The sequence below is a fragment of the Polypterus senegalus genome, chromosome 3 (assembly GCF_016835505.1).
Source record: "Polypterus senegalus isolate Bchr_013 chromosome 3, ASM1683550v1, whole genome shotgun sequence".
Classification (NCBI taxonomy): Eukaryota; Metazoa; Chordata; class Cladistia; order Polypteriformes; family Polypteridae; genus Polypterus; species Polypterus senegalus.
Genome location: NC_053156.1, coordinates 43,661,032 through 43,783,303, shown reverse-complemented (window position 1 = coordinate 43,783,303; position 122,272 = coordinate 43,661,032). Strand labels below are relative to the sequence as shown.

General features: G+C 39.9%; 1 protein-coding gene across 2 annotated transcripts; it reads left to right on the top strand.

Annotated features, from left to right (window-relative positions):
- The first annotated feature begins 3,282 nt into the window (after positions 1 to 3,282).
- Positions 3,283 to 62,227, top strand: LOC120525083 (zona pellucida sperm-binding protein 3-like). 2 transcript variants are annotated; one of them, XM_039747065.1, is made up of 9 exons: positions 3,283 to 3,369; positions 14,733 to 14,848; positions 14,934 to 15,037; positions 17,142 to 17,319; positions 42,059 to 42,188; positions 50,620 to 50,708; positions 60,870 to 60,988; positions 61,681 to 61,770; positions 62,099 to 62,227. In XM_039747065.1, exons 1-9 carry the CDS (start codon positions 3,367 to 3,369, stop codon positions 62,200 to 62,202), a joined length of 933 nt encoding a protein of 310 aa, XP_039602999.1. In that variant the 5' UTR covers positions 3,283 to 3,366; the 3' UTR covers positions 62,203 to 62,227. The 2 variants fall into 2 exon arrangements, with proteins under 2 accessions (XP_039602999.1, XP_039602998.1); XM_039747064.1 differs by lacking the exon at positions 3,283 to 3,369 and adding an exon at positions 3,905 to 4,469.
- The last annotated feature ends 60,045 nt before the right edge of the window (positions 62,228 to 122,272 follow it).

Genomic DNA, 122,272 nt, shown 5'->3' with positions numbered 1-122,272 from the left:
TTTGCCAGTTTGCAGACTCTTTTGTCAAAGCTCCAATAAACTTTACCTTTTGTTCAGCGGAGTAAATGTGGGGCCAACTCAGTAGACAGATACAACTTTGTTTGTCCCCAAGGTGAAATCTGGCTTTATATAGGAGCTCTTTAAATAAATAAATACAAAAATAAGTAGATAAAAAATAAATACAAACACACACTTTGGTCTGAACACACATTAGAATTAAAAATTAAAAAGAACAAAAACTTCTGACTTTTGCTGTCTCAGTCCCAGTCCCAGTCCCAGTCCCAGTGAGACATTATGCAGACGTATTGTCATTGGTGTAAAGAAACCCCCCTAGCATTATTTTGACACACTTCTGCTGAATAATTTGTTGGCTGAAAACATGTTAGTGTGTCAGAGAGGATGTGTGCAGCATTCTTCATAATGGCATTCAGTTTTGTTTTAATTCTTTCCTTTACTATGACCTCCAGGGGGTCCAAAAGGTGTCCTATAACTAAGTCTACCTTTTTAATCAGCTTGTTGAGTTGGTGGGCGTCTCTTGAAATGATGTTACCAGCACAGCACACCACAGTGTAGAAAGTTGTGCTGATCATCACAGAGTTGTAGACGATTGGAAGGATGTCACATCCAACACTAAGGGAACACAGCCTCCAAATAAAAAAAAACAGCCTGCTTTACCCTTTCGCGTATAGTTTCTCTGTGTTCTGAGACCAGTCTAACCTGTCATTAATGTGGACCCCTAAGTACTTGTCAGAGTGGACCACCTCCATATCCATTCCTTGAATAGTGACCTGCCAAAATCTCATAAAATCAATAACCAGTTTCATGGTTTCACTGATGTTAAGGTGCCGACAATTCTCTTTGCACCAACTGCATAATTTTGTATCACTTCTTTGTCAAATGATGCAAACTACAAAGGATTTGTCAACAGCATTATTCTGCTCAGATGTGTAGGTTTTATTTTCAAAGAGGAGTTCTCAATACCGTGCGAAGTAACAGGTATCAAAATGCAAACATCTGAGACTTAAGCAAAAAGGTTTTGCAGTGGTGATATGCTGTCCAAAATGCATTTCAAATGATGGTTTTGATGACCAGCACATCTCATCCTAAGCTTACTATATTATATACACCGAGTGCAAATAAGGTCAGCGACTCGTCATGATATCAGACCTTATGAGCAGCCTGGATTTTGCTTTGAGTATTACTGCTCAGTCAGTGCTGATGCAACCCATACGTGCAACCGGGAGCAGGTAAACACAAACGTCTCTAATAAATCTGCCCGCAAACAAGCCTGTACATACACTAAAAAATAGAAATGTTTATAGCATTACTTTAAAACATGAATCATCAAAAAAAAAAAAAAAAAAAAACCTAGCAAAATGTGCTTCTGCGCACGCACATTATACATTTATTCTAAACATTCAATACATATGTTTCTTAAATAAATAAATTTAACATAATTATATATATATATATTGTATATATATATACACTGTATATATATATATATACACTGTATATATATATATACACTGTATATATATATATATATATATATATATATATATATATATATATATATATATATATATAAACTGCTCAAAAAAATTAAAGGAACACTTTGAAAACACATCAGATCTCAATGGGAAAAAGAAATCCTCCTGGATATCTACACTGATATAGACTGGGTAATGTGTTAGGAACGAAAGGATGCCACATCGTTTGATGGAAATGAAAATGATCAACCTACAGAGCCCTAAATTCAAAGACGCCCCAAAAATCAGAGTGAAAAAAATTATGTGGCAGGCCAGTCCATTTTGCCAAAATTTAATTGCAGCAACTCAAAATTGTATGCAGCACTTTGTATGGCCCCTGTGTTCCTGTATACATGCCTGACAACATCGGTGCATGCTTCTAATGAGATGACAGATGGTGTTGTGGGGATCTCCTCCCAGATCTGGACCAGGGCATCACTGAGCTCCTGGACAGTCTGAGGTGCAACCTGGTGGCATTGGATGGACCAAAACATAATGTCCCAGAGGTGTTCTATTGAATTTAGGTCAGGAAAGTGTGGTGGCCAGTCAATGGTATCAATTCCTTCATCCTCCAGGAACTGCCTGCATACTCTCGCCACATGAGGCCAGGAATTGTCATGCACCAGGAGCCACTGCACCAGCATAGGGTCTGACAATGGGTCCAAGGATTTCATCCTGATACCTAATGGCAGCCAAGGTGCCTTTGTCAAGCCTGTAGCGGTCTGTGTGACCCTCCATGGATATGCCTCCCCAGACAATCATTAACCCACCACCAAACTGCTCATGCTGAATGATGTTACAGGCAGGATAATGTTCTCCATGGCTTCTCCAGACCCTTTCACTTCTGTCACGTGCTCAGGGTGAACCTGCTCTCATCTGTAAAAAGCACAGGGCACCAGTGGTGCATCTGCCAATTCTGGTATTCTATGGCGAATGCCAATAGAGCTGCATGCTGCTGGGCAGTGAGCTCAGGGCCCATTAGAGGACATGGGGCCCTTGGGTCACCCTCATGAAGTCTTTCTGGTTGTTTGGTCAGAGACATTCACACCAGTGGCCTGCTGGAGGTCATTTTGTAGGGCTCTGGCAGTGCTCATCCTGTTCCTCCTTGCCCAAAGGAGCAGATACTGGTCCTGCTGATGGGTTATGGACCTTCTATGGCCCTCTCCAGCTCTCCTAGAGTAACTGCTTGTCTCCTAGAATCTCCTCAAAGCCCTTGAGACTGTGCAGGGAGACACAGCAAACCTTCTGGCAATGACACGTATTGATGTGCCATCCTGGAGAAGTTGGACTACCTGTGCAACCTCTGTAGGGTCCAGGTATCACCTCGTGCTACCAGTAGTGACACTGACTGTAACCAAATGCAAAACTAGTGAAGAAACAGTCAGAAAAGATGAGGAGGGAAAAATGTCAGTGGCCTCCACCTGTTAAACCATTCCTGTTTTGGGGTCATCTCATTGTTGCCCCTCTAGTGCATCTGTTGTTAATTTAATTAACACCGCAGCAGCTGAAACTGATTAACAACCCCCTCTGCTACTTAACTGACCAGATTAATATCCCATAAGTTTCATTGACTTTATGCTATACTCTGATTAAAAAGTGTTCCTTTAATTCTTTTGAGCAGTATATATATATATATATATATATATATATATATATATATTAATTAATTTAAACAGACCTCATTAAAAGTATTTGCCGTTTAAGCCATTAAGAGCAAATGTATCCGATACCTCAATCCAATGCCTTTCCCATTTTAATCAGTTTTTGTCCCGCATTGTTGTGATTGTAAGCAGAACATGATTGTTATGTTTAACCTTGGAAAAAAAATCGGCAGATGGTGAGTAATACCATAAAAATACTATGTTCATTTCGACGTTTTCACTTTTAAAAGTGTAAATATTTGCATGTGTAGCTTATTTGGACGAGGCAACACAAACCGACAGAACACCGGTATTTGCACGTCCTGCTGCCGCTGGTTTTTGACGACAGGAAAGGCGTTGTAAGTTTGACTGGCGGTGGGCAAGTGATATCAAGGATAAAGGCAATGAAGTTAAAGAAGACACGATTGGAGAGTGTAAACGCAGGAATATATGTAGGTAAAGAACAGCTATTTTTTTCATACAAGTTAATACAGTTCGGGAGCACTGAGTTAAGTTGCCCAGGTTTGCCCGTGCAGAAGTTGGACCATTCTGATCCTATTCAGTTATTATTCCAATTAAAACGGGTGCTACCCGCATCCTTGTAATAACGCAGACTTAAAGTGCTAGATCGTTTATTTCCTTGTTTACTGTCCCCGCCCATCAGCTGCACTTGACTTTTCGTTTTTGACCCGCAGTCGCACGTGCGCCCGCCCGCCCGTTTATTGGCACAAGATGAAATACGCAGGCGTGGCTGCGGCTTTCGCGCGGAGCGATTTGAGTCTTCAGCTACTGGCGTGTAACGACTTGGTGTAACATGCGGCTTTCTCCGTGCCTTGTTTGTCTATGGGTCGCATTTGTTGGCTTAGCTTACAGCTTGTCACAGGGAGGAAATAAATGGAGAACTCGGGCTCCACCGTCATTGGCTAAGGCTGTCCAGCATCATCATCGCTCTTCCTTCAAGTCCACGTCAAAGACCCATCGACTCGATAGACAGCATGGGTTTAAGAAGCTAAGCAAAGTGAAAGAGTCCGTTCAGTTTCCTGAGCCTCGTATTCTTCACACTCCCAGTCCACCTCAACCAGTAAACTTCAGAGCCAACGGTCGTGTGCAAATAGAATGTGGGGGTGCCAGAATGGTGGTCACGGTCCCGCTGGACCTCTTTGCTAATAAGATGCCAGTTGACCCCGATTTTCTTTTCTTGGGAAATAACCCGAAATGCAAGTGTAACTTTTTGAATCAAACGGCCATGACCGCTACCTTTGACGTGAAGCTTCGGGACTGTGGCAGTGAGATAAATGTAAGACACTTTTTATCTACACGTCCGATCGCATTTTTGCTTGACCGCCTTTTTTAACGATCAGTGAGTGGACACTTTGGACTGGACGCTGCCTCAAAGGAGTTTCAGTTGGCAGCAAATGTAGTAATGTGTTGTAGGTGGCCGGTGGTCTGGTATTAAGAGCCTGGCTGATGTTAGAAGTACAGTAGTTGTGCAGTGCTTCACTATTAGAATGTCTGTCTCTCTGTGATGGGTCTTGCCAGTCCAGGTCTATTTCCAGTCTTATATGCCCAGTGTTGCACTGGCCCCCAGGGAAATTGAATTGGATTAAGTGGGGCTGCAAATTTTTGTCTTTGGGCCATGTTCAGCTAACTTAAAATGTTTTCTGTCCCTTATCTCAGACATTTTGTATAGCATGTTATGGTAAGAACAATCCAAATGCCACTTTGTAATTAATGGAAAGTTTTCACGCATAGTTTAGTTATTTATGCTTCTCCTGTTTTGACTTTTTGACATTCCATGGTGCAGGGAACTGAAAAGGTTAACTTGTATGTCCCAGCTCTATACGTCTGTCCAGTCTGGACTAATTTCACTTGATTGGTCAGACCCTAACCATCCTTGCATTGCGTTTCAGTGTATGTACACACAACTTTATGGATTTGTAAATTTAGTGGTATCGTATACAGACTCCCAAAAGAGCATGTTCCCTATGACACTCGCCTTTATTCCTGCACCTGCCATGTCCTTCTGCTTGTCGCCAGCTGCACCTGAATGACGATTGGCAAAAAAATTAAGAATGCAAGTCCAGCACTATGATGGCCTTTAATGACCTCTTGGGCACAGCTATCAGCAGTGGGACTGTTTGCGGAGAGAGTGTCAACCTTGTTGAGAGGTTTACTTACCTCGGCAGTGACATTCATGTCTCTGGTGACTCTTCCTATGAAGTCAGTAGATGGATTGGGTGAGCATGGGGGTAATGAAGTCACTGGAAAGGGGTCTGTGGTGCTCCTGATATCTATGCAAAGGGACGAAGGTCCAAGTCTTTAGAGTCCTGGTGCTTCCTGTCTTGCTATATGGTTGCGAGACATGGACGCCATCAAGTGACCTGAGACGAAGACTGGACTCCTTTGGTACTGTGTCTCTTCGGAGAATCCTTGGGTACCATTGGTTTGACTTTGTGTTGAATGAGTGGTTGCTCATGGAGTCTTGAATGAGGCACATTACCTACAATGTGAGGGAGCATCAATTATGGCACTACGGCCACGTGGTGTGATTCCCAGAGGGTGATCCGGCTTGCAGGATCCTCATTGTTGAGGACCCAAGTGGCTGGACCAGGCCAAGGGGATGCCCACATAACTAGCTGCGGCAGATGGTCCAGTCCCACCTTATGGAAATGACTATGTGTCTTCCTAGGGGTTGCCATCCAGGATCCTGAGCTGTTACGTCATGTGGAAGGTGCGGCAATGCGCTGTAAAAGTGCATGCCCCCCAACCTGACCTGACCAGCTCATTTCAGAGATGCCATCTGCATTGAGCAATATGCCTTGTCCTGAAAGCTGCCATCTTAACTTGTCAAAGCTGAAAGGGTGGGCTCTAGTGTGAGCTCTGTTTTAATTTTGAATCATTAGTAGAGTGTGTGTAAATCTTTTGTCTGTCAAGTGCTATGTTTCTAGGCAGATGCCACATTTCAGACTCTTGAGAGGACGATGGATTCAGGACTTCTTGAATTCGAATAGCTGCATTGTTGCTATAATTCTTGCCAGTGTTTGTTTTCTTTGCACTTGTTTTCAGTCTCAACTTTGAGCCTGCACTTGACTTGCCTGTGGCACACATGCAAAGCTGACACTGTGAGTGCCCACGATATCGATGTTTCACTAATTGGAAAAACAGTTCTCGCCAGATCCCACCCACCCTCTGAACTTTGGTGGGCGACATTGACAGTTTTAAGGTGTATTTCATGTCGTATGTGGTATCATGGAAATAAATGAAGGAATAATTGAATACAAAAATACGCAGCACCGAACATTTCATGACACATTGCATTATTTATGCTTACATATCTTTGTAGTTTATTATATTTGTAGTCGCATTTCACAATACGTTTATTTGCGTATTTTTCTTTGTTTGAAGTACTCCTCTGTACAGTACATGTACAAATTAGATTTTAGTCTTAACTACGCTTGTATTCGCTAATGGCTAATTATTGTTAACTCTGCTTTGTCTGAAAGTCGACATCCTTGTAAAGCATGAAACTATGTGGATTATTAGGTAAATCTGTCACCTTGTTAATACTGGATGTTCGTAGTATTCCAGCTTCCACTTCACCAGCTGAAGTGTCTTGTCAAATATCCAAATATCTGTCCTAAATGGTTCTAACAAACCAGCACCAAATATGTCGACACTCCAACCCTGCTCAAGTCTCTCAGTTGCAGGAAATCTCAGTTGCTGATTTCTCCCTACGTGTTGCTACCTCTTGTTGAAATAATTTCAAAAACATTCTTTTTTTTAGTCCACCTTTGTGTGTTTTTTTTTTTTTTTGAAGAAATCTTCATCATTCCTCTGTGTTCGATTAGAGTAAATGTGACAGCCCACGGGTTAGTAGGATCTTGTGTCTGGAGCGGTGCACTGAGGGTGCAGTGTGGTCCATTCTTTTCCTGTTCATGTTATTCATTTTGTCAGTTTGTGGACCAATGGGAGTCTTCCTGATAGTCGGCACATGCTTGAACCAGTGTGTGTGTGTACCGTTCACAAGTTCTGTAGGTCCTGCTAGTTTTTGTGTCCTCCTCCTCATAACTAATGGTATGTTCATTACTTATTTTCAAATTGACGCTAACTGGCAGCGTGGCCTACGGTGGTTAATGTGTTTCACTTGCTTTACAAGGTTGCAGGTTCAGTCCCAGCTGGGTGGTCTAATGCAAGTCACCACACCTGATTGCATGATGGGTTTTAAAATCCATACAAGACCTTTGGCAAAGGCATCTACAAAAATATGAATGAAGAAAATAGGGTAAGAAGTGTATCAATCGTTTATAATTTATAGAGGAAAGTTAAAACCCCTTACCTTTCATACTAAATTACAATTGATAGCCAAGTTAAGATTTGTGAGTCTTGCTACCCCTGTTAGAAAAAGACTAAAGAGTCATGTTGTACCTTCGCTTCCTGACTAATCAATTGTTGAAGGTTGTTTTGGGGGAGTTACGGTACAGTCTCGGCACTCTTTGAATTCTTTGCTTGTCACTATTCATAATGTTGCCTTTATAAGCTGTTACGGGCCTTCACAGGTGGGCACTGCCACCCCAACCCGGCACAGACAGACACAGAGGTACAACTCCACACAATTTATTTTGTTTTCTTCCTTGTGGGAAATGTCTTTCCCCGTCTCCCACAAGCACCAGAACACAATTCCTAAGCCCAGGACAACACACAATTCTTTTCTTCTTCTTCTTTTCCTTCCATCTCTTTTCTCCTCCACTCCTCCTCGACAAGCTTAGCCTCTCTCTGCTCCCGACTCCTGCTCACTGAGTAGTGTCTGCTGGCCCCTTCTATAAGGCACCAGGTGTTTGATGGCCTGTTTCTGTCTGCACTTCCAGGTGTGGCGGAAGAACTGCCCATGAGGGTTCAGCAGTTGCTGCAGCATCCCTTGGCAGTGCCTACGCACCCCAATAGGGCTGTACAAAACTCCAACTCCCATGGAGCGCTGTGGGAGTCCTAGGCACTAATGCCGCCTTGGGCGCTGCCATCTAGTGTTCCGGGGAAGTAATGCTCTGGCCACGCTTGTTTACCCTGTCCTTCCAGCATGGAGGTGTCCCGGCTGGGGTCCTGCCACACTGTGCATAGTCCGGATTTTCATCAGTGACTAGGATCTTGTGAGGATCCATTATTTTTGACTCATTCAGCTATCATCTCCCACTGCCTTTCTGTAATCTCCCAGATGATGGTCTTAAACTCTATCGTAATTTTTATTGCACTTTCCTTCTGTACTTGATGTCGACCTCTCGCCATCGACTTCTCTTAAGTGTCTGTAGTTGTGTGTGCTCTGCTATTCACATCCTTCTTTGACTCGCTGTTCCTACCACTCATTTCCTTGGGTAAGGTCTTGATGTTAGGCTTCATTTCTCCAGCATTATTGATGGGAATCCCAGTCAATGCATTTGACCTTCTCGGCTTGACTCCTCTAAAATGCTGCTGCACTCTGTGTCACTCTGTACACCCACACAGTGACTCATTCCTACTCCATTCTTCATTCCGCTACTACAAGTGTTTCACATGATCCTTTTGTCCTGATGTACAGGTTCACTCTCTCTGCACAGACTTAGGCCAATGTTGCATTAAATAACTTCTAGTCGGAGGGGATGTCAGACTTTGATGGTCAGTCTTGTCACCTGAGTATGTCAAATTACACAGCTAGAAATCTCAGGATATGTCATACTAGACGACTGCAGAGTGAGTTATCAGCACAGTTTCACATTTCCCAAGTATTGCAAGATTTTTTTTTTTGTTTCAAATTCAGTCATGGTATAAAACATGCAGCGTTGGACAGATAGGTCTCTTCTGTTTGTCAGGTTTGTACAGAATTCGCCCCAATGACCTAAGATGAAATCAAACCAGTTTGACTCAGTCGGACCAGTCTCAGACTGTTTTATGTCTGAGTATGTGATTGGAGGTCACAGAAAAGCACTATGACTGCTTCCAAATTATTAAGATTGTGTTTTTAAAAAAAAAAAAAATTGGACGTGAGCATCAGTAGGCTTTGCGCCGTAGGAACCAAGTTACCTGAACTATTCTTCAACATTTAAATAATTATTTACCACTCTGCCCCTGATCTTTCTAATCAAGAAATAGGTCATTACGATAGCAATTGACAAGAAGAATTCATAGTTAATTGCAGAATTACAGTATTTGAGGGTTCCCCTAGAGTGTCTTTCTTTTGCACGATTTGATTAAAAAAGCTAATTGGCACATCATCATCTTAGAACAGGCTTAAGTTTCTAGTTTGGTATTTTTCTGTCCAGCCGTTATTAGCCGTAGACCATTCTTAAGAAGCTGTGACACACAGGCACACACCCATCATCGAGATGTCAATGACTTTGGTATCTGGAGACCCTAAAACATCGAGATCCATTGAAATTGATGGACTGAAATTTGATTGAAATTTTTGAGAAATGTGAAGCTTTCGCTCCTCCCTATTGGTCGATAGGTCATGGTAGGGGAGGGCGCAAAGCAAAAAAAGACTGGTAAAGTTGTGTAAAGTGCTGTTTGAGGCCTTTTGGCCTATCCTTATGTACTAGTGTGTCTAATCGGCTGTAGCCTGACAACTCAAGAATGTTGTTGCTCCTCTGCTCTTACTCGTAGGAATACATCCAAACCACTTTACTTGTCTTTCTGTGCTTTTAAAGACTTGTCTCACACCTACTTAAGCTCTTTTGTTGTCCGCTGGCTATCTAACCACGGTTTCCCACCCTGTAATGCTTCATTTTCTTCACTTCTGTTTCTGGATTGTCTCAAAGCACTGGCACTAACTGCACTGCTAAATACTGTATGTTGTACTCTACCCCAAATCATCTTCAGAATATGAACCACCTTGCCAGATGTGCAAGTTTAGCGCATATCAGTATATCTAATTATAGGTCGCCTTGTGTGGACGTGTCTACAGAATAAAGGGACGTGTCTACAGAATAAAGGATGCCATTTCCACTGCTTGTGACATGGTGTGATGCCAATCTGCTTTAAATTAACCTGGAGACCAAGTTGAAGGGAGGTATATAAAATTGGGACAGTCCACTCTTTTTAGTTCTATATTAATGTTTTGTTTTCCTAGGGGTTTAAATAAATTTAGCCCTCATTTTATATGTGCAGTACATTAAAAACACAAAGTTTAAGTGATGTATGCAATTCTATTATTTTTACCCCTAAAAAAAAAAAAAACAAAACCTTGCATTTAGCTTATCCTGTTGGTGGTGGTGAGAACAGTCTCCTGTATAAAACTTGCTGATGCTCAGAAATGTGCGTAAACCATTTCTTACACAAGAGTTGAGATTTATCAAATATGAACGTGGTGTGAAAATTGGCTTAAAGTTGCAGAAAGTTTCAACCATCTAATTCCCACGCTGCCTTTTTTGGTGTTGACATTTTATTAATTTAGGCAGCACAACAATAAAGTGAACAGAAACTCTTGTTTGTTTGCACATTTCAAGGACATGTCTGTCACTCTCAGATGTCCAGCCATTCATTTTCTAAACCCTATTAAAAAGGAATGGTGTGATTTCTGTGCAATGGCCTCTAATTTCGGCTCCAATTCAGCACACAACTCCAAGATGGCGGCTCTGGGTCACCCAAGTCTGTTTATAAGCCAGTCATTATCTGAAAAAGGACACAAATGCAGCAAATGGTTATGTACAAGATAGAAAACCCTGTGCTTTTAAGTTTGTCTTTGTATTTTAATTGTGGCAAAATAGCACTTATTTTAAGAAGTCAGAAAATGTACCATAGTATAACATTTAGTTGTGACTTGGTTAACCTGGTTGGAAAGTTGGAGCATTTCCTGTTATTTGCTTCATCAAAGACACATTTTTCACTTTTTAAATATGTTGTAACAGGCTTCTGTGTGATGTATAATGGAGATTTGCTCAGACTGCTACACTGCTGTTTGTACTGACAGGCATAAGCCACAGCCACACACATTGCTGTTTCAATGTCTCATGCTGACTACTGAGCATCTGTCTTACTGACGGGAGCATCTTTCGGATATGTAAAAGAGGAAAATACTGAATACAGCATATTCAAGTTGAAATAACCTCTCGCAAGGTAAATCTGAAACCATAAATTAACTGGGAATTAAGGAGTGTTTCTCTGTTTGGCAACATGCAAGTGAAAGTTGCTTTGGGTAGAACAGATTATAGTATTTGTTGATCCATCTATTCACTCTCTAAATCGGGTGCATGCAGGAACAGTCTGTGCACAGGTCGCTAGCACATTACAGGGAGATCACACATTCACATATATCAGGGGAAGATTTAGTATCGCCAATTCACTTAAACCACACACAGTGTTCATTATGACCCCCGTAAACCCCTGTCTATGAGACAGCAACACTACTACTGTGTCACCATGCATTCATTCATTGATAAACATATTTATAATAACTGTCACCTTGTAACTGAAGAAGCAAAGACCCTTTATTTGAGACTTATTTCAGTAGCGTCGTGCGTCCGTTGGAGAGGTGGATAGCAGGCCCCCTGGCCAGTCCTTAAATGCTGCCAAATGTCATTAGCACCTCAAGTTTGCATTCACCGAAGTCTCATTTTCTGTGGTCTCATGGTTTGAAAGTAAAGATGTCACTCGGGAACAGGGACAAATTTATATGGTGATTAGGTCCGGATTATTCAAAACAGGTGTTTTTATTTATTTATTTATTTTCCACATTTTACTGATTTTATTAAAATCAAACAACATTCCATATAAGCAAGTCAAATTTTACAAGATTAGGTGCAAGTTAAGTCAACTCCCGCCCATGAGAAAGAGAGCTAGGCCAACAGAGTACAACTTTAATAGTACAAAAGATAAGTAAGTAAATAAATAGAATAAAAAGGGGAGGAGAATCTGCTTCCTCAATTTAAAAGCTTATTCTAAAATGTTATTAATTAGGTCCTGCCAGGTTTTAAACAAGTTTTGCACAGATCCTCTACGTGAGTATTTAATTTTTTCCCAATTTTAAATAGTTTACAACATCAGTTATCCACTGACTTAAAATAAGGGAGCTAGGATTCTTCCAGTTGAGCAAGATAAGTCTATGTGCCAATAGTGTAGGAAAGGAAATCAGTTTGTTTGTACTTCTCCACTTTAAGCCCATCTGGAAGTCCACCAAACACAGCTTTTAATGGGTTAGGAGAGATTGTGACACCAAGGCTCTCTGAAAGACATTTAAAGATTTTGGTCCAGAATGATGTTAATTTGGTGCACACCCAAAACATGTGGCCCAGTGAGGCTGGAACTTGATTGCAACATTCGCAGGTTGGATCTTGCCCTGGAAACATTTTGGCCAATTTTAAACGACAGAGATGCACTCGATATATAATTTTGAGTTGAATAATTCTATGCTTTTGCGCATATGGAGCTCGAGTGAATTCTGTGCATTGCTGCCTTCCACTCCTTTTCTGAAATGTTAAGTGAGAGATCCTTTTTCCCAATGTACTTTGGGATCTTTGAAAGGGAGGGACTTTGAAATGTTTTTATATATTACAGAAATGCTGTCTGAGTCCTCCCAAAAATGGGTGTTTTTAAGCCATACATGATTACTGGTTGGAGGTGACAGACGTAGCTAGGAGTGGGTGCGTGAGCATGTAGTTTTTAAGTTGAGTTGCCATATAAAGGACCGTACTGTGGGACCTGGTATATGCATGTGTTTTTATAAATCCTTTTATTCTGTGTGTGTGTTTGCATTTTTGCCTTTCTAGAGTAAATGTATGTAAGCAAGGTTTTATACTTTGGGGTGTGGGGGAAGTCCCACTTGCCGCTGCTGGGGAGGTCTGCCATTTGGTCTTCCATTGGTCCCTGCCTGGTACACCTATTGAATTGGGTCTTCAGGATGAGTCCCACTACAGGCCCTTATAACTGGCTACTCTTAATTTGGAGGACTAGCAGCTCCACTGAGGTCCTCACATGCACGTGTGCTGTTCCAGGTTTAAAAAGTTGTTTGCTGATAAGTCAACCATTCATTTTTCTTGATTTTGCTAATTTGCACCTTTTATGTAGACTGTCTCATAAACCCAGCTACAGGGCATGCACAAGCCAGTGTGTTTCTTTGTACCAGTCCCAAGCCCGGATAAATGGAGAGGGTTATGTCAGGAAGGGCATCCAGTGTAAAATTTTGCCAGCTTGATATGTGGACTGTCTCATAATGAATGTTTTCTTAGAACTGAATGCATACTTGGAGATCAGAGCTTCTAAAACTTAACATTCTGTAAAATGCCTCTGGTTGTACGAAGGTGCAGGGCAGATGGCTCCTTGAGCTTAGCGGTGTTTTGCAGATCCTCTTCAATTATCTTACCAGCTGACCCCCTAATCTCCTGCCTTATTAAAACTAAATATCCAGAGCTGCTTTGCTTTAATATTCCTGAAGTCACTATAGGGAGCGAGGAGCGATATTGACCAAGTGCTGTACATTAAACCAGTCTTTGAGCTGCCACAGCCTGAAGGGTGGCACCTTTTTTTTTTTTTTTCCTCTTTTCATGTTTGTAGTTGCCTAGGGACCAAGATATATTGGTCAAATCCCCGGTGTGTTAGTTGGCTCCCAGTGAGGTAACTACTTTCCTGTATTAACAGTCCTCATTGAGATTCCCCATCTGTCTAAAATCCTTTTTTAAAAATGTGCTTCCATCTGGCTTTTCTCTGCCTAGAATTTAAGAGAAATTGAGCACCTGCTAGCGGAACTTAATATCCATCAAGGAGGAATTTCACTCGTCTTTATATGCTGGCTTAAGTGACCTCTCATCCAATATCCATGGCATGAGAAGTTTTCTGACCATCCAAGATGGATCCCTGCTATTGATTGGACAGCGTCTTGTAGTGTTTAGGACAGTGGGCTTTAAACTGGAGAAATCTTGCCTTGTCCTTACTGTAATGGTGAATGTGCACCTCAACCTGTCCTCAACATTCTACAATTACTAGTTATAGATACACTGTAATGATGTCTGCCAAGCATATAGTTCTCGTCCTACCCTTGTAGCTTTAGACCTCTGCCACCCCTTTTTGCTATTGTCACCCCAGTAATCACCCAGAAGGGGATCCTTGCCCTGTCTGTGTGAAGTAAACCCACTTATTGACTGTGAGGCCCCTGGCAGCTAAGGCATTTGCAGTGAAGGTGACCTGCCGACTCTTGTGGTACCAGCTGTTCAGATGTGCAGCGCCTGCTGGCTCAAAAAACTTGAAGGGGAATTTTAAAATTCACCACATGTCAGATTGGCAAAAGAGCTGTTGTTCCAGTTCTGTGGCTTCCTCGCTCACCCGAAGCCTTTGTGGAGGTCACCCCGTAAGCTGTTTTTCTGCTCTTAAAGACTGTGTGGTGAGAGAGGATGTGCAGGTGATGGGTGTAATAGAACAAGATGCAGAGGACAGAAACATATGGAAGAAGATGATCTGCTGTGGCAACCCCTAACGAGCAGCCGAAAGAAGACTGTATAGTGAGACGTTTCGTTGAATGTGGCTCACATGTTGCATATCCAAAAGGTTTTTTTTTTTTTTTTATGTAATCCTGACTAAACTTGTTGGGTTACACCTGTTCCTACAGGTCACAGATGATAAATTCATCTATATGAACAAGCTGGTCTACATCCCTGTAAAACCAGACTCTGTCATCATGAGGACAGGTGGGACAGTGCTCCCCATTGAATGTGTGTATAATCGGTGAGTGATGAGGAACAGAGCCTCTTTGTAAAGCTGTGGTGGGTAGAGAACAAACTCCTCACTAATTCATTCTTTTCTCTTACAGGGTGACCAACGTTAGCAGCAAGGGTCTTCAGCCAACTTGGATCCCTGTCTTCTCCACAAAAATGGTGAACACTTCCCTAACTTTCAGACTGACTTTGATGAACGGTATGAAGTTTCTCTGCTCTTGTTTAGGTTGGATTAAAGATTAGAGATCTTCGTCATGCACACTGTAAGAGTGTAATGAAATCGGAGTACCATAGTTTGGGCAGGGAAGAGTATACAGACAATAAGACTGAAAGCTGATGTACAAATAAATACAAGTAATAGATGAATGGTCTAATTTACAGACTTTAATAGAATATATATGTCTGTAAAGGGTCTCTTCAGGTGTAATATACAGTAGAATTAGCCATAATGACCTTACGGCCTAGGGTTAGAAGCTGTCACTGAAGCTGACAGAGTGTGTGGTGAGGCTCTAGTAGCGCTCTTCTGGAAGACAGAAGTGAAAATGATGATGATGAATTCAAACCTCCTTGGAAATTAGGTGGAGCAGATGGTATGAAGCTGTGGAAGGTCGGCCCCAGTGATATTTACAAGATCTACAGACAGTCATTGGAGGAGCAGAGCAAGATTGCCTTTGTTTTTCCTGAAAGTAATAATGACCTTCTTTGTTTTGTCGACATTCAGGGAGAGGTGGTTGTCATGGCATCAAACAGTTAAGTTATTATATGGGGGTAAATCAGAAAGTAGAGGCAATTTGAAAATTGTACAGCAACCACAATGGATAGAAGCTGATGCGGTACAACGTATTCACTATGGCTTATGCGTAGCTTGAAGAGCAATCTGCTGTAGTGAGATTTGTTGGGGCAGAAGGAGTGAAACCTACTGAAATTCAGTTAAGGATCTGGGCTCAGTACAGAAGTGAAAACAGCATGACTTAAGGAAAAGATTATGAATGGGTAGAAATGACTAAAATGGGAAGAACAAGTGTAATCAATGAAGCTCGATCTAGTTGACCATCAGCACCATGCACGCAAGCTCACATCAACATGGCAAATTCCTTCATCAGAGAAGACGGACAGGTTATGTTGTCCGCCATTGCATATATGGATATTGGCTATGAATCTGCATACGCCGTAGTGCGTGATGACTTGGGGTACCATAAAGTTTGTGCGAGATGGGTAACCCAAACAGCTTACTGATCTGCACAAGTCAACATCCTTTGAATTAAGGCAGGTTTCACTACCTTAGCCAAAGAAATCTCACTAAGGCACGTTGTTCAACAGTGATGCATTTCTGCAGTGGAGCATCCATATTCATTTGACCTTGACTTCAACTAGACTGAACTGTGTTTTTTACCCATAAGCCATTGTGAACATGTTCCACTGTGTTAGCTTTTGTTCATTGTGGTTACCACATCATTTTCAAGTTGCTTTTACTTTTTGATATACCCTCGTATTTCACCTGAGATATAAAGCTCCTTTGTGAGGTCCTTGGTAGCCAGTTTGTGTCAGAGACTTGTCTAACGAGGCCTTTCACATGGATCTTTAACAACTAAAATTTGTCTTGAGTGGGGTGCAGATTAGGGGGTTTGTCAATTCTTTCTTTAATTTCCACTATGGGGCAATGAAGACATTCTTCTGTGTTTAAATAAATGTGGACTTCCTGACCATGGGTTTCTTTTCTCCAGTAAAGTTAAAATGGAGGTTGAATTCATCTTCATTGCTAACACACAGTTTTGTGGATGTGGCCTCTGTAGACATTTTATGACCAGCTTTGCCAGAATGATTAGGTTTTTGCTAAAGATTCCCGTTTATCATAATAGTAGTAGCAGTAGTACATTCAGAGTACAGTGAAATTCTTCCTTGCTTGTCTGAGCAATATTCAACACATTGCCACTTTAGAATCATGATAAAATAATGTATATGCAGTATATTATAATGAACTCCATATTATTAAAACTCATTACCCACATTATGTGATGGAGTAATAGAATTGCAGTACATGTGTGTTTCTAAACTAGGTGTCTCAAGTGAGGATGTCCACCTTCGGTTGCTGTGAACAGGCTGGGAGCAGACATGACTTTGCCGTCTAAATGAGGCACAATGTATTAGAAGTGAGGTCATGTTCTGCAATACAGAAGTTGCCTCTTGTACTGCGCTCGGTGAAGAGTGCTATAGAAAAATAAATGAAATTGTGGGTTCAACAAGCAGACTTAACATTCTGAATTTTCTACACACAATATCTACTCTGATATTCTTTTTCTTAGATAACTGGACTGCACCAACCACCACCAAGACATTTTCCTTATCCAGCGTCCTCAAATTTGAGGCGTCTGTGGATTCCAGCAACCACTACCCAATGCAGCTCTTTGTGGATCGTTGTAGGGCTTCTGAGTCTGCTGCCATGGATTCCTCTCGCAGTTACAACTTCATCAAGCATCATGGGTGAGACTGGAGTGGTTGTGGGGCTTGGGGTGCATGCTTATGAGGAGGGGATATGGGCCTCATGCATAATGCTGTGTGTAGAACCCATGCTATAACATGACATAAGTACAAAAGCCGAAATGTGCTTACGCACAGAAAAATCCAGATGCATAAATCTGTGCGTTCGCCAACTTCTGTGTTCTTCCGCTACATAAATCCCGGTCAGCGTGAAAAGAAACGTACGTGCACGAGCCTGCTGTCCCGCCCCAACTCCTCCCAGAATTACGCCTCTTTGAATATGCAAATCAATATAAATAGCCCTTAAGCTCAGTGTTCTGTGAAAAGACAATGGGAAAAGCAAGAGGGAAAATGGAAGAATTTCAGCGAATACCATGTGAAGGCAAGGAAAAATGTACTTTGTTGGTTTAAACAGTGGTATTAACAACAAAAGGAAACTGATTGACTGACATAGCGTGTTGGAGAAACTCGAAAGCTCAAGTTCACAAAGTCGCACAGTGCCCAAAATAAAAAAAGTTGTCAGATATTAAAGTCGCTGTGAAAAGGTGAGTTGTAGCCCACCGTCTGAGTGTCATATGAAAGCTTATTTGGATACAGAGAAAATAAAAGGCACACAGAGAGGGAAAAAGCACGAAATGTCAACTTCAATCTCGAAATTTCCACTTTAATCCACTTTAAGTTTATTTTGTCATCGAAGTAGAACATCATAAACTTCATCTTAAAATCATTTAATTAACCAGTTTCTAAAATCACATCGTAATTAAAGTAGCATGTTAAATGCTTTGTTTTGTATGTGTTCTATGTGTGTGAATCACTACGTGCTTAAACCGGCTTTCTCTTCCTCTGACAGGGCACAGAATCCATTACATTTGTGATATTTATAGCTCTCTGAATAACTAACATACTGAGATGTATATGTGATATAATTTTCATGATGATAGGAGGTAAAGCACGTTATTAAACATGGCAACACGGTGGCTCAGTGATTGTGCGTGACCTTCGATGAAATAATTTATTGCAGCAGTACTCTGGGGCGGCTGTAGGCTCGTGGCAGCCCTGGGCAGAGAAAAAAATCGGTGGCTCCTTCGCCCGCCAATGTCAATATGGTATCTTATGCACGGCGGATGGCCACGTCCGGTGTGGACACTGCATAGCTGCCTCGAGCTCATGACGCAATCGTTTAACTTTTGTTGAAATTTGCCGCTGCGTTTTTAGCTGTGTTGTTATTTTCTCTTTGTTTTATATTTAATATATATTGGTGTGGCGGCCCCTGGGATTTGGCGGCCCTGTGCAGGTGCACAGTTTGCACATGCCTAAGGCCACCCCTGCTGTACTGTCTCTTTCAAACGTACTAACCTCAAATTCCTGTCCTTCCTTTTCTTTCTCCAAGTAACCGATCGCCACACAATCGGCTCTGTAATAGACGTTAAGCCATCTGTAAGCTTATAATGCCGATTCTTTAGAACTTTTAAGGAACATTTGAAATATCTTTGTAGTACATGTTTAATTATTCTATCCTTCATGCCAGTCCCAGTGAAGCATACAGTGCGAGGCAGGAACAATCGTGAGTGGAGCGCCAGATCCTTGCTAGCATAGCAACACCGTGTCCTTTAATTATTAACAATATAGATTATTTAAATGAAGTTAGTTTTATCTGTGTAATATAATAAACATATTTTGCTACGTTTCATCTTTAAAATATATTTAAATACGTTCTTTATAAAGTGGCTCAGGTTATGCAATATTATAACTGTAGTATAAGTTTACAGTGAGGTAACAGTACTAATAAGTACTAACAGTTCTACTAGGAGCAGTTGATGGAGTGATTGATTGCGTTTAGAGTTCTGGGATGAAACTCTTTCTGAACTGCGAGGTCCGTACAGGAAAGGTTTGAAGCGTTTGCCATGTGAGAAGCAGTTCAAATAGGAAGCATGGCTTAAGCAGCATGTGCTTGGTGCTGTATACCGATAATTCTCTTTCTTATCAGCTGCTCTGAGTGGTACAGTGAGAGTAATATGGAAAAAGATGATCTGCTGTGGCAACCCCTAACGGGAGCAGCTGAAAGAAGAAAAAGAAGGTGCAGTGAGAGTAACAACGTTAAAGCAGTTATGGTATTTAGAATAGTTTGACCATTCTATGGACCATTATATTATTACAGAATAATTGCAATCGGATGCATTAAACTAATAAACAATATGCGGTTAATTTCAGTGTATTTATAAAGCTGCGTCAGGGATGTGGATCTGAAAAAGAAAGGGAAATCACACTGGAACAATAGCACTGCTTTGACACTGGGTGCTGCCAGTCTGCAAAACTGAGCAGAGAACTTACGCACGACAGGGTAAAAGGTACCGTGGAAATGTGCGTGGCTTTACGCCAAGTTTAGTTTTTATACATCGTGATTTGAACGTGGAAACGTTTGTACGCAACATTTTTGTGTGCGTACGCATCGTTTATATGAGGCCCCTGGTCTTTTACTTTGGGTCCTTGTGATTTTTGGTAATTCATCTTGGTATGTTGACCTGTTCTCATGGACACCTGCCAAGTGTTTATTTTTAACAGTTCCCCAAAGTGAGGTTATGCCCTTTCAAATACCAGTCATTATGTTTTGTCAGTTGATGGGCAGTCTGTGCTAAGGCAGCACAAGATTGCATACCATTGATCAAGTAAGTTGCCCCAGCTTTGCACAACATGGAGAAGTTGTGCCAAAACAGAGTGTAGAAGAGAGTCTGAATTGATCTTTATGTTAAATAGTAACAGTCACAGGGAGAACAAGGGTTCAGAGGTGTCCAGCTATACAGTGAAGTCCCATAAGCTAAAGCGGGAAATTCATCCATTGAGTGATTTGGTTTTTTTATAGCTTTGGGTAGAAGACTTGATGTAATGCTAGTTTTATCATACAATGAAAATGCCCAGACCTGCTCTTGCTGGACCACCTTTGAGGTTTTAATCTAATGTGCACATCTCTGGCCTGTAGGGATGATTTAAAAAATAAAAAAGTGGGTGCCTGTAGGAATTCCATAGCAATGAGCAGGCTAACTTGAGTGACTGAGCTGGAAATTAAACCTGAGTCCCAAGTGCTGTGGTGGTGTCCAGTAAAATCAGTTAAAGGTTGCAGTGTTACCAGAGACTGGATTGCCAAAAATCACTATACAGTACCTTTAATACTGTTATTTCAAAGGAAGCCGTTGCTAAAACGGGTGTACATGCCTAATATCCTGCTGGATATTGGACCTAAAGTCCATTTGATTGTGTTAAGGGTGCCAAGTTCATGAGGCAGAGGTACCTGATGGACTTAATCTAATTCAGGATTCCAGGGTGGAGTGAATCTTATCCCAAAAACACAGTAATGGAGGCAACTATCCATCACTGGGCATGCTTCTGTTCAAGTCTTGCATGAATAAGAGCCTAGCCTCTTGCTAAATTTGTCTGATATCACAAGATGTGTGTGAAACTGCACCTGTATCTTTTGGCTTTACACTTCTGTACCAGTGGGTTGTTTTTAATAGGAAACTTGTACAGGACCACTGCTTAAAGCCATGTGCCTACTGTTGTTTAAATATCTCTTGGGGCTAAGTTTTACAGTTCTCTGCAAATGTTTGGATACCACTGGCCAAATTGAACATTTTGTTGACCTTTGAAGTGAAAAATAAATATAGCTTTGACGGCAAACAATCTAAAACAATTTATATGAAAATGTTAATGGACCATTATGATTTGTTTGAACCAATAAAGTGAACCCAGTAACACAGCTTGCAAATTGGTTTCATTGCCAGATGATGTGTTTAATTCTTGTTTTGGAAATTTTCCCCCATTCTTCCTTGCAGATCACATCCATCAGTGAGATGTTCTTGGCTTGTCTTGCATGCACAGCACATGAAAGATCTACCCACAGGTTTTCAATGATGATCAAGTCAGGGAAATGGCGAGCGTTATTCTAATACCATCACCTTGTGTTTCTTGAGGTACTTCATAGTAGATTTCAAAGTGTGTTTTAGGTTGTTGTCTTGTGGTAGAAGTGATCCTTTTTCAGCTTCAGTTTCCTGACTGTCTGACATTCTCCTTGAAGATCTGTTGGTGTTTGTGAAATCCATTCTTTCCTGTATTCCTACAAATTTCCTTTGCTACTAGCAGCCTCACAACTCCAAAGCATAAAATCTGTTCTGTACTTAACTGGTGTTCTTTTCTTCAAGTGTTACTCTTTAATTCCTGAAAATAAACCTTTTATAGTTTTAGCCAATGAGACGTGAAACAAAATGACGACTATTACTGTCTTAACTGAACAGGTTGTAAATGAAGGGTCTAATTTGAGCTTCATCAGTCCACAGCACTTCGTTCCAAAGTGACTGTTTTTTGTTGGTGTATTTTGTGATGATTGCAGATCACAGGTAAGATTTTCTTGTGATGGCTCTTCCATGCCGACCATGCCTTTGTGAGTAACGCTGCACAGCAGAGCAGTGCACCATCACCCTCTTTCGAAGTTCTATCTTCCCATGTGTCCCTCATGCTCATGCTGGAGTTTTTCATTACCTTCCTGTACATCACACATTTTTTTTTTTTCTATCTGACAGCTTTCTTTGTCTTCTAAATCTTGTCCTGCATGGTTCCCCTTGACTGCCACTTCTTCATTTCAGACTGTGGATTGCTAACTCGAAGCACTTCACTGTCTTTTTGTAGCTTTCCCCTGCTTTGTAGGCATCTTTTAGTTTAATTTTCAGATCTTCAGTCGGTTGCTTTGAAGTGTCCATAGTTACTGAATGTTGCACAATGTTTGCCGAGTCTAAGAATTGATTAGGCTCTGGAATTCTCATTGGCTGGATAACCAAACCGCTTTTGACCAGACTAACACTAAACGAGTTAAGCCAGACTAGTCTGAGCAATGGGGCCTTGTAATGGACAGGATGTCCAAACTTTTGTAAATATCACATTTTATTTTTTTCAGTTAAATTGTTACTGTACATTAACATTTTCATAAAATGCAGTTTTAGATTGTTGTAAAAGTTGTATTTACTTTTTTGGTCAACAAAATGGCCAGTGGCATCCGAACATTTGCATGAAATGATATTGTTTCCGCTGTCTCTGTTGGCTGAATTTTCTTTTAAAGATAAGTCAGTATTCTTCCATACTAAATTGTAGAAAATCTACAACTAATTCTGAGCCCTCTATAGATGATGGTTTTGAAGCATATAGGAGGTGCCATTTAAAGCCACCAGTGGTTCTTTGCATTACATGGTGCACTCCCCCCCCTTTTTTTTTTTTTTTTTCCCCTGGATGTTTCACTTGTGATTCTTGTTTTTGCATGTGGCTGGCCAATGATGAAATGGAAATTATTTAACAACTCACAGGGGCAATTAAATGTCCTGCATATTTGTCTATACATCTTTTATTTCAAAAGCACTCACCAGAACATTTTTTTTATTTGAAATCAACTGGCTCATGGTCAGTGGTGTCCACCAGGATCACAGGTCTTGAAAATCTGGGAAACCAGAGTGCTTCTAGTGCTCTGTCTCTGGATCAGGCCCCTAAATGAGTTTCAGGATTTTATAGGGTATACTGCACTGTGTCATGAGTTTTAAGGTCATAGCACAGGTTTTATAACATTAGAGCAATTTTGGCAAAAAACAGACCACTCAACCGAACAACCTTTCTAATCCTGTTTACCTAATTTCTCTATATCTAATTAGTACCACACTACTTAGTAAATGATTCCATATGCCTAGAGTTTGTGAAAAATGTACCCTCTAGATTCTACCTTTGTCCCCTTGGGTATGTTTAAGAACTTCTTTAAAAGTAACAGCTTGGGATCTGCTGTACTAATTGCCTTCATATTGTAAAACCATTCAGTCATGTCACCTCTTCTTCTTTTCATAATTCCTACCTCTCAGGCCTGAATCAGTCTAGTCCCTCTTTTTTGGACTTACACTAGTGCTGCTACATCCTGTTTGTAATATACAGACCAAAACTTCTCGCAGCACTCCAGATGAGGCCTCACTAGTGGCGCAATATAACCAGACTTTTGTCATCCTCTTCTTTCGGCTGCTCCCGTTAGGGGTTGCTACAGCGGATCATCTTCTTCCATTTCTTTCTGTCCTCTACATCTTGTTCTGTTACACCCACCACTTGCATGCCCTCTCTCACTACATCCATAAACCTTCTCTTAGGCTTTCCTCTTTCCTGGAAGCTCTGTCTTTAGCATTTTTTTCTCAGTATACCCATCATCTCTCCTCTGTACATGTCCATACCAATGCAATCTTGCCTCTCTGATTTGGTCTCCCAACTGTCCAAACTGAGCTGACCCTCATGTACTCATTTCTAATCCTGTCCATCCTTGTCACACCAAATGCAAATCTTGGCATCTTTAGCTCTGCTACCGTCACCAACCCATATAACATAGCTGGTCTCACTAATGTCCTGTAGACCTTCCCTTTCACTCTTGCTAATAACTGTCTGTCACAAATTACCCCTGACAGTGTACAAGGAGATGAGGTGGCAAAGGCTAAAGAGAAGGCATATGATGAGTTTTATGAGAAGTTAGAGACTAAGGATGTAGAAAAGGACCAGTACTGATTGGCTACACAGAGGGGCCGAGCTAGGAAAGATGTGCAGCAGGTTAGGGTGATAAAGGATAAAGACGGAAATGTACTTGCAAGTGAGAAGGGTGTGTTGAGCAGATGGAAAGAGTATCTTTGAGAGGATGATGAATGAGAGAGAGATAGTGAATCAGGAAGTGCAACGGATTAGCAAGGAGGAAGTAAGGACAGCTATGAAGAGGATGAAAAATGCAATGGTCACTTGTCCAGATGACATGCCTGTGGAAGCATGGAACTGTTTTGGAGAGATGGCAGTGGAGTTTTTAATCAGATTGTTTAATGTGGAGAAGTGTACTGGTGTGTGTATATATATATATATATATTTATCTATATATATATATATATATATATATATATATATATATATATATATATATATATATATATATATATCCCTAATTTTAATAAGAATAAGGGGGATGTGCAGAGCTGTAGTAACTACAGGGGGAGAAAATTGATGAGCCACAGCATGAAGTAATGGGAAAAGGTAGAGGAAGCTAGGTTAAGAAGTGAGGTGATGATTAGTGAGCAGCAGTATGGTTTCATGCAGGGCAGGGCACAGATGCAATGTTTGCTCTTGGGGTATTAATGGAGAAGCATAGAGAAGGCCAGAAGGAGTTACTTTGTATCTTTGTGGACCTGGAAAAAAAACATATGACAGAGTGCCTTGAGAGGAGTTGTGTTATTGTATGAGGAAGTCTGGAGTGGCAGAGAAGTACAAGAAATACAAGAGTTGTACAGGATATGTATGAGGGAAGGGTGACAGTGGTGAGGTCTGCAGTAGGAGTGATGGATGCATTCAACGTGGAGGTGGGATTACATCAGGTATTGGCTCAGAGACCTTTCTTATTTGCAATGGTGATGGACAGGTTGACAGACAAGATTAGACAAGAGTCCCCATGGACTATGATGTTTGCTGATGACATTGTGATCTGTAGCGATAGTAGGGAGCAGGTTGAGGAGACCCTGGAGAGGTGGAGATATGCTCTAGAGAGGAGAGGAATGAAGGTCAGTAGGAACAAGACAGAATACATGTGTGTGAATGAGAGGGAGGTTAGTGGAATGGTGAGGATGCAGGGAGTAGAGTTGGCAGAGGTGGATGAGTTGAAATACTTGGGTTCAACAGTACAGAGTAATGGGGATTGTGGAAGAGAGGTGAAAAAGAGAGTGCAGGCAGGGTGGAATGGGTAGTAAGCTTTCTTAATCCCTTCTCTTTACTCTCATGATGAAAATCACAACAAGTCCACTACGATTCCTATGTACTTATAAATTTCACACCTCCCTTTGTCTAATCAAATCAAACATGTTTACTTCCTATGCTTAATAAGTTGCATTTAATTACATTCATATTTCTTCTGCCCAAGCCTTGTTAAGTCCTTGTCAGTCAGTCATGGTTCATCTACTGTTATCTATCATTCCACCTAATTTGATGTCATTGCAAGGAAATTATATTTTTATCTTTTGAAGAAGCCCTGGCACTGATCCCCGAGGGACACCATTTTTAACATCACCCAGCTCTGAGAAAGGTCCTCCGACCGTAACAATTTACTGTTTAATGGTGTTTAAGACAATTTTTACATCCATCAGCACTCTGTCTAGAGTTCCTGCTTCTTTTAGTTTAATGACTAGCCTGTCATGTGGAACCTTATCAAAAGCTTTCAGAAAATCTGGATCAATAATATCCTGTACATCTCTCAGATTGTATGCCTTTGTTAAACATAATGTTGACATCTAAACCATACTCCCTAATATTCCTGTTCATCTGATGCTCAGTCTTTTTTTATATATAAAAAAATCTATATATAGATATAGATAGCTAGATACTGTAGATAGATATATGAATATATATAAATCCAAAAATATACACATGTATATACATTCATTACACACAGAGTGATATTTCAAGCATGTAATCCCTTTCATTTTGCTGATTATGGCCAACAGGTAATGAAAACTCAAGATTCAGTATTTCAGAAAATTAGGTTATTACATAATACTAACAAAAATGATTATTAATATAGAAATGTTGGCATACTGAAAAGTATGCCCATCTATGCACTCAATACAGGGCGATCAGCCTGTGGCACTGCTGAGGTGTTATGAACGCCCAGGATGCTTTGATACCCATTTGTATCATTGGGTCTGGTGTCTCATCTTCCTCTTGACAATACCCCATAGATTCTCTATGGTGTTTAGGTCAGGTAAGTTTGCTGGCCTATCAAGCACAGTATTAAACCAGGTATTGGTACTTTTGGCAGTGTGGTCAGGTGCCAAGTCCTGCTAGAAAATGAAATCAGTATCTCTGTAAAGCTTGTCAACAGGGGGAAGAATGAAGTGCTCTAAAATTTCTTGGTAGACTGCTGTGCTGACTTTGGACTTGATAAAACACAGTGGACCAACACTAACAGATGACATGGCTCCCTAAATCGTCACTGACTGTGGAAACTTCACATCGGACCTCAAGCAACTTGGATTCTGTGTCTCTCCACTCTTCCTCCAGACTCTGGGACCTTGATTTCCAAATGAAATGCAAAATTTACAGTACTTTCACCTTAAACGAGGGCTTTGGACCCCTGAGCAACAGTCCAGTCCGTTTTCTCCTTAGGCCAGGTAAGACGGTTGTAGCCCATGAACTGGATACGTCTGTGTGTGGTGGCTCTTGAAGCACTGACTCCAGCCGCAGTCCTCTAAGGCTGCATTTACCCCGTTGCTTGTGCACCTTTTTCTGCCACATTTTTTCCCATCCACTCAACTTTCCATTAATATACTTGGATACAGCACTCTGTATAAAACAGCCAGCTTCTTTTAGCAGTGACCTTTTCTGGCTTACTCTTCTTGTGGAGGGTGTCAATGACTGTCTTCTGGACAACTGTCAAGTTAGTAGTCTTCCCCATGATTGTGTGGCCTACTGAACCAGACTGAGAGACCATTTAAAGGCTCAGGACATCTTTGCAGGTGTTTGCGGTTAAGTAGCTTAGTGGAGTGTGACACCAGGAGTCTACAACATTGAACTTTTTCAAAATATTCAAATTTTTTGAGATACTGAATTTTGAGTTTTCATTAGCTGTAAGCCATAATTGGCAAAATTAAAATAAATGTTTGAAATATCACTCTGTGTGTAATGAATTTGAGTTTCACTTTTTGAACTGAATTACTGAGCTTAACTTTTCGATTATATATATTTTACAGGTGCATCTCAATAAATTAATTAATACATTTTTGAATCTTAAAAAAAAAAAAAATTACTAATTTGTATGGATTTGTCTGTGTACTTACTAACCTCCTTAAGCATACAAGGATAAACAGTATTTGGTCCTGCTGATTTAGTTGATTTCTGCATTTTGATCTAAGCAGTGCTTTTATAACTAAGTGACTCCCTGGCAGTCTCTCTAACTGTTGGAGGTTCTCCACTTCACATTTTGTAAAGTAAAAAAAAAATAAATGCAAATTTAGAACAGTTGCTATTTTACTGTAAGTACACTTATACATCCTCCTCCTAGACTGTTATTTTACTACTAAAATACTGAAAGAATCTGTTTGTGTCATCTTTTGCCTTTTCTTTAAAATGTATTTCTAAATTTCTTTTAGCCTTTCCAATATCCTTTTCAACTGTTGCCCTGTGGTTAGCACTGGAATTTTGTGTTGTGTGTTTTGTGTAATTTTTTTTTTTTTTTGCAAATTCTTTACTTATTTTAACCCAATCATGGATACCTCTTTAATCCTTTACTTTTTCTAAGTTTTGGGATGAACTTGTATTGCACTACATGTAAAAAGCCCTCCATCTTTTTCAAGTGTCTTCACTTTTAAAAGCCCATCCCTGTTACATTTTTTTAGACTTTGCTACATCTGCTCAAATTGTATCCTCACTGAAGTCAAATTTTACACTTTTAGTTTTTGAGTATGTACTCCGCTGAAATACTAAAATATTGGGGTCTCTGTGTCCTAATGGTTCAATCATTACTACCCTCTGAATTCTATCTTGATTATTGAAAAATATTAAATCCTTTTCTGTGGTGTTTAATCAGTCACTGATTAGATCTGTGAGTTCTGCTGTTGTGCTCTGCTATTTGTAATTTCACATGACTGTAATGTCCCTCTCTGAAGTTTTTGTTATTAAAAAGATACTTCTTGACGTTACTTTTTACACAGGAGTGTTCTGTTACACACTCCCAATGTCAGGCCTCCATCCCTGATGCTTCCTTCTTGACTAATTCCAAGAAGACCAGTATTCAGATTCTCTTTTTACATACTGTAAATGGTAACTCCCCACCTTTCCCATTTTATTTCCTTTCTTTCCAAAATAGCGTGCACCTGTCTGTTTTATTCCTCTCAATCTTTATTTAGCCAAGTTTCTGTAATTGCTGTAACACCATATTTATGCTTGGCTACCTAAACTCCAACTTACAGGGATTGTTCTTGATAATCCTGTAATGTATTACATTGACAATTTAATTGTGGACTGCAGAGTTCAAATTCTCTGCTTGTATAAGTGCTAAAGTTGGGTTGTTGGCCTACCACTAGCCATCTTCCACACCTACCTATTGCATTGTAACCCATCACAGCAGAACAAGTCCCATCTACTCCACAAGATAAACCATGGTGTCCCATAAATGTAATGCCCTAGTATAGCACAAGGCAAGAATGGTCCCTCGGTTCAAGCTTGTGGGAGGAGACCCTCACTTGCTTATACTAGCCAGTTTAAAGTGTGCATGTTTTATTCATTGGTGCCTTTTTAAATTTGGAAAGTAAGCAAGTCTTGATATGCAAACATGTGCTTGGTTCTAGGTGTTTGTACCAACAATTAATTCACTGCTCGAACACCCGATCAAGATGTATGCCCTAAGGTGGGCAAGCAGAACACAAATACAGGGTCAAGTATGATGCAGACATATCGTATTGTTCATGAACAATGTTAAGCAGAGGATCATGGGAGAAATTCCCCCACAAAAGGAATAATTGCTTTAAGATTGTAATGTGTGGTGAAGTTTCTTCTGGAAAAGTGGCTGTTGCCTCTCTTTTCAGTTGTCTATGAGGATGTCGAAGTTGAAAATGAACCTGCAGAATGACCAGATTCACTGCCTACTGACTCGGTCACCATACAGTTGACCTCCATTTGTAACTGGGTTCTGTATGCTTGGGAGAACACTCCCTTTCCAGTCGTCTTCCTGTGCGTAAAGCAAAAAACAACCAGCTTATCTAGTCAAGTCAAGGCCTTCAGTTTAAATGAGCAAAAAGGCGATTGACTGTGCTGAACAACCTTGAAGTGAGGTAAGCTGACTGCTTCACGGACTTGTATACATATTACAATGTAAAGATGTTTATGGTTTTGTTTTACAGAGGAATGTCCTCATACGGATGGGAAATATGCCATGTATACATTCATATGTCGTCTTTCGCAAAATGCTTAATGTGATTTTATTGTTTATTATGGTTTCTGTATTTAACTTAAAGAATGTTTTTATGAATAATACATTGCAATGTAGCATTGTTATGTTTAGGGCTTTTAATCATTTTGAAATTAACTTAATATGGTCTTGGAGTGCATTCACTTTTCGACATAATGCAAATATTTGACTTTTGATACAAATGCTTGCCATAATTTTTTTTTTTTTTTTGGTCAGGAATGAATCAGGTTTATATTGTAGGGCCTCTGTGTACATTTTTAAAATCTCCAGGGAAATGATCACTAAGAAAGCATGTGCATCTGATACTGCCTCTGTAGAAATACACTCGTACAAGTTTTTTTTTTTTTTCTACATTTTTGGTTTACCTCCCACATATTCAAAGGCATCTATGGTAACTGCCATCTGCAAATTGGCCAGGAGTGAGTTAGTATGCCTGTGTAATAGACTGGTCTGCCATCTTGGGATTGGTTGCTGTGTATGCCTAATAGTGCTTGTGCCCAGCTTGAACTGGGCAGACATTTATATAATCAAAAAGGTTCACCTTCATCTTTAAATTGCTCAGGTGTCTACATTTGTGGTCATTAGCTTGTACAGGTGCCCAGTGGAGTCTTTACTCACTAGTATTCCACCTGCCCGGCCTTGGCTCTTAAAGCACAGCAGGGTGCGTTCAGAAAATACATCACATATGCTGTGATAAAAAGGGAATGGGGCTTCATTAAACGAATAATGCACCGAAAAAAAAAAATTATAGATAGATTGAACATATATGAACATGAACATATAAAAAAAAAAAAAAAAATTATATATATATATAATTTTTTTTTTAATATGTTCATTAACCCATGTAATTTGTAGTGAGAGCGGAATAAAATTAGCAGTATCAAAAATGTCCATTTCAAGCCATCCAGAATTATGCTCATAACGTCCCTAAAACTTATTTGGTAAAATGTTAAGTAAACCAATTCCTGAAAACACTCAAAATGCAAGTGAACATTTACACTGAAGCCATCTCATTGGTCAGGAGTCCAGCCCAGTAAGTATTTATTTATTTATTCATTGACTAACAGTGTGCATCATGTGATGTCAGCATTGCAAAGTGAATTCACAGACAAGTACAACTAAAGACTAAATGTTGGATAGAAGTGAGTGAAAACTTATCCGGGTGAGAATCTGCCTCAAGCTTGCACATATCTGAGGTGCTTCAGCAAGCAGAGGGTCAGTTCACCCTTGCAGTTTCACAGACTGCCACTGAATAAGGTGCTGCAGTTGTGGATATGAATAGAAATGTGGTGCCAAAAGGCAGGTGTTCAGTTTAAATAGTTGTTTGAGTTTGAGCGTGTTTTGTTTTTATTCATGACAGCGTTTTCCGGAAGTGACTTATTTAACAATATTTTAGTAATACATGTGTTCAGGATATTGTTGGCCAAAACTGGATAACTTGATGTGTGGATTATGTGATTTTCTTCATGGGTGGTTTTGATATTGATTTCTGTTCTCCAACGTTCATCACTATTGATGTCTGCTCTTTCAGAAGTTGTCTTCGTACTGCATGAAAACACACTTCCATTCTAGCAAATACAACAGGACTATCACCACTCACAGCACGAGATCTAGGGACGGTCAATATAAAGTTGTACTGACAACTGCATGAGTGGATGTGGTACGTAGTTCTTATCTTCTGTTGTGTTCTCTCTCAGTGAACAGCAAATATGATTTCTTACCATGTGCACATATTAAGTTTATTTTCAGGCATCCCTCTTCAGTAACTGAAATAACTGCTTAAAATTAAGAAATAAAAACTGAAACACTGTTAGAAGTACCACATGATATAGTAAATTCCAAGATTAGTGCTAGAAAAGGAGCTGTACATTAAATAGCCCACTTAACTCATTAAATATTTGCTGTTGTGAGAACAGTATATGGAGGAGACAGTTGTATAAAAACACTGAGGAATAAAATTTAATTGACACATGAAACTCCTGATGCTTTAACCTTCCAGATCTCTCCATTTTTTTTTTTTTTTTTAAAAAACAATATATACATTTTTTTTTTTTTTCCAAAATTTAAACCTTCATTTGTGAAATCCAATTTGCCAATTGAAGATTAATCTTTTACAGGAGCAGTGAATAACAGCCTTTGTTCTTTTTTGCTTTCACAGTGCCTCAAATAACTAATCAGCCTTTGTTATTGAATATGTCTATGTAGTTATCCAGAAGTAGTCATTGAACTGGACTGGCCTTTACAGCAATCATTACTTCTAACTTGATTCATCCACCTCATGTATCATTCAAACATGTGCGTTCACTATGCAAGTGACATTTTAGTAGTTAAACTAATGAACATTATTTTGTGACACGTGTAATGGCACCAGATTCATTTTCAGCAGTGTGTGGTTTCTGTGGCACCACTAACTGTGCACCTCTCAGATTAATGCTCTAATGGATGTGCATACATGTTTTGGCAGTCACTTGGCCAAAACCAACTGGGTTGTATTGTTTTGTAATGAACATATGAAGCATCTTACTTTGTGGTGGTAGACCAGCCCCTAGTAATAAGTAAAACCGAGAAGGTTCCATTCTTACAGTTTTAGCAAAACAGACGTTTAACATTAGTTTTGCTGTCTATTTCATAACTAGAAAATCCAATTAAAAAGTAATTTTGGGGGGATTTTAAAGGTGTGTTTACTGTGGAAAATAAGATACTCATTTAGACTACTATTTACTTGTGGTTTTTTTTTTTTTCTTCTTTCCGTAGCTGCATAATACAGGTAATCTACTACTCGCCAGTAATGTCAATTCTGTTGAGAGAGAGAGAGAGAGAGAGAGAGAGAGAGAGTTTAATTTGTGTGTGTATATGGCCGGCCAAGCCGCCAGGTGGAGCCCTCTCTGCAGTATGCAGGTTCCCCGAAGACCAGCAGGGCATTATGGACATTGGAGTTTTTATATGCAGCCCTGCTGGATACCATGGGGGCCACTAGGAGACGCTGCAGGGAGGAACAACGAATATTTTCCCTACGCCCCGGAAGCACACATGGACAAGGGGAATGACGTGCTTCTGGGGTGAAGAAAAGAACATTTTACCTGACCTGGAAGTGATGCAGGATCACATGGACTGGAGATTGGGAACACTTCCGGGTCAGGATATATAAAAGGACTGTGGGAGCTCCCAGGCGGCAAGCTGAGCTGGGTGGAAGGGTGGCAACGCGTCTGGGAGTTGGAGGATTGTATTATTGTGTATTTGGTTTGTGTATGAGTATAGTGGAGGAGAGGGTGCTTTGTGCACTGTGGCATTTAAATAAAGTCAACTTGTGGACTTTTACCTGGTGTCTGGAGTTGTGGACAGGGGTTCAAGGGAGCAAGAGCGCCCCCTATCTGTCACTATATATCTATCTATCTATATCTAGATTGTAAAGTTTACAGATTGAATGATGCCCTGGAAACATTTTGGACAAATTTAAATGAGACAAATGTGCTTGAATAAAGATTTTAAGTTGAGTGATTTGAATGTTTTGTACATATGGAGCTCGAGTGTATTCTGTGCATGGCTGCCTTCCACACCTTTTCTGAAATGTTAAGTGAAACATCCTTTACCTGTCGCACCCTGGGACATTTGAAAGGAGGAGACTTTTAAGATGTTTTTGTATATTACTGAGATGCTTTCTGAGTCTTCAGGACTGATCAGTATTGCCTCTGGAATAGAAATGGGTGGGAGGTGAGGGAAATTGGGCAGGCTCCTTGTTAGTTTCAGATTTGAAAGTTGTGGAACAATTGTGTTGAAGGGAAGTTAAATTTGAAGCATAATTTTTTTATAAGATGTAAAGGCATTTTCTATATACAATTCTCAAAATGTTATACTGTGTAGATTTGAGATTGTGGGGGGGAAAAATGGTTATCATGTAGCGGTGAAACGGATAAGCGCTTCTCTGTCTTGAAGTGCTTCCTACATTGGTTCCATATTCTGAGTGATTGGTGGACAATTGGATTATTAGTGTATTGACAATAATTCGTCTACACTGGGGCACAAAGCAGGGCATATAAAGAAGCTGAGCAAGATTTGTTTTGTATTGCAGGCCAGGCTTGTGTATATTCCTTGATTTACATCTGTCGGACTTTATGTCCTATAATAATCAAATTGAAAATTAGGTAGCGCTATGAATCTAATTTGTTAATATATATGGGGATGCTCTGAAATGGGAGAAGAAGCTTGGGAAGGATGTTAATCTTGGCAGTGTTGATACTTCCTGCTAATATGAGATGGAGGGCACATCATCTGTTCACATCTTGTTTAATCTTGTCCATGTAGATAGCATAATTTTGTTGAAAAAGATCTTTATATTGTGATGTTACCCTCTAGATATTTAAACTGATTTGCTAAAATAAACGGGAAGGTGTCCATTCTAATGTGTATTAGAGAGTTCACTGGAACAATTTTATTCAAGTTACCTTTGAATTCAGATATCTTTTTGAAATTCTGCTAGTGCATTGAGGACTGTTAGTATAGAAGTTTGTGGGTCTGATATACAGTACCATATCATTTGTATATAGTGATATTTTCTGTTCACGCCCTTCTCTGGAAATCCCCTTTATCTCTGATACATTTTGAAAGTGAATGGCTCAATGGCGATTGCAAAGGACCATGAGGACTGAGGACCATGTTCTAGTCTGAAGTAGTTTGAAATAATGTTAATACAAACGGAAGCTTCTGGACTTGTATAAAAGTAGTTTCGTCCATACACATACTGTATGTTTGGGCTGAACTAAATTTGAGGAATTTGGTGAATAGTTAGTCCCATTTAACCATGTCAAATGCTTTTTTTGCATCCAAAGATAAGAACTCTGGGATGTTAGATTTTATGGGAGAGTATATTACATTAAACAAATGTCTGAGATTAGAAGCTAAAGGTCTACCTTTAATAAATCCGGTTTGGTCTTGTGATATTACAGAAGAAAGCATTTTCCCAGTCCTTCTAGCTTGAAATTTAGGAGTATCCTAACATCATTATTCAGAAGTGAATCTGATCAGTATGATGCACATTGTAATAAGTCCTTCTTTTCCTTTGGGAAGATGGTAATTAATGCTTGGCAAAATGCTTGAGGTGGAATGTTTTCTTCAGCTTCTGTAAATGTTGCTAACAGTAGTGGAGCCAACTTATTTGAACTTTTTTTGTTTTTACAAAATTCCACTGGGTATCCATCATCACCTTTTGCTTTCCCACATTGGAGTGAATTTATAGCGTCTAGTAATTCTGAGAGTGTCAGAGGTTAATCCAGTTCCTCTGCACCAAGAGTACCTAGCTGTGGTATATGTAATGCGTCTTACTCATTAGGTTGTGCCTTATCTTTAAACTAGGTAGAATATAAAGACTTTCTAAACATGTGGATTATATTATGGTCAATGATTTTTGGCTCCATCTGTGTTTGGTAATTTCTTTTATTGTGTTGCAAACGTCTTGCTTGTGGATTTATTGAGCTAAAATCTTATTAGCCTTCTATCAGTGTTCATAGTATTGATGTTGCAATTTAAAGACAAGCTGTTCTGTCTCTTTAGTAGTCAAGACCTTAAATTCTGATTGCAAAAACCTTTATTTTCCTATGAAGTGCCTCATTTGGAGATCTGGTGTATTCTTGACCTACTCTGGTAATTTAACTGATTAACTCTTGCGCTGCCTTGGTTTCTAATTTTATTTCTGTGGGAAAGACATGAAATAATCTCTCCTCTTAAACAGCTGTCAGAGTTTCTCATAGTATTCCTGCAGAGACTTCTGAGGCTCCATTAGTCTTTAAAAGCAAATAATAATTTTGCTTGGAGATGAATTCTGTACCATTCTCATCTGCTAATGACAGGGGCTTAAGATGCCAGCCATGAAATGAATGTGTAGTCATAGTGATGTAAGCTCCTTGATCAGAGGGGTGTGGTCGTAAATAACAATAGTGTCTTTCTTACAGGATTTCTTAGTGGACAGTAAATTATCTATAAAAAAATATAATTCTTGAGTAACTATGATGTACTAATGGGAAGAAGGAATATCCTTTTAAGTTTGGATTTAGAAATGTCCTTGGGTCTGATAAGTTATGATCCATTACAAACTGTGGGATTATTTTTGCAATATTAAACGTTATCGCTACAGTAGTTGAAGTGTCTGGCTATGATAATTTTATGAGTGTTCACATTAGGAATACACGGATATACTTTTTGGATGAAATCATTGGGTGCATAGATATTTATCAAAATTAATTTAAATTTAAATAAATTACCCATCACCATGACATATCACCCTTTAGAATCCAATACTATGTCTGATACTGCAAATTAGATTGTTTTGTGTATTAAGATTCCCACACCTTTTGCAAGCAAAACTGGTCATTATTAAGCAAGTAAAAATATTATGTTGGCATTTAGTCATGTTAGGTGAGAAAATACTTTATTTTTCTTTTAGATCATGATTAAGAATGTAGACATTCCAACGCACAAAATGGTCACTGTTTAGTCAGAGAGAAACTGCTTCTAAACTTTTGAGGACATTTTGTAAAATGAAGTATAGGTTGTATGTTGTTTAAAGCTATTATATGAAAATTGATTTCATATTGTTGCCAGGTATTATGGTTAACAACTCTGTTATTATGTTGGCACTTACAATCATTAAGGTAAAAAGGATAAATAAGAAATCTCTCTCTCTGTCTCCAGCCATCCCCCATTTTGCCTCCCCAGACCAAGCTTCGCAAAGTTCACGTCTTCTGACATGCCAAGAGATGGGGCGTGTCCAGAACAAAACCACCCCTAGCAGTGCTGTAGTAAACATTAAAATTGAGAGATTTTATGATGGTATAATCCAGATGCAATAAACCAAGGGTATGATGATGATAGACCAATAGAAGGCAACTTAGTGGTTTCCAAAATAAACAATAAATAAAACAAGTTGCAAGTAAAATTTTATTTGCATTAGCAGGACACAATATGCCTCATGTTCATGTTATGATGTTGAATTCAGTCTTTTTAGCTATTTTTCTGCTTATCAAAAATCACTTTCACTTTCTGCAGGAAACAAGAGACTATCTAATTTCTTCTTTGTGAAAGCACTATTTTAATTCTGTAGAGTACGGCTTGTTTGGTAGCTGTTGAAGGAGAGAAATCTGGGAAAATATGGATGAGGCTATTTTCAAATATAATCTCTTCTTTCTGTTTGAGATTCAACATCAAATTTTCTTTTAACCTGTAGTCTGTTGAAACAGACAATCGGCCTTCTTGGTTTTGAGGTATTCGATCCACGTATGCAGTAAGCTGCTGATATCTGGGTCCGATCTGAAGTTCTCTCCAGTTATTTTAGAGTATAGTTCAGCTATGAATTTCACTGCGTTTGGATTTTCATGGTCTGAGATTGGTGAATTCTCACTTCCCGCCTCACTCACTGTTTTGCATTTGTATTCACTCTTGACCGAACCTGACTCTGTAATGTGCAGTCCCAGCAGATCCATTCCTTCACCTGTGTCAACCAGTTCAGTCTCTGGAAGACTGTATCATGAGCTTGAGCCCAGTTTAGTCTTTGATAAAACTTTAACTACCTTTTCTTTCTCATTCTGAACCACTGATATCCTACTCATGCTTTTAATATACAATATATAATTAAATCCTTTTGGGTTTGGCTAAATACAGGATACCTCTGAATTTATATATATATATATATATATATATATATATATATATATATATATATATATATATATATATATATATATATATATATATATATATATATATATATATATATAAAAATTTAAATAAAGGCGAAATAACACGTCCTAGATGTCCATCTCTCACAACGTATGAGACCAATTTAAACTCCCAGCTAAATTCTCACATCCATGCCCAAACAAAGCATGCAGGAATCATGTAGATGTTATTTCTGAACAAATTCAAAGAAAATGATGGTAACAAAGCACCTTTTTGACCTTGAAAATGTAGTGGGATTTTCCTGAATTTTTTTTTTTTTAGGCGCAACTCATGATTCTCCTCTAAAATGCATGTCCTGATTGTCTTTTTCTTGTATTAAGCTGCTGTCATTAGTCTGTAAGAGCCATGCAACTGAGATGCCCATTATACTGGATACACATAACAAGCTTGAGCTTGGCCTCCTTTGATTCTAAGTTGGATTAAGTTGGCTCAGAAATGTATAGCTGCAATGTTTAGGATTGGATCCGAAAGTTGGGTTTGTAGGCACCTGTGCCTGGTAAGGGTAAGAGTGCTCTTTGATGGACTAGCACCTCATTCAGAGATCCTTTTCTGACTTATGTATAAGCTCTGCCTTTGCTTGGTGGTGCCTTTTTTGTTTTTTTTTCTCACTTTTAACCTTTAATGTGAGTACTGTGTTTATCATTCAATGTTATGAAATATTTGTAAAATATGTGCATGTCAGGTATCCCAGAATCCTCATGCTAATAGACTGTTCCATTCCGCTGAGCAGCTGCACTTTTAAACCTGTCTTGTACAAACTGATTAATAAGGAATTTATAAGGAAAATGGATGCTAGTGATGGCACCACTGGGTGTTTGTCTTTTACAAAGTTATACCAACTGACATAAATATTTCTACCTAATTTCTAAAACTGAGATCTGTTAGAAAGTACAGTGACTATATATCCATTGTAGTTTTAATTTGCATAGTCATGCATACTGTTACTATAAAAAGTGATGGCAAAAATATTCTGATTAAGCCTCCGGAAATAATATCTTGCTTTACTTACTAGAAAATATCCTGTCAAAAGAACTCTTCCTCCCACTTAAAAGGCAAAGCCGGCTGCTTCCATGCTTTATTTTAAATTTTTGAAATTGATCAGAGATGCCAACTGCCACCCATGGCCTCCACTCATGATTTGAACTCCTTCAATTTGTTGGAGCTTTATAAAGTACTGATTATTCAGATTCTTTAAAGGATGAGGTTAAAAGCGTCTACTTGGACCAAGTGTTTATATGACAAAAAGCTCCAGGTGCTGATAGCACAATGTCTAGCAAGCGAGGCCACTAATCATAGTTACTTTCTCCAACAGAGCATTTCTAATTGAGTGGAAACATTCTTGAATAGATGAATAATGATCCATCATAACATATGGTTTCCTTACAGTTTGTCCATTTTAGTTTCCGAAGCTGTTTGATTTCTTTTTACGTCAGTCTAATTGCATGCTTTAATTCTTGTGCTGCCTTTATATGATTCCTCAATTGCAAAGAATATTTGGGATCAACTCTAGGCTAGAGGGATGAATATTCTGTGACATTTTTAATATTTTTCATTTATCATTGTTGGTCAGGTAAAAACTGGTGAGCTGTGTATCCCTATAGTGTGACTTCTCTGGTCCCCTCACTAACTAGTTGAAGCTTTACCTACTATTCTAGTCTAGTTTTTATTCCACTTTTCTCTGAAAGTTCTGTAATTAATCCCAGTGCAGCTACTTTACTTTCTCTAAAGTGTGGGGTGTGTGTGTAGCACAATGTTGTATAAAATCTTTCATTGTATATTGCATTACATATGGAATACAAATTGTATAAAATGTGGTTAGGTTGGTGACTTTTGCTGTACCAAAGAGCCTTTGTGTATGGTCACTATTCAGGGAGTGGGTATACTTTGGGGGCAGGTCTCGTAACACAGCAACAATATAAGAAAGGGCAGAGCCAACTCCTCAACCCCCTTAGCAGACTATATTCCTTTAATGTGGGTAGTGACCTTGGTTATTATAGTTTTGCCTTTTTTATATTAGTTTTTATTTCTATGTTTTTTTCTGACCTTATATATAGTTATATAGTTTTAGGAATTATGTTATGGTGAAAGGAGTTTTGTGATCCAATCAGACAGAACTGTACACTTAACGGGTTAGGATATGAGTTTAAAAGCTTACTCGACTACATGGTTTACTAACTGGTTTTGTTTTTGTCTGATAAAAACAAGCATAATGAAAACCAGATTCTGAATATGAACAATTTTATAAATTTTAAAATATTTTCAATGTCCTTGTGTTGAACTCTTGTGGGATGATTATTGGCACTTTTTATCTTTTCCTTTTATTGCCCAGGATAAGCCAATTTGTAATGAAATTTAGGTGAATTTTAAGGTTTGAGGTGTGTTGTGTGTGTTTTTTATTCTAAATGTAAAAAAATGTGTCTACAGCACATAACATACTTTGCTCCAAGACAATGTGCTTATAATGAATGCCTTCAATATTGCATTCATAAATCTCCCATACTGGGTGTTTTATTTTCTACCAGTCATATTGATCTCTGATTCCATCTCTGGCACATACAGTTTATAAACAACATTTTGCCAACTGCAGGCCTGAAAAGATATCAGAAAATAAATTCTACTGTATTCTAACAGGTGTGATCATGAAAATCATGGAGGCTTAGGAAGAATGGGGCTGTTAGGCTTTAATCAATGTGTAGACCCCACCTAGCTGTACTGAGGGAAAAAGAAAAACAAGCATTTAGTGTCAAGGTTGGGGGCAGTGAGACTTGAATAGACCATGCAGAAGAACCGTAAACCCTTAATGAGCAGAGCAAAAGTAGGTAATGGGAGTATGGATGGACACAAAATGGCAGAGACAGCATCTAAGATTAGGAACAATATATACATTATCTAAACCTGTTTATCCAGAGCAGGATGGCAGGGAACCTGGAGTCTACCCCAGCAGGTTTGGATGCAAGGCAGGAAAATCCCTGTTACGTAAAATGTATGATAAGGCTGATGTTAAGAACAAAAAGAATTTGATATTTCAACTATCTATTTTGAGAGAGAAATTGAAAAAGGGGGACTAATGTTTTAAAACAATTCTACTACTGGATTGTTTTCACAATATCCAGTGTTTTGAGCTGTGAATATAAACTAAAAAAGATAAAATAAATATAGAATAAATACAAAACACATTAGTATGTTTTTCACTAGTTGGCAGACTCTCTTCACTTACATACCTGTAGTTCAGTAGAGACATTGCCAACTCGGGGAATTTTCCAAGGGTTGTATCGCTTCGTTGTTCAATGAGGTTGGGTTTTTTTTTTTTTTTAAAAGCAAAAGTGATTGGTTAGTAACAATATGCTGATCTTGTATGATGACCTGGGCAGCATGGTGGTGCAGTGGTAGTTCTGCTGCCTTGCAGTTAGGAGACCTGGGTTCGCTTCCCGGGTCCTCCTTGTGTGGTGTTTGCATGTTCTCCCCGTGTCTGCGTGGGTTTCCTCCGGGTACTCCGGTTTCCTCCCATAGTCCAAAGACATGCAACTTAGATGCATTGGCAATCCTAAATTGTCCCTTGCGTGTGTGTGTGTGTGTGTGTGTGTGTGTGTGTGTGTGTGTGTGTGCAATCTGTTGTGGGTTTGTTCCTGCCTCGCGACCTGTGCTGGCTGGGATTGACTCCAGCAGACCGCCTGTGTTTAGGATGTAGCAGGTTGTACAATGACTGACTGACTGTATGATGACCTAGTCAGTCTCTCAATCAGTGCAGTTTTATTTTCAGAAAGGATTTCTCCTGTGTGACGTGGCAGGTGAATTACTGTCAACAAAACACAGGCACCTGAGAAATAAAACTGAATTGTTATTCACTCGTGATTTTTTTCTATCCATACTGTAAAGCTTTTGTTGATCAGCACATTCTGATTTCAGATGTTTGAATTACATCTTGCCATACAACAAGCAAAAAGAAAGGTGGCACAGTAAATCGCTTTATATTTCACACATTGTACATGCCCATATTCAGCTTGCTCTGTCACCGCAAATGCTGTGTGATCACCATCCCTCCATCACCAGCCGACATTCACTGGATGAATATGTGCGGGTGACTCATGGTGGATGACTTTCTGTTTTAGAGTCAAAAGTTACAAGGGTTAAAGACTAATGGCAAGAATACTTATTCAAAAACTATAAAATATTTTTAGTATATTTTATTTCAGTTAGTTTTTCCAGCTACTTTAATAGTCCTGTTTATAGTTTTAGTTTTTCATTTCGGCTTTTTTAATTTTTGTTTCCGTTTTATGAAATTTTTAATTTCCATTTTGATTTTAGTTTTCGTTAACTATAGTAACCTTGGTAGTGACAAACTTCCCATCTTTTATAACTCTGTGATGGCAAGTGCAGTTTTCTACACTGTCGTGTGCCGAGTTGGTAACATCACTTCGAGAGGCACACGAAATCAACAAGGTATTTAAAAGGAAATGCTCAGTTATGGGACACATGCTGGACCCCCTGGAGGTCGTGGCAAAAGACAGAATTAAAACAAAACTGAGTGACATTATGAACAATGCTGCATATCCTCTCTCTGACATACAAATGCTAAGGACTTTTCGAATATGAAGCATTCAGCAGGAGTGTGTTAAGAAATGCAATGGGGGCTTCTTTATACTGTGCCGGTGCTAGATATTTTATTATTTTTTTTTTGGCTTCCTAGGCGAAGCTTGGCTGGGTTCCCATTCCCCATCCTACCACTCCTCTTAATGATTTGCTCCCTAGGTGAATGCCTAATTCACCATAATGGTGGCCCCGGCCCTGCTTTTTATATCAACATGCCTGCATAATGCCTGACTGAGACTACCAAGTCAGATGTTTTCTTATTTTTGGTCATTCTGGTGTGTGCTCATGCTGTAGTGTCTTTATCTCTAAATCTCTAACTATCAGAAACCCAACTGTCATGGATGAAGATCCATACTCTCAATGTCTTGGCACAGTTTATGCCACATTGTGTATTTATAGTGTGCTTTACTTTTTTGCCTTCTCCAACAGGTGTCTGGTTGATGGACTCCAAAAGGATTCAATCGCAACCTTTAAACATCCTAGACTGCAACCAAATGTGCTGCAGTTCATCATAAATGCCTTCTATTTCTCTTCAGATGCTCAAAATCCATTACAGGAGGTGAGTGGCAGAACAGCCTTTGTAATTGGGTTTGTGTGCTTGTTGGCACAGCAGAGGTGCTTGCAATGCAACACCCGACTGGTCTGACATGTTAATATCCTTCATAGACTGTGCACCGGGTTACTATTAGCCATACCTGTCACTGTGTGCGAATCTCATAGGAGAGGGTTTGCATGACAGAGTCAAAGTGAATAACACATGCCAAGCTCGATTACTGTGGAAGACACGAGTACTGACCATCCTAACCAAGCTGTACTGAACAAATACCAAGAGCTTCATACAGGGTGTTTTTTTTTTATTATTATTTATTTGTTTTTATTTTTTAAACTTTGATCTCTTTAGGGGAGGCACGGTGGTGCAGTGGTAGCACTGCTGCCTCGCAGTTAGGAGACCTGGGTTTGCTTCCTGGGTCCTCCCTGCGTGGAGTTTTTTATGTTCTCCCCATGTCTGTGTGGGTTTCCTCCAGGTGCTCCGGTTTCCTCATATAGTCCCATGCATGCAGGTTAGGTGCATTGGTGATTCTAAATTGTCCCTAGTGTGTGCGTTGTGATGTTATGCCTTATAGCAACAAAGGTTCCGGTAATGTGTTGTTGTGGACCGGACAGTCCTGGGTAGTGCACAGGGATACTGAGTGTCAAAAAAAGGTGTGTGCGCACTTAATAAAGTGGAGGTTCAAAGACAAGTCGTTGTCCCGTGGCTTTAATAACATAACATGGTGTCAGAAATAGGGACTGGCGGACACCGGAGAGTGGATGAGTAAAACGCCAGTGAGACGAGACCCACGGTGAGCGATACCTGCACGGAGAGCGGCCGAGGGAGGAGCGTACGAGAAACGAGCGCCCACGAGCCGAGTGCTAAAAAAAAAGCGGCACTGAAATATTTTCGAAGGCAGGACGAAAAGACATCGTTGAAACAAAGTAAGAGAACTCTGAGTGTTTTCCCGTCATGGAGAAGTTAAATCCACCATCGCCTATGCAGCTCGTCGGTAATCTTGCTGATAACTGGAAACGTTTCAAGCAGAGATTCAACATTTATCTTGCTGCCAGTGGCGCGGGTGGAGATGATGAGAAGTTGAAAGCATCAATCTTTCTACACGTGATAGGTGAGGATGCACTGGATATATATAATAGTTTTCAACTTGACGAGGCAAATTTAACACTGACTGCTCTCATGACAAAGTTTGAAGAATACTTTGTGCCAAGCAAGAATGTCACGTTTGAGAGATACAAATTTTTCTCCGCTGATCAGAGACAAGGGATGGCTTTTGACCAGTATCTTGCTGAACTGCACACACTGAGTAAGACTTGTGACTTCGGAGATTTAAGAGATTCACTAGTGAGAGACAGAATAGTCTGTGGGATTCCCGATAATGGTCTCAGGGAAAGACTGCTACGTGAACCAGCTTTGACATTAGAGAAAGCTGTCAACATGTGTAGAGCTGCTGAAATAACTCGCGCACAAGCCAAAGAACTGCAAAGGGATACTGCTACAGTACACGCAGTAAAAAGTGAGGAGCAGCACAAAAAACAACTTACAAAACAAAGACACCAGAGAGAGAAAATCACAAAAAGCAGGTGTGGTAGATGTGGAGGGATACATATACCAAGATCTTGTCCTGCATATGGAAAAACTTGTAATCGTTGCGGGAAGAATAATCATTTTGCAAAGTGTTGTAAAACTGATGGTACAGAGAAAAAAGTACACACAGTTGAAGAACAGCCAGAGGAATTCTTTGTAGATTCTGTTCAAACAAACATGACAGAAAAAGCTGAATGGATTGTACCACTGACAGTAAATGAGACAATAATTCCATTCAAATTAGATACAGTTGCACAAGTTAACCTGTTGTCTATGAATGACTACAAAACCCTCAAAGTTAAAAACAAAATACATTCAACAAAAATAAAAGTAACAGGATACACAGGTAAGGATGTCCCTGTCAAAGGAATCTGCCTAGTGACACTGAAACATAAAGGACAGCTGCTAAAGACACAAATGCTGATTGTGGAAAAGAGCGTTCAGCCAATTCTGGGACTGAGCACATGTGAAAAACTGGACTTGTTGAGGAGAGTGTTTGTAGTGACATCACAATGCAAAACAGATGAAACTTCATTTATGGAGGAGTATAAGGATGTTTTAAAGGACTCGGATGTCTGCCTGGGGAACACAGAATAAATACAGATGGCGCTGTGACTCCTGTAGTGCACGCATGCAGAAAAGTTCCATTTGCATTACGAGAAAAGCTCAAAGAGGAATTAGCTCGCATGGAGAAGCTGGATGTCATTAAGAAAATCGATGAACCAACAGACTGGGTGAGTTCACTAGTCATTGTGCTCAAGAAGAATGGCTCTTTGAGAATATGTCTTGATCCAAGAGATCTCAACAGGGCCATAAAACGTGAACATTTCAAACTACCAACTAGAGAAGAGATTATGTCTCAGTTCGCTGGAGCAAAGTGGTTCAGTAAGCTTGATGCGTCGTCTGGATTCTGGCAATTGAAACTTGATGAAGCAAGTTCTAAACTGTGTACCTTCAATACGCCAGAAGGCAGATATCGTTTTCTCCGTCTACCTTATGGTATTCTATCAGCACCTGAAGTATACCACAAAACAATCCACATGATTTTTGAACACCTACCGGGGTAGAGACGATGATGGATGACATAATTGTGTGGGGTTCCGACCGCCAGGAGCATGATGCAAGATTGAGGCAGGTCCTGGAGCTAATAAGACAGTCGAACCTAAAATTAAACAAGGAGAAATGTGAGTTTGCAGTCAAGAGCTTAACTTTCGTGGGAGATGTTTTGTCTGAGGATGGGGTCAGGCCAGACCCAAGAAAAACTTCAGCAATAGTCAACATGGAACGGCCTCAAAATAAAGAGGAAGTCAGGAGATTCCTCGGAATGGTCACATACCTGGCCAAATTCATTCCCCAGCTGTCAACGCATTCAGCTCCACTCAGATGTCTCCTCGAGCAAAAGAATGAATGGATGTGGGCTCACGAGCAGGAGATGTGCTTTCAAAAATTGAAGCGCATCATCACAGAGGAGCCAGTGCTCCGATACTATGACCCACACAAGAGGACACGAATCTCAGCAGATGCCTCACAATATGGCCTAGGTGCTGTGCTTTTGCAGCAACATGCTGAGAGCTGGCAGCCGGTAGCCTATGCATCAAGGGCCTTGACGAGTGCAGAAACCAACTATGCACAAATCGAGAAGGAACTTTTAGCTTCTACGTATGCCTGTGAAAGGTTCCACCAGTATGTCTATGGCCAGTCCTTTGAAGTGGAAACGGATCATAAGCCATTGGTGTCAATAATGTCTAAGGCTTTAAATGACTGTCCTATGAGAATCCAACGAATGCTCATCAGACTCCAAAAATATGACGTCAACATGATCTATACACCAGGAAAATTCATGTTCGCAGCTGATACACTTTCTCGGGCTGTCGACAGGCATGAGAGCCTTACCAGTGAGAAAGGTGCGGACATACAAGCGTATGTCGACATGATTGTAACCTCTCTTCCAGTGTCCTCAGAGAAAACTGAACAAATCAGAAAGTCAACCGATATGGATGGAACATTGACACAACTTAGAGAGACCATATTAGAAGGCTGGCCAGGAAAGAAAAGTGACTGTCCAAAGCAAATTCAAGATTACTGGTCATGCAGAGCGGAGCTTTCAGTAGTAGATGACATCATCTTCAAGGGGAACAAGTTTGTCATCCCAGTGTCAATGCGCAAGGAGATGCTGCACAAGGTTCATGAGGGGCATCTGGGAGAGGAGAAATGTAAGCGCAGGGCCCGTGAGGTAATGTATTGGCCAAGGATAAATCACGACATCAGTCAGCTTACAGCTTCATGTGAAATATGCCTTACATACAGACCCAGGCAACAAGCAGAGCCACTCATGTCTCATCCAGTGCCCGATTATCCATATCAAAAGGTTGGGGTAGACCTGTTTGACTGCAATGGTAAGAGCCACATTGTAGTTACTGATTATTTCTCAAACTATCCAGAAGTTGCAACACTTCAGGCGACATCCAGCCAAGCTGTCATTGCTTTTCTGAAGACAGTCTTTGCAAGACATGGAGTTCCCTGTGAAGTGTTCTCTGATAATGGGCCGCAGTTTTGCAGTAGGGAGTTTGATGTCTTCGCTGCAGAGTGGGGATTTCAACACACCACATCAAGCCCAAACTACCCTAGGTCCAACGGGCTAGCGGAGAGTTCTGTAAAGATTGTGAAAGCTCTCATGAAGAAGAGTCACGATGGAAAGACCGACTTCCACAAGAGTCTAATGATTTACAGGAGTGCTCCTCTTCAAAATGGGTTGTCCCCAGCCCAAATGCTGATGGGTCGAAGGATACGCACTAACTTACTCATTCACCAGGACCTGTTGACACCTGCTGGGGCGAACAAAGTTAAACAGGAAAAACAACAACTTAAAAACAAACAAAAAGGAAACTATGACAAGAAAGCAAAGATCCTGCGAAAACTCAAGCCTGGTGATAGAGTTCGAATCCTGAACCATGCATCAGGAACATGGATGCAACAAGGTTGTGTTGAAAGAGAAGTACTACCACGCTCATATGAGATTCAGACCGAGCGGGGTGCAATTCTAAGAAGGAACAGAGGGGACTTAAGACAACAAGTGACTGTTCAAGAAACAGAGTCGCGATCAGATGATTCTGACATTTCCGCAAGTCAACAAGTTGACAAAGGTTCTGTGGATCACACTAACTCTGATCTAACAAAACAAGTTACTGTTTTACCTGAGAAGTATTGCAGACCAAAACGCACTGTTAGACCTCCTGAAAGATTAATTGAAGTCTGTTGACTGATATATATATATATATATATATATATATATATATATATATATATATATATATATATATATATAAAAAAAAAGTTGATTCAAGATTGTGAAAGTTCTGTGATGGTTGGGTTGTGATGTTATTATGAAGATGTTCTTTTGGGTAATAGAACAAACTGATACAACATAAGATTGCAAGGGAAAGTCATTATCTTTTAAAGGGGGGAAGATGTGATGTTATGCCTTATAGCAACAAAGGTTCCGGTAATGTGTTGTTGTGGACCGGACAGTCCTGGGTAGTGCACAGGGATACTGAGTGTAAAAAGAAGGTGTGCGCACTTAATAAAGTGGAGGTTCAAAGACAAGTCGTTGTCCCGTGGCTTTAATAACATAACACATATAGTCTCTAGCACTTAATTAATATTTAAAAGCCTGCAATGCATTTATTGGCTGGCTTTATTATTTTGGTGGCCTCTGCTTAATGCTGTTCTTTGTTTACTCTTTTGTGTGGCATCTGAGTGAGAGGGTTGTGAGATCATCTGCTGCTGAAAATGGCAGCAACCTTTCGTTAATCATCTTGTCAAACTAGCACTTGATTGATTAGCGTGTCAGCATCTCTTCATTCATTCTGAAATCAATGCTTTGTTAAAACAGTGCAACAGGATTTAAAACTGGAAATTCATAATGACTAAAGCCCACACCCAGAAATGTCAAAACCCTCCTTTAGATGTGGTCTGGGTGATGGGTCTGCTGTTAGCCTATTAAAGATTTTAATTGAAATTGAATTTTAGTTAGTTTAGTTAGAAACTTACTTTTGTGTTGCAAAAATAATTAATAAATTACAAACACTATGCCATTTTGTGACCAAGGAAATTCATGGCATTGATCCATTAAAGGATGTTTAGTGTATTTAGAAATCTTCCCTTCTCCCTTTACATATTCATTTAATCCGCAACCTCATGGCAGTGCTGACTCGGGGCCTAAAATACCTATCGGGCAGCTTTTGTACGCTGGGTTTGATGGAAGGACGCACTTAATCAATAAGCACAAAGCGTAAATGGGAGCACCGGCAAAAGGAATGTCGTCCAGGTCACCAGCCACTGTGTGTTCTTAACTAATATGGATAACATTTCATTGACTCACCGGATTACAGTTTTTGTCTTGGAGTACATCTTTTTTCTCTCATCACGAGTTGTGTTCATTTGTATTGAATTTGCAAAACGCAAAACAACCCCTTTTTTCTCCATCGGGTCCTTTTTCTGAGAAATTAATGGACCCAAATGGGGTGTACAGTGTTTTCAAACCTTTTTAAGGAGCAACATTCCTATCTTTTCAAGCCTAACTTACTTTAAAGTCATCCAAACCATTTTTTTGTGTTTAAAAGTTTGTGTAACTATTTTTTATGAAAGTAAACTTTTTTTTTTTTTTTGCTTCATCAATTTTATTTTTTGATGTTTTAAATACGATACAAAGTGATATTAAGGCCCCCAGGCAAGGATAGTTGCAATTTCTTTCTTGTTGGTCGTACAAATGGGAATTTCATTATGCTGTACACGAGAGAATGAATCTGAAATGCCATTGACACTTTTTGCTTTGTTTTAATAAGAAAAAATAAAGTCTTGCATTTTTGAAAAATGCAAGACTGTTGTACCTCTGCATATGATAGAGATAAGCAATTATAAAGCAGAACGAAGTTTAATTTTTTTTTTGCATATGCTCATAATAGAAAGAGTGGCTGAAAATGGCTTTAGTGAGTTTTACTGTTTTTTGATGGTAGACATTTATTCAAGTCCTTTTTTTTTTTTTTTTTTTTTTGATGAGGCAGGTGTAATTTTAGGTTTTGATGCTGCTACAGCATTGTGATTTGTAATAATTTGAATGAATCGGCTTTGATGTATCTTTAACATTTATTGAATATACTCTAGCTGTTGGTGCTGCCTCCTGAACTAATATGTACTTCTGCAGTAATGTCCGTGAATCCCCCAAGTCCCCACTACTGCAGATGCTTTGATGGTCTGTGATAGCCTTGATTTGTATAAATACAAAGAGGACTGTTTGACTTATGTTAGGTAGATTGCCCAGAGGGGACTGGGCGGTCTCGTGGTCTGGAACCCCTACAGATTTTATTTTTTTTCTCCAGCTTTTGGAGTTTTTTTTTTGTTTTTTCTGTCCACCCTGGCCATCGGACCTTACTTATTCTATGTTTAATTAATGTTGACTTATGTTTATTTTTTATTGTGTCTTCTATTTTTCTATTCTTCATTTTGTAAAGCACTTTGAGCTACATTTTTTTGTATGAATATGTGCTATATAAATAAATGTTGGTTGATTGATTGATTGAATCACTGCTCAGCTTGGCACTGCATGACAGGAGGGCAGTAGTTTCACAGGCACATCAGAGTAGCTGAATGAGCTTCTTTCATACCCCTTCCCAGTTGCCCAAGTGCTGAAGTAGGTTGCTTACAAAAGCAAAACCTTTATTGGGATGAGGGTATGGCCCCATAAGGTTTAAATGTGACTATTTGTTATATTTGTACTTGCCTAAACATGATCTAAAGTTGGAATAAAATGGAATTGGTGGACAAAGTATAATCTTTTCTACTTTTGTAAAGGTAGAAAATGCAGTATGAAATACAAATAAGCAACCTTGATTCATGGAGATCTGATTAAATGAGTCCTTCAGTGTGCGTTTAGCTCTTCGGTTGTTCTAGGCTTCACACAATAAGCCAGCTGAATTTCAACTGCATTGCTAGCAGGCCTCAAATGGTTCATGGCTAGGCCCAAATTCACACTTAGTCTGGATGGGCTCATCTTTAGCTGGTGCAGTCTTATGATTGAGGTTGCAAGGCTACTTTATTGAAAGGGACCTGAATTTTTCCGCTCCATGTACGTGCTGAACAGCTCTAGGAGGAAATGCTGACTCTTAACATTCTGGCAGCAATCCCTCCAATCTAGAACAGTTGGTTGACATTCCTCAAGTATTCGTTATTGAAGTTTGGTTCTGATTTTTGTGCCATGCTAGAACACTTGACATCTGTCATGTCCTCTCATTGACGTCTGGCTTTTTCCTTATCTGGGGGTCACTGTAGTAGAGGGGTATCAACAGTGTATTCAGTTTCTGGCTATTTACTTACTATATTGTATCTAATCTCTTTCGTATCTTTCTTTCTTTTTTTTTTTTTTTCCTTCTCCCGCTTGGCAACTCCATTTCTAATACTGTCATTAGCACACTGTTTTCCTATTGTCTCCATACATTTTCAGGCCAATGAAGTTTTCTCTCCATCTTCCACTGTATCCTTTTCACCTTTTAAGCTCCACCTAATGTCTTATTTTGCTACTCAATCCATTTTATTCACCCCACTTGTCCATTGCAGCATTTTCATCTCTGGAACTTCCATTCTTTCAGTGTTTCATCTTAATGACTTTAAATGGGACCGTCTTTGTAACCAGCCTTTTACTTCCCCAAGCAGTTGTTTTTAGGCCTTTAGTTGTAAGTTTAACCATATGATACTTACTAGTTTGAGTAAAGCTGTTCTTTACTTGGGGCTTTGTCAGGGTGTTGCTCCGTTTTTGCCTTGGTTTCTCCAGGTCTCAGTAGTCTCATTCTTTTTGCAGATTTACATTATGTGCCAAGTGAAGGTGGTTCCTATTGGCCAAACTGATAATCGAAACAAAGCCTGTTTTTACGACAAGATGCATAGCAGGTGAGTCATAGGGTTTCCACATAAACATCCATTTTGGCTTTGAGCTGCCTCCCTCAACACAGGACTACAATGTTTCAAGGTCACAAGGAGGCTCGGGATGATCCAGGAGACTCCAGGTACATGCCTGCGATCCATGGTGTAGGCCTGTAGCAGAGTATTGACATCAAATTTTATACTGCTTCTCAGAAGGGATCTCTCTTAAGTAGATGGAGTTGGTTGGGGACTTTGTTTGTGTTGTATCATATAATTCTGACCAGCCGTGGTGGAAAAATAACTAACTAAATATTCATGAAATGTTCAAATTCAGCTCAAGGAGGCTATGTTTGATTCTTTGCTTGTCAGGATGGCATATTCTTATCTCCATGTGTTTCTTCCATGTAAGGGATTTCTTCTCTGCATCCCGCAGGCCTAATGTGAGTGCTCACTGAGAGAGACTTACATTTTCTTTCTTATCTTGTGGTCATTGCTGCCTCAGTTTTGTACTCTCAATGGTTCAGGTTCAGAAGTTGGGTTTGGGACAATGGGATGCTGCTAAGCTTTAAATGAGAACAAGTCTCAAGTTCTTTTCCGATCATAATGTACAACCGTTAAGTCTGTGTTTTTTGGGTGAATGTGTGCATTCTAGGAGAAGCCACAATCTTGTTGTCAATGTATAATTTCAAGCTAAGCAGTGTCTAGGCTTAAACCCTGCGGAGAGAATCTGCAGGTTCACTTACAAGAGGCAGAAGATTGGTTTTCCTTGGAGCCTATCTCTCTGGGCATTAAGTAGCAGCAAAAGATGGATGCTGAGTTATAAACCTAAGCCTTCTCGGACCTTCAATACAAGTAAATTGTTTTGTCTAGTAAACTACTGACTAACCTAGCAGGTGGAAAAAAGTTCTTAAGACCTGAAATTACAAATCTACCAGAGTAATGCATCTCTTTCCTGACATAACTGTTAGGCTTTTCTATTTGAAGATACTCTTAAGCTTACAATACATAAAAATATTCAAATATTTTTTTATTTAAATCTGTTATTTCACATCTGATACACATGAACAGCTTGTCATGGACTTTTATAATCTAGCACAAACCTCCATATTAAAAACAGTATAAAAATCAACAGCACTGGTCAATAGTAATTCCTGAGCCATCGTTTTATATATGAAATTCAAGCGTGGACATTCCTTATTTACACCTAGAGGTGGAGTCCCACACGCTCTTGTTAATGCAGCATGGCCAACTGAAGAAATCTAATAGAGCATTTCCTTTAGTCAGGTAGGTTCATTTACATGTAATGACTACGAAACATTTCAAACAAACCAATTGGCGTACAGGTAATTGGTATGGTCCAGAAACCCACCTTTGCCATTAAGTATAATGTTAAATCTTAAAACAGTTAATCCATGTAAAAGTTATAGGTCATACCTGGCTGAAAGAAATGAGACGTCATAGATATAAATCGTTATTCTGGAACAAAATATAAAGTTAAATGTTATCTATTCTCTAATTTTCTGATTAAAATGTACTGGTACAAATATCAGAATGTCTTGTTTAAACAGACAGGCAATTTTTTAAGAACATTTTCTCATACAGCAGACTCTTGGCTGTGAACACATTGAGGTGAGTGGCACTTGTTTGTTTGTTCCTCACAAGTCACGTTGAAAGCCATCTTTCTCCATAACAGAAATAGGTTCTTTTCTTTACCACATGCCGCTATCATCAAAGAGACCTATAAGAATATGCAGCTAGTTTTATAAAGCATTCAGTGTCAGAAGTATAAATGATTGGTGATTGTACTTTTGCTTGGCTTGTAAGTTGGTTCAACCATATCTGTTCCTTTTTTTGTTTTGCATCCATGGCCGCGATAACCTATCATCAATGGGGTTAGAGCAAAAGCTATAGATTCAACAAAAATTTCAATCTCCAGTTTTTGACGGGTCTCGATGTTGCAGGGTCCCCTGATACCGAAAACATCTATCTCGATGATGGGTGTGTGTCTGCATATTACAGTTTCTTGAGCATGGTCTAGAGCTAAAATAGCAGGACATAAAAATACCAAACTCGAAACTTAAGTCTGTTATGAGATGATGATCTGCTGATTAGTTTAGACCCCTACTCTCTCTTCTGTTTCCTTTTCCGGTGTCCTTTTGGTGGTGGCTTGCGGCACCACCATCTACTCAAAACACCATGATGTTCCAACAATGATGGATGGATTAAAAGCCAGAAGTCTGTATGACCATCAACATCAAGTGACTCCGCGAGAACCCTAACTAAGAGGACTATTTCATTTATGTTAGGTAGAATGCCCAGAGGGGACTGGGTGGTCCCGTGGCCTGGAACCTCTGCAGATTTTTTTTTTTCCTCCAGCTGTCTGGAGGTTTTTTTTTTTTTCTGTCCACCCTGGCCATTGGACCTTGCTCCTTTTCTATGTTAACTAATGTGGTCTTATTTTAATTTCTTATTTTGTCTTTTATTTATTTTTTCTTCATTATGTAAAGCACTTTGAGCTACTTTTTGTATGAAAATGTGCTATATAAATAAATGTTGTTGTTGTAGTTTTTGAGCCAAGAGAAAGAGGCACCCTAGAGGAATCCTCAAATACCATTAATTCTGCAATTAATTATGAATTCTTCTCATTGGTTGCTATCGTAATGACCTATTTTATGACCAGAAAGATCAGCACCAGAGTGGTAAATGATTACTGAAATGTTTGGGTAACTTAGGGTTCCTAGGGTGTAAATCATACTGACGCTCGCATCCGAATTTTTGTGTGAGTGTGTAACAGAAGGCTCAAAAAGAACAATGTGCCGAAAGAGTTGCCAAAACGTGCCTCACTTGCTTTGGGAAAGAAAGGTAGTAAACAGTCTTCTTGATGATGCTGAGAAAGTTTACCTTTTCTCCTCTGCATGTCAACCTTGGACATATGAAAAACGTTGTTAAAGCAATAGATAAAACTCAAGGTTAAGGAAGGCATTTTTGTAGGTCCTAGGATCAGAGAAATGTTGAGATGTGATATTTGAAGAGCTGAATGATGTTGAGAAAGGTACTTGGCAGAGCTTTGAAAAGTATCTGAACAAATGTTTTGGGAAGTCCTAATACCTAAAATTATCCTGAAATAGTGAGTAATCTTCATACCAAACAATATGGTTCAATATGTCATTGAAGATTAATCTCTTGGATGCTCAATTGGACTCTTTCTCTAAAATCTTTGTTGTGGTTAGTGATAAACCTGGCGAGCAGTTTCATTGCAATTATTTCAAAGTCAAATTGTCAAAGTTTAACTTTTTTTTGTCATCTCAACCATATACAGATAGATGAAATTGTGAAGCCCAGGATCCACAGTGTAACAACATGAAGTGCAAATAATAAATTAAAAATCGAATTAAAATTTACATTTAAAATTAAAACAAAAACAAGACAAAAGTAGCAGCAATATTGACGTATAGTTAGCAGTATGAATACTGATGCAATGTATGGTATTTATTTTGCAATCTAGATACATCTCTGTTGACTATATTTATGTAATATAATAAATAAGTAATAGATATAGATAATACAGAAATTATCAGTGTATGATGATAGTTGTTTAAGACATGTGTAAACAATGACAGGCTAGAATGTTTCACAGTAGAAGGATATCAAGAGTGTCAAAATACTTAAAGGTCAGTATGAGATTTTCAGTTCTTTTCTACATGCACACTCGTCTTTGCAGGAAAGTGGCCTGCATGTCTAAAAGTTCTGTTTTTCGAGGTGGCTGAGGTAGTGTGAAAGATCCCAGGGGCAGCATGGTGTTGAGGAGTCTGACAGCTTGGGGGTAAAAACTCTCCTGCAGCCTGGCAGATCTGGCTTTGATGCTGCAGTATCTTCTTTTGGATGGCAGAAGTGTGAAAAGTCCGTGTAAGGGGTCCTTCACAATTCTGCAGGCCTTGTGGACACTGCGTTTGTAAAATATGTCCTGTAGTGAAGGGAGAGGCACACCAATAATGTTCTCTGCTGTCTTCACTATCTTTTGCAGACGCTTGCGGTTGGACATGTTGTTGTAGTTGCCATACAAGACAGTGATGCAGCTGGTCAGAACACTCTCTCAATGGTGCCTCTGTAGAACATGGTGAGGATGGAAGGGGGAACAGTTGCTCGCTTCAGCCACCTCAGAGTGTAGTCTCTGCTGGGCTTTCCTGATTGGTGATGAGGTGTTGTGTTCACGTTAAGTTCCTCAGTTTTGTGCACACCGAGGAACTTGGTACCCCTAACAGTCTCCACATCTAAATCGTTGATGCTGAGTGGGATGTGGGCAGGATGTGATTTTTCTGAAGTCCAAAATGATCTCTTTTTTGTCTTGTCAACATTGAGAGATTGTTTTCTTCACACCATGCAGACAGTCGTTCCACCTCATCTCTGTATGCGGTTTCATCATTTCCAACATAAAAAGTGTTGCCAAAGGCTAGAGTCCCAGTATGCTGGCTGACTACTGATGGACTCTTAAGAGTGATGTTCCTATAATCTAAAAATCTAAAAACATATTTTAGTTTTCCATTTTAATGTGTAAATATGCAATTATTTTCATATTTAAGTTGTTCATGACTCAAACGTTACCTGATTGAGAACTTCTAGAAATGGAGTCTACACACAGTACTATTGGACTGGATTTTTTATTTTTTTTTTTAGTTTAGTTAAGTTTGGGTGATGTCTTGTACCTAATCAATAAGCAACAAAGATAACTGGTACTGGTGGCCAACATTTAACAAGAGCCGAAGGATACCCTCAGATGGCCATGGTCTGAAGTATTTAAACTCTGTATGCAAGTTGCCAGGTCATGCATTTACTTTAGTAACCCTTTTAGTTTATCCTTCACATAACCCATTAAGGTAGAGGTGATGTGTCTGATCCATTTGGCCGTGTGGGGCTGGTGCATTTTTCCTTCCTCCATATTTGGTTAATTTAATTTTTTGAGTGGGGGTTCACTGGGTAGGTTTAATGTGTTTTCAGTTCAGGTTCAGGTTCATACAGTGAGTTAAGGGCAGGAAGTGAACCAACAGTTCTGGGGCCTCATGTATAACGCCGTGCATAGAACTCGCACTATAACATGGCTTAAGCACAAAAGCCGAAATGTGCTTACGCACAGAAAAATCCAGATGCAGGAATCTGTGCGTACTCCAACTTCCATGTTCTTCTGCTACATAAATCCCGATCAGCGTGAAAACTAACGCTCGTGCACGCGCTTTATGTAACGCCCCAACTCCTCCCAGAATTACGCCTCTTTGAATATGCAAATTAATATAAATCGCCCTTAAGCGCAGCCTTCTGTGAAAAGACAATGGGAAAAGCATGGGGGAAATATACGAATTTCAGCGAATGCCAAGTGGAGGCAAAGTAAAAACATACTATTTGTTCAAATAAACCGTGGTATAATCAACAAAAGGAAGTTGATCGAGTGACATAGCGTGTTGGAGAAACTTGAAAGCTCACGTTCACAAAATCGCACAGTGCTGGAAATAAAAAAGAAGTCACATATCAAAGTCGCCGTGAAAAGCCGAGTTGTAGCCCACTGTCTGAGTGTCATATGAAAGCTTATTAGGGTACAGAGAAAAAAAGGCACACAGTGGGGAAAAAGCACGAAATGTCAACTTCAATCTCAACATTTCCACTTTAATGACAAAATAAACTACGTGATTAAAGTGGAACATCATAAACTTCATCTTAAAATCGTTTAATTAACCAGTTTCTCAAATCACATCGTAATTAAAGTAGCAAGTTAAATGCTTTGTTTTGTATTTGATCTTCTATGTGCTCTGTGCGTGTGAATCACTACTTGCTTCTTAAACCGGCTCTCTTCCTCCAACTGGACACAGAATCCATTACATTTGTGATATTACAGCTTTCTGAATAACTAAAATACTGAGATGTATACGTGATATCATTTTCATGATGATAGGAGTTGAAGCACATTATTAAACATGTTTCACTTCGATGAAATAATTTATTGCAGCAGTGTCAGGGGCGGCTCTAGGCTTGTGGTGGCACTGGGCAGAGGAAGAATCGGTGGCTCCTTTGCCCGCCAATGTCATGCATGTTGGATGGCCACGTCCGTTGCAAACACTGCATAGCCGCCTTGTGCTCATGACACAAGCATTTAACTTTTGCCGAAATTTGTTGCTGCGTTTTTAGCTGTGTTGTTGTTTTCTCTTTCTGTTTTATATTCAATATATATTGGCGTAGCCGTCACTGCAGTCAGTTCTTTTCTTTCCCCAAGTAACCGATCGCCATACAATCAGCTCTGTAATAGACGTTAAGCTCTCTGTAAACTTAGAGCGCTGATTCTTCAAAACGTTTAAAGAACATTGAAATATCTTCGTAGTACATGTTTAATTATTCTATCCTTAACGACACTCCCAGTGAAGAATATAGATTATTTATTTAAATGAAGTAAAAATTTTATCTGTATAATTTAACAAACATATTTTGCTGCATTTCACCTTAAAATGATATCGTCATCATATGTAAATACGCGCTTTATAAAGGGGCTCAGGTTGTGCGATATAACTGTAGTGCAAGTTTACAGTGGGGTGATTGTACTTGTAAGTACAAACAGGTCTACAAGGAGCACTTGACTGAGTGCATTTAAAGTTCTTGGGATTAAACTGTTTCTGAACCGCGAGGTCCGTACAGGAAAGGCTTTAAAACGTTTTGCCGTGGCTAAAACAGCGTGTCCTTGAAGCTGTATACCGATAATTCTCTTTCCGATCAGTTGCTGCTGTGATTCACACTCAGATACAGTGATATAAATACTGCGAGTTGTGCAGTGAGAGTAATATGGAAAAAGATGATCCGCTGTGGCAACTCCTAACGGGAGGAGCTGAAAGAAGAAGAAGAAGAAAAATAAGAGGAAGGTGCAGTGAGAGTAACAACGCTAAAGCAGTTATGGTATTTGGAATACTATGGCTGTTCCCTGGACCATTATATTGTTACAAGTTAATTACAATCAGGTGCATTACACTAATAAACAATATGCGGTTAGTTTCGGTGTATTTATAAAGCCAGCGTCATGAAAATAATGAGTAAACACACAGGAACAGTAGCACTGCTTTGATGCTGGGTGGCGCCAGTCTGCAAAACCGAGCGGAGAACTTGCGTACGACAAGGCATGAGGTACCGTGGAAAAGTGCGTGGCTTTACGCCAAGTGTAGGTTTTATACATCGCGATTTGAACGTGGAAAAGTTCTTGCGCAACATTTCTGTGCGTACGCACCGTTTATACATGAGGCCCCTGAACTTTAAAGGTCAATGCCCTGGTCATATTTTGTTGGATACTGGTACAGCAGCTTCTGAGTTACGGGAGGAGTAGTATAATTGTAAAATGCTTTAATTCTTATATGGCTTAATATTTCAAATACGTTCCCATGGTTACTGAAAAGAATGGAGTGTGCAATATAGTTGCCCAATAATCCACTCTCCTGTCTCACTATGTACATTGTCAGAAGGTCAAATTTCAGGGGGTGATAAAGTGATATGGAGTCTTAAATAAATATAACAAAATGGCCGTAAGACCTCCAAAATATAGCCAGGCATTGCATTGGCCAGCCTCAATGAGGAATGCTCAGAATTAGGACCAGAAAACTTTGTCCTAGCAAGTCCCAAACATGGGGAGCTGGGAAAAGTAACACAAAATAAGCTAAAACAATAGTCCAAAGCCAGCCTCACATAAACACTAAAAGTCTGAACCAGGATTCCTCTATCACTGAGCAGGATTGCTATTGTGTCAACACATCTGTAGGTTAAAACTAACTTGTCTCACGATGGACTGTAAACCCCCAGCTTGTGTACAAAAGAGCAAACAAAGAATCTTTACAAATTAGGGTTTGGGTTTTATTAGTTTTATTTATCTAAATAACATGTTTAAAACAACTAGAAGTTGACCAAAGTGCTTTACATAGAATAAAAGGTAACGGTAAGAAATAAAAGCCAGATAAGGACTTAGTAAAAAGAAAACATTACACATATGTATTTTACCTAATTTTATATAAGCTATTTATGCTTGCATGTTAGTATATAAGATAAGAACAGTGTAAACAATATAAATAGAAAGATGTGAACACTCAAAATCATAAGCTAAAAAGCAAATGAATAAAAGTGCTTTTTTTAGCAGAAAATTAAAACTATAAATTGTGGAAGCCGACTTTATTGTGAAGGGAAACCGTTGCACAATTTAGGACTAACCACCTCAAAGGCACACTCGCCCCTCTACTTCGACCGTGTGTGGGACAGTAAGCAATATCTGATCTGAAGACATTATCTGCCTGGCTGATTAATGTGAAACAAGAAGATCAGCTAAGTATGGTGGAACTGACCCATGTAGGGCTTTAAAAATGAACACAAAAATCTTAAAGTTCACCTTGTAACTAACAGGGAGCCAATGAAGAGAGACAACACCTGAGTGATGTGATCCGTTTTTTTGCTGCTGGTCAATACACTATTTGCAGGTGACACAGTGTCGTACAGGTTACCCCGACATACAATAATCCAAACGAGACATAACAAGCATGAAGAGCATTAGATGACGACAAACTGCTTGACTTTATTGAGGAAGAAAAAAACTACTCTTTACCACACCATCGAACTATTTGTCAAATGTATTACTTTTTATTAACATAAAAATAGAAAAATACAGGGAGATGCTCATAAAAACAAAAAACCAAGCGCAGAGGAGTTGTCTACAAGGCAATCCTATAGCAAATAAATCCCAAATGAAACTCTATACAACGGAATCTTTAAGACCGAGCAAGAAAGTCAGCAGAACCTGAACAAACCAAGGAAAAATAGCAATACTTCCAAAATTCCTAACAAACACAATCATTTCCTGATCTGCTCTTATTCTGCTCTGGCCTTTAATGGCCAGCTAGAGGGTTCGGGAGGAATGATGTCTGGGTAGTCCCACCTTCTGGGGCTCCATACCCACGAAGCACAAGGAATGGAGGTGCGGTTGTTTCCTTGGGGCTCACTGGCTGTCCATGGGCTAAATTATCTCCCATAATCCTTTAATAATGAATAAGGTACCCAAAAGTTAGTAGCTGGTAGTAAGGCTGTTTAAAGGGGTTTGTCCAGTAGTCTCCTCCACACTGGAGACGCTTCATGGTGGTGCATCTCTCCTAAAGGTACAACAGTTTTAATAAAGGGACAAGGGGTACTGAAGTGGCCAGGACATGGAGCATAAAATGTCTCAACTGCAGTCTGCCTTAGTCCCCTAATACTCAAACCAACAGCTCCAATTTAATATTAAATGTGAACACCCATAGTGTACAGTATGCTTTATCTTTTCTTACAGATGATTCCAAAGGCTTGTATTCAGTTATTTATTTTACATCTTGTGAGTAATGTTTTAATAGATTCTTTCCTGCTTGAAAGCTTTGGGTGCACCTTTGGCATCAGCTGGCATCTCAGCCAGTTAGCATGTGATGACTGCCAAATTTCTGGTGACTGGCAGTAGGATTGCAAAAGCTGTGCCAAATTCTGGATAATTGGGAATTAAACTTGGATGGCAAACAACCTGGCAGCTTCCTTCATAAGTGTTCTAAAGTAGCTAACAAAATTGAATTGCACAATAATGTAAAGCAGCTTGGGCGGGTAGCCGCCAAAGGAAGGGGACTGTAAGATATGAATGAACTTTGTTATGGATGAAGGAGGTTGATGCAGGAATGGTACCTGCAACCTTGGATTTTTTTTCTTTTATTTTAAATTCAGTTCTTTGTCTACTGGACCACACAAATTGCAGAGTACACTCTCTCTTTTTTATTTTGGAACTTGATTTCCTCCTGCAGGCTAAGCTGTCATTTTGGGTGAATGTAAAAACTCTATATTGGGTCATTTGGTTGACGGTGGGGCAAATGTTCCCTGTTTGGAGTTTTGTGCCCTTCAGGGAAGGTTTGGTGTTTCAGTAACTGTGACTTGGAGAGGCCATGGAATATAATGGATGGGTAAAAGGAATAATTTAAAACTGAACTGCTTTATGAATTCAGTCTCTTAACTGCCTTGACAGCAGCATCTGTTCTGCCTGCGGCTTCCCTTTTCTTTTGCTATTTAGCTTCTACCTTTACATCCAAATATAGCTCATTTAAAACATGACTTCAGTTCTTCAAAGCAGATCGTGAATGTTGTAGCCTTTCAGAAAACCGTTTCACTTTCTAGGTGGCTTTCTGTGGATGGGAATGATACAGTCTGTAGATGCTGCTCTACTGGAACCTGCAGTTCTTCGAGAAAGTACTCCAATAGCCAGAAGTGGAAGAGGGCAATGGGTGAACCTTTAGGTAAGCCTAACTGGTTAAAAAAAAAAAAAAATTAGGAGTGGTCTCACCTAGACTTTCTTGTATACTACGATATGGGGATGGATATTTGAGGAGTAAACCGCAAGGCAATGATTATATTTTTATATTATGTACATCAAAGAACCATCAACAAATAATTAAATTAAATTAATATATTGAACAATTATTATAAAAGTAAAGTTGAATAAATCGGACTCTGCAACTGCATAAGTAAAAGGTAGAGTACCACTTCAGGTTAGCGGTAATAGCCCAAAAGTCGATAGAAATCTATGTTTTGTACCCAACTCTGGTTGACCCAAGTGAAAGCATCCTCAAGTTATCATGTGTGTGTGTGTATATATATATATTTACATATTTTATATATATATATATATATATATATATATATATATATATATATATATATATATATATATATATATATATATATATATATATATATATATAAATAAAAATGGTATTTTTGAACTCGGGGAGGTCTAAAATTTTTGGAGGAGTCCAATACTTTTCGTATACGAGAAAGTCGGGGAGGTCTAAAATGTTGAGATTCATCTCAACATCGAATTTTTGGGTAATTGCAATATTTTCCTTATACCTCATAAATGAGAAAGTAATCAATGGCTGGTCGCAAACGTTCTACAATGAACCCTTGACATGAGGTTTCCTTCTGGCAGAGTCGGATGAGTCTCTGGTTGTGGTGGGCCCCATTAGACTTTCTGATGAAAACCTTGTACCCAATGAAGAAAAAGCTTTTGGTGAAAAAGGTGAGTCTTGGTTCACTTCTATGTAGTCATACTACTTGTATAGCATACCACCACTAACAAATATGTAGCATATACAGCAGTTAAACAACATGCCCAATCCACAGGGGTTCATAAAAATATAACCAATATTGCAATTCATAAATTTATAAGTAAAGTAATTTTAATTTAATTTATAAGTAATTAAGCAAGTTCATTTTCTAGCTTACCCAGGGGCACTCTGTCCTTGGTCAACTGGCTAGTTTTAATTGTATTTATGCTTCATTTTATTTATTTTGATGGTTACATTTGTCTTCTTTACAAATGGTCACTTGTGTGCTGTCCTCCACAGATGTTGGCCTGGTGTTCCTTGTTGGAGTAGCCTCCATGACTGCTGGCATCTTCCTTGTTCTTTTGGCTCTGCTGCTGTTGTACAAACTTAAAAACGTTGTGTAATTCTTACTGTTGAAGGCTTGGTAAATTTTACTTGATAAAGGTTTTGGCTGTGTGACTTTTTTGGGGGGCAGGGGCTGAAAAATCTCAGTCCTGTGAGGGTTTTAGATGGTTTTGGTAATTGAAATTTAAAGATGGGGTTGGGGTGGGATGGACATGGGTTTCAAGGGTGCTTTAGAGGAAGAGCGGCCTGAGGTTATTTTAATGAAGGTCCACTGTGCTACGTAGTGTGAGTAATTCAATACGTGTAGCAATGCTGGGCTGAATAAAATCTTGGGATGTCCGCTAATGGGGTTAATTTTCAAGATAAAATATGTTTTTGTTTTCTTTAGTTTCTTTGTTCAAACTAGAAAGTAGTTTGCAGAAGCAAAATTTTGCTTCTTGAGAAGGCATAAAAAAATGACACATTTTAATACCTGTACTACCCATCTCTGATGGGTTGAAATCTAAGTAATCAATGCAGCCCTCATGTTTTTATTTGATAAATGGATTGTCCATTTGGTCTGGTACAATAATATGCATCTGATCCCTTTATCTCGTAGTGACCTTTTCCTTTTCGGATATAGACACCTACTTTTGCCACTTCAGGTCAATATCCCTTGATGAACTGACCACTTTTACAGTCCCTGTTTTTTGGTGGGGAAATGTGGCTACTGCATTGGCTTGGTTTATTCACTCTAGTCCAGTTGTGTCAGGGCCTTTGTTTTACCGGTGTGTGCATCTTTATTTCCCCTCATCCATTGCTCGCCACACAGTTATTAGTATTACAGCTTTAAACCTTGTTCATGTGGGTGTAAGAAAGTTGCTACCATGCTACTGTTGCCAGCATACAACACTGGAGAACAGATTAGGCTGATAAGATCAATATTTGTATTTTTAGGCCATTTTTTTGGTGTTTTTATAATCATTTTTTTGTATTTTCTGACCCTTCTATGTGTTTTGCCTATGGGGGGGGCAGGGAAATTCTTCCTAAACCTATCGACTAGACTGATAAATGGATACACAGACACACAAACACAGGCACTTGTTCTTTTATTATGATGGATTTTTATTAGCTTGGTCAATGTTCAGCTACACTGGAGTGGGGAGCGATCATCTGCCTACAGACTTTTATTTATATTCTCTTTTATATTAGTACTTCACTCTTTACTATTTGGTCACAAGCAATGTCAATGATGAACACTATTTTAAAGTGTGATGACTTTGCCGCAAAGTGGATAGCACTGAGTTCTAGAGGATACTGCATCCTGGGTTTGAACTGCATTCCCAGCCATCAGTATGGAGTTTGCATATTCTCCTGTGTCTGTCTGTTTTCGTCTGGGTACTTTGGTTTTGGTCCCACAGCTCAAAAAGTGTCTGTGTTAGATTAATTGCATATCTTGTAAATTTTACCTATGTGAAGGATGCAGAGATTAGGAAGAGGGATGGAAGGAAGAGCCTGTGCCAAAGGAGTTGTTGATCTTGGTGGCAGTGAGGGTGTGCAATCACACCGCTTCACTTACTGTTTAGAAACCACGTGGCAAGCCAAGTGCAAGATGACAAGGTATGGCAGAAAGTTACACCACTTTGGATGGACCCTTGATGGGGTGTGGGTGGTTGGGTCAGTCTTAGCCAGGACCTCACCTCTGACCTTGCTGCCATGGGTAGCCTTATCAAGAGTACATGACTCCAGGCAGCATCGCTAAGGGGTCATTGATCATGCAAACCACTCTGCCACATTAAGGCAGTGACTCAATGGAGGGTGCCTATGTGAGTGGCTCATGTGATGGACCATTGCTCTATTCAGGGCCATTTCCCACCTTGTACATATTGTAGCCATGACCGACACTGTTCCCCACTTCCCGTACCCCAGATTGAATAAGGCAGGTCGGAGAATGGTATTTCGAAGATGGATATAACTTGAAGGACTATTTCCTTCATCTCACACCTGGATGTTCTCACAAGCCATTAAAACCTGATTTCTTCAGTTGTCTCTTACAGAGGTGACATTGTTTAGGCAGAATGCCTCTCATCAGTTAGTGGAGCTGCAAGCCATGTAAAGTCATGGCAGTGGAAAATGTCACGCCTGAAATAATTCATTGGTGCCATCACTGCTTGGAAGGAGTAAGCAATGGTGAGATGGTACACCTCCCTTTTGATATAACCATATAACCTGCTCTTCGAGACAATACGTTTTCAGTTAATCCGATGAAAGAACCCCTCCACTCAATGATTCCTGCAAACCTCCATCAAGGATGACTTTACCTTAGGTAAGCAGAACAACTTGGCAGCTGGGCAGTGGCACCAAGTGCCACATTTGAGTACCGAGAAGAGAGACAGAATAGGTGAGGGTTAGTAATAAATTATTACTATCATATTACTTACGTTTTAATGCTAATGACTAACAACAGAAATGCAGTCTGTACAGTTAAGCAGCAGCTTTACTCAGGGGTATGCTAAACTGAAGTAGTAAGTCTTCAGTCGGGATTTGAAAGCTGAGATTGAAGGGACATCTCTTATAGTAGCAGGCAGACCATTCCACAGTTTAGGGGCCCAGTGACTAAAAGCTCACCCTCCTACTGTTTTATTAATTCTTGGAATCATAAGCAGACCGACATCTCGAGATCTTAATATGTGTTCAGGTTTGTAAGTCATGATTAGTTCAGACCAGTTAGCCGGACCATGGCCATTTAATGCTTTGTATGTTATTTGGAGGATTTTGAAATCTGCCCTAAACTTAACCGGGATCCAGTGTATTGATTTAAGAACTGGAGTGATGTGTTTATATTTTCTTGTTCTTGTAGTAATTCTTGCAGCAGCATTTTGAATTAACTGGAAACAGTATAAAGAAAAGTTTGAACATCCAGTGAACACCAAATTGCAGTAGTAAGTCCTAGTAGAAGTAAACGCATTAATTAATTTCTCATAATTCTGCTTATTTAGAAAACGGCTTAATTTCAACATGCAACACATTGCTACTTTCCAGTGCCGTGATGGACAAGAATGTATGAAAATATGGAACTTCAATAAACATAACCAGCTTACCTGATGTGCTCTGTACCACATACTGAACTAGATGGCAGACAATTGCAAAGCATGATCCTGTTTGAACCCACACTTGCTTTTATAGCTATAGGTTATTGGGTTCCTGCTCCTTGTATGCATCTCCCAGGAAGATGTCTTTCTTGGTCATTTTAACTTCACATGTTTTGAATTAAATGGTGACCTCATTTATTTTGTCCCCCTTGGGTGTACTGATATGGCTGCAATCAGGATGTGTTGTCTGTTTTCTTTTGAGTTGTCCACCACCCAGATCTTCTCTGGGATATTGCTATCTGAAGGTACCATCTCCTTTCTTGTAAGGTTCACCTGCATTCTATTTCTACACATGGGCTTATTTTTTACCTTAGAATTTGCTATACCATTAAGTTTTGTACTGCACCACTAGTAGCTCCGTTTCTGTTTTCTTAGTTCTACTATCCCTTGATGTTTTATGAACCCACCCCACTGAATACGAAAAATGATCAGTAATGATATTTGCAGACCGCATCTTTATCATGGACAGCAGTGAATCAATCACCTTGCTAATTCTGACTCCTTTTTTGGGGGACACCTGACATGACCTCCTTGTGGAACTGTTTCCTTGTGGAAATAAAATATTTCTTGTTCATAATTTGTACAGCAGATTATTTAAACAGTGAATTTGTGAAGAGCTGCACACTGCTGTTCTTTCCCATCTGTATTGTACCTTTTTCTCCAGGCCACCAGTAAGCCGTCAAGTGATTGACTTCTTTATTGTTTAGTGTCATTTTCTGTGTTTTGTTGTTCAGGTTTCTTCTTACATTTTTCCTTATTCGAATACTCATGAAAAATATACAGTCTTTTTGTGTGAAAGTATAGTGTGTCCTTGACTGTGTTTATCATGTTGACAAGTGAGGAACAACTAGTAATGCCTCTTACCTACATCTGGAGAGACATTCAGGCGTCTCCCCTGTATATTTAACTATCCTTGCATCACTGCTTCTTCAAATACTCTGCTGGGCTTGCTTAGATTAAGTTACTTTTTTTAATCAACTGGCTATGCATTCCTGCCCATGATCCTCTTTATCAAAGCCAGCAACGGATTGTCTTGACCATCTTTATAAATTGCTGACAGTATCTCTCCCTATTTCACTATCAGCATGACTTCATTAGAATGGCTCATTATGATTATGTATAATGGGTCAGGACAGGTAAAATTAATGGCATTTATTATCCATCTTACAAAAGATAACCTATCTGGACCAACCACGCTTTACAAGGTATTTCTCAATTTAGAATGTGCATTGGAGCCTAAATACTTAATTTTCTCCTCCTCCTACATTAGGTGCACTGTATCCTCACTCATTCCCTATGCAAAAGATTCATTGAGCTGCAACCCCTCCAGGCCTCTACTGGTATTCACCTGCCTACATTAACTCCCCTTGGCTTTAGCTCTTATACTTTGAGTGACTCTGTGTGTCACTGCTCCTCATTTTTGACTTGTTTTGAGTAGCTTGCCTCATTTTTACACTCTCATATCTATCATGTACAAAGTCCTATTCTTGGGATTTTGAAGTCCACTTTTGGAAAGATTCTTTTATCATATTAAATGGCTGAGCAGAGACTCCCCTGTAGAAGATTCTTCAGGATTCTCACTGTGTCTGTTATGACTGTGAACCCTTTGGGGGTTAATTTTGTCCAGGTATGCTGCTGACTAAAGCTATGTTTTTCTAAAAGAACAATCTAGACTAGAACAAGCCATTCAATGCTCACCAATCCTATCCACTTACTTCTAATAAAACATCACGTCGAGTTTTGAAGGCCTTACTGTCTACCACGCTACTTAGTAGCTCATTCCATGTTCATGCAGGTAATGTACCTCATTCAGGACTCCATGAGCAACTGCTCATTCAACACAAAGTCAAACTAATGGTACCCAAAGATTTTCCGGAGAGATACAGCACCAAAGGAGTCAAGTCTTTGTCTCAGGTCACTGAATAGCGTCCATGTCTCGCAACCATATAGCAAGACAGTAAGCACCAGGACTCTAAAGACTTGGACCTTCATCCTTTTGCATAGATATCGGGAGCGCCACATACCCTGTTCTAGTGACATCATGACCCCCCATGCTCTCCCAATCTGTGTACTGACTTCATAGGAAGAGTCACCAGAGTCATGAATGTCACTGCCAAGGTACACACTGTCTCCGCAAACAGGCACACTTTTGATGGCTGTGCCCAAGAGGTCATTAAAGGCCTGGATTTTGGTTTTTATCCAGGACACTCGCAAGCCCAGACACTCTAACTCTTTGCTCAGTCTCACAAGAGCCCCGATCAGAGCCTCCATTGACACCACGAAGATCACAGCATCGTTGGCAAAGTCAAGATACGTGGATCTTTCTTCACCAACAGATGCCCAACACCCAGTCCATACAAGCATTCAATGGAGTAGGAGCAAAAACACACCCATGACGAACCCCAGAATCAACTGGAGAAAAAACGCAGAAGTTCTACCTCAAGTCTGCACAGCACTTCCAGTACCAGTGTATGGGCCGGCCATGATCTCTAGCAACCTCGAGAGGATCCTGTGAACCCTCAGGATGTCCCACAGGGCAGCTCGATCAACTGAGTCGAACGTTTTGCGAAAATTGACAAAGAGAATATCGGCAGAGAGTCTGAACAGTGTCTCAGGAAATGTGTTTTTTTTCCCCATTTCTTATTGCTTTGCACACTAATTCTTTGCTGGTCCATTTAACATCCAGCATTTCTCCTATTTTAATTAATTAATACTGTGCTCATTCTTCTCTTGCACCCTTGGATACAGTTTACACAGTGCTGTCAAGGAAATCCATCGTATTTCGCCTGCAGGCTTTTTTTTTACCCCAACTTTCCAGCATGATCTCTAACGTAACCATTTGTACTTTGGGGCTGTCACTTGGCTGTCTGGACTGAAGTGTCTACTAAATAATTTAGACCAGTGCATTCCATTGAATCACTTAACTGTAATCCTGCCAACTACACCATTTCTACATGCAATGTGCTCTTTTAAAACTGTGACACTAAACTTAAGGAGATGCCTTACTGAGCATTAGCTGTTTATAGTCTGGCTCGTACAAAAATAATTAAAGCTGAATGAAGTCTGGCAGTGGATAAATAAGAAGGTTGCTTCTACTGCTGTGCTCCACCTATAGCTCATTTTTCAATGTTGGCTTGCACTCAATCAAGGAAAGGTGATAATGGACAGTCTTGGACAGTGGAATTGTTGAGGTCATTTAGCTAAGTATGTAAAATTTTTTTTCTTTTTCCTTTTTTTGGAAAGATGGTGTAGGAAGTGGTTACAAGCTTAAAATAATGTGCAACTCTTTTAACTGACATCTCGTGTCCACTTTTTGAGTGCTCTGTACAGCTTTGTTCGAATCTGAAACTTTTAATGAAAATGCCACTCATACTGCTTAGCGATGGTTGGTAGCTATCTGTTAACTACCTAATTGACACACAGCCTGCAGTGTGTGTTCTGAGTCTGACTTTTCCATTTCAAAGAGATGGATTCCGTGCTGAAGGAGGCACATCATGATCAAAGTGCACCAAAATGCGTGTTCCTCATGGGGTAACTTATGCACATTCAGTTAACTGGGGGACTATTTCAGAGTTAACAAATGAGTTCCCAAGGAAGATGTTCACATGAACTGGGCCAGCTCGAGCACTAACAATCGAGCTTCTTCTAATGGAATTGTCCATCTCCTGTCAAACCTGCTTAGTCCTGTTCAGATTCACAGTGGCAATTGCTTCTCCGGAGAACATCCGGTGCAAGAAAGCAATCGTGGGGATGCCGCCACTCAAAATTTTATTATTGTAGCCCCTGACAATAACCTTGAGATAAATCTCCACCTAGGTCATATGAGGAGCTTGTGGAGGCAAAATCTTACTCAAGATAAATGGATGTCCAATCGAAAATGAAAGAATGAAGTCTTAAGTAATTAGAAATTCTTCAAATTAAGTATCATGCACTGTCATGATCTCTAGATATTTTACACTATTTTTGTGGTTTTGAAAATGTAACCTTTTTTTTTAAATTTATGTTCTTTTGGCTGCTGTGTTGCTGGTGCTGGGCTCATGGGCACCATAACATTTTTCTTAAGTGCATTAAAAAATCTTGTACCCAATTTAGGAAACCCTGTGCTGACTTTGCTTCCTCTTCCTGACCTGCCCTTGACATCATTGAGTGGTTGGCTCATTGCTGACATGAGAATGATATGCTCACCACCAGAAATCCAAAGGTGCATCTGTTTCTTCAGATTCCTTGGAGTTGTACACCAGGATTAACTAAATTAGCATTGGTTGGGATTCCCTCGTGCCCTCCTCCTTTGGGGAGGAGAGTTGGCTCCGTTCCTATTGCAAAGTTAGTTGTCTTTCACATTTTTGCTCTTCAAATATTTATCTTCTTCTGACTTGTGCTGGTACCACCTGCAACCTAGTAGTTGATATGGAAATGTAAGTTAGTTAGTCTTCAATTATCTGGAGGCCAGCAGGGCCAAATCCTGGGATAAAACGAGGTACGTTCAAAAAGATTCCCGTACTTTTAAATTTTCGTTGGAAACGGTGATGGTGGGAGGAATAGTAATTAGTCGTGTCTGAGAGTGTCATGTGACTAGTTGTGTCTGGCAAGCCGGCTGCCCTTGCAGTTTAGTATAAGAGTTGTCACCCTGTGGTGAAGATTGCTGCGAAACGTATAAATTGCACCAGAGATGAACAGCGTTCTGTCATATGCTTTTTGTGGGCAGGTGTGCTGGGAGCACAAATTCATCTTCACATATGTATTTGGTATGGGGATAAAGTTCTCTCTCGTGGAGTTGTCTTGAGTGGATTGAAATGTTCGAAAATGGCCGTACTAGTGTGACGGATGCAGAGCTACAGCCACGACCAGATTTTTGTGTGATGTTGATGTGAAAGCAGCGGTGAATCAGTGGCTATTCACTCAACCAAAAACATTTTTTGCTAATGGCATTAAAAAGTTGGTACAACTCTGGGAAAATTGCATCACAAAGGAAGGTGACTATGCAAAAAAATGATGTAATTTGTTTTTGAAATTCTTAATAAATAAAATTTAAAAACTTGCAGAAACTTTTTAAACGTCCCTCATAATTATCGTGTTATCTTTGTTTTTGATTCTTTATTTGCTCAGATTAAGAAAGGCATGTAAAGTTAAAGTTACAAGGGCCGTGTAAAATAAGAGCAAGAAAAGAATTTGAAGTTTGCTTAAATGAAGTTCTGTTCATGTCCTTATATTAATTACCTTGTAAATATTACATTGGGTGGTTGTGGAATTGTGTGTGTATATAGAGTGTGCACCTGATTAACCATGTAATTATCTAATCAGCCACTCATATGGTGGCAGAACACTGCATAAAATCATTGCACATACAGATCAAGAGCTTCAATTAATGTTCACCTCAAACACCCGAATGTGATCTCAGGGATTTCAACCGTGGCATGATTGTTGGTGCCAGCTGGGGACGATTAAGTATTTGTGCAATTGCTGATCTCCTGGGATTTTCACTCACAACAATTTTTAGAGTTTGCTTAGAATGGTGTGATAAACATAAAACAGGCAGTGAGTGCCAGTCCTGAGGACGGAAATGCCTTGTTGGTGAGAGGAGTCTTCAGAGGATGGCTAGGCTGGTTTGAGCTGACAGAAAGGGTGTGGTACCTTAGAGAACCACTTTGTACAAATATGGTGAGCAGAAAAATACCTTGCAGTCCTTTCCACATTGAACCTTGAGGCAGATGGGCTAACACAACAAAAGGCCATGTTGGGTTCCGCTCCTGTCAGGCAAGAACACAAAGCTGAGGGTGCAGGGGGCATAGGCTCATCAAAACTAAACCCTTGAAGATTGGCACAAAAATGGCCTGGTCGGATGAATCTCGATTTCTGCTGAGGCATATAGATGCAAGGGTCAGAATGTGGTGCCAACAGAATGAATCTATGTGCCCTCTTGCCTTGTGTCAACAGTTCAGGTTGATGATAGTGTTGGTGTAATGGTGTGAGGAATGTCTTGGCCTGTTGATGCCAATCATTTATCTCTTGAATGACCTGGCTTATTTGAGATTTGAGTTGCTGACCGTATGCATCCTTTCATGGTCACAATTTGCCTACTTACATGGTGATAATGCACCATATCACAAAATAAAAGTCTTCTCAAACTGGATTCATGAACATGACAATGAGTTGAGTGTTCTTCAGTGGCCTCCCCATTAACCAGATCTGAATCTAACAGAGCACCTTTGGGATGGTCTGGAACAGGAGATTGTGACACAGATGGGCAAATGACAAATCTGAAGACCTTGCTTGATGCGATCATGTCAACATGGGACAGAATCTCAAAGGAATGTAGACAGCATTTTGTGGAATCCAGTTAAAGGAGACCCTACAGAGTACTAGTGCAGTCTTCTAATATTGTGCCCAGTGAATGTACTGTACATGCAGTATGTGTGTGTGTGTATATATAGATTAATTATATCATGAAGAAAATGGGGGGAAAAAAAATATTAAATGGGTCTTCTAGGGTGCTTTAGTAATAAATGGAGAGATTAGTTGGAATTTAATGATCTGAGCGCGTTATTTTTCTAATTTACAGTGGTGTGAAAAACTATTTGCCCCCTTCCTGATTTCTTATTCTTTTGCATGTTTGTCACACAAAATGTTTCTGATCATCAAACACATTTAATCATTAGTCAAATATAACACAAGTAAACACAAAATGCAGTTTTTAAATGATGGTATTTATTATTTAGGGAGGAAAAAAATCCAAACCTACATGGCCCTGTGTGAAAAAGTAATTGCCCCTTGTTCAAAAATAACCTAACTGTGGTGTATCACACCTGAGTTCAATTTCCGTAGCCACCCCCAGGCCTGATTACTGCCACACCTGTTTCAATCAAAAAATCACTTAGATAGGAGCTGCCTGACACAGAGAAGTAGACCAAAAGCACCTCAAAAGCTAGACATCATGCCAAGATCCAAAGAAATTCAGGAACAAATGAGAACAGAAGTAATTGAGATCTATCAGTCTGGTAAAGGTTACGAAGCCATTTCTAAAGCTTTGGGACTCCAGCAAACCACAGTGAGAGCCATTATCCACAAATGGCAAAAACATGGAACAGTGGTGAACCTTCCCAGGAGTGGCCGGCCGACCAAAATTACCCCAAGAGCGCAGAGACGACTCATCCGAGAGGTCACAAAAGACCCCAGGACAACGTCTAAAGAACTGCAGGCCTCACTTGCCTCAATTAAGGTCAGTGTTCACGACTCCACCATAAGAAAGAGACTGGGCAAAACGGCCTGCATGGCAGATTTCCAAGACGCAAACCACTGTTAAGCAAAAAGAACATTAGGGCTCGTCTCAATTTTGCTAAGAAACATCTCAATGATTGCCAAGACTTTTGGGAAAATACCTTGTGGACTGATGAGAGAAAGGTTGAACTTTTTGGAAGGCAAATGTCCCGTTACATCTGGCGTAAAAGGAACACAGCATTTCAGAAAAAGAACATCATACCAACAGTAAAATATGGTGGTGGTAGTGTGATGGTCTGGAGTTATTTTGCTGCTTCAGGACCTGGAAGGCTTGCTGTGATAGATGGAACCATGAATTCTACTGTCTACCAAAAAATCCTGAAGGAGAATGTCCGCCATCTGTTCGTCAACTCAAGCTGAAGCGATCTTGGGTGCTGCAACAGGACAATGACCCAAAACACACCAGCAAATCCACCTCTGAATGGCTGAAGAAAAACAAAATGAAGACTTTGGAGTGGCCTAGTCAAAGTCCTGACCTGAATCCAATTGAGATGCTATGGCATGACCTTAAAAAGGCGGTTCATGCTAGAAAACCCTCAAATAAAGCAGAATTGCAACAATTCTGCAAAGATGAGTGGGCCAAAATTCCTCCAGAGCGCTGTAAAAGACTTATTGTAAGTTATCGCAAAAGCTTGATTGCAGTTATTGCTGCTAAGGGTGGCCCAACCAGTTATTAGGTTCAGAGGGCAATTACTTTTTCACACAGGGCCATGTAGGTTTGGATTTTTTTTTCTACCTAAATAATAAAAACCATCATTTAAAAACTGCATTTTGTGTTTACTTGTGTGACAAACATGCAAAAGAATAAGAAATCGGGAAGGGGGCAAATAGTTTTTCACACCACTGTATAAAGTTTTTCAATATCTCTTTTTTTGTTACATTTTCTGATCCTTTTTTAGAAATTAATCAGAGTCTGGTAATGAAGGATGATTGCAATAAACTTTTTTTCGATACTGCACTGTAGCTGAGATAGAAAAGAAGTCTGCCAACTAGTGAACTTGAATTGGGTGGTTTCAACACCATGGGCCTCCCTGCACACACAAGTTAGACATCAACATTATTGTGGATTTGTGTTAATTATTTGTCAAAGCTTAACAGAATCGAAGGATTCTTTAAGTCTATATCTAGTTTAGAATTTCAGTTTCTCCTTCAGTAGGTTTTCTGTTTTGTTTCTAAGATGCAAGTTACCGTTATGATTCCAAGTGATTGTACTTTAAAATCTGCTTACTATTTAAAAGCAATAAAACTACCTGTGATTCCCTCCTTTTTTAGCTTTTTTTTTTTTTTTTTTTTGGAAAGACATCCTCATTGCCTGCATTAACCTGTTTAAGATGGAATAGATATATATTCATCTGTTTGGTGAGTTCCAGTCAAATGTACCTGAATAAAAGTTGATAAGTTATGCTCTTGTTGAAATGTTCTTGTACTCTTAGCACACATATGGATTTTCAGATTCAAATTACCTTTTGAATAAGTCACTTTTGGGACAACAGGGTACGTGTTGGTCAGACGTAGATGTAACAATTCACTTATACTCTGTACACAAGACAAGTCTAAAATTGAATTCAGTGAACATCATCCATCCATCCATTATCTAACACTCTATATCCTAACACTGGGTCATGGGGGTCTGTTGGAGCCAATCCCAGCCAACACAGGGTGCAAGGCAGGAACAAATCCCGGGCAGGGCGCCAGCCCACAGCAGAGCACACACACACACACACACTGGACAATTTTAGAATCAACAATGCACTTAACCTGCATGTCTTTGGACTGTGGGTGGAAACCGGAGCACTCAGAGGAAACCCACGCAGACACGGGGAGAACATGCAAACTCCATGCAGGGAGGACCCAGGAAGCGAACCCGGGTGTCCTTACTGTGGGGCAGCAATGCCACCACTGCGCCACTGTGCCGCTCACAGTAACCATCATTGCCAGAATGTTTTTGGATGATCTCGTGGTGATATGGGCATACACCTTCTGGTACAGGCAATGCAGTAAATGTTCATGTTCTGTTACTATATAAGTCTAACTTTGAGGCAAAGTACTCCCCCCTAAATAAGGAAGCTAAAAGTTTCAAGTGCTGGTGCATGTAGGTTAAATTAATTGCATTTGCTATATTGGCATTAGTGTGTGTGTGTGTGTGTACTCACCCTGCCATGGACTGGTGCCCTGTCAAGATGCTGTTTCTGCCGTGTGCCTGATGTTTACTGGGATAGCACACCCCCAAAATGGCAACCTAACACTGGGTAAGTGGGTTAAGAAGATGGATAGATGATAGAAGTACTCATTCATCATGGTGCTGCAGAGTGACTACATGGTTGCAAGTTGAGCATCATATGTAAGTAAGAGTTACACTGTATTATGTACGTATGGCAGTACTGACCATATGAATTAGAAAAGGTCATTATTTCTGCATACAATTTGCCAAAACTGTAGCACATATAGCATTCTAAACTGTGCATTTGCCTGAAAGCTGTTTTATTCTGCCTACTAAGTGTTATCTTTTATCCCTTAGATTCATTATTCTCCTTGGATAATTGAGATATTATAAGATAGATCGATAGATACTTTATTAATCCCAAGGGGAAATTCACATAATCCAGTGATGATTATATATAGAAATACTTTTTAAAATAGCAGCTTGTGGCTCTTCCATGGGGAGCAACATGCTTGATCAATGATGTCATTTTCCAAGAGCCTGGCCATGCCTGGATGTTTATATTAGTGAGGAGGATTTGCCACTGGCTGACTGTCCCGAAGAGCAGTTACGATCAAAGAGGGCTCAAGGCCCTCATCATCACCCCTGACTAAACACACACTTTCAGCCTTTGATCTTGGTCAGGGGGGCTGTTGAATCTCTGTAAAGGAATATAAACATGGCAGGGCAAGCTCATTCTTTGACCTGACTCGACCCTTTTAATCCTAACGTTTCCTTTCATTTTTGCATATTTTCCATACTTGTTTGTGCTTTTTACTTCACATTCTTAACCCACGTTCACATCTGTTTCCTCCATTCCTTTTTGTTCACCTACCTGAAGGCGGTGTAGCTTTTAACATCAAACCTTTTATTTGTTTGTATACACCTGTCCTAGGTTTTCACACCTTGTTCTGGGCTACTCTATGACATATTGTACATTTAATTGTTATACCATACATTAATGTTGCTACAAGTGGTACACTACCAGTTAAGTTTTGGAACACCTTAGTTTTTCCAGTTTTTCTTCATATTTAATCTGTTGCTAGCCAATAAATGACCTAAAATGGCAAAAAAGATAAGCAGTAAACTGCCAGAGGTTTAAATTTAAACCTTAGGTTAGCAAAAACCTGAAGAAAAGGAAATTTCTGAATAATACAAATGGGCCTTCTTCAGGGAACAACTAATAGGTTACAATTTACAGATGTTCTGCAGCAATTAATGCAAATTAAGCCTTCAAAGTTAAAGCAAACAATTTGCACAGGTGTCCCAACTTGTATTGATTACTTAAAATCTCTCCGTTTGTCTTAAAGCAGAGCTGCAACAGACTGTTTTACTACACCCTCTGAAGTACAACTTGGACAATATTACACTGTAGAAAGTTGTACATTTCAGTGATAAAGGGTAAGAAAACGTCACTTAACAAATAGAATGAGACAGAGCATTATTACCCTTACGAGTGTAGGCCTTTCATTTAGAGAAATTGCAAAAAAAAAAAAAAAATCAAAGTGTCTTACATAATTCGAAGGCAATTGAAAAATGGAAGAAGCTCTGATAGGAAGAGATCTGGCAGATCTAAAGTCTCAAGCCAATCAGAAGACACATTTCCGAGGGTCACCATCTTACTTAATGTGATCACAGGCACCTCACAGCACAACAGCTTCAAGCACATCTCAACAAGGTCTCAGTTTCTACTGTGAAGAGGAGACTTGGTGCACCGGGTTTGATAGGGTGAGTGGCGCAAAGAAAGCCGTTCCTTAATTGCACAAAATAGGGCCTTGAAATAGAAGCTGCAGACTGGAAGAAAGTCTTATGGACCCATCCATTATCCAACCTGCTATATTCTAACTACAGGGGTCATGGGGGTCTGCTGGAGCCAATCCCAGCCAACACAGTGTGCAAGGCAGGAAACAAACCTCGGGCAGGCTGCCAACCCACACACACACACCCTCACATCAAGCACACACTAGGGACAATTTAGAATTGCCAATGTACCTAACCTGCATGTCTTTGGACTGTGGGAGGAAACACATGCACACACGGGGAGAACATGCAAACTCTACACATTGAGGACCCGGGAAGCGAACTCGGGTCTCCTAACTGCAAGGCAGCAGCGCTACCCACTGCGCCACAGTGCCGTCCTCTTACGGACCCATGAATCAAAATGTGAAATCTTTAGTTCATCACTTAGGGAGTTTGTATGTCGTCGGGTTGGTGAAAGGATGGTTCCTCAGTGAGTAACACTAACTGTCATAGTGTGATGGTTCTTTTGCTGGAGGCAGAGATGGCGACTTGCACAGAGTGACTGGCATTCTGAATCAAAAGGATTACCACAGTTTGATTGTTATATCAGCAAACGTTGACTACTTTAATGATTTAAAATTTGATTTTTTTTTTTTCGTTGTTTATTTCGTTCAATGCCTTGATTTCGTAAAACATTAAGACATTAAACTGTGTGCATTTCCTTAAAAAATGGAAAACCTGAGGTGTTCTCAGACTTCTGACTAGTAGTGTATAACTTGGTACACATGGCAGTTACAGAAATCTTTTTTTAAAAGGACAACCTCTCCTCCTAAAAGGAAGCTCCAGTGCAGGCTATGATTGTTTCAAAATCTAGCGAGCATTTGCTGTTAATTCTCAAATGTAGTTACAATTATTGAAAATAGCAATGAAGGGTTAATTAAGTTTGCTTCATAGAATAGGTGAATCTAACTGTCCTTTCCTAAAATGCAACTATTTGAGCTCTCCACATGACTGCCAGGCAGAGTACTGAGGCGGCCGAGCGGATGTTCATCGTTTTGTATTTGCATAAGTGATTGAGAATTTGGAGCTGGCACTGATAATCCGGGAGTGCTGGCTGTTGTAGATCTTGCCAGCAGTGTTCTTCCTTGCCAATGCCTAAACTTGATTGCCAGGAAAGGGTCAGCCTCTTGTTTAAATCGGGTTCAACAAACAGAGCTGCAGCTATCACTGCAGCTCAGATAAGCGTTTGCGTTAATACCAGAGGTCAAAGGCTCCTTCTGCAGATGAAGATAGGAACCGTTGTTACAGCCGAGGGAGGGGTTCTGTTTGTCCAGTTGTAGTCATGGGCTGGCTGCTGCCTTGTTATTTATTTTTTTTCTTTTTTTTGTTCTAAAACCTGTGGAAGCCATTCTGATTGTTTTCTGAGTATCGCAGGTCAGCTGGGAGGTCCTGGTAACCGAATCCTTTCCCACGATTTGGCCCCGCTGGCTTCCAGCCAGGCTGCTTCCTGGTCTTGCTGTCCAGCTAAAACAACGCACACACACAAAAAGTGACCTGTGCGGTCAGAATACGGAAATCACAAATAAAAGCTGTTGACAGTCGTTTTGTTTAAATAACCAAGTCTATTAAATGCACATTCAGCAGTCAAATACAGTGACTGCTGCCTGGCCATCAAAGCTGTCCTGTGAAGAAGGAGATAGGCACCCAGAGACCAGATGAGGGCAAGAAAAGGTGGAGGCAAATGCACCCTGTGTTTTCTGCTACAGTTTGCACGGTGCAGCAAAAAAAGACAAAAAATAAACTGTCTCATCCGTGCAGCTGGTGTAAGGCTGGAGCCAGTCATGAAGAAATAGCTATAACCTTTTTAGCGTGTCAATTATACTTTTTCCAGTATCATTTTATAGTTCATGTTCAAAGTTATAATAAGAAAAAAAACAGGTTTAATTATACCAATTTTTTTTCAAATTTGATTCTGCATCACTTGACAAAAATTAAAATAAATGGAGGCATTATCAATATGATTTAGATTTACATTGTTTAGTTTAGTTTAGTTGGTGATTCTAAGCTGGCCCCAATATGGTAGTAGAAGTCAGTCAGTCATTTTCCAATCCTAGCACAGGGACACGGGAGGTCTGCTGGAGCCAATCCCAGCCAGCACAGGGCGCAAGGCAGGAACAAATCCCAGGCAGGGCGCCAGCCCACCGCAGGGCACACACACACACATCCGCACACCAGGGACCTATTAGGATCACCAATGCACCTAACCTGCATGTCTTTGGACTGTGGGAGGAAACCGGAGCACCCAAAGGAAACCCACGCAGACGTGAAGAGTAACCCGGGAAGCAAACCCAGGTCGTCTTAGTAGTGCTACCACTGCACCACCATGCCGCCCAGTAGTAGAAGTCACATTGCCTTATGTACAGGGTACATATCCAGCCAATCCGTAACACATTTCCTCTCTCTCATGCCATTTTTGAATAGAAAGCCCAAATCACTTGCCCTGTTTTCACACCATTTATTCTGTTATAACCCCAGTTCCTTACAAGAACAGAGAATCTCTGATACACTTACTGTGGCTGACAGGCCTTAACTTGGTGAGTATGGGTGTGAGTGTGAATGAGCTCTTTGAAACACTGGTACACACACTCCAGGTTTGTAAAAAACAGTGAACCTGCTGCTGGGGAGACTTGGTGTAGCAGAGGGTAAAACTATGAAGGCAGTAGTGAAGAGTGATAGCGTTCAGGATGTTGCTGTGGTCAGCCTTTATAATAAGCTTTAAAGTCCTATAAATTAAATCTGCATATGAAATATACAAACTACAGCTGATTTAAGTATATACCCTTTCACTTTCTGGACACTTCATTGTGTTCTACATTTAATTTTAAATGGATTAACATTTTTGCCCATCAGTCTACACTCAATATCCCATCATAATAAAGTGAAACCATATTTTCAGAAAGGTTTGAAAATGTATTACAAGCAAAAACTGAAATCTCTGTTTTATGTTAGTATTTAGACCTTGTGCTGTGGCTGTCCAAACTGTCCTCAGGTGCATCCTGATTTTCTTTCATTCTCCTTGAGATGCATCCAGAACTTTATTGGAGTGGACTCAAGGCCAACTGAATTGATCGGGCAAACTTTAGAAAAGTGTGTATACAGTTCCCACTGCATGTTGAGACAAAGTCAAGCCGTGAAGTCTAAAGAACTCTCTGTAAATCTCCACCATCAGATGGTGGTGAGGCACAGATAAGTGTGAGGATATAAAACCACTTCTAAAGGTTTGAGTGTTTGCAGGAGCACAGTGGCCTCAATAATTCTAATAATAAGTCCAAGGAGGTTATGCACTGGTGAGGCATCATCTGGATTACCATGTTGCTGGTCTCTATGCTACAAAGAAGGACATAGTAGCACTAGAAAAGGTCCAGAGACGAGCAACTAGGCTGATTCCCGGCCTACAGGGGTTGAAATATAAGAAAAGATTAAAAGAGCGGAGCCTTATCAGTTTAAGCAAAAGAAGCTTAAGAGGTGACATAATTGAAGTGTTTAAAATTATGAAGGGAATTAGTCCAGTGGATCGAGACTGTTATTTTAAAATGAGTTCATCAAGAACACGGGGACACAGTTGGAAACTTGTTAAGGGGAAATTTCACACATACATTCAGAAGATTTTCTTTACACAAGAAAACCACAGACACTTGGAATAAGCTACCAAGTAGTGTGGTAGACAGTAAGACTTTAGGGACTTTCAAAACTCGACTTGATTACTTTTTAGAAGAATTAAGAGGATTGGTCTGGCGAGTGTTGTGGGGCTGAATGGCCAGTTCATGTCCAGATTGTTCTCATTTTTGGAACTGCCAGGACTCTTCATAGAGTTGGTCATCTGGCGAAAGTGAATAACAATCCATCAATCTGGTGTTTATGGTAGAGTGGCTAACTACGATTTGGAGTTTGATAAACTACATTTAAATGGCACGAGGACCAAGATTTACTTGTTTCATGAGACAATAAATGAGCTCTTTAGGTAGAACTTAAAGCACTGTATCTGGCAAAGACCAGGCTATGCTCATCATCTGCCTAATATCCTACAGTGAATCATAGTGGCAGGAACATTGTGCTATGGGAATGCTTATTTTCAGGGACAGAGTGGCTATTCAGAATTGAGCATAGAGGTTCTTGAAAAAAACCTACTCCATAGTGCACGTGACCTCTGACCAGGGCAACGGTTCATCCTTCAGTATGACAATGATCCAAAGCATATAGCCAAGACACTGCTAGAGTGGCCTAGGGACAAATCTTTCACTGTCCTTAAGTGGTCCAGACTTAAACTCCATAGGACATCTGTGGAGACTTACCCAAGATGTCTCAAATTGCTGCCAAAGTGGCTTCTACCAAGTACTGAATGAATGAGTGTGAATGCATATATAAAAGGGAGATTTCACTTTTTGATTTCTTTTAATAAATTTCTGAATATGTTATCACTTCGTCAATTATGGGTTATTGAGTTTAAGTTGATGGGCAAAAATGGCAGATGTGTCCTTTTAAAATTAAATCTACAAAAGAATAAAGTGTGACGAAAGTAAAGAGGTCTGAATACTTTCTAAATCCACAGTATATATTTTATTTCTATTTGTTATTATCATCGCTTTGTTACATTGATGCTTTTTGTTTTTATTGTCATGTTATATCAGTGACAAATCATTTTTTGGACCCTGCCAGAAGAAACACTGAGAAAGTTCTTTGTTTTCAGAAATTTCAGGGAACTCTAGTGAAAGGTGTGGTGAAGATCCTAGTTACCCACTGACTGGTTTATTGTACCAAAGCAACATTAACACAAAGTTACAGAAACTGTTCCCACACCCTTGCATTAGAGGTCTCACAGCATGCTGGACCCTGAACACACCCAAGCACCATAGTCGCTGACCTGCTAAGCCCTGGGAATTCTGAATTACTGCCTTCTCTAACCTTCCACCCTTTTAATCAGAGATTCTCAGATTCAGTCCTGGATTGTTGTTTTAGCCCAATCTCTTAATTAGAAGCTAATTGTTACTGCAGAACCTCATTTTTCATCAAATAACATTTTTGTGCTTCATTTTCGTGAGCTCACAAATTTTTGGGATGTACCTGTGCTGTATTATATGTAAAATATTTTTAAACCTGGCCCACTATTCCTCGACTGTCTCCAGACTGGCTTATCCCAACTTATCCTTTTCAGACTTTGCTATATCTGTTCAAAGTTTGTCCCACTAAAGTTAAACTTAACAGTCCTAGTCTTTGCGTCTTTGTATCCTCACTCTTGCAAAACACTGAGAACTTTATTTTATGATGGTCAATTGACCCTAGTGGTTCAATCACCTCTACGCCTTCTGTTCTGTCCTGGTTATATCAAAATGCTAAATCTAGACAGGCTTCCCCTTGTGTTGTAATAATGTCTAAAAACTCCTAATCTTGCGCTCCACTCTTTGTAAGATTAGCCCAGATAATATTTGGGTAATTAAAGTTCCTCATGACTATAATATCTGTTTAAACTTTTTTTTAATATTATTAAAAATATGCATATTGGAATTAACATCAGCACTGGGTGGTCTATAACACACTCCTAAAATAAGGCCGCTTTCCCTAATGCTTTCCAGACGAATCCAGACTTCCTCACTAAGATGGGGCTCATCGTCCTACTGAAAATGAGACGCATTTAAATTCTGTTTCACATAAATAACAATCCCACCTTTTTCTGTTTTGTCTATCTTTCCTAAAAAATATGTACCCCTCTATGTTATACTCATTCCCATCTTTGTTATTTCGCTAGGTTTCTGTTATTGACATAATATCATAATTATGCTCCACTACATACAACTCCAACTAATTTCTTTCATTTTTTACACTCCTCACATTTAAATGAGTGATATTTATTACTTTTTTGCTTTGGTTATTTACATTACTGTGTGTTTGTTTTTGTGATTACACAATTATTTGTCCCATCATGTACAGTTCAAATCCTGGCCTGTCCTAAACTCACAGTCCCTCCAGTCCCTGGTGTAGACAATTCTCGACTAACCTATTCATATGCCTCCCCAACACCTTGGTGTTCCTCCAGTTCAAATGTAAACCATCATGGTGGAACAGGTTTCAACTGTTCCAGAAGGAATCCCAGTGCCTCATAAACCTGGGTCTTAGCCACACATTAAACCTTCTCCTCAATCTCCCATGGACTGTCATGTGACACAGTAAAAACTTTGGAGAAGACCACCTTATCAGTTCTGCGCCTCAGCTTGGCACCTAACTCTTTAAATTTGGATTGCAAAATTGACAGCCCTCACCTTTATTATGTCATTTGTTCCAATATAGACAAAAGTCTACTGCCTATCCACCATTTCAGAGAGTTCTCTCCAGAAGGCAACATATGGTGCAAGTGGTTTCCCTGTTGCTACAAGGATTATTTTTCTGGAACAATCCACCATCTCAGTCCCCCTAATGACTGAGTCTTCCACTATCACTAGTTTTAGGTGACCCATTGAGTCTTCTCATACCTGCCTACCACTATGGAGCTGTCAGAGTCACCATCCAGACCTGGGAGATCTTAAAACAGTTTGTCACTTTCAACTCTGGAGTTGATGTCCCCTGAGAGTGTGCACCCATTACCTTGAACCTCTGCTTGACTTTGACCCATCTGTCTCCGTTTCTCTGGTCTGGAGTCTCCTCCTACACCACCTTAGGGGTGCACACCACCTCCATTAAGGACACCAGGTGGGCCAGTTCTACAAATACTCTGCATAAACACTGGCCAGCCCCCTCCTCTTCCAATTCAATGACCTTAGCTGGCATCTTCTGCAGACATAACCTTTAAGGAGTACAGACCCATCCAAGACACTCTACGAAACGTTCAGAATCAAGCACAACTTGCATTGTAATGGCCCCATTTTTAAAATTTGGATTAAGATTATCAAACTGCTCAATCCCCTTTTTCTTATAATTTCATCTTTAATTTAAATTATTAATATGAAAATCTACAAGTAGTGTAAGGTCGCAAAGTCAAATACAATGTTTTCAATAAATTTGAGCAGTCAAGCATTGTGCCAAGATGGTCTCTATTACTGCTTTCTTGGTAGTACAAACCTACTCTCCAACGTGTTCCATCATATCTACCTAAGTGCAGAGGACCAAGTCCTAGGCTCACTTTCCAGAACTTTCTAAAGCATCCAGCTTAGCCAAACATCTTTAGATGCATCTCTGTACTTTCAGATGGTGTGGTGCATTATTTATGATGTTTTCATCTTCCAACCCTTGCAATTCAACATGGTGAGGATAATCGGACCAACATTGAATCCTGGATGGTGCCTCAGTCTTCCATCACATTACGTGTTCGCTTATACATGGGCAGATCTGAGTCATCAGTTAAAATGAACAGATATGCCTTTGGGATGTTAGAAGAAAAGACGCAAGAAGATTCTTGGAGGACATGCTAGGTCCACACAGACCCAGGACTTTAGAGCTGTAAAATTACTACTGCATTACCACTTGTTATTTTATTACAGTCTCACTGTATACACAGCAAGACCCCACCCCATCTAGAATGAGAGTCCATTCCAAAAAAGACATAGTCATTCATGCTGGGACAATTTCAAATCATAAATTAAAATGACTTTGAAAGAGCTGGGATTTAGAGCACTTGGCAAAATCTCACACAGACACACATGGATCATCACTGTCACAGCACTGGGATCTGAACCCAACCTCCATGTGCAACCTTCACCATTGCACCACCTACTGGGCCTAAATGAAAGACTACCAGCCTGTGCGCTTTGAAAACTGATTAGGATTATGTTAACTGCTGTCTGACCATTGAGCAGCATTATGGCTCAGTGGTTAGCATCACTGCTTCACTGTCTTAGGTGAACAGCCCAGCTGCTGACTGAATGTTGTTTGCACATTCTTCCCATGTTGACATGAGTGTTCCTTTGCTTCATCTCAGTTGTGTATTAGGATAATCGATAGCACAAAACTGTCTCTCTATCAGTCAGTATGGCTTGAGATAGCAAGATGGACTGGTGTCTTATTCATGGCTGGTTCTTGCCTTGTATCTGATTGTGCTGTGGAAAGCCCCATACCCTGCAACCTTACAAGGGACTGACTGAATGTTTAGCCTTCATTACTGAAGTGTGCCACTTATTACCATCCCTTCATGACAGCTGAAGTGGTGTACAGGGTATAGCTGTTTGTGTGCTCCTTTAGACAAGTAAACCCATTTATAAGTGCATATTGCAATTAAACAGCTTGATATTGATTGCTTGACAGATGTTTATGAAAATGCAAATGGTAATTCTGGCAGAGCTCCCAATAACTGCTACCCGGCCTCTATAATTCATCCTTGCTACACTCGTATGACTTCTCAGCTTAACTCGCTGCAGTGGTCTCACTGTTGCGACTAGGATTCTGCTTCTCACCACCTCTTGTTTCTTCCACCAAGAACTAAAAAGCAGAGGACAGTTCTAGTTCTTAGCCGGCAAACCAAGAAAAAATGAAGGCTCCCTAAAGGAACACATAGAGACACCAAGAACAACAAATGGCTTTCAGGAGCTTCTTTGGACGGATTACAATTTCTTTCACACATACAATTTATTTTGACCCTTATTTTACTGTCACGTCATCCATCCTTCTTTTTTTATATAGCGCCATAAACAACAAGCACAGTCACACGCCACTCACATGTGCAGAGCTGTCAGATAAGTAAACTGTTGAAGCTACGCTACCAGTCTTACACCTTGGCCTTGGCACTGATCTTGAACTCTAGACTTTGTGTGGGGGTTTCCACCTTCTTACCAGTCGCTCACACTTAATAGATGTACACATATATTGATGTAAGTTGTTTTGGGTGAAATCATTGGAATCATCAACAAATGATAGCTCAGTAAAGCTCACTTGCAGATTTCTTTTTAGGACATGACAAAAATTGTGCAGAGAACAGGCCATTCAGGTGAATAAAGCTCACCAATCCTATTCGTCTAATTTCTCCAAAATACCATCAAGGTTCCTAATGTCTTACTGTTTATGTCTTAATAGGGTTTACTGTATATGCCCAGAAATACATTGCTTTAACAGCAAAGCAATGTCTTCTGATTAAGAAATTGGTTGAAGCAAAAACCTGAAGCCACTGTGACCCCCCTAGGATGTAATTAAGGACCACTGTTAAATGAACTCACTGGCAAAAAGAAAACTAGAGCTTTATTTATTTAACAAACTAGGGGGCTTCGGCCCCTGCCAGCGGCCACTTCTCTGAAACCCCTCTTAAAATGTGATACAATGGGGAAAAAATACATTTTTTTTTTAAAACTCCTCTTTGCTCAAGCAGCTGATGATGTGCTGCTGCTGCCCTCACGTGTGATCTGCAATTTTCTCACCTACCCCTCCCTCGCCCCCGCCAGCGGTAAGTGCCATTGTGAAGAGGGGGGTGCTCAACGCACCCCAAGGAGATGCAGCTGCTCCTCTGAAACCCCTCTTAAATGGTGATACATTGGGAAACAAGTAACAGGTGTTTTTTTCACCTCCTCTTTACTCGAGAAGCTGTTGGCTTGCTACTGCTGCGTGCCGCGTGATCTGCTTCGAACATTTAAAAACCTGTACAGCACCTGAATATTCGATCCCTTTTCGCTGTTCTATTATTTCCCTGAGTAATATTTTCAGATTGTTTGCACTAATGTGATCTTTACTTTCATTTTTTGAGACTTTTGAATTTTCCTACTTCCATTATCTCTAACCTGCTTTGCAAATGTATCACAGGACTTGCGTCTGAAGGTTGTAAGTATGACGTGACTTGTCCGTCTTGCGGGAAGTGAAAGTGTCTCTCTTCAAAAGATCTCTCTTCAAAAGATCACGTCTCGTCCCCGGGAAAAAGTCTCGTCTTGTCACAAGTTTTTTTTTTTTATAATAGTGAGATAAGTTCAGGATTTGTCAAATCAAAGTTTTTTCTTTTTAAATATGGTGTATATGTATTTGCCATGCAAAATTGTGCTCTAAAGTCCAGTGCTTTCTCTCTATTATAATAAAAAATATCCTTGGGACGAGACATGATTTTTTCAGAGAGACACTTGCACATCCCACGAGACAAGACTTTGTGCCAAGATATTTAACCACGCCCGGAGCTGGAAATAAAAGACAAGGAGTAGATGAGAAAGTAGAACGACTTAAAGAATTCAAAAACATTGGCACGATACACATGCAGAGCAGGTTATAGATAATGAAAGTACTAAAATTTGAAAGTCTCAAAAAGATTGCTTTCACACAAACAAACAAAGTATTACTGGGTGAAATAATGGAACATTGAAAAGAGATTGAATATATTGTTTGGATTTAAACTTTTAAGTCGGAGACTTGTAGATCGTCTAATTCGTGTTGCAGTGGGGTAGTGTATAAATATAAAAAAATATATATCTTGTCCACACTGGTGCTTTACACTGGAGACAACGGGGTACACCAGCACCACCAGAAAATGCCTAAAGAAAAAAATCCTAAAACTTTACAAATACATCTTCTTTGAGTTTCATGTTTACGACACAAGTTTGTGGCAACTAAAGGGACCTGGAAATTATAATTTTATTACATATTCCTGGTACTTATTTCTTGAGGTAACGATACATTTTCTATTCACATGGTTGAGATAACACATAAATATAAAAGTAAAGCAAAATAAAAGCAACCACGTGGCAAGAACAATTTACTGTGATTTGGTCTTTTGAAAGGAAACAACTTCTGGGGAGGGGGGAAGGTTAGCAAAAGACTACAAGAGCTGAGCTACCATTTTTCAAAATGGTTGAATGTCATAATATTGATGTTTTTTGGTTTATAAATGACATGTAAACTGATTGTGAGATGTGGATCAATGCTCGACAAATGTCTGGGCTTCATAAATGGACATTTTTGGTAAATGTAAGGCTTTTGTTTTCTGGCTAAATGCATGCCTCGTTAACTCCAATGTGACAGTGCAGGCAAGAATGTTTTTTTAAATTTACAGAAACCACTGAACTTTGGAACACAGTTTCATGTGGCAAAGGCACATATGCCATGTTTGTGAAGAAATAACGTTTGAATTGAAAAATCCTTTAAAACAAAGTAAGTAAGGCTTTAGTTTTCATTTTGCCAGTGTGCTCTTTTAACGGGGTTAGGGTATATATATATAAGTGTATATATATAAGTGTATATGTATATATATATATATGTATGTGTATATGTATATATATATATATATATATATATATATGTGTATATGTATATATATATATGTGTGTATATGTGTGTGTATATATATATATATATACTGCTCAAAAGAATTAAAGGAACACTTTTTAATCAGAGTATAGCATAAAGTCAATGAAACTTATGGGATATTAATCTGGTCAGTTAAGTAGCAGAGGGGTTGTTAATCAGTTTCAGCTGCTGTGGTGTTAATGAAATTAATAACAGATGAACTAGAGGGCAACAATGAGATGACCCCAAAACAGGAATGGTTTAACAGGTGGAGGCCACTGACATTTTCCCTCCTCATCTTTTCTGACTGTTTCTTCACTAGTTTTGCATTTGGCTACAGTCAGTGTCACTACTGGTAGCATGAGGCGATACCTGGACCCTACAGAGGTTGCACAGGTAGTCCAACTTCTCCAGGATGGCACATCAATACGTGTCATTGCCAGAAGGTTTGCTGTGTCTCCCTGCACAGTCTCAAGGGCATGGAGGAGATTCTAGGAGACAAGCAGTTACTCTAGGAGAGCTGGAGAGGGCCATAGAAGGTCCGTAACCCATCAGCAGGACCAGTATCTGCTCCTTTGGGCAAGGAGGAACAGGATGAGCACTGCCAGAGCCCTACAAAATGACCTCCAGCAGGCCACTGGTGTGAATGTCTCTGACCAAACAACCAGAAAGACTTCATGAGGGTGACCCAAGGGCCCCATGTCCTCTAATGGGCCCTGAGCTCACTGCCCAGCAGCATGCAGCTCGATTGGCATTCGCCATAGAATACCAGAATTGGCAGATGCACCACTGGTGCCCTGTGCTTTTTACAAATGACAGCAGGTTCACCCTGAGCACGTGACAGAAGTGAAAGGGTCTGGAGAAGCCATGGAGAACATTATGCTGCCTGTAACATCATTCAGCATGAGCAGTTTGGTGGTGGGTTAATGATTGTCTGGGGAGGCATATCCATGGAGGGTCACACAGACCGCTACAGGCTTGACAAAGGCACCTTGGCTGCCATTAGGTATCAGGATGAAATCCTTGGACCCATTGTCAGACCCTATGCTGGTACAGTGGCTCCTGGTGCACGACAATTCCTGGCCTCATGTGGTGAGAGTATGCAGGCAGTTCCTGGAGGATGAAGGAATTGATACCATTGACTGGCCACCACACTTTTCTGACCTAAATCCAATAAAACACCTCTGGGACATTATGTTTTGGTCCATCCAATGCCACCAGGTTGCACCTCAGACTGTCCAGGAGCTCAGTGATGCTCTGGTCCAGATCTGGGAGGAGATCCCCCACAACACCATCTGTCATCTCATTAGAAGCATGCACCGATGTTGTCAGGCATGTATACAAGAACACAGGGGCCATACAAAGTGCTGCGTACAATTTGGAGTTGCTGCAATTCAATTTTGGCAAAATGGACTAGCCTGCCACATAATTTTTTCACTGTCATTTTTGGGGCGTCTTTGAATTCAGGGCTCTGTAGGTTGATCATTTTCATTTCCATCAAACGATGTGGCATCCTTTCGTTCCTAACACATTACCCAGTCTATATCAGTATAGATATCCAGGAGGATTTCTTTTTCCCATTGAGATCTGATGTGTTTTCAAAGTGTTCCTTTAATTTTTTTGAGCAGTTTATATATATGTGTATATATGTAAGCAAAGGTTTGTGATATGGTTTGCATATTTGTAGCTAGAGATCCACAAAGGGATGAAATGAGTCACATACCTTAAAATAGTTTTTATTCCTAAGCTTTCGACAACCTACCAGGTGACATCATCAGAGAAAAATGATTAGACATACAGGAATGAAAGCCATAGGAGGCGAAGGGTGAGGGTGGAGGGGGAAGGTGGATTAGTAAGGTGGGGTTTGCAGGGTGTTGATCATAAAGTCCTTTTTATTATTTGGATGTTCTTTGTTCTTCCTTTTAAACCTGCATATGCTGGGTTCATGTCCAAATGTCTGTTTATGTCGTTTTCAGTAGAGAGCCGCAATTCAGCCAGCTCACTGGCACTCTTAGTGTTGGTCCTGAATTTTACTAGTGTCCCAGTTAAACACGTGTCAGGTGAGTAAATCAGAGATTGTGTATCTTTCCTTCTGACAGCATTGTATGTGTATATTTTATAAATAAATGTCTATGCATGGAAGTATGTGTGTCTGTCTGTCCAGCCCGGAAGAGCAAGACTACAGCATGAAACTCAAAGAGCCAGCGAGGCGGCCCCAAGTTAATGAGTCGGAAGAAATAAAACGTACAAGGCTACAGCATCAAGCTGAAAGAAAGCGATAGATGTTACGGCCAAAACCCAGTTCTGCCAGTTCCCAAATTGGCCGGCCATTTCATATTTTGGTTGCGAGGTGTGGCCAAAGTCTGAATTATTAGAAACTAGCAAAATACCCGCGCTTCGCAGCGGAGAAGTAGTGTGTTAAAGAAGCAATGAAAAAGAAAAGGAAACATTTTGAAAATAACGTAACATGATTGTCAATGTAATTGTTTTGTCACTGTTGTGAGTGATGAGTGTTGCTGTCATATATATACATATATATATATATATATATATATATATACACATGTATATATATTTATTTATTTACACACACAGATAAACATATATATATACATATCTATACATATACACATATATACATACACATATATATATCTACATATATACACATACATATGCATACACACATACATACATACACACACATATATACACACAAATACATATATATATATACATACATACACACATATATAAACATATATATATACATATACATACATATCTACATATATACACACACAGCTATTTCGTATCAGTGCAATACGCTGCTTGTTAAAACGGATAACTCCCGCTCTTACGTGCAAGTCTGCGTGGATATTATGAACTATCGTATTTGTTCAAGTTCTATTTAAATTTTAAATAGAAGGAATTTTTATTTAGTCGACAGAAATATCTTTGGTAGGAATGGTAAAAACAGACAGGAATATTATTCCTGAATAAATCAACTCAAACCTTAAACAACTTATAATATTTTGCTCTCCATAAAAATATATCCTGTCTAAATTATACAAGTTAGAAATAAAGTAAACGTTAAAAGAACAAACATTCAAATTTCTTTACTCTTATGTAATTTTATATAAAAAATAAACTTGGATTTTAAATATCCCAAAAGATTTTGCTCTCCATAAAAATATATCCTGTCAAAATTATACAAATTCAAATATGAACATGCTGCATAACAAAACCTGGAAATATAAATAAAATGTGTTCCTTTCAGCAATAACAAATCAAATCATTCAGTTGTCTTTGCTCATATGTCATTTTAGAGCTGGACGCCTGGCATCTTTTTTTGGCAACAGGTTCGTTTATGTTTGGTGTGAGGTTCTGTGTTGTGGAGATTCTCAGGATGGATTGCAGGTGCTCATCAGTGAGGCGACTCCTGTGTGCTGTTTTGTTAGTCTTTATCACTGAGAAGAGCTTCTCACACAGATATGTGCTACCAAACATGCACAAGGTTCGAGCCGCATGTAGACGGACTTTTTGTTCTTCAAAGTCACCAAAGCGCCGTGCAAACTCAGTGCGCAGTGCGCCAGTTTATCAGCAAAGTGCGATTTGGGAACACCGTAGTGACGACTTGGTTTAACATTACTTGGCAACAGGGTTGCACTGGTGCATTTGTGTCTCCCATAAAAGCAGCTTCACTTGAAATCACTTTGTGATTGTGCACGGTAAAACGTCCGCTGAAGTGTCAGATTCTTATTTAATTCTTCTGCTTTCTGTATCTTCTGCATTGCATTCAGGTTACCCTGATGTTTTGTCTCATAGTGCCGTCTTAGATTAAATTCTGTAATTACAGCCACATTAGCTCCACAAATGAGACACACGGGTTCAGTAAACATATACTCAGCCTCCCATCGGTTTTAAATGCTCTATTTTCAGAATCAACTTTTCTCTTCAGCATCGTGTGAGCTAGCTTCGCAATAACTTGCAGCATCATAAGCTAGACTTGATTAACGCGTAAGTGTTCGGCAAGGCAGCTGAAGCGCTGCATTATGGGATCTGTAGTTTATTGTGTTACCAGCGCTTCATATACCCGGCCATTAATAACAATAATACAGTATATAAAATGATCTCGGGCGGATATAATTACACGCGGGCGGATGTGGCCCGCCCCTTGAGTTTGACACATATGGACTAAATAGAACTTGAAAAGATATATTTTTCAAATGTGATCGCAATTCAGATAGAGTTGACGCAAGACTACAGCCTGCATGCCTCAATAAGTCATCCTCCCTCGCTCTTACTTTTTACCGCTCATCTAATGAATACACTGAGTATGGCTTTACCAAAACAATCATTGATGGCTAATAAAGTATCCATTATTCGAGTATGTAGATGGGATATATATATACATATATATATATATACCCGCATATCGCAGTGGAGAAGTAGTGTGTTAAAAAAGCTAGAAAAAGAAAAGGGAACATTTTAAAAATAACGTAACATGACTGTCAATATACAGTATTTGTTTTGTGAGTGTTACTGAGTGTTGCTGTCATCAAGGATTTGATTATCATTATTTCTTTCAATCAGGTTCGTATTTGTAGGATGTGTTGTGTTCAAGTTACATTCCGTGTTTGTCAATCGCTGTAAAGATGACAGGTTTCATTCATCGATTCGTTTCTTACTGCATCAATAAACAGCTCGTCTTCTTCTTTATCTGAGACCTGACACACTGCATGCACGGGTTTTTTACACTGTCTTCCTTTAGCGGACATTGACTTTTTCCACCGTGTGCTTTGTTTCCGCAGTAGCTGGATTTATGAATATGCTTATCAGACGCTTCATATTTTTTGCTGCCTTTTCAATTGTGTAATTCGGTTTTGTTCAGCTCTTTGGAACTGTTGCTTTTATCTGTGCACTGCGCCAGTTCACGTGAGCCGCTCGGTGTACATGCATCAAGGTTCCCAGCTGTGCTGGTGCCATCTCGTGCTATGTCCATGGCTGTATTTAATGTTACCTTAGTCCTTTCTCTCGCAGTTTCGCTGAGTTTGTGTCAAACACCCCCCTGACCATCTCATCTTCCTCTCCATAAGCACAGTCCTTCGCCCATGAATATTTAGTGGGAGTTTGCTATTGGATTGCCGCTGACGGATGGCCTTATATGGGCAGGCACTAAATTACAAACGCCAGCGGAAGCCTGTCTATGAACTTAATTTAAAGTGTAGGTTTACATCGTGCTTTGTTTCCGAAGTAGCAGAAATCATGAATATGGTTGTATATGTCACTCGCTCACTTCTTATTGTTTCTCTGCCTTCTCAATTATATAATGCATGTCTTCCTGGTTTTCTATGTACTGCGTGATTACGTGGAAGGCGTGATGATGTCACACGAAACTCCGCCCCCACAGCGTTCAAGATCATCTCCATTACAGTAAATGGAGAAAAACAGCTTCCAGTTATGACCATTACGCGTAGAATTTCGATATAAAACCTGCCCAACTTTTGTAAGGAAGCTGTAAGGAATGAACCTGCCAAATTTCAGCCTTCTACCTACACGGGAAGTTTGAGAATTAATGATGAGTGAGTGAGTGAGTGAGGGCTTTGCCTTTTATTAGTATAGATGACATATAAGGGCATCCTTTTTCCTTGCTTTGCCAAGGAAGCTGCCTTTTTATTTAATCCACGGGTTCTCCGCTGTTTTATTGTTCGTTTATTACGATTGTTATAGTTGTCTTTATATAGCACGTTCTCAGTTCAGCACTCCGGTTATAATATGATGAAGCTGCGCGAGCTCACTCTTGAGAATGCAACGTATAGTTGTCCAGGAGAAAAGCAATCTTGCCTGAAATCAATGGCAACCTTTTGTAGGGTCTGTCCCTGAGAGTTATTACTTGTCATCGCGCAGCAGAGCCTTACTGGAAATTGGAGGCATCTGAATTGAAATGGGAGATCAGAGGGTGTAACAGGGATGCGAGGAATACATTGAGTGTGGAGAAACTCTAGAGACAGCGTGTGTATTAATTTGTGGATTTTTCTGTGAGTATTTGGTGGCAATGTGACGAAGTTGCTTCTGCAAGACCGCGTTAGCTGTGGAGCTCAGCTCGGAGCATGTTCTTTTCCTACCTTGTCAATTGTGTAATGTGTTTTTTGAACAGGTTTGAGGCATGGAAGTGATCACTCGAACTGCGTTCAGTCAGTTGACGTGAGCTGCTCTCTTGTGTGATGTTGCGATGTTATTTAATGTTAGATAAGACCCGGCACTTAAAAGTTTCTCACTACAGCAATTTCGTTTCTCGTTTATACCATGTGTCTTCTCATTAAACTTGTATCTCGCGAATAAAGTATTCGACGAAGGCATGACAAACGGCAGCGGGAGTGTGTCCATAAACTTAATTTAAACTTGCGGTTTACACCGTGCTTTGTTTCCACAGTAGCTGCACTTATGAATAAGCTTGTATGCGTTTTTCTTTGGGAGCTCTTCCTTCTTTTCTACGTACTGAGTTCACAGTCAGTTCACGTGATTACGTGGGAGGCGTAATGATGTGACACGCAGCTCCGCCCCCCACAGCCATTGAGCTAAAGTCCATTACAGTATATGGAGAAAAATAAGTTCCAGTTATGACCATTACGCGTAGAATTTCGAAGTGAAACCTGCACAACTTTTGTAAGTAAGCTGTAAGGAATGCGCCTGCCAAATTTCAGCCTTCTACCTACACGGGAAGTTGGAGAATTAGTGATGAGTGAGTGAGTGAGTGAGTGAGTGAGTCAGTGAGTCAGCGAGGGCTTTGCCTTTTATTAGTATAGATGACCAGTGTATATCCTACCTTGGTCGGCCATTTTGCGAAGTGGCGAGAACTCCTTGGCCAAAATTTGACGTACTGATGCAAGACTGTCTGCTCAAGGTGCGAAGATGCCTAAAAACTTTTAGATGCAGCTTCAGAAGTAAGTTTTCCATTCTGCACAAGAAACTGCTCACAGTGGAAACTGTAGGCACAGAAGAAAAAATCATTATGAACTGTCGCATCTTCCCAATCACCGACTGGCGGCCAAGGCTACACTCAATGCAGTTGCACTACTAAGTGCGCAACAAATCACTAATCATGCCTTTTTTCTTCTGACTTTGGCCGATCCCCCCAATGCCATTTCGCAAACTGGCTGGCCAAATCCCGAAATCGAGGAAAAGATTGGACATTGGCTGGCCAATTTACAGTGGCATTGGCCATTTCCCAATTTGGACGGACACTTCCTGCTTCGGCCGATTTCAGGTTAAGCCTAAAACTACAACGATTTTATGTGACGTTTTTATGTTATGTTTTTTGTCATGCTTTAAATCGAGCTTATTTTAAAACCTACATATATATGTTTGGTGTCATTCTTTTCAGAGTTTATAGAAATTTAATGTAATGTTGTTAGACTTTCAGATTGTTATTCTGTTTTTAAATTATAAAGTAAAATTTCAAGAAAGTCGTGCATCAAGCATAGTGGACCTCAGTTTAATGGGAATGCTCTAATCGATAAGAGAGTAAATATTTTATTCTCATTTCATGAATTTTACTCCGTTAAGTAATAATTAACTCTTCTTTAACATATTTTTTAGAATTTTGTGATTCTGACTCCTACAAATGATCATTTTTCTTTTGTACATTTACAGATTTTACTAATATTCTGGCCGCAACTGGGGGTAATTACCCTGAAAAAGATTGAGAGCATATTACTTTTTACAGTCTTAGTTCTATGGAACTTGTTTGACAACACTTAGCTAGGAGAATTAAGTTTTCATGTTGCTTGAAGAATAAGCCCCTGTGATTTGTATGCATGTTAACTGCCATGACACAGTCAGAGAGAACTGATCAACTGCAAGCTTATGTGTTCACAAGAAATAATAAGCTCTTCTTCATATGTTGAACTGTGAACATCTACGGAACCTCTTCAATACTCAAGTACACATGCAGATGGTTTGAACCCAGGACATTGGAGCCATGAAGCAGTAGCAGTCCAGTGCTGGCCTTTTACAAGTCCAGTATGTTGTAATTAAATTCCCATTTCACATTTTGGAGACTTGGATTTCCACACACACACTGCTGACACATTCAGTGGTATGGATCTACAGCATGTTCTTCAGTTTATTCGTTTATTCAGTTACATAAGTGGTAAACTGGTGAGACACAATTATGGAGAGAAGTAGAAACTAAGGCTGTCTAATAAGACAGCATCTCTGTTGACTGCTATCTTCATATGAAGAGCCTTACAGGTCAGGCCAACAATAAAGTGACCTGCAACTAAAGTAAAATGAAATAAAATATTGCTCTTCCCACACACTCATAATTCCTATGCCTGCATTATATTTAAATTTTAAGAGCATTAAGTCAGGGTGTGAAGTAAATAAGTTTTGTCATGCCAGCTGAATGACATATGGAGGCAGCGCTTATCAGACCACCAGTACATCTAAAAGCAGACTCTCTTTACCTTGCAAGCAAAGTCAATAACAAGTAGCAGCATGCCAGTCTAATCCTCGGCACACACGGGTATGCCACAGCCTGTGCTTTCATCTCCACCTGCAAGCCATCTTCACAGATCAGCCCCCCATGAAAATGAGCGGGCCCTCCTTGGGTAAATAACATGCTCCAATATCTTGGGATTCATCACTTGTGCACAAATACCGCACATGCCTTTAATGGGAGGTTTGCCAATTTAAGAGGCTAATGCATTTGGTCCTCAGTTATATGTACACAACTAATCCCACTAAACTCCTTGGGAATTAGCATTCCATCAGTCTTTAAAAGATCTACAAATCGGTGCTCATTATTTATAAATACAAAATTTACAGATGTTCTTAAACCTGCTTAATCCAATATCAGGTCTCAGAGGGTCAGAGCCTATCCTGGGAACATCAGACGGAAAGCCAAGAAGCAGGCCTGGATGGGCATTAGCTCATCACAGAACACACATACACAGCCAGTTTAGAATTGAAAATTGCATGAAGAAGCCGTTTTTTGGGATATTGTATGCTTACATGGGGAGAAGGTTCAAGCTCCACGCAGATAATGGTTGGATGCTGGATTATTGAGGAAGTGCACTAAGCACCATGCCACTGTGCTGGCCTGTATAAATATTTGACTATTTAATAGCACTGTACTCCTCATTAACATTCCTGTCAGTTTTCTTAAGCCACTACATGGTCATGAGAGCCTACCTTAGCAGCACTGGAAACAAAGAGGCAATGGAGCCTGAACAGAACCCCGGTCCATTGCAGGGCACATTCAGGACACACATTGGATTAGGTTGCAGTCTTCAGTTTTTGGGATGAGGGAGGAAAAGCAGCCAGATACCCAGACATGGGGAGAACATGCAACCTCAAACAGACTATAAACAGGAAAGGATTTGAACTCGGCCTACTGACAGCAACACTAGCCATTCTACTGTAGATAAAGAGGACTGGAGAGTTGAAAATATTAAATAGAAAAAAATTATAGAAAATAAACCGGCTAAGTGAGAAAGTATGACTCCCATTGGAACCCATTGACAGTCACACCCTCAAACTGGGGTCCTGGGGCACCAGTGCGCTCTCTTTATAGTTATTAATGGAATTTGTTATTTTTTTCTGCTTTCATTTTCCTACAATAATGAGGGCAGCTACCCAAAATGTGTCTTGGACTTCAATGACATTGTTATTAACTCTAGCATTCTTTTTTTATTTCCTCTGTATTTTTTTAAATTTAAATTTTCCTTTATTAAGTTAACAGTGTCAGTTTGTCTGTTGTCTGTTACACGACATCTGCAGTAGTAGACTGAACAGCAGTGATAATGTTTGCGATGTGCCATTTGCTAGAATGAAAATGCACTGCATTTCATTACTACCTACATCACAAAATACGTTCCAACTGATGGCGCATTGTAAGTATTTGCAATGAATACACCCAACAGAGTGCAATTGCCAGACCAACAGGCTTATATTGTATGCTGTAGATGGTGTAACATGCTGTAAGAATTTGCGCAGCTTAACAGAGGACATATGCAGACTAAGAAATCCTTAACCGCAACCCAGTTAAGTGTTTATACGGCCAAATATCTGGGTGACTTACAGAGAAATCGATGTCTGTTAACCCGGTTTGTCAGAGACTAATTTTCTGGTGTGTGTAACCAGAACAAGGGTATGAAGTGCATACGTTTTCTACAAGTAACAAGAGTGTTAAAAAGCACTTTGCAGGTCGATCATGTGGGGAGGAAGACCTTTCTAACCTCTGGAAGCTGTATGGAGTCTGTCTGTGTTTGTAGCTTTTCTTTTTCCTTAACATACCTTGTCTTTGTAAAAGCCTGGGCCTAAGGCCTGTTTGTGTTAATTAAATCCTGTCTCTCTATTATAATAAAAAATGAGACAAGTCTTTTTTAGCCTGGGACGAGATGTGACTTTTTCAGAGAGATACTTTCACATCCTGTGAGACGAGACTTTGTGCTAAGAGATTTAACCACACCCGGGGCTGGAAATAAAAGGCAAAGAGTAGATGACAAAGTAGAACATTGTACAGAATTCAAAAATGTTGGCACAATACACATTCAGAGCAGGTTAGAGTTAATGAAAGCACTAAAATTCAAAAGTCTCAGTAAAGATCGCATTAGCAAATACAAACAGAAATTATTACACAGTGAAATAATGGAACAGCGAAAAGAGATTGAATATATTGTTATTATTTAAACTCTAAGTTGGAGACTTGCAGATTGTCTAATTTGTGTTGCCATCAGGGAAAAGCAGTGTTTCTTCCCAATGAGAAGACGTATCCGTGAGAATTAAAAGATTTGTTGTTGATGAAATTGAACTCAACATACGCAAGCAGCAGAGACGCGAAGTGGCTGGGCTGGGGCGCTTGGCGAGCGAAGCAAGCAGGGAGCGAAGCCCCCTAGTAATTCTGTAAGAAAATGATGAGAGGCGTGCGCATTGTCCAACTATGAAAGTGTTTGCTTAGGCGTTTCATCTCAATGTGTATGTACACGATACGTTATTGACGCTGTCAGGCATCTGTGTATGATGTTTGAATTTTTTTTTCATTTTCAACTTATTTGATCACGTTTGCACCTCATAAATAAAACGTATGGAGCTGTTGCCATTGCGTGTGTATTTTAAAATGAAACTGATTTCATGAAAGGGTGAAAGGAAAATAAGAACAACAACGTTTATTTCTGCAACATGTTTTCATACACCGGATGCAGCTCAGAGTGCCTTACAAGATGTCAAAGCAATAGTTGCAAGAAATGAAATACAAATTAAAATTAGGTAAGAATAATAATGAAAATATAACAAATTATCTGTATGTTTACTTGAACGTTCTGTATATATCAGAAATTTTGAATATTTGAATGGGGATGTGTCTTACATTTGAGAGCTTCTTAAATTAAAAGTAATACAATACATACAGTGAATTTAGAGAGTATTCAGACCCCTTCACTTTCTTTACATTTTACTGTGCTGTAGATTTAATTTTAAATGAAGAAATTTGCCACTTTTGCCCGTTAATCTATAAGCAATAGCTCATAATGACAAATTCAAAACAAGTTGTTTACAAGTTTATTAAGACATCAAAAGATGAAATCTATCAGTTATTTAAATATTCAGTTGTTTGTAGAAGTCCCTTTGGCAGTAAGTCCAGCTCTGAGTCTTCTTGAGTAAACCTCTTCAAGCTTTGCACTCCTGAATTTGGGAATTTTTATGCTGTTCTTCCTGGCAGATCCTCTCAAGTTCCATTAGATTGGATAGAAAGCATCCGTAAACTGCCATCTTCAGGTCTCTCCACAGATGTTCTCTGGGGTTTAAGTCTGGGCATCAGCTGGGCATCCGCCAAATTAACATCATTTTGGACAAAAATCTTTGCATGTCTATCAGCTAACCTTGGTGTCACAATCTCTCCTAACCCATTAACAGCCATGTTTGGGGTACTCCTAGACAGCCTTAAAGTGGAGAAGGACAAACAATACTGTAACGGACTTTACTACACTACTAGCACATAGACTTAATTGTTCAACTGGAAGAATCCCACCCCACCACTGTTAAGTCAGTGGGCAAGTGATGTTATATACTGCTTAAAACTGGAAAAAATCAAATTCCCATTTAGAGGATCTGTTCAAAAAATGTTTTTCAAATTTAGCAGGATCTAATCAGCAACACTGAAGAATAAGCTGCCATTTTGGCCACCTTCTTTTCTTGAACCTTTTATAGAGTAGCTGCTGTTGCTGGCTCCTCTCTCTTTCTTTTGAGTGGGAATCAAATTTTGCTTTGATTTGTTATATTTGTCCTCACTGTATGGAATTTATAATTGAACAAAAAAAAAAAGCCTGGGAAGCAGCTGGGCCACTTAAGGACAGTCAGACTTGTCCCAAAGCCACTCCTTTGTTGTCTTGGCTATGTGCTTTGGGTCATGGTCATGTTGAAAGTCTGATGTCCTGTGCACTCTGGAGCAGATTTTCTTCAAGATCCTCTTTTTATGGTCAACTTAATCCTTCCCTCTTAATTCTGACCTATTTATCTTCTGCGGTGAAGTACCCTCATAGCTTGATGCTTCCAACGCCATGCTTCACCATAGGGACGGTATTAGCCTGGTTATGAGCAGTGCCCACTTGTTGCTGGACATAGTGCTTGCAGTTTCTCCCAAAGAGTTGAATTTTTGTGTTTCCTCAGACCAAAGAGTCTTTTTGCACATGCTGTCTGAGTCCTTTAAAATGTCATTTGGCAAACTCCACTCAAGAATGTTTTCCATTTAGCCTCTCTACCATAAACTCTTCATTGATAGAGTGCTGCTGACATGGTCGCCCTTTCAATGGGTTCTATCATCTGAATTGTGAAGCTCTGTTACAGTCACCATTGAGTTCTTGCTGGCCTCCCTGATCAAGGACCTTCTTGCCCTGTGACTCATTATGGGCAGAATTACAACTCTGGTGGTTCCAATCTGCTTCCATTTCACAATTATTGAGGCCACTTTGTTCAGTCAAATTCTTAGAAATGGTTTTATGCCCTTGCCCTGATCTATGTCTTGCCACAAATTCATGTGAAGGTCTACAGAACATTCCTTGGACTTCATGGCTTTGTTTTTGTCCTGTCTTATAGTGTGATTTGTTGGACCTTACGTACACAGATATACGTGTGCCTTTCTAAACAATTGGCCAATCAAATCAGTTTGGCACTAGTAGATGCCAATCACGTTCTAGACTCTCAAGGAGATTTAAAGTAAGCGGGATGCACAAGACCATGACAAAGGGTTTGAATACTTATTTTATATGAGACATTTCAGGTTTTGAGTTTTAATAGATTTTCAAACCTTTCTAAATACATGTTCCAAACTAGGCAGACATCTCTTCAACAAATAAGTACAGACCAGTGGCACTTAACGTCTTAACGTGACGATGCCGGTTCACTTCGATCTCCTATCCGTCTACTGGGAGCTCTAAAACCCGACACCGTCAGTAATGTCACCGAGATGAGCTGACAAATGAAGACAATTCTCTAATAAAGCCAGGGGATAGTGCAAAAGTGCTTTTATTTTTAAACCAACAAAACAGTGTCCAAACAAAGTCAATAGTCCATTTCTCCACAGTTTCAGTAAATAATCCATAAAAGCAAGTGTTCAGTGGGGATAAAACCAATATATAAATCCTTTAAAATTCGAGGTTAAGGCAGAAGGCGGCATGGCTCTACCTAACTTCCAGTTTTATTACTGGGCAGCAAATATACAGGCGATAAGAACCTGGACACAAATAGAAGAACATACACGGGCTTGGACCGCAATAGAAGTAAAATCCTGTAGTACTTCTCTGTATTCCTTGCTCTGTGCTCCAATAAACACACGTTATTGGCAATACACTAATAACCCAATTGTGCTCCACTCACTTAAAATCTGGAACCAATGTAGGAAGCATTTTAAGACGGAGAAGCTTCTATCTGTGGCACCCCTGCAAGAGAACCACCTCTTTCAACCTTCACAAACATATGCAGTTTTTAATATATGGAAAAAATTTGGAATTAACTTGCTTAGAGATCTTTATATAGACAACGTCTTTGCATCCTATGAACAATTACATTCCAAATTTAACATTCCAGCTACACATTTCTTTCACTATCTTCAAATCAGGAACTTTGTTAAACAGAACCTTCCAGATTTTCCTCATCTTGCACCCTCATCCATGCTGGAAAAAATATTGCTCAATCTCAAGGAATTAGACTCCATCTCTGCAATATATAAAATCATTTTACAATCCCTTCCTTTCAAAGATCCAAGAGGACACTGGGAAAAAGATCTCTCAATTAATATATCAGAAAAGGAGTGGAAAGTAGCAATGCAGAGAATTCACTCGAGCTCCATATGCGCAAAGCATACAATTATACAACTCAAAATTATATATCGAGCATATCTGTCTCGACTAAAACTCTCCAAAATGTTTCCAGGGCATGATCCAGCCTGCGAACGTTGCAACCAAGTCCCAGCCTCACTGGGTCACATGTTCTGGGCCTGCACCAAATTAACATTATTCTGGACCAAAATTTTTAATTACCTCTCAGACAGCCTTGGACTTCCAATCCCTCCTAACCCATTAACAGCTGTGTTTGGGGTTCTTCCAGAGGGGTTTAAAGTGGAGAAAGACAAACAAATTGTGATTGCATTCACTACACTGTTGGCACGCAGACTTATTCTGATAAGCTGGAAGAACCCAACTCTCCTCTTTTAAGTCAGTGGGAAACTGATGTGTTATACTATTTGAAATTGGAAAAAATCAAATACTGAGTTAGAGGATCCGTACAGACTTTTTTTCAAAACATGGCAGGATCTAATCAGTAATATTTTAAAATAAGTTCATAAAGCACAGAGAATTTATTAATTTAGGTATGTTTACAAGCCTTAAATTTTACGCCGTTTGGCTTGCTCTCTCTCTCATGGGTGGGGATCTATCTGTTCTTAACTCAATTTTTCTTTTTGTAAAAACTTGATTGCTTTGTATGGATTGTAATAAAATGAATTAAAAAAAATTCGAGGTTAAAAATGCAGTTTCACTCTTCACGATCCTAGCACACATCCTTCTCTAGTTCTCCCCGACTCACCCATAACTCTTGGAACCGGCAGAGACCCCAGCAGAAACAAGCTTCATTCGGCCGACCTCCGTCTTGGCTTCCTTATGGACATCACTGCCAGACCATCAGAGGTCGGCTCTACTCCCTTCTTCTTTCGCACTCATGTAGTCGCTCCTCAGATCCCTCAGGGGGACACCTGCCTTGCTCACCCCATTCAAACCGAACATTCAGTGGGGCGAACTAGCCCCTAGAGCGCCACACCCAAACCCTCCTTCGCGTGGCCCCAGCTCGTGGTGTCTCCTCCTTTCAGCTGGCCAGATCCTCCTACTAAGACTGCCTTTCACTTTCTTTAACCTCTTTCCTTTTATTCTCCTTGATCGATCTATCCATTCCCCCATTTCCTGGTGCCAACCCGTATATATACACATCCACCCCACCTCCGTGGGGTCAGCACCTTAATCACACGCCGCAGGAAGCCAATGAAGCAATCGAGGACGATCACACCCACAGTGCAGGTGTAACTCGCTCCAACTACCTCATTAACTCCCCGTGGAGGAGAGGAGTCAGGTGGACGATTTTGTTTCTTGGTGCAAAAAGAATTGTCTGCATGTTAATACCTTAACATCAGAGAAACCAAGGAACTGGTTACTGACTTTCACTGCACCAAAGAGTCTCTATGTTTGGTCATCATTCAGGGAGTAGATTTAGAGGTGGTCCACTCCTACAAATTTGCGGTGGTCCACATTAATGACAGGTTGGACTGGATTCGGAAGACAGAGAACCTATATAAGAAAGGACAGAGCAGGCTCTTCTTCCTTAGGAGACTGCATTCCTTTAACGTGAGGAGTGACATCCTTCACATCTTCAATAACTCTGTGATAGCCAGTGTGGTGTGCTGGGCCAGTAACAACACTTCAAGAGAGGCCCACCAAATCAACAAGCTGTTTTAAAGGGAAAGCTCAGTTATGAGACACACTCAGGACCCCTTGGAGGCATTAAAAGATGAGAGAATTAAAACAAAACTGAGTGTCATTATGAACACTGCACATCCTCTCTGTGACACACTAACGGGGCTCCTATATGTTTATTGTGCCTGTATAGTGCCTCAATGTGACTGGGATAGCTGGGAAGTCTGAAGTTTTCTTCCTTTTCACTCATTCTAGTGTGTGTTCAGACAATAGTGTGTGTCTATGTATATATTTATTTATCTATCTATTTTTGTATTTTTTTATTTAATGAGCCCCTGTAAAAAGCCACATTTCTTCCCTGTGGACAAATAAAGTTCTATCTATCTATCTATCTATCTAGCTAGCTAGCTAGGAGTGAGCAGTTTTGTCTTGTGGTTTACTAACTAATACCTCAGCTGCCAAGGGTCCCACTGCCTGCCTGTAATTATGCACTTCTGTATGATCAGCAGGATTGGCGGAGAGCAACATCCAAAGGTAATTGGAGCAAAACAGGGCTGCACCCTAGCCAGGACACCAGTAAGACATCTTCTGCTTCCTCTTTCTTTCTCTTATACACACACACACACACACAATAAGCAGGGTTACACAGTCTGCACCTTTCACTTAATCTGTGATTCTGAGTGAGACACTTGACCTATCTATGCCTGTGTATTAACAATGGAACTTTAGATTTAGATAAATATTGTGCTTTGGGTTGCTGTGCATTGTAGAGGATTCTCTATAAAATAAAGTGGTAGGTTAATGAATTAAATGATCAAGCAGCCTGTGTGTGTGTGTTTGTGCGTGTGTGTGTGTGTGTATATTTGGTGGGTGCAAACAGAGAGTGTCGTAACCCAGAAGTACAGGTGAAGCAATGCAAGTACCTCAGCATGGTTTCCTCCAGAGGCATGAATCAACCATATCCAAATACCTTGAATGAAGCATCGATTTTCAGTATTCCTGGAAGACTTAGAGGTATAGCCATAGTTTCTAGGCTACAAGGTCGAAGGGTAATTAGATTTTCTCCTTCAAAAGGGGCACTTGTGGTGTCAGATCCAATATGTCTTAACAGCACAACAGTAAACACTATAGAGAAGCTGAAATCTGAGAGGTCTCCATTAAATGCCCATTCATCCTCATTTGCTAATGGTTGCTTTCATGGATTACCTCGCCTAGGTGTTCAGCTTTCATTTGTGCTCAGTGGCGTTTGAAACTGTTGTAAAGTATTGTGTGCCAGAGCAGAGCTGATTGTTTTAAATAAAAATGATTGATTATCCCTGAACGCAACATTTCACTAAGGTCGCATAGACAGTGTCTTGTTATTCAGTGATTTGTTTATCCACATTCCTGTTGCAGGAGGAATTTTGACGGATGAAAAAGAAGGCCCAGACAAGGTAAAAGATGTGAAAAGGGGAATGGGTATAACGTGCTCTTTCTGTTTAGTTCATTAGTTTGGTTAAATGCTTCACCCCTCTCTGCATATGCATTTAATGCCAACCAATGGACCTGAAGCCCGGCTCAGCTCACCAGAAGGAGACGCGTCTCTTCAAGCTGCGCTCCACGCTGCCACCTCATTTGTATACATTACCCCACTGACAGCCACCCCGACCCTGTGCTTCAGATGTGCAGCGTGAGAGAGCAGCTGCCAACCTTAAGTCCGGCGGCCTTGCTACCGACCCCACCGAGCTGAGCCCACCGATTTTTCACAATGTCATGCTGTCAGGGTTTCATCTGTTGGGCAGCCAGGCACAGCAGATTTATCTTCATTACCATTAGTGGGTTTAGGCTTGACAAGCAAAAGGCAGTGAAGCAACCAGCAACTTCTCTCTGATCAATCAGTGGGCTTCCGACTGAAATGGGGGTTCATCTCCTAACACCCGACACTAGAGAGACGCAGGCAGTTCCTTATCATTTGGGGATCCTGGGCTCTCATGAACTACAGTGCCTGTAGTTTTTCAAAGATATATTTTCCATTACCTGGTAGAAACTGAACACTCTTGGAAATGTGTCAGATTCCCAGATTCCTGTTAAGCAGGTCCAATCAATCAAACAATTAGGTCAATTAAGCAACTGAGCACACGGCTGGAATGAAAGCAAAGGGCACACATGAATAGAGCTGACATCTTTCCTCTCGGGAGCTTGGCACTGCGAAAGAAGCGAAAGCTGGCACCTGATGAGCCTCGTCCCTCTCACCATTGAAGTGCCACGTTAGACTTTGTTGGCTCCAGCAGGAATCCACAGGCATGAAACTCTCAGACGGGACAGCAGCTGTCGAGTTGTCTGCTTATGACCTGACCAGCTTGAAACCTACAGCCAGGCGTTCAACCAATCAGTCAATCTTTATTGTATATAGTGTCATTACCAGTCTATGTTATTGCAATGCCAAGAAGCAAGTAAGAAGGCAAGTAGCAGTAGAAGCACAGTGATCAGACATCATTCATTTATATAGCACCATTTCATGCAGATGGATGGCTCAAAGTGCTTTACAAATGGCAACAAACAAATTGCAATCAAAAGAAAAGAATCTTGAATAGCTTTAGTGGCAAAAGTTGGTGACTGCTCTGAAAATATAAACTCACAAAGCAGGGGATGTGCAATATGGATAGACAAAGTAACTAAAGGAGCAATACAAAAGGGACAGATACAGAGTACATGTATAGCTGATAACTAGCATACGGCAACATCCGCAAAGCAGCGTAATGTGCAACGGACGTCTAGGCATGCATTTTTAAACCCAGTCATTCTGCTTCAGGATCCTGAGGAGATGAAGCCTATGCTAGCACACTGCAAACATGAAATCTAAGCAAGTATCATGACATTAAATCTTGTTTTCCTTACTATAAGAATTTTTGACTTATCAAAAAAAAATTGTATTTATGATATTTGAACTTACTTTAAGAAATCTTGTTAAGTAAATTTTGCTTACCCCATTGGCAGATATTTCTGCTAAATAAAAGCAAACCAACTCCATTTAGAGTTTTTTTGTCCAGTTTTTGTATATGCATTTTTTGCAGTGCAGGAGCTGGTGCTATGTGGGACGGTAGGCCTTCTCAATCCTGGCCAATATAGTGCTTAGCCTAACTTAACCCGTGTTTGGGACACATAAATGGCTAAAGCCCACCCACCCAGATGCAGTGAGAATCAATGGTCGTGAACTGAATTCAGGCCCCTTGGAGCTGAGTGGACACTAACTGATGCGCTACTGTGAGCCCATCCTATATTAATGTTGGTAAAATATAATAACATTTTTATTTTAATTACTAGAGGGCTTACCCCCTGCTTGCTTCACTTGCTAACCTCCCTGACCTGTGCTAAGCGCCAGCCACTTCGCGTCTCTGGCGCTCGTGTTAGGAAGAGGGGGGCTGAACGCACCCCAAGGAGAGGTGGTCGCTCCTTCGAAACCCCCTCTTCAAAGGCGATACAATGGGAAACAAATCCAGTTTTTTTTTTACCTCCTCTTTTCTTGATCAGCTGCTGCTGCTGTGCCACATTATCTGCATCTTGCATGGCGCTTCAAACATTTAAAAGCCTGTACAGCAGCTGTCTTTGTCATCTACTCTAATAATAATAATAATAAATTTTATTTATATTGCACTTCATATTTTAGAAATCTCAAAGTGCTAAAGACTCTTTGTCTTTTATTTTCAGCCCCAGGCGTGTTAAATCTGTTGGCACAAAGTCTTGTCTCGCGGGATGTGAGTTCTTGATATTTTTTAGTTTAGAATTCAAAAACTGAATAAAAATCTGAAAATCTAACAAGTTCGATGAATTTTGAAAAGAATGATACCAAATATATATACGAGGTGCGATCCAAAATTTCCCGGAATGCATTTATTCTGCAGCCAGAAGGGTTTGGTTACATCAATCCCACTAGATAGCAGTTCAAGTTGTCCTTGAGAGCTGTTATCATGCGTTATAACATCAGCGCAGTTGTTTTTGAAGTTGCAGTTCTTGTTTAAACTTCGGTTGTGTCTGTGAAGGGTTGTTTGTGAAAATGAATGATTTGAAAGGCCCAAAAAAGCTTGACAAGTTCACAACAACACCAAGTCAATGCTTATTTGCTTCTTTGATGTGAAGGGTATCATCCACAAGGAATTGGTGCCACAAGGACAGACGGTGAATGGAGCATTCTACAGGGATGTTCTAAGGCGTCTGCGAAATCGAATTCGCCGAACACGTCCTCAAATGTGGGCTGACAAGTCATTTCTTTTGCATCACGACAATGCATCAGCTCACACATCTCTGATTGTGTGCAAATTGTTGGCTTCTACAAAGTTTACTACCATTCCCCACCCTCCGTACTCCCCTGATTTAGCTCCGTGTGATATTTTTTTTTATTTCCTAAGATGAAGATGAGGCTCGAGGATCGCAAATTTGAGACAGTGGAGGAGACGTCTTGAACACACTGACAAAAAACGACTTCCAGAGGTGCTTCGAAAGGTCGAAATCTCACTGGGATTGCTGTATCAACTCAGCGGGTGACTATTTTGAAGGAACTGTTCACCATTAATTGTTATTTGGTGTGTATGCTTTTAAATAAATGCATTCCGGGAACTTTTGAATTGCACCTTGTATGTATGTTTTAAAATAAGCCCAATTTAAAACGTGATTAAAAATGTGACATAAAAACGTTATATAAAATCGTTGCACTTTTAGGCTTAGGATTTTATATATATATATATATATATATATATATATATATATATATATATATATATATATATATATATATGATGAGAGAGAGAGAGGATATAATAAAATATAAACCTGTTATGTTTCATGCATGTACTCCCACACCATATGAAAACTGGATGTAGTGCCTTACCACTCAGTTAATGGCTTCCAGCACAGTAGGCATGATGGAGTGAAGTTTGGCTGAGGTATTCTTGATGTGTCAGCCAGTCCTGCTCTGAGAAGTGACAACAGGTAGCCAATGTAAAGTGTCAAAAAACACAAAGACATTCTTAAGTGTAAATACGCAGCATTGGCCCTCTTAAAAGGGAACTTTTTTGTACATCATATTAATCACTTTTGAGGTGTAATATTTCTTTTGGTACACTGTATTACTCCTCAAGGGGACACTGTCTTTTCGCATGACCCTTTGGTGTTCGGAGCACAGGGTCAGCCATTGTACAGCGCTCCTGGAGCAATTTTCAGGTTAAGGGCTTTGCTCAAGCGCCCAACGGAGCAGGATCTCTTCTGGTAGTAATGGGATTTGAAACAGCAACCTTCCAGATACCAGTGCAGATCCTTAGCCTTTGAGCCAACACTCCGCCTGTCATGTCAACACACATTATAATAACGCCTCAGTAATAAGAATTATACGCGTGAGATGTCATTTGTCTAGTTTGGCTGCATTTCTCTACTTTATCAGTTACCATTTTCTCCAAATTATTGCCTAGGCATGGGTCATTGTTGCACAAATATACACACATTCCTCCATCAAGTTTTCTTTTATAAATCCCGATATTTACATGGGAAGTTGTGTACTCATATTTTAAGCCTCTTTTTGTGTGTTCTCGTGTTTAATGGTTGAGACTCCAGTTGTGTATTATTATAGTAGACCAAATGGACAAGCCATGTATCAAGTAAAAGACATGAGATCTGTGTTGATTACTTAGATCTCAAACCATCTTAGCACAGCTAGTGTAAAAAATAAAATTAGAAACACATTGTCCTGGGTTTGAATCCTGTGCCTGGACTGTTTGGAGTCTGTGTGCTCTTCCCATGGGTTTTCAACCCACATGCTCAAAGACATTTCTGTTAAAGTGAGCTGGTGATTCCAGATTAGCCCCAGTTAGAGTGTTAGTCTGAGAGGACCCTGTAATGGAGGGCAGTTACCTTCATTGCACCCAATAGGGTGGGCTCTACACCCTCTGCAACCATAAATTGGATTTAGCAGGTTTAAGAATGCTATGGTACATTTGTAGCCATAAGATAAGACTGTAAATGAATTGCGCATGCCTGTCCTTTCTCCAGGTATCTAATTGATTGTTCAGAGCTGTGAAAGACTCTGGCAATAACTGGATAGCTCTAAGTCTGCTAATTAATAAAATAAAAAGGAAGAACTCATTTGGCGTAGTTGAAGTTTTACTTACATACACCTTGCTAAACAGAAAGGCAGCATAAAGCAAAGCCAGATCCTGGATGGCCATATAGGCTATAGCAGAAGTCCTCAATCACCATCCTGGAGGGCCGCAGTGGCTGCAGGCTTTTGCTCCAACCCAATTGCTTAATAAGAAGCACTTATTGATCAAGTAACACTTCTGCTTCACTATAGTTGTCTCGCTCCTTAAAAGTATTAACCCTTCTTGCTTATTTTTGTCTTAAACAGCTGTAGTCTTGGTTTTTAATTGCTCCTAATTAGCAATAACATGCAAATGACAAAAGAGAGCAGCAGTTCTCCATTTACCTTGTTACCATTTACACCAGTGTGTATTTATCATGCACTATTGGGTTTAATTAAATACTTGGAAGGAAAGTAAAGAGAAAAAAGTGAAGGACTGAGAATTACTCCTCCATTTTAGCCTTCAGATCATTTGGATGATATCCTTAGAAAGGGGAAGAAAATCTAGGAAATGAGAATTAGCTGATATAGCAGAATTAAAGCACTAACAAGCCAAGAAATTAAATTATTGGCAAGAATTGCTTTCTTATTAAGTAACCGGGTTAGAACAAAAAGCTGCAGCCACTGCGGCCCTCCAGGACTGTGATTGAGGACCCCTGGGCTATAGTTTTTCTTTTGCGCTGCTTTCTTAATTATTAAAAAAATATTAAAGCTAGTGGAACAGGCATCTTTGGTTTGATTTTAATCGATTTGCTATTTAAAATTTTGAACTTGTACCTGTTTTCCTTAACCAGTGTAAGCAAGACAAGGAAACGGCTTCTTGCTCGACCAGAGACATAGAAAGAAAGGATGGACCAGCGGAAACAGCCCCCCATGTGACAGGTGGCAGTGGTCCACCTGAGGTGACCCAGTTTGGACACCCGCAGGAGTATCTGGGAGTGGGAGTCTGGAAGTGCAGCCCTGTTGGGGTCCCCGGGATCAGGGATCTCAAACTCCAGCCCGGAGGGCCACAGTGACTGCAGGTTTTCATTCTAACCCTTTTCTTAATTAATGACCTGTTTTTTCTGCTAATTAACTTCTTTTGAATTCATTTAAATTGACTTGTTTTTTAAGATTTGTTCCAAGGAATTTCTTCATCGTTCCTCTGAATTGCTTCATCTCTTTCATTAAACATAAATGAAATGTGAAGTGAGCCAACAGAAGACCGACTAAGTCAGGTCCTCAAACTCCTGCCAGTTTCACTCCAACCAGTTGCTTAATTAGACTCTGATTCTTGTCATTAATTAAACTTGTTTTTAATTCCTTGGCTTGTTGCTGCTCTCATCATGCAAAAGCATACATTTTCAAAATTGTTGATTTTTTTCTTTCCGTTTCTAAGAGCTCTGTTAAAATGTTTTGTGGACCTGAGCAAATCAACATTCCTGAGACCTTCACCTTTCTATATTTTAAGATATTGTGTGATGGACACAGTTTGCTGGTCATGTTTTGGTTCATTTTGTATCTCATTATTGTTTGGCTGCTAAGTAGGGAAAAAGAACAATTAAAGGGTCTGAGTCTTCAAGAGCAAGTCAATTAAAATTAATTCAAAAGAAGTTAATTAGCAACAAAAACAGGTCACTAATTAAGAAAAGGGTTAGAATGAAAACCAGCAGCCACTGCGGCCCTCCAGAACCCTGCGCTAGAGGGCACTGTCCCTGGTTACTATACGACCCAGAAATGCTTCCAACAGCACCTGAAGCATTCCAGGGTCCAAATTAAAAGGAGCCCACCACCTCACCTGGATGAGTCAGAGTCAGGGCAATGGGTTGATAACAGGAGGAGTGGAAGGAGGGAGAAAGAGAGAAGATTCTCTGTTCTATAATTGTGATTTGGTTGTTTTTGCACACTTTATAACGAGTGGTGCACGAAAAAAAACGAACCCTCTCCGACCAGCTGGCTCGAGCTATTATACAGGCGAGTGTCGTCACGATCGAGGCGCCTCATTGCCACGATGGGGTCAGCAGCCCCAACTATGCATTAGTAAGAAAACTGTGAGCCAGTGGGTACAGATGTGCGTGAAAGAGATCCAGAAGATGTATTCTCTGCAACAGAGGATTGGGATAGTGGAGGCGTATGTTTCTACTGGTTCTTTTAAGGAAACGCGGGACATTTTCGCACAGAAGTTTCCTGGCGTAACTGTACAAGCAAAGAGCAGTATTCACGAGTTGGTGAAAAAGTGGTGTAAGACTGGGTCAGTTGCAAACTGCAAAAATAATCGGGCCCGGTTGCTCGTTTCATGTACAGGCTAAGAAACGTATGTTGACATTGGAGTCAGAGATGGTTCGGTTTTTTTGTGCGCCACCCTGTATAATTTATATTGTGTAATAAAATGCTTTATTTGAACCCAGGACTGTGTTGGGTAATATTGTGTCTGAGGTTTAAGTCTCAGTGGCACCCCCTTGTGGTCACATCATCTAACTCGACAGTCTTAAACTCAACTGTGGCAGGGACACCATTCTCACTCCAAGAAGTTTCTTAATTAGAAGTCAGTTCTTGCTGTTATTTAGGTGCCCTCATTGCGCCACACTAGGCATATCCAAAACTGTCCAGACTGGCAAGCTCCTTGGGCTGAATGGTCTGTTCGCCTTAAAATTATTCTGATGTTTGTTGGTTTTCTTTCTTTTCCGAGATCACCGTCAAAATGGTTTGTAATCAGAACAAATTTCTCCTACCTTCACTGTTTTCAGATATTTTATCAAGATAGATAGGATGGACCAAAAGATCAAATGAGATGAAGTTAGCTGGCCATCTGTTGGCTCCCTTTGCAGCTCATTATTCTTTGGCTGTCGATTATGAAAAAAAGAAACAAGTAAGGTTTCTGAATGTAAAAAAAACCCAGTCAATTAAAATGAATGCTCCATCAGTGGCAGTAATTGGTTATTAAAGAGGATAACTTGCAGCCACTGTGACCCTCCAGGATCTGAGTTTGTAAGTTTTATTCGAAAACACTCATCCTTCTGTGAGAGCAAAGCCTGGAACAACTAAAGGGAACCCATTAGAGATTTGGGCTGGAAGCAAAATGTAAGATTTGATAGACTGCAGCACATTGCTGTTATTATATTACATTTGTCAAAAGCACCCAGTTGAGGGTTTGCTCCTGCCTTGTACCCTCTGCTAGCTGGGATAGACTCCAGCCCCCACAATTTGACCCGAGTCTGGCTTAGTTAATTTAATTTTCTAATTTTTCGGTTAGAAAATGATATGACTTTATAGTGGGTATCCAGGGAGGATTTGAACCAGCAGACTTGCGGTTTAAGGCAGGGGTGTCAAATTCAAGGTTTGGAGTTAGCACTCAGTCCTTGGACCCTTTAAAAACGTCCTCACTTCATCAGCATTCAAACCATGTTACATATGGCCCACAATGACCGTTAGTTTTCTCAAAGACCCCCTTTGGTGTGCATTTCATATATAGATTATATTTGTACATGTGACTTTACATTCATACCTGCGTCTCCAGTGTCTGCTCACGTTTATCTGCTCTGCACTGCACAGCTCACCCATTAACCTGTGGATAGAATGGGAACAGGCTGCTTGTAATGATCCAGAATGAAAGGTGATCTGCCACTCCTCCATAAAGAACTTCAGAGATTTAGCATGTTGCCAAAAATCTGACAGTCTCTTGAAGGAGATGGTAGGTCGACTCCACACATGCCACACTCCACTCACTTTTAAAATTTCTGGAGGTGCCACAGCTGCCTGCCCTTCCATTAATTACCTGATCCACATGACTCTTTGTGTCTTTTCAGCTAATGTGAATTTTGTATGTGGAGAGTAGAATGTGTTTGTGTTTTCACTCGTGTTAAATGTGATTGCTATCCATTTCTGGCCAACTCCAAATGTGTGGTCCATCGCCAATGCGTTTACACCGAGGTTTTTAATGTCAAGCGTCATCCAATTATGAAAATGGATGTATTTCGTTTTGAACTGCACATTCCTGCATGTGTCCTGGTTGACGCCTTTTTTTCACTCAATGCTGATTTTGGTCCCGTTGCTTTCCTAACTCGCTGCAATTTCTAAAAGAAAAAAATCTGCTAAAGAGAGAAGATGGCTTCAAGAGAGACACAAGGCAGAATCTGTGATTGTGATGAACAGAGAGGTATCTGTGTGTTTTGTTCAATCAACATTTATTTATATAGCACATATTCATACAAAAAAATGTAGCTCAAAGTGCTTTACAAAATGAATAGAAAAATAGAAGACACAATAAAAGATAAACATAAGTCAACATTAATTAACATAGAATAAGAGTAAGGTCCGATGGCCAGGGTGGACAGAAAAAACAAAAAAACTCCAAGAGCTGGAGAAAAAAATAAAATCTGTAGGGGTTCCAGACCAAGAGACCGCCCAGTCCCCTCTGGGCAATCTACCTAACATAAGTCAAACAGTCCTCTTTGTATTTAGGGTTTTCATGGAAGGACCTGATGATGATGGTCACGTAGACTTCTGGCTTTCAGTCCATCAATGTTGGTGCATCATGATGCTTTGAGTAGGTGGTGGTGCGCAGGCCCACCACAAAGAAATCGGAAAAAGAAAAAGAAGAGAGAGTTGGGGTCAGTACGTATTTTAGAGCCACCATGGATAGTTATTGTGATGAATTGAACATACAGAGTATCAGAATTAAGTTAAAGTGAAGTTATAAAAAGGCCATGTTAAAGTAATGTGTTTTCAGCAGTTTTTTAAAGTGCTCCACTGTATTTGCCTGGCGAATTCCTATTGGCAGGCTATTCCAGATTTTAGGTGCATAGCAGCAGAAGGCCACCTCACCACTTCTTTTAAGTTTAGCTTTTGGAATTATAAGGAGACACTCATTTGAAGATCTAAGGTTACGATTTGGAATATAACGTGTCAGGCATTCCGATATATAAGATGGAGCGTGATTATTTAAGGCTTTATAAACATAAGCAGTATTTTAAAGTCAATCCTGAATGACACAGGCAACCAGTGTAGTGACATCAAAACTGGAGAAATGTGTTCGGATTTTCTTTTCCCAGTTAGGATTCTAGCAGCTGCATTCTGCACTCGTTGCAAGTGATTTATGTCTTCAAGCATGTAGATTGAGAACAGCAGCGGACCCAGGATAGAGCCTTGTGGAACACCATATCGGATATCATGTGTCTTTGAGATTTGATTACCACAACTCACAAAGAATTTTCTACCTGCCAGGTAGGATTCAAACAAATTTGTTGAAAAGTTAACATGGCGGTATTAGTCTTCTGACATATTCCGGCAAGCTTGGGTTCATAAAGTGTTATTTTTGATTGTCAGTAAAACGAGTCTGACACCCTGGTTTATTATGTACTACCTTAAACATTATTTACACTTACCGCATTAAGCCTGCGTGCAGACCGTGACACAAAGCACATGGGCTGTCGGCGACCAAAACTCATTTATGTTTTGAGCAGTCCATTCAATATTCTCGATATTCAATATCGATATTGAATATTGAGTATTCATCAATATTCTCCTAGTCGATAAGTGGCAGTGTTTAGTCCATGTCTTACACCTTACAATTCACAGCAGAGGAAGTGAACTGTTCACGATTGTTCAGTGAAAGATGGCTATACTTGATGAGACTCTGCTGATGGAAATGGAATTGTGCCTGCTATTACTGGCTTTAAGGGATAAAGGAGGTGGAGTGCCCATGTGTTCCATATCTCCATGTTGTCTTACACACTCCTTCATTTGGTTCTGTGCTATTTGCAATATCCGTCTGATGAACTGGTCATCATCTAAACTTCTTTATGGTACTGGAGTAAGGAATCATATAGGTGCATCTATCTATCTATCTATCTATCTATCTATCTATCTATCTATCTATCTATCTATCTGTCTGTCTGTCTGTCTGTCTGTCTGTCTGTCTGTCTGTCTGTCTGTCTGTCTGTCTGTCTGTCTAGAAATTCATCATTTTGCGTGGTGCGTGACAAAAACCGCTGATCAGAAGAGCGTATCTCCGCATTTGATTTAATCTTTGCCATGCCACCCTTGCAACAAGGCCTCTGCCTCTACACTACATTGTCTACAAGCTAACTCCTAATGCTTCATTGATAGATTTTGGGCAGCACTTTCACTTTCACTTACAAATCTGGTGTCACATGCAAACAAGTACAGTGGTGATGGAGCTAGTGAACAGGAGGAACTGTTGAAACTCAAAAATGAACAACAGCATCAGAAAAGCCAGAAGGATCATGACTGGATGGGAATGTCAAGATCGAAGAGCCCTGGTCCATTGGATAACCTCACAAGAAAATCAACAAATTAATCAATGAATTAACACTCGGGTTGGAAGGAAACACTGCTGGCTTACTTACTACAAGGCTTACCTTAACAGTATAAGAACTCATTTAACATGTACAGTTTTGCTGTTGTTTTTCCCAAGAGACACTTGAATGAAAGTGCCAATGTTGCTCTTCAGGGCAGTGCCATAGAGAGAACAATTTTGGTTCCCATAAGAACAATCCACATGAAGGTTTCAGAAAGAACCTAAATTCATTTTGATTTGTAACAGGTGTTACCCGTTGCATGGCTGCACTCGGGTCCTAATCTGGATCCTGAGTTGGTTTGTCATGTTGTGGGTTTGGCAATGCGCTGTATCAGTGCGTGCTCCTAACCTCTCTGTGACAGGTTTCATCAATAGCTACAAATAAGTAGTAACAGAATTGTGACATGCCAATGAATACCTCATTTTAACACAACCCACAGTACTTACAATAGCACAGGCTGAGTTCTAGTTTTCTTGATTTGTTGTATTCTGCGAGGTCGCCTACTAGGCATTAGCGATTTCTGTTATGCTAAGTGTCTCTTGTTTGCTATTTCTGTTCTTCTTGTGCTTTTAATATAAATACTTCCTTTAGTTATAAAGATACTTCATTAACCTTGTTCTTAAGCCAGAGGTTTTTATATTTTACCTTCTCCCTTGAAAGGCTTTTTTGTACATTTTGAAAGTATGTTTTAAATTTGGAACTAATAGCCAGCCCCTACATTTTGAGCGTGTGCAGGCAGCATCCTGCCTATGGAGATTGAGGCCAGGCTTCCAGGGATGAGGCCTATATCTAGATAGGCCAGTGACTGCCCTGGCCTGGATTGTAGGTCTTTTTTGAGACCTGTCACCCTTTTTGCTCTTTTGTGTGCATTTATTCACAAAATCCACACAAAAATAAATCAGTTTGTGTTGCAATGACAGAGGTTGAAATAAACTATCAGGAGCCATACCAGGATCACCCTTAACACATTGATAACACTTTCCATCCATCCATCCATTATCCAACCTGCTATATCCTAACTACACGCGGGGTCTGCTGGAGCCAATCCCAGCCAACACAGGGTGCAGGGCAGGAAACAAACCCCGGGCAGGGCACCAGCCCACCACAGTGATAACACTTTGACTGTTAAATATAGTAGGCGATCTATAGACAGATGCCACCTATGAGTTATTTCATAAACTGTTTATAGTGAGAATAGTGGGTATCTATCTATCTATCTATCTATCTATCTATCTATCTATCTATCTATCTATCTATCTGTCTGTATGTCTTTCTATGACTGACAATCTTTACGATTTGACATTTGACTGAGAATCCTTAGGATTTAACATTACCAGACCCTCTTTTTTCACTTCAGTCTGTAGAGTTGTGCCCTTTGGACTCAGTCCTGTATAACAACCAGGAGCGAGAGGAAGTCCACCAGGCCTTTGTCAGCAGAAGTGGCATGTAGAACTGCTATGAATTATGAGTAGCACAGGGGTTTATTTCCACAGTTTTAGTTTTTCTGTCCATTGTTAACTGTTATATCTCTGCTTCTGGATAGGTTAATGTAAAACTGTCCATCCATCCATCTTTCTAACCTGCTTATCCAGGGCTGGGTTATGGGGAAGTTGAAGCTTGCCCCAGTATGCGCAGAATGCAAACTAGGAACAATCCCGTGATGTGTTGTTAAAATAGCCCTAGTGTGTGTGTTCATGTGAGTGTGTAAAATAACTATACTTAGTAAACAAAACATGTTATTCTTAAATTCGATTTACTTCATTCCGTTAGGTGGAAAAACCTGACATAATAAATTGAATTAAATCCAAAGAGTTATTTTTGGAGGGAATCTGCTGCCATGTAAACTGAGCCCTTTAGTAGCCAAGGTGCCACATTGAAGACCCTCCATTGGGTCACTTGTTATTGTCATCAATCAATGCCCTCCCAGCCTGGTCTGCACTTGCACCCAGTGCTGCTTGGATAAACTATGAGCTCTCATTATTCTGAAATGGACTGAGCAGGTCTGTGATTGCTATTTCATTTTTAAAGTTTCCTCTCCTTTTAGAAAGCGAAATTGCATTAAGTACTTTATTACAAGTAGAAAGGTAGATCTGCTGAAATCCCACTGTCAGGTTCAGTGACCTGCATGTAAATGTGCTCTGTTCAAAAGGCCACAGACATAAATGCATAATATATCAATCAATACCTTGAAATTTTCATAAAAAGTAAAAAGGTTGATTTTGTTCCCATCTGACTGGGCACCCTACTGCAGGCACATTTCCCAGATATTCCCTTATCAATTTATAATACATAATGAATGTGAAGATCTGTTCAAATTGGTGGATTGATAAGTTCTTACCTGGACTTCACATAGAGCAATTTATCCAGGATGTGTAAGAAATAAATTGTGAAAAAATCATTTCTTATTTTTGTCACCCTGTTCTGCGACAGATCCATCGATCACTGCTTGAAGTGTAACGCCATTCACAGCAGGTGAAATAAGAAACTCTTTTACAATTATCTTATTTAAATGAAAAACTCGTAAATAGAAAAGAAATGATAAAACAGTACAAATCAAATCAACAATTCAGGATTGACAGGCAAAGAGTATGTAAAGGGCACAACAACAATGGAGAATATTGCACTGTAGAAATAGGGGATTGTTCTGAAAGGTGCTTCAGCCCCAAAAAGTGTTAAGAGGAATACTTTGTAAATGAAGAGAAATCAACTAGATTGAAAAATGAACATCCTTTATACACCAGGCTGGTGGAGCCTGCCATGTGATCAGCGGACTTCTCTACGGCTGGACTGCGAAGTCTTAACAGAACAGTTCCTTTTATCGGTAGGTTAATTTGCATATAATATTCAAATATATTTTGATTTACACCAATCAGAGAACAGATACATGGGATGAAACATCCCAGTGCCATTAAGTATTATCTAAAGGTCCCACAATAGTTAAATATTTAAAAGCCTTGGGTATAATATCTGGTTCAGAGAATAAGACGTCATTATCAGAGAACAAAATGAAGTATTAAAATGTTACAAGATCTCATCTGTAACTTGATGTACTGTTACAAGACATGTCAGCGCGGCCAGATTTTTGAAAGGGCTTACCAGGGCTGAACCCAACGCAAAACCCAAAAAGGTGTTTTTCACCGCATATTTGCTGGGTTTTCCATTGACCGTATTTGCTCAGCTTTTTTCCCTAAAGTTCACCTTCCGGACAGGTTAGGCAAACTCATTTTTTTTCCCAGTGCCTCATGATGTTTTGAATGTAGGTTAAAAGTGATAAGTGCTGCTCCATGTACATTTGTATATAATGTGCCTTTCGTATGCTTCATTATTTTTTATTAGATTTTATTTTTTTCTCCAGCCTTTGGAGTTTTTTTTTTTTGTTTTTTCTGTCCACCCTGGCCATCGGACCTTACTCTTATTCTATGTTAATTAATGTTGACTTATGTTTATTTTTTATTGTGTCTTCTATTTTTCTATTCATTTTGTAAAGCACTTTGAGCTACATTTTTTTTGTATGAATATGTGCTATATAAATAAATGTTGATTGATTGATTGATTGATTATTATTTTTTTTGCTTTTTTGTTTTTGTTGCTTCCGCAAAGTAATGCAGTGCTTGTGACTTCTACACTAACACTCCTTCACAAAAACTGAATTTTCTGTTTTAGTGTTTAGACTCTGTGAAGCATTTGACAGGATTTCTCTATCAGTAAGTAAACACCCTATTAATAATAAAATTGAGTTGTCAAATTATACAAAAATGTGGTTCGAGTACTCATATTAAAAATAAGAAAACATTTCAATATCTTTGAACACAGGTTAAAGCTCTAAGTGCTACAACATGTATGTTTGTACTTAACCTGCATTTGATTGCTTTATTATCTTATATATAAACATCTATGAGTGGAAGTCTGTGTGTCTGTCTGTCTGACCCAGAAGAGCCAGCAAGGCGGCCTCAAGTTAATAAGTCAGAAGAAGAAAGAAGGATGAGGCTACAGCTTGAAGCTGAAAGAAAGCGACTCTGTCGCCAAACTGAAACCACCAAGGAAAGACAAACGAGAGAGAAACTCGCTTAGCTGCTAACAGACAAGGGGGGCGAGTACGTCCACAAAATGAAACCGCTGACTCTGCATTTCAATATTTTTCTGACTATTTCAATAGTTTCTAGGAGCCGAGCTTTTTACAGCATGGACTTACACCGCTAGTTACTAAAAATGTTTTTCCTTGCAGTCCGTCTGGCAAAGCATGCAGCTCTAATAATTCAAACACTGCACAGCCTTCACTTGAAAAACATTGTCGATCACAAAAATGGGATTTTCTGTTTATGGAGAGGGACATCAACAAAGTGAAAAGTGGAACCGGGACACATCACCTGTCTGGATGCTTATGTGAAACAATCGCTCCAGATAATTTTTTCAAAATCCTCCTTTGTTTGCTTAATAATAATAATAATAAAATACATTTTATTTCAAAGTGCCTTTCAAGGTACCCAAGGACACTGTACATCAAATATACGTAACATTAAACAGCCCAATCTACAAACAATATTAACAAGATGAACTTAAAGCAATTTTAAAAAGAAAAAGTTTTAAGTTTAGATTTAAAAAAAGAATGTGAGGAGCTCCAAAGGCAGGGCATTCCAAATTGTGGCCCTGATACACTAAAAGCCCTGTCGCCCATAGTGCGTAATCTGCACAGTGGAATGGTTTAACAGTAAGGAGTCAGAACAACGAATTGAGCGTCACAAAGTATATGGACATAATAAAGAAGACAAGTAAGGTGGGCTCAGACCACCTTAAAAACTAAAATAAGCTTATATTGAATGAGGACAGATAGCCAAAGTACATAATTTTAGACGTGTAGGAGTGCTATGCTCCCAAGGTTTGAAATGTGTAATCCCCGTTTCCACTGAGTTTTGTACATATTGTAGCTTGTTTAGACTCCGAGCAGGGATACCAAACAGCACTGTGTTGCAGAAGTCAAGTCACAAGGTGACGAAAGCATGGATGAGCGTCTCAGTTGCACTATCAGAGACCAATGGACACAGCCTTGAAATTTAGGTGGAAAAAGGCAACCTTGGTGATATTATTAATACAGTGCATCCGGAAAGTATTCACAGCACATCACTTTGTCCACATTTTGTTATGTTACAGCCTTATTCCAAAATGGATTAAATTCATTTTTTCCTCAGAATTCTACACACAACACCCCATAATGACAACGTGAAAAAAGTTTACTTGAGGTTTTTGCAAATTTATTAAAAATAAAAAAACTGAGAAAGCACATGTACATAAGTATTCACAGCCTTTGCCATGAAGCTCCAAATTGAGCTCAGGTGCATCCTGTTTCCCCTGATCATCCTTGAGATGTTTCTGCAGCTTCATTGGAGCCCACCTGTGGTAAATTCAGTTGACTGGACATGATTTGGAAAGGCACACACCTGTCTATATAAGGTCCCACAGTTGACAGTTCATGTCAGAGAACAAACCAAGCATGAAGTCAAAGGAATTGTCTGTAGACCTCAGAGACAGGATTGTCTCGAGGCAAAATCTGGGGAAGGTTACAGAAAAAATTCTGTTGCTTTGAAGGTCCCAATGAGCACAGTGGCCTCCATCATCCGTAAGTGGAAGAAGTTTGAAGCCACCAGGACTCTTCCTAGAGCTGGCCAGCTATATAAACTGAGCGATCGGGGAGGTGACCAAGAACCCGATGGTCACTCTGTCAGAGCTCCAGAGGTCCTCTGTGGAGAGGAGGAGAACCTTCCAGAAGGACAACCATCTCTGCAGCAATCCACCAATCAGGCCTGTATGGTAGAGTGGCCAGACGGAAGCCACTCCTTAGTAAAAGGCACATGGCAGCCCGCCTGGAGTTTGCCAAAAAGCACCTGAAGGACACTCAGACCATGAGAAACAAAATTCTCTGGTCTGATGAGACAAAGATTGAACTCTTTGGTGTGAATGCCACGCGTCACGTTTGGAGGAAACCAGGCACCGCTCATCACCAGGCCAATACCATCCCTACAGTGAAGCATGGTGATGGCAGCATCATGCTGTGGAGATGTTTTTCAGCGGCAGGAACTGGGAGACTAGTCAGGATAAAGGGAAAGACGACTGCAGCAATGTACAGAGACATCCTGAATGAAAATCTGCTCCAGAGCGCTCTTGACCTCAGACTGGGGCGACGGTT

Excerpts from the sequence above, each read along its gene's own strand:
- LOC120525083 (XM_039747064.1), top strand. The coding sequence starts at position 3,987 with ATGCGGCTTTCTCCGTGCCTTGTTTGTCTATGGGTCGCATTTGTTGGC. Across the intron at positions 14,849-14,933 it reads ATTGAATGTGTGTATAATCG|GGTGACCAACGTTAGCAGCA; the intron begins GTGAGTGATGAG and ends TTTCTCTTACAG. Across the intron at positions 50,709-60,869 it reads TACGACAAGATGCATAGCAG|GTGGCTTTCTGTGGATGGGA; the intron begins GTGAGTCATAGG and ends TTCACTTTCTAG.